General features: G+C 37.3%; 17 protein-coding genes and 2 long non-coding RNA genes across 30 annotated transcripts in view; 13 read left to right on the forward strand and 6 right to left on the reverse strand.

Moving 5' to 3' along the window:
• The first annotated feature begins 3,207 nt into the window (after positions 1-3,207).
• Positions 3,208-9,599, forward strand: arr3a (arrestin 3a, retinal (X-arrestin)). Its single transcript, XM_055208931.2, has 16 exons — positions 3,208-3,321; positions 4,442-4,467; positions 5,660-5,690; positions 5,778-5,838; positions 5,930-5,974; positions 6,185-6,378; positions 6,494-6,553; positions 6,648-6,724; positions 6,799-6,934; positions 7,049-7,133; positions 7,805-7,877; positions 7,966-8,103; positions 8,226-8,309; positions 8,440-8,463; positions 8,548-8,597; positions 8,718-9,599. Exons 2-16 carry the CDS (start codon positions 4,457-4,459, stop codon positions 8,720-8,722), a joined length of 1,074 nt encoding a protein of 357 aa, XP_055064906.2. The 5' UTR covers positions 3,208-3,321; positions 4,442-4,456; the 3' UTR covers positions 8,723-9,599.
• Positions 9,600-11,616: 2,017 nt separating this feature from the next.
• Positions 11,617-14,325, forward strand: LOC129446630 (solute carrier family 35 member F4). The gene is made up of 7 exons (XM_055207815.2): positions 11,617-11,962; positions 12,112-12,424; positions 12,905-13,121; positions 13,271-13,396; positions 13,478-13,670; positions 13,750-13,839; positions 13,930-14,325. Exons 1-7 carry the CDS (start codon positions 11,887-11,889, stop codon positions 14,175-14,177), a joined length of 1,263 nt encoding a protein of 420 aa, XP_055063790.2. The 5' UTR covers positions 11,617-11,886; the 3' UTR covers positions 14,178-14,325.
• Positions 14,326-15,761: 1,436 nt separating this feature from the next.
• On the forward strand, positions 15,762-18,298 carry znrd2 (zinc ribbon domain containing 2). The gene is made up of 4 exons (XM_055208434.2): positions 15,762-15,920; positions 16,269-16,420; positions 17,105-17,189; positions 17,673-18,298. Exons 1-4 carry the CDS (start codon positions 15,905-15,907, stop codon positions 18,116-18,118), a joined length of 699 nt encoding a protein of 232 aa, XP_055064409.1. The 5' UTR covers positions 15,762-15,904; the 3' UTR covers positions 18,119-18,298.
• A 1,481-nt stretch (positions 18,299-19,779) lies between these two features.
• On the forward strand, positions 19,780-21,411 carry fam89b (family with sequence similarity 89 member B). The gene is made up of 2 exons (XM_073874288.1): positions 19,780-20,034; positions 20,611-21,411. Exons 1-2 carry the CDS (start codon positions 19,780-19,782, stop codon positions 20,878-20,880), a joined length of 525 nt encoding a protein of 174 aa, XP_073730389.1. The 3' UTR covers positions 20,881-21,411.
• LOC129446921 (uncharacterized) lies at positions 19,835-23,522 on the reverse strand. Its single transcript, XR_008645304.2, has 3 exons — positions 23,124-23,522; positions 22,811-22,923; positions 19,835-20,019 (listed from the first exon to the last, which is right to left on the reverse strand). It is a non-coding gene; the product is annotated as an uncharacterized lncRNA (long non-coding RNA).
• Positions 23,523-23,591: 69 nt separating this feature from the next.
• Positions 23,592-54,867, forward strand: ehbp1l1b (EH domain binding protein 1-like 1b). Of its 11 annotated transcripts, none has more exons than XM_073874277.1 (30): positions 23,592-24,110; positions 28,568-28,625; positions 28,923-29,018; positions 29,180-29,233; positions 29,877-30,058; positions 30,656-30,795; positions 31,092-31,166; positions 31,394-31,660; positions 31,909-32,064; positions 33,433-33,576; positions 33,875-34,195; positions 34,357-34,416; positions 35,020-35,203; positions 37,174-37,926; positions 38,569-38,922; positions 39,264-39,674; positions 39,961-40,347; positions 40,641-41,360; positions 41,951-43,225; positions 44,821-45,052; positions 45,128-45,300; positions 45,455-45,503; positions 45,586-46,152; positions 49,974-50,043; positions 50,189-50,235; positions 50,852-50,972; positions 53,192-53,291; positions 53,373-53,446; positions 53,537-53,651; positions 53,806-54,867. In XM_073874277.1, exons 1-30 carry the CDS (start codon positions 24,007-24,009, stop codon positions 53,891-53,893), a joined length of 7,377 nt encoding a protein of 2,458 aa, XP_073730378.1. In that variant the 5' UTR covers positions 23,592-24,006; the 3' UTR covers positions 53,894-54,867. The 11 variants fall into 11 exon arrangements, with proteins under 11 accessions (XP_073730378.1, XP_073730379.1, XP_073730380.1 ...); XM_073874278.1 differs by having other exon boundaries at positions 50,861-50,972; XM_073874279.1 differs by lacking the exon at positions 33,433-33,576.
• A 1,965-nt stretch (positions 54,868-56,832) lies between these two features.
• On the forward strand, positions 56,833-59,914 carry rab1bb (RAB1B, member RAS oncogene family b). Its single transcript, XM_055208432.2, has 6 exons — positions 56,833-57,051; positions 58,332-58,404; positions 58,502-58,597; positions 58,684-58,779; positions 58,865-58,996; positions 59,579-59,914. Exons 1-6 carry the CDS (start codon positions 57,038-57,040, stop codon positions 59,771-59,773), a joined length of 606 nt encoding a protein of 201 aa, XP_055064407.1. The 5' UTR covers positions 56,833-57,037; the 3' UTR covers positions 59,774-59,914.
• Positions 59,915-62,075: 2,161 nt separating this feature from the next.
• frmd8 (FERM domain containing 8) lies at positions 62,076-68,879 on the forward strand. Its single transcript, XM_055208431.2, has 11 exons — positions 62,076-62,257; positions 62,692-62,764; positions 62,862-63,029; positions 64,969-65,070; positions 65,157-65,215; positions 65,311-65,477; positions 65,630-65,833; positions 65,922-66,045; positions 66,127-66,276; positions 66,402-66,621; positions 66,697-68,879. The coding sequence occupies exons 2-11, from the start codon at positions 62,692-62,694 to the stop codon at positions 66,807-66,809; spliced, it is 1,380 nt and encodes a 459-aa protein (XP_055064406.1). The 5' UTR covers positions 62,076-62,257; the 3' UTR covers positions 66,810-68,879.
• Positions 68,880-69,115: 236 nt separating this feature from the next.
• On the forward strand, positions 69,116-76,354 carry vps51 (VPS51 subunit of GARP complex). Its single transcript, XM_055208410.2, has 12 exons — positions 69,116-69,190; positions 69,262-69,463; positions 70,955-71,084; positions 71,249-71,395; positions 71,583-71,802; positions 71,961-72,855; positions 73,030-73,245; positions 74,477-74,560; positions 74,646-74,780; positions 74,948-75,069; positions 75,313-75,400; positions 75,491-76,354. The coding sequence occupies exons 2-12, from the start codon at positions 69,287-69,289 to the stop codon at positions 75,749-75,751; spliced, it is 2,475 nt and encodes an 824-aa protein (XP_055064385.2). The 5' UTR covers positions 69,116-69,190; positions 69,262-69,286; the 3' UTR covers positions 75,752-76,354.
• A 306-nt stretch (positions 76,355-76,660) lies between these two features.
• tm7sf2 (transmembrane 7 superfamily member 2) lies at positions 76,661-80,340 on the forward strand. The gene is made up of 11 exons (XM_055208412.2): positions 76,661-76,802; positions 77,056-77,121; positions 77,226-77,422; positions 77,583-77,637; positions 77,952-78,146; positions 78,321-78,424; positions 78,964-79,083; positions 79,182-79,350; positions 79,431-79,511; positions 79,645-79,767; positions 79,865-80,340. Exons 2-11 carry the CDS (start codon positions 77,061-77,063, stop codon positions 80,023-80,025), a joined length of 1,266 nt encoding a protein of 421 aa, XP_055064387.2. The 5' UTR covers positions 76,661-76,802; positions 77,056-77,060; the 3' UTR covers positions 80,026-80,340.
• Positions 80,341-80,412: 72 nt separating this feature from the next.
• On the reverse strand, positions 80,413-82,467 carry znhit2 (zinc finger, HIT-type containing 2). Its single transcript, XM_055208411.2, has 2 exons — positions 82,307-82,467; positions 80,413-82,167 (listed from the first exon to the last, which is right to left on the reverse strand). Exon 2 carries the CDS (start codon positions 82,129-82,131, stop codon positions 80,473-80,475), a length of 1,659 nt encoding a protein of 552 aa, XP_055064386.2. The 5' UTR covers positions 82,132-82,167; positions 82,307-82,467; the 3' UTR covers positions 80,413-80,472.
• Positions 82,468-82,633: 166 nt separating this feature from the next.
• Positions 82,634-83,704, reverse strand: mrpl49 (mitochondrial ribosomal protein L49). Its single transcript, XM_055208414.2, has 4 exons — positions 83,554-83,704; positions 83,263-83,407; positions 83,002-83,126; positions 82,634-82,869 (listed from the first exon to the last, which is right to left on the reverse strand). The coding sequence occupies exons 1-4, from the start codon at positions 83,662-83,664 to the stop codon at positions 82,723-82,725; spliced, it is 528 nt and encodes a 175-aa protein (XP_055064389.2). The 5' UTR covers positions 83,665-83,704; the 3' UTR covers positions 82,634-82,722.
• Positions 83,705-83,861: 157 nt separating this feature from the next.
• Positions 83,862-85,429, forward strand: faub (FAU ubiquitin like and ribosomal protein S30 fusion b). Its single transcript, XM_055208415.2, has 5 exons — positions 83,862-84,014; positions 84,129-84,210; positions 84,287-84,431; positions 84,792-84,847; positions 85,020-85,429. The coding sequence occupies exons 2-5, from the start codon at positions 84,136-84,138 to the stop codon at positions 85,143-85,145; spliced, it is 402 nt and encodes a 133-aa protein (XP_055064390.1). The 5' UTR covers positions 83,862-84,014; positions 84,129-84,135; the 3' UTR covers positions 85,146-85,429.
• LOC129446916 (distal membrane-arm assembly complex protein 1) lies at positions 85,395-86,272 on the reverse strand. Its single transcript, XM_055208416.2, has 2 exons — positions 85,875-86,272; positions 85,395-85,620 (listed from the first exon to the last, which is right to left on the reverse strand). The coding sequence occupies exons 1-2, from the start codon at positions 86,083-86,085 to the stop codon at positions 85,556-85,558; spliced, it is 276 nt and encodes a 91-aa protein (XP_055064391.1). The 5' UTR covers positions 86,086-86,272; the 3' UTR covers positions 85,395-85,555.
• Positions 86,273-86,643: 371 nt separating this feature from the next.
• On the reverse strand, positions 86,644-87,754 carry uqcc3 (ubiquinol-cytochrome c reductase complex assembly factor 3). Its single transcript, XM_055208408.2, has 2 exons — positions 87,489-87,754; positions 86,644-87,054 (listed from the first exon to the last, which is right to left on the reverse strand). Exons 1-2 carry the CDS (start codon positions 87,603-87,605, stop codon positions 86,926-86,928), a joined length of 246 nt encoding a protein of 81 aa, XP_055064383.2. The 5' UTR covers positions 87,606-87,754; the 3' UTR covers positions 86,644-86,925.
• Positions 87,755-96,690: 8,936 nt separating this feature from the next.
• Positions 96,691-108,646, reverse strand: cnih2 (cornichon family AMPA receptor auxiliary protein 2). 2 transcript variants are annotated; one of them, XM_055208407.2, is made up of 8 exons: positions 108,357-108,646; positions 107,935-108,091; positions 105,679-106,415; positions 102,446-102,514; positions 102,233-102,280; positions 101,553-101,665; positions 99,217-99,360; positions 96,691-98,895 (listed from the first exon to the last, which is right to left on the reverse strand). In XM_055208407.2, exons 3-8 carry the CDS (start codon positions 105,757-105,759, stop codon positions 98,868-98,870), a joined length of 483 nt encoding a protein of 160 aa, XP_055064382.1. In that variant the 5' UTR covers positions 105,760-106,415; positions 107,935-108,091; positions 108,357-108,646; the 3' UTR covers positions 96,691-98,867. The 2 variants fall into 2 exon arrangements, with proteins under 2 accessions (XP_055064382.1, XP_055064380.1); XM_055208405.2 differs by having other exon boundaries at positions 107,935-108,096.
• A 2,380-nt stretch (positions 108,647-111,026) lies between these two features.
• wdr74 (WD repeat domain 74) lies at positions 111,027-114,954 on the forward strand. Its single transcript, XM_055208404.2, has 10 exons — positions 111,027-111,199; positions 111,349-111,455; positions 111,544-111,668; positions 111,764-111,833; positions 111,923-112,066; positions 112,149-112,250; positions 113,637-113,793; positions 114,029-114,171; positions 114,314-114,367; positions 114,521-114,954. Exons 1-10 carry the CDS (start codon positions 111,139-111,141, stop codon positions 114,701-114,703), a joined length of 1,146 nt encoding a protein of 381 aa, XP_055064379.2. The 5' UTR covers positions 111,027-111,138; the 3' UTR covers positions 114,704-114,954.
• Positions 114,955-117,417: 2,463 nt separating this feature from the next.
• Positions 117,418-119,407, forward strand: LOC129446322 (uncharacterized). Its single transcript, XR_008645160.2, has 2 exons — positions 117,418-117,625; positions 118,771-119,407. It is a non-coding gene; the product is annotated as an uncharacterized lncRNA (long non-coding RNA).
• A 2,084-nt stretch (positions 119,408-121,491) lies between these two features.
• ehd1b (EH-domain containing 1b) overlaps positions 121,492-139,422 on the forward strand; it is a 19,828-nt gene continuing 1,897 nt past the window's right edge. The window contains exons 1-4 of the mRNA XM_055208403.2: positions 121,492-122,281; positions 126,165-126,262; positions 138,061-138,473; positions 139,320-139,422. The exon at positions 139,320-139,422 is cut by the window's right edge and continues 62 nt beyond it. Coding sequence (XP_055064378.2) covers positions 121,881-122,281; positions 126,165-126,262; positions 138,061-138,473; positions 139,320-139,422 — 1,015 coding nt within the window. The 5' untranslated portion in view covers positions 121,492-121,880. The remainder of the gene's footprint in view (positions 122,282-126,164; positions 126,263-138,060; positions 138,474-139,319) is intronic.

Raw genomic sequence — 139,422 nt, forward strand, 5'->3', positions numbered from 1 at the left:
CAAACAAACATCTCTTGTTTTAAACTCTTCAGTTCTGGCATGTACACAGGTATGCCATTATCTATTATGTTTAAAAATCCTGTAAGGAAAATGATGTGCACACATGCCAAACACATCATTTTTAAACCAAATTTTTAAGACCTAAATAATTTGAGACTTAAATTATTAGTCTAAATTATTAGTTTAATTTAAAATTAGATTAAATCATTTTAAACACTTTACAGTATGGCTTAAGATAAAATGTTGAATACTTTCTCATGTTTATGTCGGAATACAGGGTCTTCTAAATGAATAAATGAAAACAGGTACACGCCACCAGGGGGCAATAGTGGCTGTTCAGTACATCCTTGCATACAATTTTGGAAATTGACAAACTTTCTAATGTTGTCTGATGAAGATCTTTTCGTCGAAGCTTTGTCAATTTTATCTTGTATAAATAAAGGGATAAGAACAGTGTGCGGATTTCCTTTTCATCAATAAACTTTCTTATGTTGAAAATTGAATAATACCCTTAAAATACAAATTCATCACAAAGTAATTAAAACCTATTAAATGAGAACAAATTAAGCCATTTTATTGATTTTCAGTCTTTTTAGAGTCTGATCTTTTGTATTACCTACAACAATTAAATGCACAAAAAATATAAAAGCCCCATATGTCATTCCAGTTTTTGGCCATTGTCATATTGAATGTGCAGAACAAAGATTAAAACCTTAATCACAGTTGCTGGCCATGAAAGCCCTGAAACGTGCCGGTAATATCCTTGAGTATTTTTCTAAAGGTCAGGTCAAAGTTCATAGTGCTTTACTTCATTAAAGAGACATTGGTTTTGTTTCTGAGAGCAGCCAACACTTTCTAATGAAGAGGGAATCCATCGTCTGTGCTCAGTAGACGCAATCCCATTACAGACAATGTGGGAGTGTAGACAGATTAAGAGAGATTACACTCTAAAACAATCAGGTAAACAGTCACCAGAAATTGCTGCTATTTGGAAGTTGTGATGAAGACATTTTTTAGAAATGGACATGTTTGCATGTACATAGAGGGTTTTGCAGCGAAAGACAGTCAAATGTGTTGAATACCAATAAAATGACTAAAATGACATTTGTGAAAATAATGCATTTCAATTATTGACTTATAACTTATATTTTTTGGTGTTTGTAGCATGCATTGCATAATAATACATAATACTGTCATTTTATGCAATTCTGCATTTAATCTGCACTATGCTCTTGAGATTTTTGCTGGCAACGCTAAACCTTCTTCGCAACAAACCTCCACACTCAATCTTTACAGTGTAATCACAGACGTCCCTGAGCTCTCTTGTAATTGCCTTTGGATTAAATCCAAGTCTTTAAATTCACCTGAAATGCACCTTCCTTATTTTTTTATTAATTTCCTTTAAAACTTTTAAACTGAATAATTGAATAAGTTGAATAATTTTAAATGCATTTTATTGGATTTCATTGTTTAAATATAAATACGGTCAGAAAGAGTTTCATTGCTTTGATTATATCAGTTAAACCTACACATTGGCAATCTAAAAATAAATTCATATACCCGTAATGCCCTTTCCTTAATGTTTTGAATTGAGTGTAGTTATTTAAGTGAATGCTTAGCCATAAGTCGATTACACACAACAGATGTTCTTAGGTTGACAGTTCTTGCACCACTGAGACATGCACCACCTGACTGCTTGATTCTTAGGATTGGGGGAAAGCTTTTACATAAACAACTTTTCTTTGGACTTTCATTTCCCGGTAAAGAAGATCTTTGAAAATAAACAGCGAATTTATCATTCAGAATATTAGAACCACCTAATCTTTTCTAACATTTAACCATTTTAAACAGATTTTTCATTTAGCCTACTTCATTATTATATGTGTCTAAATTAACCTATATTAAATAAGCAAAATATATGATTATATAATATTCATTTTTAAAAGCAATTGAATGACCAACATTCACGAAGTGTCCATGGGGTCACTGGGTTTCCAAGTCTGTGGGCCATCATAAACAGAGAGAGGGACGTTCACCTATATGTCATATTACCATGCAGCATCATGGTTCATTTGTGTGCCCCCTTATACTCTAAAATGGCTTGGTTATTTTTTACCCATAATGGGTAAATATTGCACAAAACACACTGCTGGGTTAAAAAGGACCCAATGATAGGTTGTTTTAACCCAACTGTTGGGTTATTATACCCCATGGTTGCATAACAACAAGGTCATTTTTAACCCAGCATGAGTTCTGTGCAATATTTACCCATTATGCGTAAAAATTACACAGCCATTTATAGAGTATATAATAAAACAGTATGGACAGTTTATTGTGTTTTTTATCTCTTTTATAAGAGCACAAAACACAGATAATGGATACAGTATTTTACATAATAAGCAAACTAAATGTAATAACTAAATTTGTGTATAGTCTAAATAGAAAGGCACTTCTAGGTATATGCATAGTAATTGCCCATGTTGTCTATGTTTAGGTATTGCACCGTACCAAATCGTATTACTGGTTGTTTAAAATACTTTGCTGTGAGATTACAACCCTTGTGTAATTCAGTAATTATTTACAAAAGTGGGTGTCCCTTACATGCACCAATCATCACATTGCAATTGCTTTTTGACTTTGGAATGTTTTACATATAATATGACATTAAAAAATAAAAATAAAAAAATAACTGCAATTGATGTAAAAAGTGGGTCTTTGTATCTTTTTTTTTTTGTGTGAAGCACACATAAAACTAAGATATATTCTTTTACACAATTTCTCCGTTAGCAGCTATTTAATACAGACTTACATTTTAAAAAATATAGGCTGATGCGTACAAATGGCCAAAAGTCAGATGTATATGGAAAACAAGTGCAACTTCCCAGGACAAATTTGCAGTCAACAAATAATTTTTACAGTTGACTTTGGCACTCCTGGTAATGCAATATAGGACATTACTGAAAGTACATCCAGCCTTGTTGTCTACTGGTTCAAGACAAGTTTACCTGGAATATAAATATTCAATTATTTTATACTTTTAAGGAAAAGGCAAACCACGCAATATTTATATTGATCAAGTTTCTGGTAGGCCTATAATTCCCCATTCTTATTTATAACCACGTTGTAGCCTTAAATAGCAAGTAAAGTGTATAATTGGATTTACAGAGAGACAGTGGCGTCAAAACAACGGCACAAGGTAGGGGATGGGGCAAAGGTGCGAGTATAAAACACGACACCTTTGCGTCTCATTCGCGTTCTCTGACAACAGCAGACGGCCTACAAGAGAGGATCAACAGATCAACAGTTATCTTCAGTGAACAGGTGAGATTTTCATAGTAGAGCACATGGTTCAGTAAACCAACATTTTTACTAAGGGATAACGTACATCCGTTAATAACGTTAATAATTTGAAGTATTGATTTGAAATGTTGTATTACCTTATTTGTAACCTGCCATGAAAAAAGAAAGCGGATTGATACTTAAAAAATATACGATGACATACTCGCAGTACCCTGATGAGCGGTTATCGATTTTAGCCAGCGTTATCGTGACGACCGTGATGTTTTAGAATTAAGAATTCCAGAGAGCGATAAATTGTAACTTTTGTAAATATTGAATTTATTATTTATTAATAATTATCAAAATTATTTCGTATTTATCAATTTGTTATTTAAATTATTCACTTTTTTATATTATTTTTGCTTAAGCAACTGATGTTGGTTGCATTCAGATTTTTAATATGGAGACCCATTCAATCAATATAAATATTAAAAGAATAGCAGCAATGTGTTATCTTGTTTTGCGATTGACACTAATAATGTAGAATGAGGTTTAGGTTTGAAAGGCAAATATGACCTGTTTCTCCAAAAATCTGTATATTTAAAAGATCTTTTTTGTGTGCACCTGTTTTTTTCCAAGTGTTTTCAGACTGTCAGTTTCATCGAAAATATATTCTCCCCATCCTCCAATGACCATGTAAGAATAAGCTTAATGCCTGGTTAAGTTTGCATACTGAAAGAGGTTTATAGCAAAGCATTTGCATCCCCTGGATTGAGCAATGGCGTACAGGCTTATCTCTGTGCCAAGATTTGGCTCAGGGAAAATGACGAATTATGCTGTAATCCTATTGGATGAGATTATCATGACATTTGTGCGCACACACACACACACACACACACACACACACACACACACACACACACACACACACACACACACACACACACACACACACACACACACACACACACAGTGGGGTTTAATGAAGGGTGAGGACAGACAATCACAGAGATTACGCATACAGTTACATTGATAAGCACAAACACAGCACACACAGACACTCGATTGAGAAAGCCTCACATTAATAAACCATCACTGACCATCACATTTATCTTTCTGAATGTTCATTAAAATTCACTTTTTCTGTTTCATTTATTTTTAGAGAAACATCCCTACAATGTCAGACAAGTAAGTTTTCCTTTTTAGAAATGTTGCTACTCAAATATAAAGAAATTTCTTCATAGCCTTTAACTTCTTGCTGTACTAGTTGTGCTTTCAAGATTGTCATTGTAGTTTGTTGGAAAAAAAAACTTTTGTAGTATGTGCAAAGTACTCAAAATCATGGTTTTGTCATATTTTACTGACTAACTGTAAAAAAATTCCATAGAAATTACAGTGTTACTTGCAGCTGGTTGCCGGTAACTTACTGTAGATTTAAATGTATGTTATTTACTGGCAACATTTTGTTCAAAGTTATTTGTCTTTATATAGTCTTTGTCTTTAGAGTAAAACTAAAATAACAGCCTCATGCAAAGCATTCTGGGAACCAGAAATCATCATCAACCTTTTTCTGTTTTTTGCTTCAGATTTTGTTTCCCAGAATGCTTTGCTTGATGCTGTTATTTTAGTTTTACTCTGTAAAGACAAAGACTTGTAAATGTTTAATGCTCATTTAACTTTCAACAAAATGTTGCCAGTAAATAACATAAATTTAAATCTACGGTAAGTTACCAGCAACCAGCTGCAAGTAACATTGTAATTTCTACGGAATTTTTTTACTCTTTTCACATTTTTTATGCAATTAAATATATATTTTTATGATTTTTGTCAAATATGTGTACAAAACAATTTAAAGTGTATAGTTTAAATGAGAGGAAAAGAGATAAAGGTACCGAACTGCGATGTGATTAAAACGGAGAATGTTCATGGTAGTCTAGTCTAAACGTGACATAAGCCGCCAGTCAAAATCAATTACCAGGCATCCCTATAGGAGTAAACACAAGCTGCCTATATTCATAGAGCCTGGATTAAAAGCACAGGCTAGTCCAGAGCTTGGCTTTAAAATGTCTTAAAATAGTAAGCTTTATCAATGTGATGAATGCTGGCTGACACAAACATCAAAGCTGCAAAGTCACGTTGCCTAGAGGTGCCCACATAAGCTTATACCCAATACAGACCAAATAACACAAGTCACCCTAACTGACTTCATACCAATTCTAGTTATTTAAATAGAAACAAGTCTATATTTAAACTCATCTATTTTTTAATTCGTACTATTTGCAAAGCACAAAATATTGTTCCAATGTTTACCATTTTACATCTACACTGTACAAAATCTCTTACTGTCAACTTTATTTAAATTTTTATTGTTTTTATCTAGGGTTTACAAAAAGACCAGTGGAAATGGCCAGGTACGAGTGAGCTCTCGTTGTTTGTAACTTAAAATATTGCATTAAAATCTATGTGTGTAAAGCACTAATTGTATTTCTTCTCCACAGCTCACTCTCTACCTGGGAAAGAGAGACTATGTTGATCATATTGACGCTGTGGATGCTGTTGGTAAGACACTGTCTGTATTTATTATGGAAAAACAACCTCTAATATCATTAATATGTTACATACTTTTCTGTGTTTTCTCTATTTAAAACAGATGGTGTACTGAAAATTGACCCTACAGACCTTGGGGACAGAAAAGGTATTGTCAGTTGTAATATTTCAAATAAGATAAAATTAGGATCCACAATACTCTTTGGTCTCATTTAAACAGCTATATAATATAATAACGTGTGTGGTTTGTATGCAGTATGTTATCTATCATTGTTACTATTACTTTAAATAGGTTATGAATGTTTCAAAAACAGGTGGATTATTGAATAAAACAATGAATTATTTTCCCTTTCTGTAGTCTGGGTACAGCTCGCCTGTGCCTTCCGTTACGGTCGTGATGATCTGGACGTGATCGGACTCTCCTTCAGAAAAGACATCTGGATTCAGCACATACAGTTGTATCCTGATGCAGGACACAAACCCACATTAACAGAGATGCATGATACTCTCCTAAAGAAAGCTGGAGAACAGGCTCATGCCTTTACTTTTAATGTAAGTTACTCACAACAACAGACAATGATGCGGCGCTGCTTCACTCCAAATAAGCACTGCCGCTTAATGAATTGGTCTATATGCATTTATCACTTACCACTTTTGTTTGTTTCAGATTCCAACCAATCTTCCCTGCTCTGTAACCCTTCAACCTGGCCCGGATGACAAAGGAAAGGTCAGATTAAATACATATACTGTACAATCACATATTATCGTTGAATAAAGAATGCATTGAATAGATATTACTCATGGTCGTTTGTTTGTTGCAGGCTTGCGGTGTGGACTTTGAGGTCAAAGCTTACTTGGCCAAAGCAGCTGAAGACCCTGATGAGAAAATTGACAAGAAGTAAGTGTGTCTTCTTTTTTAAATTCTTCAAATTACGTTTCTGTCGCTGCATTTATTTTTATTTTGGTTTAAAGGGACACGTGTCGCCTTGTCATTCGTAAGATCCAGTTTGCTCCTAATAACACAGGATCTGGGCAGAAGGCTGAACTCTGCAAGAGCTTTATGATGTCTGATAAGCCTGTTCTTCTGGAGGCGTCTCTGGACAAGGATGTATGTAATCTCTGAGCCAATGCATTGCGTTGCTGTTGAAGCATTATTGCCTGCTTTTACCAACCCAAACAGATGAAAGTCATGTCTTTTTTTTTTCTCTTTGACAAATTACAGATTTACTACCACGGTGATCCCATCCCTATCAAAGTTAATGTCAAGAACGAGACCAACAAAGTTGTGAAAAAAATCAAGGTTACAGGTGAGAACTAGGGATTGCTTTTGTGATGTAAAATTACTTTTAAACCTGAATATATGCAAAGCTTTAAAATGAAAAAAAAAACAAGAGAAGTAAGATGATATAAAATGCCAAAAAATGATTTTGCTCTTATTTTGTGTGGAAAATGTGGGGTTTTGCGCAAACCTGTTCATGCTGTCATTAAAGAAAAAGGGGGAAAAGGGCTAAAGGGAAAACTAAAAGTGTATAAAATTAATGTTCATTTTTGTAATTTGGCATGTAAATCTGCTCAATATGTGATATTTGCATTTACATTAGGACCCATATATATATATATATACTCTATACCTGAATACTATACACCAGTGGTTCTCAAACTGGGGGCCGCGAGATGGTGCCAGGGGGCCCCAGTTTTATGACATTTTATAAAATGCATTCATTTATCATGAATTCTGTGTAATTAAACCTAAAATATACGGCTACTAACCAACAGCACTACTTTGTATAACTTAATATGTTTTGTTTAATTAAATGGTTACATTTTAGAACATTTTTTGTCATAAATTTCTTTGGGGGGCCGCGAAGGAATACACCGCACCCAAGGGGGGCCGCGCGCGGAAAAAGTTTGAGAACCACTGCTATACACAATTATAAAGTACATCATTTAATTGATGCTGTGTCCATTATTCTCATAGTTGACCAAACCACAGACGTCGTTCTCTATTCAGCTGACAAATACACCAAAAATGTGCTGTGTGAAGAGTTTTCGTAAGTGTTATTTTCTTCTGTAGTAGATTTCCATGTTTGCCAAAGCCGCTAACATGTTGTGTCTCTAAACTATATATTCAAACCATAGGGAAACCATAGAAGGCAATGCCAATTTTGAAAACACCCTCACAATAACTCCTTTGCTGGCAAACAATAAGGAGAAACGTGGCCTGGCGCTGGACGGCAGGCTTAAGGACGAGGACACAAATTTGGCTTCTACCACCATGTAAGTGTTTTATTAGCATCATACAATGCTGTTTTTTCCATTTTTTTTGTCTGCTTTTGGTCTCTTGTTCACAATAAAAGCAAAAATGTGCAACACAAATCACCCTAACTTCTTGTCCTCAGTATAAGACCAGGGATGGATAAGGAGATGTTGGGAATCCTAGTGTCCTACAAGATCAAAGTGAACCTCATGGTCTCAGGTGGAGGGTAAGGATCGTAGTATGAAGTTATGTAGTTTCTGTAATACTGAAAACTTTTAAATATTTCATCTTGATACACTAATAAATCTTTTGTTTTTGTTTGTGCATGTTAATATATTGATTTTTGCATTTCACAGTTTGCTGGGAGGTCTGACAGCAAGGTAAAAAAAACAGAGCAAGTGTAATACAGACAATCATACATTCGTTTTATTACAGTACATGTAATTTTTTCTTTTCCCTTCCAGTGATGTCACAGTAGAGCTCCCTTTGACCCTGATGCACCCCAAACCCACCGGTAAACAAATCATCATTACAGTCACAGTTTTATTAAGGGGTTTAATGATGATCAAGTGATGTTTCTTATATTTTTCGTCTTTTTTTATTACTTCTTTATTTCTCTCTTCCTATTTAACAGAGTGAACATATGTAGGACTCCACAGGACTGATGTTCCTCTTACACACATTCCCTCAGCACTTTGGAAAAGTTGCATGGCCCACCCAGAAGCAATTCAGATGTGTCAGACAATAATAAGAGTCACAACAAGTCACATTAGTATCACCTCACAAAGTCTCTGGGTCATACTGATGGTAACACCATGAAACAGTTTTAAAAATTAATGCAGGGTTTCTCAAACTTGTTGCTGAAAAACATTTCATTGTTTACTTTCAATCAAAACATTAAATGTAAATAAATAATGTTATAAAATCAAAAATTCAAATAAAACAGGTACTAAGGCTAGCTTGAACTCATGCAAAAGGCCAAAAAAGAAAACTGAAAACTCATGCAAAAAAAAAATAAGTTTCAAAATTACCAGAAAAAGGTCCAATAACTGGTAATAAAAAAACAACTATATAAAATACAACTGATAAAACTTTTTTAAAGTTTTTATTAAAATGTAAACATGCAAATGCTACTAAATTTGGTTGAAATATTAACTTGAAAATATCTTCGGCTGACCATATAGTTTGAAAACTCCTGCAGTAATGTAACTGAAAGCATATGTATTGTATGGGTGAATGGTTGGCCTGAGGGTCTGAGTTCAGGAATATCATGCATCTTTTGTAAGAGTGCTTCCCATGGTCCATTATCTTATAAATTAACTCATAGGTTCCTAAATGTGTGTCTGAGTGATGCATTTCCAAATGTATGGAGGTACACTATATGTATGGTTGTATTTATTTGTGTAGAGTCATTTAAACTAGCACAATTACAGTGAGGTGATGTTTGTCGTGTAATGTTTGCTTTGTCATGTTTGAAAATTTGAACCAAATAAAATACCTCTAAAAGATATGATAATTGTGTGAACTGTACATTGATTGCCCTAAATGAACAAACATAAATTCTGGAGAATCCAGACAGAACCTGCAGCTGTCCATGGTCCTGATCTTAACTCATTAAGTAAAGCAGAACTGCAGCAAATGTGGATGATTTTCAGACACACTGACACATCAGGTAGTTTTGTCAGAGCATAACAATATACACACTGACACAAAGCTTACTGCAAATCTATTTTAATGATTGCTGCATAAATAGAACCATTCAAAATCCTATTATTCCTCTTACAAAAAAACTATTCTGACATGAGTAAGTTAAGCCAACTTTGTTGATCTGTGACTCAACTAGTTTAAATTTGTTTAACTTATTTAACTTTGTAAGAGCGTTAATTCTTTGCTGTTTTTTTATTGGTTATTCACGGTCACGTGGGCACAGGTGATCACTTCCGTTTTCTTTATGATCTCTTTGTTGGGTTTTCTATGTGGCTATTGGATGCCGCAAATAAACTCTATAAATACATGATGGGCTTCTGTGACTCAAAAGCAATACCTAAAAATAAAGGTACATCGACCAGAATTTTCCAAGATGATGTTTTATTTAAAAAAATAAAAACTTGACCATTAGATGACTGTTTCTGCCTAATGTTAATCTTAAGTACCTATAGAGTAGTATTACATCCTTCATATATTCAAAGAGTCTTTATTAATAAGCCTGAGCTCCTGGAGGCATACCGCGGGCAGAGCGAGTCACAAGCAAGCAACAAACACAAACATTATCCCACTATCTCTGATTACTTATGATTCACTACATGTCCGTGTCCCTTACATTATATGATTCATAGATCTTTACATACAGTATGAATCTTTTATGTTAAAAAAACATTCAGAAACTTGTACGAACCCTGGCAAGTGCATTCGGCGCAGAAAAACTCCATGACACGTCTAACTGCTTTTTTGACACTTTGCCTATATGTAGTAGGAATCCAACTCCTTATCACTGTTAAAGGAATAGTCTGCTCATTTTCAATATTAAAATATGTTATTACCTTAACTAAGAATTGTTGATACATCCCTCTATCATCTGTGTGCGTGCACGTAAGCTTAGCCCCATTCTTCAATGCCACCAATCAGAGACAAAGCTAGAAGTGACCAAACACATCAACGTTTTTCCTATTTAAGATGAGTAGTTATACGAGCAAGCTTGGTCGTACAAAACCAAACGTAGCGCCTTTCCAAGCGGATTCAAAAGAGGAGCTACACTCCACGACGCAATAGCACTTTTGGGAGCACTCTGACCCGGCGCAGTAACACCCTCCCTCTCCCATTATGAGAGTGAGAAGGGGAGCGGACTTTTCAGGCGAGTCGAAGTACTCCCAAAAGCGCTACCACGTCACAAAATATAGCTCCTCCTTCAAATCCGCCCAGAAAAGCGCTACGTTTTATTTTGTACCACCAAACTTGCTCGTATAACTACTCATCTTAAATAGGAAAAACGTTGATGTGTTTGGTCACTTCTAACTTTATCTCTGATTGGTACCATTGAATGAATGGGGCTAAGCTAAATGCTATCGAAGTGTCGCAGCGCGCTCCAGCGCTTACGTGCACGCACACAGATGATAGAGGGATGTATCAACAATTCTTAGTTAAGGTAATAACATATTTTAATATTGAAAAAGAGTAGACTATTCCTTTAATAAGTCAGAATGCATGAAATTGTTTTAACCCCCACCCACCCCCATTCAAGGTCCAATATTATTGGAAGGTTATTATTAGGCATTCAGTAGTTTAAGAGTCCATTTAAACTTACTTTTTTAATTATTTATTAACCTTACTATTGTCCTTCCTCTAAAAAACTGTCTAACTAAAAGTCTAAAAGTGTCTAACTTTTCAATGTCCCATCCTGAAAAGTACAAATAGAATAAAATAAAATAAAAATATCAAATTTTAAATAAAAAATGTATTTTGGAGTGTAGATTTAAGCTGCATAAAACAGTTCTTTACACATTTTTATAAAAAAGCTACACTGCACTCTAAAAACTCAGGGTTATTTTCAACACAGCATTTGGTCAAATAGGAAACCAGCCCAGCCGTTGGGTTAAATTAACATCACCTAAAATCTTCCATCAGCAGAAACAGCGAAGCTTATTAAAGCTCAGCTTTTTAATCACAGCGGACAGATTACTGTAGTGCCTGATCATGTGTGTTTACCTAAAGCATATTACCAGTGTGAGAGTCTAAGCTTATAGAGAAGAACTTGAACCCCTGACCCATGGGTTAGGGGTTTGTTAGATACTTTAGCACCACAAACAATGAACAAACTTTCAGCCAAGATATCTCCTGCCTCTGAACCTGTACCCATCACACTTCACCTGCACGCAACATCAGGTATTTGTTTGGCTTTCATTATTTTATTATAGTTTTTGATTTGCTTCGTTTCTGCAATGTAAATATCACTATCAAATAATGTAATTTTTAAGAACAGCAGGTGATGGTAAATCTATCTCAATTTCTTGCATTGTTTCTTTTCATTTTAGCTAATGAGAAGGACTCTCAGGGTGAAAATGTTTTGCCTGATGATTCTGATACAGGACAACGCTTTAAACGCACCTGTCCTCGATGTTCATTACAAGTTGCATGGAGGGCGACATGTGGGATTGTTTTAGGAGCTTGCATTGCAGTTTCTTGGGCCTGGGGGACCCACAATGCTAAAGAGACACTTATAAGACATCCCACACCGTTTTTCATCACATGGTTTTGTAGCATCTGGAATATTTTGTTTTTTCCATTGTACTATCTGTGTCAACTTCTGGTGGAGAAACAGAAAGAGTTTCCAAACACAGAGTTCAGGTTAGAAAATCTTGTTAGTAATAATTTATTAATTGATCTTACTGTATTTTACAGCATGCTGATTTTTCTTAAATGGAATATTTATTAGCTTTAAATGCAAGGTTTATGACCTTTATCTGAATAAACATTATTGTATTTCTGTTTTTAATGTATTATTCTAAAAGCGGTTTATAGTCAAGCTGCATCAAAACCTAATCCCCCTCTTCTGTTAGAGATAAGAAAGCCACTTTTCTTTAATGAAACTACTACTGGACAACAGCCTATTCATTATCAAGAATTACAGCAATAGCAAAGCCTTTAGATCTTTGTTATTTTATCTATACCAGTTAAATACAGTACAGTATTTGTGTCTGTTAAGCACTTTTAATGACAAAAGATTATCCTAAAAAAAATGCTGGTACCTCAAAATACTATAGTCTTGCGTGTGTGAATGAAGAGGATTCTGTATGAAATATTTTCTTTCTCTCTTTATATATCCAGAAAGTGTAGCGGGTTTCTGGGTGATGAGTTGACTGTAAGGACTCTTCTTAAAGGGGCGGCTCCGTTCTCGGTGCTATGGCATTTGTCTGGTTATCTGTATTTGCTGGCTCTTTGCCACATATCCAAATTTGATGTGAGTGCCGTTCTCTGCTGCGGTCAGGCTTTCGTCTTTCTACTTTCCTGGATTGGACTTAAGGATCGCTTCATGGGCGTGAGGGTGAGCGTTCAGAAAGCAGATAAAATGTACATCAACCAATGGTTTAAATTAACCTATAAAAGGTCCTTATTTATGAATAGCATTTTTAGTAAAGTTTATTTACCAACTTTGATTTAATGTCAATTTGTCTTTAACTTTTTTCTATTCAGATATGGGCTGTCATTCTGTCCATCACTGGTATTGTTATGATGGCATATGCAGATGGTTTTCATAGTGACTCAATCACAGGAGTTGCACTGGGGGTTGGCTCAGCTTCGACCTCGGCCTGTTTCAAGGTCAGCATGAAATTGTGTGATTTAACATATGCATGCATTCAGCGTTGAGTGGTTTGTGATTTTTCTGTGATTACTTTTCAGGTGCTTTTCAGAAAGCGTGTAGGTGATATCCAGCCTGGCCCTGCCAGTGTGCTGTTCTCCTGCGTGGGCCTTTGCAGTTTTGTCCTCCAGTCCTGGGTGTGTGTGCTGCTTTATCTTACAGACGTGGAATATTGGCCTCCGTCTCAGAATATTCCCTGGGATACACTGTGTGTCATGGCATCTCTACTGCTTGGTAATACTGTATGCTGGTAATATACATTTTACATAACATATCATATGTTTTTACTCAAATTTTGTCCTGTTCTCTTAAGGTTTCAATGTGCTGGTAAATTTAGGAGGAATGTTTACGTATCCCAGTTTAATTTCACTTGGAATTCTCTCGACCATTCCAGCAAGTGCAGGTGACAATCCAATGGATTATTTGAAGCCTCACATACATTTATTAAGGCTTTATTAATCAATTCTGTGTCTCTCTCTCTCTCTCTCCTCAGCTGTAGATATATTAGTGACGGCAACGCTGCAAATAAATCATGTGCGAGTTGTGGCAGCAGGTATCATCTCAGCAGGGTATCTCCTGCTGCAGCTTCCAGAAAACTGGGACGAAAGCACTCAGCGCTGCCTCAGGACATTGTGGTATGGAAACTGGCATGAGGACAGTATAGTTGGAGAAGAGACTGTGGTGGACTCTGTTGGGATTGGACAAGCAAAACCAAAACCGGCTGTAGTAGTGCTTAGCTGAGTCTGTGTAGATTTTTTTTATAGTTTAGTAGTTTTCATGATCAGTCAAAAAGTGTTCATTTTTACATTTTTAAAAGAATGCATAACTGAATATTTCTGTGAAATGCAATAAAATGTGTAGATTTTATCATTAAGTTAAAAGGTTTTATTTTTAGCGTACTGCAGATTTATAATGTATTAATATCTAATTTCCAGAGTAAATATTGTTTTTATTTAATTTTAATAGGCTACAGTGACATATAGTAAATAATATAAATATTTGGGAATGCTACATGTTTTTGAAAATCTGACAGATAATTGTAATTGTGGAGACCATGTACAATCATGAACAATACAGTAGGCCTATACTTTAGTATTTATTTTAGTAAGTTGTATGTACACATTTTATTATGGTAATTGCTACACTTTGTTAAAGGAAAACACCATAATTTTTCTATATTTTACTATGTTCTTACCTCAATTTAGATGAATTAATGCATACCTATCTTTATTCAATGCGTGCACTTAATCTTTGTACAGAGCGTTGTGAATGTGTTAGCATTTAGCCTAGCCCTATTCACTCCTTAGGATCCAAACAGGGATGAATTTAAAAGCCACCAAACACTTCCATGTTTTCCCTATTTAAAGACTGTTACATGAGTAGTTACCTGAGTAAGTATGGTGGCACAAAATAAAACATGGCGATTTTTTTTATTTAAATGGCGGAAGAGCATTTAGTTTGCAGCAGTTTGCAGCAGTTTGCGCAGTAACAACATCACTCCTGACTACTCCCCTTCTGGCTCAAACTTCCGTCAATGTTTTTATCTGCTCAAAAATTTGTCACGTTTTATTTTGTGCAACCATACTTACTAACTACTCATATACAGTCTTTAAATAGGGAAAACATGGAAGTGTTTGGTGGCTTTCAAAATTCATCCCTGTTTGGATCCTAAGGAATGAATGGGGCTAGGCCAAATGCCAACACACCCACAACGCACTGTACAAAGATAAAGTGCACACATTGAAAAAATACAGGTATGTATTAATTAATCTAAATTAAGTTTAGAGCATACACTGTCAGAAAAAAAGGTACAAATTGTTCCTTTTTCTGTCGCTGGGGTGGTACCCTAAAAGGTACCTTTTTGTACATTTATGGGTATAAAACACATTGAATGTTGTACCTTATGGGGTACAATATTATACTCTAAGGACCAATTGTGTACCTTAAGGAACAGTTTTGTACCAGTTAAAATTTAGGGGTACAAAACAGTTAACTGTACCTTTAAAGGTACAAAATAGATCCTTAAGGAACAGTAATGTACCCCAAAAGGTACAACATTGTATTATGTTTATATACCTGTAAAGGTTCAAAACGGTACCTTGGGGTACCACCCCAGCGACAAAAAAGGTACAGTTTTGTACCTTTTTTCTGACAGTGTAAAATACTGAAAATTGTGGTGTTTTCCTTTAATGTAGGCTATACAGTAGTAGGCCTAATCTTTAGTATTCATAATTATTATGGATTCATAAAACGTAGTAAAAACTAGAATGTTACAACAAACATCTTACAACAGTTTATTATAGTTAAACTAAAATATCCTACATGTATGTGGTCTACTGTAAAAATGACACCTGCGGAAGCTACATTCAGGTCGCTAGAGGGCGCCAGTCAGTTTTCACAGAACTTGAACTCACGAAGGTTCTACGAGGAAGCGCTGTCTGTGTTGTGAGGCGGCTGATGACTAAAGCATGGCTCGAAATGCAGGTAAAATACAAATAAACATACATTTTTGATTATTTTGTTGTTGCGTTCGCGTTAAATGGTTCTTATTAATCATCATTATGATAGTTATTTATGTCGCCGTAACGTAGTAACACGTGGAGCGGCGCTAAAATGACATCTCCAGGCTAGCAGGTTAGCGCTTCAGTGTGCGTGCGTGCTTCTGACATATCGGTGTCTAAAGCATTACAAGTGACAACTTAAACACGTGTCTACAATGTCCATATACATTGCTGCTGCTTTAATAGAGATCTGTGCGTTATAATCAAATGTAATTATAGTCTAAGAAAAACACATGGGATATTCTGTATAACGTTACTTTGATGAATGTAGATGATGAGGACTTTGAATGGGAGCCTCCGTCCGAGGCAGAGATGAAGGTGATACAGGCCCGGAGGGAACGTCAGGACAAGATCAGCAAGCTGATGGGAGACTATCTGTTGAAAGGATACAAGATGCTGGGCGAATGCTGTGAGCTGTGTGGGGTGAGAGGCAGCAGGATGTTGCATTCATCACTTACATCGTAACCTCCTTGGTGTTAAAAGTTTAGGGTCACTAAAATTAACGTTTTTATCTGAAGGTGTATACTTAAATGATTTCTGTTAACAAAAATATACTTGTGCAAATATATAGAAGAGTTATTTTATTTTTTAAAAAATTTGCAAAATTAAAATTTTATTTAATAAAAATATTTTGAAATGGATGACGGACTGAATAATGAAGACAACTCTAATCAAAAAATCACCTCAGGGTTAAACCTTAATAAACTGTCTGATAAAATTGCAAGAGTACATTTTAACAAATTCTAGGCAACGTGTGACTACAAGGTAGATACTAAAATGTTACTTTGATCTATTTTATGTTGCTTTAGACACAGCATTGTATTATTTCTGACAAGTTAACAATTATTCTAATGTGGAAAAAATATAAATGAGTAAGTGACCCTAAACTTTTGTACACTATTGTGTTTTTTATGCATCGATAAGGATTTTTGGCAAAACATAGACGCAAGCACAAAATTGCGATCCAAATTTTAATCTTCAAATAATTATAATTTCAAAATAAGCAGCAATATTTATGTTGCTGTGAATAGTAATATGATATGAATTTGTTAATTTTAACTGTTATATGCATTTAGGTTTGCATTTAATTGTTCTGTGTATATGCAGACAATTCTGATGCAGGATAAGCAGAAGAAGAATTACTGTGTTGCTTGTCAAGAGCTGGACTCGGATGTTGACAAAGACAATCCAGGTATGTTTATGCTGTTTTTCAGATTCCTTTTTTGTAAAGAAATAAATTGCAAATGGCAATTACAACCACCGTAATTATACAGTTATTAATAAAAACTTTTGTGAAATTCAACATCCCTGTTTTTCAAAACCAAATCCACATCCTTGAACAGATATGTGACACGTGTTTTTTTTTTTTTTTTTAGAGAGAAAATGTATATAAATAACAAATTTTTCAAAAGTGTGCTCATTCCAACTCAATTTGCCAGCACGGGTCACATATACAGTGTTGTGTATCTCTTTGTTCCTCTTTGTGTGTAGCTCATTGGTAGAATGTTGCATTAGGACCACAAAAGTTCATGGGTTTGAACCCAGAAAACACGCACACAGTACTGTTAAAAAAATGTATACCTTGTAATGCACTGTAAATTGCTTTGGATTAAAACGTTTGCCAAATGAATAAATGAAAATAAAAAATCTCTGTTGACCTTAATTTCTGTCACAGCTTTAAATGCCCAAGCAGCCTTGTCACAAGTACGAGAGCGGCAACTTGCAACTCAGCTTCTCCCTGAATCGAACGGCTCCTCATCCGGTGAACCCCCTCTCTCCATCACCGGCCAGCCCAGGCCAGAGCACTGCGAGGGGGCTGCGTCTGGACTGAGAGGTCCCCTTCCCACCATACAGCCCACTCCTCTGCCTGTCCCCGCCGCCACCACCAATTTTCTGCCACCACCTAACCCTCCTCTTCAGCCTGCGCTTCCTTCAGGCTCCAGCAACGCTCTTCTCAACCATCCAGCTCTGTCAAGCGCAGAAGAAGCAGTGCTACACAAACTCAGATGGGCCACACAGGAGCTTCAGCACTCTGTGTCAGTGGAGGCCAGTATTCAGCTCTGTAGTCTGATCAGAGGTTGTGCCGAATCCCTGCGCAGCTTAAAAGAACTGCAGCTCTAATAAGACTGAATTACAGACAGCGCTGTTACAGCACACACACACACACAAAAGTACAAACGGCTCTAATATATATATAGTAACATACTGAAATGATGTGTGTTTGCTTGTTTCTGTCATTGTTCTAAAGCAGCTGAGTATGTGCCTGTGTAGTGTGTTCAAATACATTGCTTGAGCTGCGAAGGCTGATTTAGTGGTTTTATTTGGTGTTGTGTTACATGGAATTTGTTTCATGTTGGCATTCCCATAACCAAGAATTTCCAACTTGAAAAAACAACATTTGCATTTTGCAGAAGTCATGATTACAAATTGAAAATTGGAGATACTTTGAAAGTAAGAAAGCGCCTTATTTTATTACTATATTTTAATTCTGGGAATTGAACTTAAAACCTTTGTGCTGCTAACACAATGCTCGACCAGTTAAGCTACAGGAGCTCATCGTCATGCAAAAACATCCAAAATTGCAGCAGTTTCAAGAATCGTAGATGGTTAGGGTTCAACCATTGAACATAATATTGTTTAAAGGCCATTTTTTAAAGAAAGTTAATAGGTTTGCTTTTGCAAGACAATATGCACAGCTCCATTAGAATAGATGGAAAAGATTATATAAAATAACTAATAAGAAAAATAATTAAATAATGAATTATTAAATTATTAATAATTATTAAAAAAAATAAGTTATGTAATTATTTTTATTTATTAAAATAAATGTAAACTGCTATAACAATTTATTTATTTAATATTTTCACCTGCTGACACTTCTGTGAGAACCCCGAAATTGTCTTCTTTTAAACAAGACAATTAAGGCTTCTAGACCAAAAAATGCCAGAGTTATAATAATTTGAAGGTGTATTTCACATTTCACCCCCCCACTCAAAGGGTATTTGCGCCACTTAAGGGGTTAAACTTAATTTAGGGCAGCTAATTTTAACATTACATAAGACCTAAGCGCTTGAAAAATGTTGTATTGTTACATAATAACTTGGGGGGGGGGGGGGAATAGTTAATACTCAGATGAAGCCATTAAAATGTCCATAGACTTAACCAATCAAAATTGATAACAGTAGGAAGAGCGTAGTGTGATGACGTACAAGTGAGAAACAGCGCCTCTTTGTGACCAAACGGCGCACAGCTGGGCGGAGAAATAAAGTGGGCGAGGTTTATCTGTCTGTACAAGACAAAAGAAAACGTTAAACGAAAACAAAGCGGTCGCCTTTATCTCCTGTCCAGTCTTTCCTGGACTGCTTCGCTTGTATCTAAGTGCAGGGTTTATTTTATGTTATAGATTTATGTGCTGCGCTACGATTAAATGAAAATAAGGAAACTCAAATCTCTTATACTGCTTAAGACTGCAAGACAAGAAAGATATATTGCTACAAACTAGTAATTAAGTTTAATCCAGCGTTTTTTAATAGTTTATAAACGCATTAAATCGGACTTTTGCGCATAACGTTTTTCTGTGCATTTTAAGTGTTTTTCCCGGAAATGACTTTTGGACTTGACAGCTAACAGTTAACTTGCTGCAAAATATGGTCACCGTTATACCATCTTCTCTGTAAAAAAAATACAATATCTTATGTGTCAGGTAATTTTAAATAAGTAAATGAAATAACATTAAGGAGTAAAAATCTATTTAATATCAAAGAAAACCGCTGCAGTCGGAGATGAACGGGTTTCAGTCAGGTCCACCGGACTGTCCGACTGGAAGCGTCTGTGCCATCGACGGTTTGCCACCGTTACCCAAAGGATTAAGCGGCATCTTGAACTCCAGCGGTGGATCCTGGAGGGACATTGAGAAGGTTTACAGCAAAAGGACCCGAATCCAGGCGGACATCAGCAAATCCAGAGTCAGTGATGCTCTCGGCCGCAGTAAACCCGCGAGCCTGGACGCAGCGCTGGCCATACTGCGCAAAGAGATGGTGAGGGGAATATTAAAACTGCAGTATGCTTTAATATGTAGAATACTGTTGTTTTTGAAACTTAAATTAAAGTTACCAGCAGTACTACAGACTATCGATTTGCTATAGTTAATACTACAGATTACTATATAGGCTATACTATAGTAATTATACTATACTGCAGTGTTACTAATATAACTTAGGCCTATAGTATACTACAATTTACTAGTATACTACAGTATTTTTTATGTGGCTTAATAATTAAATATTTATTAATTTACTACAGTTAATACTACAGAATCCAATACTGTACTATTATATTTATATAATACTATAATATACTACAATTTGCTGCAGTTTCCATAGTAAATACTTAAGTATACTACAGTATTTTTTCATGTGGCTTATTAGTGAATAATATGTCATCATCCTGTCAATGTAAAAGTAAAATAATAAGTAAAATATTGACCTGCTTTCATTTAATGCACATTGGTTTGCAAATTCACAACAACTGTTTGTACTTGTGCCAATACATTTTAATACATGCTGTTGTTACTGTATATAGCTTAAATGAACAGATGATTTTGTGTTTTGTAGGTGGGGCTCAGACAGTTAGACATGTCCTTGCTGTGCCAGCTGTGGTCTTTATACGAGTCCATACAAGAATACAAAGGAGCTTTCCAGGACATCTCCTCGTCCTTATGTGAGAGCTCTTTCAACACAGAAAACGGCTATTCTGAAGATGAAGAGGAGGAGGATGAAGATGAAAATGAAGGGGTGAGTGGGGAAACGCTGTTATCACTGCCTCAACCCACTCAGAACTCTCGGGACCAGTGGATCAAGGACTCTTTCCAGATCCCCATCTGATCGAACCATTTAACTTTCTGTAGTTACGGTTTATCCATTATCCTCATCTGTACTGTGCTAGACATTGGGGTTTTTTTGGATGCTGTACCCCTCAGATTGAAATAAGGCCTTTGTGTTTGTAGGATACTATTACAATGGCGATTGTAAGTTCACTTCAATGGAACCTTTGAAAACTGCTTATTGTACTGCCCGTGAAGTTATAAAGACAGGATAAGGACTGACAGGAAGAGGATGTTATGGACAGAAAAGTGCACACTAGGGTGTTTTTTCTGTATATGGTAAAGGACACAAAATTTCACCAAGAGTATACGAGATATGCCTTACAGTACTCTTTTTTTTTGTATGAAATCACAAATGTATCAAATGTCACATCATATTCTGTTATGTTTGTCACTGCCTGTATTTAAGATATTGTTTATTTTATTATAAAAGCATATTTTTATCACTACATTTTTCTTAATTAGTAAGTTAATAATGAACGTAGTCTATGCATTTTTTAAAAAATAAAATAAAACGCCAATCTTAAACATTTATCCTGGTCTTTGCATTATGTGCTTAAATACAAAAAGTTTTTATACTCTATAGCCTAAAGTGTGTAGAAATGTAGACAAAACTTTTGTTGCTTTACAAAGATCAAAATCTTATTCAAACAAGTGCAGATCAACCATTAGATGGCACCAGTTCCCTCCCTAAGATCTGATAATGTGTGTAGATTTGAAAGTCGGGCTCTGGAATACCACAGTAAACAAAACAAAGTACTATTTTTAGGGAAACAGGACATTATCAGATTCCTCTTATAATGTTTATCTCTGAGTCATACCAGACACATAAATAAAAAGCGACAAGATTTAGAGTAATCTTATAGTGGAAGAAAACCCTGTCTTCCATTATGCCAAGTATAAACAAACCATTCCAATTCGTATGTGCTTATTAGGCAATACTTCTTCCTTCTTTTGCACTGTGCAGGAAGAGAAGAAAAGGAACTGACTGAATGCAGAACATGCGTTACTGTGGTTTATGACTTTTCAAGTCAACTATTTATTTAATACAACCAGCTGTCTAAAATATATTTACTTTACATGATGATTTAAATTATTTGAATTTAAATTTAAAATGGGCTATAGCCTATATTAGTTGATGCTGAGCAGGTGAGTGAAGCACATTGTCTAACCTCAGATCGCAGCTATTTATGGAGACCAATACTCAATACTGACTGCAGCTGCTGTCTGCCTAAGGAAGTGCAAACAATTATTAAACTTTTCCGTCCATGGCTCAGCAGGCAGATGACAGATCACACAGTTATGAGAATAATATTAAAATGTCCATGAAAACAATCTGTCATCAAGCCTTTCAGACTTTCATCTCAAAATGCTTCATTTGATTCACTAAAATAAACCCTATACAGTATATTTCCCACATATATTGTTATTTCTTCAATGATAAAGAGAGCATTTCACACATACTGTACATATTATTTGGTATGACTAAGTGGACTGTTACCAGGATGAGGGATGTGGCATTCCTCTAGAAAGCTTTCTGATGCCTCTATAAATAAGAAAAACAGTTGGACAAGATATTGTTAGATACACTACAACTCCCAACATGGTATGCCTGTTTAAGTTAAACCAAAGGTCATACGTTGCTGTACTTTCTATCTAATGTTACATGCCAACTAAACATTTGTATTGTTTCTTTCATTTACTTGAATAATGACGCAGTCAGCTCTGCAGTCCTTTAACATCAACAAACGCTTCACCAAATGTGTGCTTAAAAGCCATTACCATCATTACAAATTGAATTGACTCAAGTTTGGAAGACAGAACATTTCAGTAGCCTGTTTGAATCTAAATTTTGGGGAAGAGGATGTAAGAGACTGTCATCTTTATCTTCATAGCCTAAACAAGGACCTTGTATGCTTGCTTGTTCCTACCCTGTGCCCAGTCTTGGTGTGGCACATCATTATGAGTATGATGCCTTCCTTGTTCCACCCGGTGAGTAAGAATGCATTACATGAGCTCATGTACAAACTCGGCCCGTGACGTACTATAGGGAAGAGGGAGTGGTCAGGTTTAGAACCACAAATCATTATTCCTAAGCTTACAGGTCTAGTTGCCAAGTTTGCCAGTTACCTCAAATTACACTAAAATCATATTGAAAACGAACCACTTTTACAAACAGTTAAAAAAACTTTTAACAACATGCATATAAATATATGATGATCACTAGTAAACAGATAGATTTACCAGACAGGAAGAGAGGTTGTATCACAGTGAACTAAGGGGGTCACGATTTGCATTGTAGGTCATCAGCTGAGCCATAATTTTGGACTCCCCCCATAACCCACACAACCGACCGCTCTATCCATCCCTTCAGCTGCTTCTGTCTATTTGATCCCTCATTGCCAACCATCAGAAATAGATCCTGTGTAACCTGAAAAATCCCCCTGCCACTACTAAAAATATCCTTATGGACAGTCCACGTTGCTGCTTTAGATCAGTATAATTAATAACAATTCACTTATTTCTTAAAAAAAGAAAGTAGTATATCAACAGCCATACAAGCAAATTTGGGCTCCTGACTGCTTGTAACCCCTGGTGTTTTTATGGCATCATCAGTACCTGAAGGCTATCGGTAGGGTTTTGCATTGTGCTGCATCACACACGTGTTTGCATAACCCTTCCCACCTACTGTACTTGTTCACACACTCATCAGACTGAATAATAAAAACTGCAGGAGCACGAGAGAGAGAGACACACACACATTCAATGCCATCAAGATCTTAATTTCATTTTAAACAGCTGTAATACGGACATGCATTGTAATTTTGCTTAAAACATTTGTTTTTGCACCAAGGCAACTTATTGCAATAACACAGAGGCTGTGCTCTCATCTGGTGTGTAATGTGATGCAGTAGTTTCCGTAAATGGTCTTTACTCGATGGCGACAGTTCAGTGGTGCTGAAGCCGCGTGAGGGCTCGTGCTCATCGCCACAAACGTTTCACGAGCCACTTGACTGCCATCTTACTGAGAAGTTTGTCTTCTTTTTTACTTTTGCCAAGTGGCGGGACGGATTAACAATATTATTTCCATGCGCCCGACTTCATCCGCCGCATTTCCTACAGAAGAATGACTTCGGTGTGGAAAAGACTGCAAAGAGTTGGCAAAAAAGCCACGAAATTTCAATTCGTCGCGTCGTATCAAGAACTTGTTCTGGAATGTACGAAGAAATGGTAAGTTATGATTTCCTTTCCGTTATAGCGCTCGTTTCCTAAATACGCAGTGCCACTGAAGGGCGGTTCTTGTGTCTGAAACATGGCCATGCGGGTACAATGTATAGTATTTAAATATATGTCGTCTTCTGGAACAGTACGATAAATGTAATGTTGTATCAGCGCGATGTGTTTGAAATGCGTTGAAGAACGTTGTTCGCACGCGCACGCCTTCACTTCCGCGTGCTGTCAACACTTGAGATATTGTGGACATCCATCATGCCCACCTAAGCAGAAGTGAATGCGAAAGTCTGTGTGCCAATGCTGATGTTTCATTGTTTATTTACATGACAACGTGACTTTTATAAGCTTTGAATTTTGTAGCCTGTGTCTGTAGGTATTTATGTGTGTGGTTATTCTTTTTCCGTTTATGTGTTTACTTGTGGTATTGGGGTACATCTTCACAAACAATGTAATGACAGCTTCAACACGTGCTGTTTAAGATGAATTCCAGTTAATTTAATTTAATTTAATTTAATTTAATTACATTATTTTAGCTCTCCAACATAGTCTTGTTTGTCCTCTTTCAACATATGCGTGTTCTTATCAAGATCAAAGGACTTCTGTATGAGTGGATTTGAAAAAGCCTGTTTGTGTTTTTGATGGTACTCTTTTCGTGAGAAGAAAAGTTCCCACGTCACACTTAGATTATAAGCCAATCACAAGAAGTCAGAGAACTGGTTTGACTTTGTGTCTCGGTGTTCAGGGGCGATATTGACTATTGGCAATATTATCTGAGCAAGTCGTGGCCTGGAAATTAAGCAAACCCGGTTATGCAATAGCTTGTCATCTGCATCTTGGACAAAGTGACTCACTCTGTGAAATTTTTGACTTTTACTGTTAAGCTCTATCACAGATTTATCTACATGATGATATAAGACCTGAATCATGTAGTTCTTGCTTGTCCTCTCATGCTTCATTTATAATGAATATTTTTTTTAAATACCATATATTTTTATTATTTAGTATAAAACATATTTGCATTTATTCATTTAGCATTTATTTATTTATGCAAATTAACATGTGATAAGCACAGCACACCAATGATAAGCATATAGCACACAAAGTTAGGTTTACATGTGGGAATAGTAATGACGACATGAATTGCATGGAACAAGTTAAGGTTTCGGGGTTAGTCAGGGTATGCAGGAGAAGTGTGTCTTCAGCATTTTTGAAGGATATGTACCAAATATAGTGTAGAAGTAATAATAGTTAATAGTAAACTAGCAATCTGTCATCATCATAATTATTGTTATCTATGTAATTATCTTTCAGCTGATGTGCAATGTCCTAGATTCTGTTATGTTGCAACACTGAAAGTTTCTGTTTCACAGCGTTAAACTTTCTTTTTTCTCTCCGAAACGTAGATTAAAGTACTCTCATAAAGAGGCTGAATGCCTCTTATATGTTTTGTTGTAAACAAGTCTGATCTCGTGTGCAACTCGAGAGATGAATTACGGTACAGCTGTGATTCATTATAAAGTACTTCTTAGACCGCCAGTGGGTCAAAGTCTGTTGATATTACGCCACAGCTGCAGAGGGTGTGAGCAGGAGATACTGGACAGCTGAGATATGACACAGCAAAGTGTTTTTTGATGGGATAATATAAATTTCAAGACGTCTACTTGCGATATTTATTTACAGTTTTACTGTGCACCTCAAAGGCGAACACAGGATAAGATTATGGAATAAACAACAAAAAGTTAACTTATTGTCTCAACCAAACTGGGAATCTATTTTTACATCATGCCTGCTATAATACCCTCTTGCCCCATCTCCACCTCCTAATTTATCCCGTTGGACTATTCTGCCATGTTGCTATAACTAGCTGTAACCTGAGTAAAAGCTGGGTCTTGCATCTCTTTGTGTAACAGATTGTGTATTAGCAAAGCTTGCTTACCTCTACAAGAGTAATGTGAACAACAGTAGAGGGAATTTAAATTTTTGGGTTGGGAATTTAAAATGTTACTTTCACATTCAATAAACATCGTTGTGGTATGTACACTTATCTCTACTTAAGGGAAACCCTCATTTCCTAAAATATAAGCTGCTGTAATTAAAGAAGAACGGATGTTTGTAAACACCACTAAGACCTTGTGGTTTACAGTTCAGAGATCAACACCCTATCTATTGTGTTGTGAATAAAGTCAGTTGGATCATGTGACCTTGCCCAGTTTCCTCCAATTCTTAATGCAGGGGCAGCGTCGCTCGCTGGTCTGCTCACAGATGTACAATGGGCTCATATCTGAACAATTTATTACCAAGCGGCGTGTTTAGCCAAAAGCATAATAATAGTTTTCATTTTATTGCAAATCTGACATAACCATTTAAAGACCCATGGTTTATTGAGGGAGTCTGTGGTGATGTCTGTAAAGGCTCTGATTCATTTCATGAGTCAGTTTAATTTAATCCCCTTGTGAAGTTCCTGTTGTAGGCCTTAATTACACGAATATGAAAGACTTAAGTTTGAGGATCTTTTTTGTGCCATAACTTCGTAAAAAGGACAGCATGTGTTGGTTGTGTAGAGTAGTGGTTCCCAAACTTTTTCATTCTGCGACTGACTTATAGATGGGTATAATTTATCTGGACCCACCAAAATATGTTTCATAAAAAAATTAAGAAAAAAAAATACTTTTAGAAGAGAGTACTTTATATTTTTATTATCATTGTATGAATTAAATGATATAAGAATGCAAAGTCAGCAACACCAAAACTCCAAAAGTTTCAAAAAATATTTATTATTAAAAACTATTGCATGACATAGAGGTGACATTTCGAGCACGAAGGCTCTTCATCAGACTAATTAACACACTAATATACCACTATTTATAGCGCTACCTCCAAGTATTACATGATTATACAAAATTCTCATAAGTCACAATATCACAAGAACAGATTGTCCAATTAGAAAAACAAAAGATAACAAAAAATAAAAATAAAGTAAAAAATAAAAAACTAACAACTACTATGCAAAATGCACTAAAAACACATCTGAATAAATTTACTCAGAAACAAAAATAGCACATCGGTGTTCAGAGATACGAGTTTTTAAAGGTCTGCTGGTTTTTCCGATGTAACACAAGCCACAAGGGTAATGCAAAAGGTAAATGATGTTAGCCGTCTTACATGAAATAGTGCCTCGAATCTTAAAATTTTTTCCTGTGTGAGGATGTGTGAAGGTCAACGTCTTATATGTGAAGTTGCACTGTTGACAGTTACCACTTCTGTAATTCCCATATGGTGTTTTGTTCAAGAAATGAATAGTAGGTTTCAAATCAGCTCTAACCAAAATATTTCGGAGATGAATTAAATGTAAATTTAATTAGAATCCCAAAATACCTGATATCAAAACAATTGCCATTAATTGTCATTAATAGGACAAAACTGTTTTTGTGTCACTCATTATATAACCAAGTGACTTTGCATGACCCACCTGATCTCGCTGTGCGACCCACTAGTGGGTCCCTACCCACAATTTGAAAACCCCTGGTGTAGCAGGTACAGTGATGCAAATAGTAAAAAAGAGACTTCTCAAATGTTAATGGTACAGTATATGTTGTGTAGGTTTCCTGGTAATATTATAGTCTCTGGTGTCCCTAGAATGTGTCTGTGAAGGTCCAAATACCCTATAGATAATTTATTATACCATGTTGAAAAGGCCCATTTGCAAGGTGCAGGCAAATGTGGGTACCTGGTGTGCAGGCAAACTGCTGGTTTTTGTGGTTTTTAAATGCAAATGAGCTGCTACTTCCCTCCCCGTTTACTGTTACATATACCATTTTTGATGAGACTATCACCTTACTTCATTATTCATAATAAACGTGCGGTTATGAACTATGTAAAGAAGATTTAAAATAGAAATTATGACCTAGCTGTGGTTTTGGGACGGTTGTGGGCGGGGCCTGTGCAAAGTGATGTCAGTTTGCTCAGAAAATGCCAGCAGCTTGTTCCATGAGACTGTTCGGGTTTTACATGGATTTGAAAAAAGTAGTTGTTATCATTACAGGTTGGTTGTGTGCACACAGAGGTGACAATTATGTTCAAACAACATATAAAAGTGAATCTCTCATATTATGTGACCTTTAATACATTATTTGTTTTTAGTTCTTGTTGCTGGTAACAACATTTTTAACACAAAGTTTGAATTTGAGTCTTGAGACGTCCTAGTACATCATGTGGGCTTGTTTTGTTTGGGTTTGGAAACAGTATTTAGTGATTCTCAGTCTTAGGAAGACAGTGGGAGTCAAGATCACAAGATCTGCCTAAAGCTTTAAGACAAAAACACACTGACTTCCTATAACTACGAAAGTTTCCTAAAATAAATATGTAAAGGCCTCATATAGCACTTTATTACAATGTGTAGTTTTTAACATCACATCTTTTTTGTGTCTTTAAAAAATGATTTTATTATATTTTAGGCAACCAGACAAACTGAGAGTGGTGTGGACGAGAAGGAACAGACGCATTTGCTCAAAGGTACAGTGATAATCCTTCTTAAATTGTCAATATGTAGATGCTTAAATTCAAATTATGGACTGACACAGGTTAGGTCTAGACCTGGATATGAAAGTAATTACAAAAGCATTTGTAATTTAGCATGTGTACACTGGACTACATCCAAGAATCCACCTATTCAATAATTTTCTTCATAAGCTTTTAGTCAGAACAATCTACTGTCACTTTAAATTATGCATACCAGTACGTTGTTTTAACTGAGCGCTTACAATGATTTTATGGATTATTATAACTGAATGTTTCTTATTTTTTCATCAGCTTCATTCATGGCAGCCAGGCATCAAAAATCCATACAGGGGAATGGTTGTGTGGCCTGTACCTGAGAATGTAGACATTACTGCCACACTTTACAGGGTAAGACACTTATTGCAAATTAATTATGGATTAATAACATATTAATGGGAATACAAGATAAAAATTTTTTTATAATTTTATATAATTTATTTCTTGTTAATACTCATTGACATTTGGAGAATCATTAAACTTCCTAAATATATTTTGATTTTGTTTTACAGGACCCACATGCAGATGAGTTTGAAGACAAAGACTGGACATTTGTCATTGAGAATGTAAGTGCACATATAATCACTGAAAATTATTCAAATTTAGGAGATGTAATGTAATTACATTATATTTTGGGGTATTTACTTCTAACAGACCCATAGATATATAGTTAACCCAATGACTCCAAGACCACTACCATAAAAACTTAGATTTGATGATATATGATATATATTTTCATTTAGTTAATTAAAAATTAGTTACAGCACCCTGTGAATTGTCAGAAACCATCATAGACCCCTGGTTAAAAACCTTAAAGGTGCAGTGTGTAAATTTTAGCGGCATCTAGTGGTGAGGTTGCGAATTGCAATCAACGGCTAAGTCCACTGCTCACCCCTCGCTTTTGAAATACATAGAGAAGCTACGGTGGCCACCACTGGACAAACATGTCATCTTCGGAGACAACTTAGTAAAAAAGGTCTTCTGTAGAAAAATGGCGTTCTAAGGTAATAAACACATAACGGTTCATTATAAAAGGTCTTTATACACTCCTGATAATATAGTTTTGTATATTATTTTGCATTTCTGTGAAGAGATCCTTCGAAAAATTACACACTGCACCTTTAAGTCTGCATAAACTTGTGTAGAAGACATGAAAAGCACAAAGTGTGAAAATAATATGGCAGACAACTTTTCTCTTTTGTTCTACAGGAGACTGCAAAGGGCAGCCGGAAAGTTCTGGCGTCCGTGGATTTGAATATGAAAAAATTTGCCAGTTTGACACACTCTCAGACAGATCTGACGCTCAAAATGAAACCTCTGTCGGTCAAGGTGGTGGAAGCCACCCTAAAGCTCTCCCTATCCTGCGTGTTCCTCAAGGAAGGCAAAGCAACGTGAGTTTTTCCACAGCTGGTGACCTCATCCTCATGAAATTTGCTTAAGAAGAAAAGCACTGTTCTGTTTTAGCATGTATTGTTCAGTATGGGAATTATACACCAGCAAGTATTTTTGGCAATTGCTCTAAAACGTTAGCATTTTTTTCATATAAGGTTGCTTGACTCCTTTATAAATAGTTGGAACAAGTTTTATTGCAGTAAGTAAAGTGGCTGCCTGCCCAGGCAAGGATTTTGGTGTTGAACATTTGGGTAAGGCTCCTTCCAGGACATATGCAAAGAGCAAAATTTTTCACAACATTTCAGTTAGCTATCAAAACAACAATTTGAGCCTGTAAGATTTTGCTGTTATCTCAGAAGTAGCTTGTACGGTAAACTAACTGAACCTTTGAGCTTTCTGCATTGTCCTATGTAAAAGGAGACTTTTGTTCCTAATGCGTATGCTTATCAAAGCAAAATAAGCAATGATAATGGGAACAGAATACCGTAAGAATATAACATCATTATGCATGCATTAGTGCATGCTTCCTGTCTAAATAGGTGGCTTTTGACTATAATCTGGTCTATTTTAAACCAAAAATTGATTTATTATTGTAGGGACGAGGACATGCAAAGTCTTGCCAGCTTGATGAGCGTAAAACCAACAGATATTGGGAATCTGGATGACTTTAATGAGAGTGATGAAGAAGAGGATAAAAGATCCAGTACTGGGATTAATCCCAATACTGCAGTTCCAGGTACAGAATAAGGTCCATTAGGTTTTAAATTCTGATAAATGTAAAACAAAAAAGCGTTATAATAATACATATAAAACTACACATGCATACAGTTATACATACAGTATATTCATTATAGTCTTTGTCTTATATACTATACTTCATATCTTTGTTCTCTTACACTGAACTTGCATGAATCACTGCTAATGCATGTCCATTTTTTTTACAATAATAACCTTTAACCACATACTCACATCATCACTTCCTCACATGCTAGAACTTCCCCTTCTCTTTTTCTCTCTGTTTATAACTGTTAGCATCCCACCCTACTCTTCGATCAACACGTTCTCAAGAAAAGAGGCCGGCATCTTTAAAGAACCCTGCAGTAATAGGTACTTATTTACATATGCTTTTGCATTTTTTCCTCTTGCATTCTCTCTCTCGCCTTCTCTCTCACTCATTTATCTTCATGTCAACTAGCAATTATTTTCACATCCTAAACTTCTAAATAAAATTTCTAAAAAAATTTATTTAATTTTTATTTGTGTTGAAAACCACCATTCCTGACCTTTTCTCTCTCTTAACTTTTCTCTTCATCCCTCGTCTTAATCTTCTTCAGTCAGTGGTAAGGAGAGGACTGCTGCTGGTGTCCTCTCACGGCCAGTGTCTGGCACTGTCCCTAAACCTGACCTGCCATCACGCCCACCATTACCCACCCCGCCCAGCCCAACCGTCCGCCCCGGGCCCTCACCCGCTCGCACCCGACCGCCACGCCCACCACCCCCCGCTCAATCGCAGGCCCCACCTGACTCCCAAACAGACCATAACATTACTGCTCTGCTCCCACCGGCTCTGCCTAAAATCTTTCAGCCTACCCCTGGCTCAGGTATCGCAGCTAGACCTAAAGCGTGTTCACACGTATGGTTAATAAATCGATGGAAGGAACCCTGTCACTGTACTACTTCTAGTTGCTTTTTAATTAGTACATTTACTGGTTACAGTTAAAACCTCTTGCTACTATCATTTGGGTATATCCATCACAAAAGCATGTCTGTGTATCCCTGTATTTCTTAACAAAATGTGAACATCTGTATTACACCTGGGTAAATTCCTTCATGTCTGTATTGTATTCAGCTCCTGTGTCTTTTGCAAGAAGACTCTCAGGGTCTGATGGCCCCTCTGAGGGTCTCGTGACCTCTGACTATCCTCTGCTTAAACAACTTCCTCTGGCTTCTCCTTCTGATCCCTTTCTCTCTCACACTCCTTCTCCCCCTACTCTGAGCCTGAAAGGTATGAGCCATGTGCAAAAACAAATACATGCATTTCAAACTATGTTTTAATTTAACTCTTTCATCAGGGACGTGCACAGGAATTTTGAGGGGCAGTTGCTCTGACCTAAAAAAGAGCACCCTCCCAAAAAAAAAACCCTCACATGTGAAGGACTGAGAATAACAGGGTCTTTATTAAAAGATATATACACAAAGAAGTAAAACACTGAAATACAGCACTTAATCACCTTAACTACTTGTAATAATAACACAGAAAAACATGACTTGAGTCACAAAAATCCTTAAATCAATATCCCTATCAATATCCTATCAAGTCACTGATAGGTTTCTCCAAATGTAATAAATGAAAAAGATTAGTAAATTAGTATTCACGTTATTTAACATTATGTATTTTCTGCGTTTTTATGTATTAGTCTACGAGTAAAACCGCATCAGACAATTCAGTTCTTGCAGCGATCTGAACAATTCATTCAAACTGATTCACGAACCAATTCAAAACGTTTGGCCCATTTGCTTTATAAAGAAACAACTCAAAAGCCTACCGTATTTTCCGAACTATAAGTCGCACATTTTTTTTATAGTTTGGCTGGTCATGAGACTTATAGTCAGGTGCGACTTATATGTCAAAATTAATTCATACTGACTTACATGAAACAAAAGAAAACATTACCGTCTACAGCCATGAGAGGGCGCTATATGTTGCTCCTGTAGCCTACCCCTGAAAAAAACTGTTAACTGAAACATTAACTCAAAGACAATGGAGAAAGACTTAACAAACAAAATGCCTCCAAAAAGAATGATCATTTTCTGAATAAATGCGACTTATAGTCCAGTGCGACTTAAATACGTTTTTTCCTCTTCATGGTGCATTTTTTGACTGATGCGAAAATCCGGAAAATACGGTAATTTATTTCCAATACTAAGTAAGGAATCGACTCAAACGAGTCATTAATTTGCGAATGTCCTAGAAACACGAGACGGCAATTTAAAAATAAAATACACATTTTGTAATTAATTAAAATACAGGAACAAAGGAACGCCTCCCAGTGTAACGAAGTAAAAGTACGATTTATTTTTTTCCACCTCGGAAGGGCAATGTGACGAGAAGGGCATATTGGCAGTCGCCCGGGCAACCTGAGCAACCCCCTGGTGCACGTCCCTGTCTTTCATTATAACAGGAATAGAAAATCATTAATCATTTGTGTTGCCTAATTTTTTTAAAGAGATCTATAACGTGACTTTTGGAGAAGCAGATTTCTTCCTAGCCTCTCTGTCTCTCTCTTGTTCTCACTTTTTCTCTACTTCTGACTTATCTTTTTCTTCACGTGATCTGCAACTGCAAACTATTTCCCTTGCACTTTTTTAACAGATTCTTCGTGCAGCAATGTTTTTAAGCCTAAAATTGTCCCTGGTGCCCGACCCGTGTCCCCCACTCCTGTTGCCCTCCTCGAACAAACCTCTTCGCGTTGTCTCTCTGACACACTTAAGCGACCTTCTGCTGGCACAGTGCCAGGTATTGAGAAAGTAGAAATGTAGATGTGACCCTGCCTGTGAAATCCAGGCTAAAGTCTCATGATTTACAGTATTTATAAGATTAGAAGCATCAAAGTTTAATTTCACTCAGTTATTTCACGTTGATTTTAACATGATGACTGTACTACTCAGTCAAGGATATCAAGGTTATATTTTCAAAGAATGTTCTTTACACAAAATCATCTGGGTTTTCACATGCAGGGCTTTTACACTCTCTATATGTTTTTCTTTTGACTTATAAATTCTTATTTTATGTATTGTCTTCATTCCTTACCCAGGGCCTGCACATTTAAATGAACAGAAGATGGCTGTTTCTACTCCATACTTCTGTACCTCTTTTACTGAACCTGTGACTCCTGTCCCTTTGCTAAGCACTCCAGATCTTGATGCTCTGTGCGAAACTTCTGATCCCTTTAAATCACTTTACAAGTCATCTCCACCTTCTTCTGCACCCCTCTCCTACCTCACCAGCAAACCTATTCCAGCCTCTTCTACCCCAGTAATTCTCTCATCTTCTTCTCCTGCTGTCGCCCTGTCAACCCCTGATTCCCTCGCAGCTTCCCCCTGCTGTTCACCTGAGCCTTCCGCTGCCCGGCCAGGTACTAAACAGTCTATTGCTTTATAAATCTAGCAATAAGAAATGGTTGGTGCCATTAGCGAGAATTAAACCTTGGCTACTTTTACCTACCATTTCGATTGGACGGACAAAATTGTGAAAGTAGATTTTAACAAAGTAGGTTTATGTCGCGTTATTTTACAGAGATAACAAGGGAGCTCAATACACTTACAGAAGAGGATCAGACAAATCCATTTCTACAAGGTGAGAATGTCGTATATCCTTCAGTTGTCTTTATAAGATAAATTACCTGTAAAAATCACTGTTAAAATGTCATTATGTTACAGTGGCGGCTCGTGACTGCTCTTTGAAGGGGCGCAAATTCAAAACATGTGTTTGAAGTGTCATGTGCTTTGCTTGTGTTTTTTTAAAATATGTGTTTGTTGCGTCACGTGAGTGAACCATATGCATCACGTGTCTGCTGCACACACGCGTCAAAACCGTTTATGATAAAAGAGACGCTCACTTTCACAAAACACATGCAAGACACTCCCTTCACAGTAAACTCTGATTACGCTTGAGATTATGCGAGTATCTGGCAAACGCCAGCGTCTCTTTTATCATAAACCCTTTAGAAGCGTCTGCAGCAGGCACTTATTTTGACAAGACACGTGATGCACATAGATTCACTCGACATGCCAAACACATTTTGAAATTACGAACCACACTCATGACTACATACATGATGTGACGAACATCGCATTGTGCGCCCTCGAAAAAAGAAGTCACCGGTCGCCACTGTTATGTCATAAGAATAATGTCTTTTTCATGATTATTCAGATTTACAGTATATAATGTTCCTACAAGATTTAGTCGTCGAACGACTGAAGAACTCTGAGGCCACACAGGAGCAGCATCACTCGCCTCGAACCGTGTGCAGCATTAGCATTGCTAATCAACAACCTACTTCCTCCCAGTACACTGAAATCAGCAGCACTAAAGAAAAAGAGCCTATAGCTTCAAGAGCTGGATCAGCCAAGGCTGTCGAAAGGTGAGCTCATTGTGGACTACTTCATATGGGCAAATTAAAGTCCTATAATTTTAGTTGCATGAATCTGGTCTGATTGGTTAAAGGGACACTCCATTTTTTTTAAATATGCTCATTTTCCAGCTCCCCTAGAGTTAAACATTTGATTTTTTACCGTTTTGGAATCCATTTGGCTAATCTACCATACTAAGCTATGCTACAAGTGGTACTGCTAGACCCGGAGATCAGCTGAATGGATTCCAAAACTGTAAAAATCAAATGTTAAAGGATTAGTCCATTTTCTTAAAAGAAAATCTAGATAATTTACTCACCACCATGTCATCCAAAACGTTTTTTTTTGTTCAGTCGAAAGGAAATTCTGTTTTTTGAGGAAAACACTCCAGGATCTTTTTTCATTTTAATGGACTTTAATGGACCCCAAAACTTAACACTTAACTCAACACTTAACAGTTCCCCTCAACAGAGTTTCAAAGGACTCCAAACGATCCCAAATGAGTCATAAGGGTCCTATCCAGCGAAACGATGGTCATTTTTGACAAGAAAAATAAAAAATATGCACTTTTAAACCACAACTTCTGTGGAGTGTGGAGAAAGAGGACCGTTCCGACGTTGTTGTATGTCGAATGATACTAATTAATGTATTTGTGTAAGTTTATTGTTTAAAATGGTCCGCAAATGTGCGTTTCATATATGTAACACGTGACCTTTCTACGTCACTATGCATTTACGTGAGGTCGCGCTGGCGCTTTTAATGACCAGAGATAGACGAGAAGTTGTGGTTTAAAAGTGCATATTTTTTATTTTTCTTGTCAAAAATGAAAAGATATGCCTTGTTTGGGATCGTTTAGAGTCCTTTGAAACTCTGTTGAAAAAAACTGTTAAGTGTTGAGTTAAGTGTTAAGTGTTGAGTTCTATTAAAGTCCATTAAACTTAGAAAAATCCTGGAATGTTTTCCTCAAAAAACATAATTTCTTCTCGACTGAACAAAGAAAGAAATCATTTTGGATGACATGGTGGTGAGTAAATTATCTGGATTTTTTTTAAGAAAATGGACTAATCCTTTAACTCTAAGGGGGCTGGAAAATGAGCATATTTTTTAAAAAAGTGGAGTGTGCCTTTAAGTTTGACCCTCCCTGTGACATCCAAGCTAAAGTAATTTTGAACAATAAAGTTTGATTTCAATCTTTGACATGACCTTACTCAGTCAATTTTAAGCAAGGTTATATTTTCACATATTGTTCTTTACATTATGTAGAATGATTTTATATAGAAAACAGTAAATCACAAAAAAATACTTTAGCTGGGTTTTCACAGGCGAGGTTACAAATGTATTCACACTCTCAGAAAAAAGGTACAAATGTTGTCACTGGGACAGTACCTTTTAAATATGTTAAACCATTTTGGTACAGATATGTACTTTTGAGGTACCAGTATATACCTCTAAGGTACCAATGTGTACCTTTGAGGTACTGTATCAATATTGTATGCACCTTTTAGTTACAAAAGTGTACTTTTTGAAAAGGTACCACCCCGGTGACTACTTCTGTACCTTCTTGTACCTTTTTCTCTGAGAGTGCATAATGCTGGCTGTGTGACACTTTCTAATGTGCAGCAGTTTTGAACCCTATGATTCCCTATCCTGCTTAAATGCCTTAAGTGCAAAATTTCATAATATATAATTGATATATTCATGTTAAACATAAATGCATTGGTCTTGCAAGGTTATACTTAATAACAATAGAAGAAACATGCATGACGTTGAGATGTCTGATACAACACCAGCTTTTATGTAGATATTTAAAAACCATTGCTTTCCCTCACCATTGCAACCCTGCATCTGTGTTATCTGTCTTGCCACTAAAATCGCTGCTGTGCACAAAGTGCTTTGTAAAGAAAGACTCCATCTAATCTTACCAAAAGCCAAATGAATGGCCTACCGAGTCCTATTTTGACACCAAATCTTTGTCTCCCAGTCCTGAGCCTGTTGGCAAGTCAACAATTGACTCATCTGAAGAAAAGCACACATTCGTATTTAAGGAACTGGACACTGGGACTGTGCCTCCTCCACACCCATTCTCTGTTCCATCAATACCTTCCTCATCGATGCCTTCGAAACTTGCTCATTCAAAAGACGTTCAAGATGAAAACCTGCATGTGTTCATTGCAGAGAAACCACCATTGGCTGAGGAAGAGCCAGATTTTCAAGTGGAGGATTTTGATACAGTGTTCATAACCTCTCCCCCCAATGAAAATGTTACACTTGGTGGACATCCGGAGAAAGAGATGCAAGCTTCAGGGAAAGTCCAGCACACTTCACTTGATAGTGAAGGGTCAATGCAGTCCAGCCTGGTTCAAACCTCATCAATGACTAATAACTTCGCAAAGCAACAACAAAATACAAATACAGAATCACCAGGGGAAGTCAAATTGAAAGAGGAACCAGCTGAGCAGAATGTGAAGGGTGCTCTGCTTTGTGCATACCTTAACAAGTCGGATGAGGACAAAATGATGAAACACTTTGTTTCGACTAAGGTAACACCGGCAGAGCAAAATATCCCCAACATATTATCCAGTTCAGCTCTTCCACAGCAAGAACCTACAGCTGAGAAAAGTTCTCCCAAACCAGTGTTGGTGGAAGAAGTCCTTGCACCAAAAGAAGACAGTAGATCGATAGAAAAGCAGTCCCAAAATGATCAATTGAAAACAATTCTAACTATTGAGGAAAGGTCAGTATGTAGCAATGTTAAAACCGCACACTACCAACTTTTACTGTCCTGTTTCTGTGTCAAACTCTTTCACTTTACTGTCTTAAACGTTTTTTTTATGCTTCTCAGAAAAGTTTATTAGACTAGTTGCACACATAAAACAATAGCTGTTTTTTAGATAACAAATTTGAACTTTACTAACTGATCCCACTATTGGAAATAGCATTTATTATTAATATTATTTCTTTTTTTTTAATGTCCTAAAGTAACGTCAAATAGTTCTGCTTAGTTAAAGAAAAATGAAATGCACAAATACACACTACTCTGTCAGAAAAAATGGTCAAAAATGGTCCCAAGCTGTAACTAGGACAGTACCATTTAAAAAGTTCCTAATACAGTATGTACCAGAGGGTACAAATATGTATATTAAATATTAATATGGTATTAATATGTACCTCTGAAATACAGATATGAACTCTGTAGGTGCAATTGTGTACTTCAGTAACAGCTATAGGGACCATATTTTCAAGATTATATTGTTTATAATTTACTATATTATTTCTATTTCTGATTTCTCTTTGTTACTGTCAACTATTCTGTCTTTTTCACTCTGCGTAACCCGTTTCTTTCTATTTATTCTTCTCTGTCCATTTATGCATTCAGTGAAACCAATTTGGCTTGTACTCAGGACGTCCTTCCAGCATCTGAAAAACCCACTGTAAACAAGATAAAAGACACTGCCCCTAAACAACTTACTCATCCCCAACACTTGAAGCCCATTTGTGAACCCGAGCTGATGGTGAAGGATCCAGACAGTACAGAATCAACCGAAAAGGGTAAAGAGCCCAACTTAGTTGACCACGCAGTGGTTCCAATCTGGAGCGTCCTGGAAGACAAAGTAAGAAAAGTAGAGGATCAAACCAGAGATGAGGAAATGCATACGCACAAAACACCTCATGAGATACCAAAAGATGAGAATGAAACTAAAGTGACTTCAAACAATAATTCTGATGCAGGGTATGTATGGTGTGGGCAACATGGGTTCAAATCCCAGAGAATGCATGGATAAAATGTGTACCTCATGTAATAAAAGAGCGTCAAATTTAAATGACAGGTCCAATCCAGCCTCGAACAAAATATCCAACCCCGTCAAGCCTTTGAATACTTGTGTCTTTTTGTGTACTTCCATTTGTCAATAAGATACTGAGTTTGTGCAACTTGTTGGTAAAGACAGTCCGTTTCTCAAGTGGTATGCTAATGTATGTGAATAAGGGTTTAATAGTGCATGTTTGATCGATACTAAAACAAGGTAGGTAAGGCAAAAATATTTTTCATGACCCCCCTTCCTTGTTTCTTAGTGAAAACGCATCAGATAACCAAATCAAGGAAGCTGGGTTAAGAGAACCAGGTCTGTTTTCAGAAGAAACTGTGTCCCAGACAAAACCTTCCATTGCGTTTAAACCACAACCGGCTAAAACAATTAAGAAGAAACGAGAGGTCATGAAAGTCAGTATACCAGTCCGCATGAGACCTAAATTGCCTGAGATCTTACCTGCTGTTGCTGTGAAGGAACAGGACAACAGGACATCATTGCATCTGGAGGCCCTTTGCCCTTTCAAATCAAAAGTGGACGTTGAGTCTGAAGTAAAGGATTCAAAAATTACATTTGAAACAGAAAGTCTCTTATGGGCCACTTTAGAGGAGAAAGCAAAAGATAAAGAAGATGTTAGCACTGCAAAGATAATCCCAATGGAAGTCTTGGGCCAGGGGTAAGTGAATGAGGTTTGTTAACCTCATTGCATGGAGTAACATGAGGAGTGTGGACTATGTGGGCTTGCATGGGTTTGGCCACATATATAGGCTACTACCATGTTAATACTACAATCATATGGATAAACCAATGGACCAATTATCAAGCCTATTTTATATATTGTACTCCTAACACATCCAGCTTGTTGAAGTAGAAGTAGTTTGGTTTACCTCCTGAAAGTTGAGAATATTATCGAGAGAACATTACACATAAAAAAACTGTTGTCACTTTTTGGTTCATGTTAGCCAAAGTGGACTGGAGACCTCAGAAACCAAGCAAGAGAAACCAGAAGGTTCTTGCACCTCGTCCTGTTCAAACCACAAACAAGACCGTGATGATAACAGAAAAAGTTCAACTGAGATTTTATTCCACACTGAGGAAGACAAGATCATTGAAATTGAAGATTCAGATGATAAGATGATGCTGCAGTTGGACAGCGAGACTATTTGGACCACTAAAGATGGACAAAAAGCAGAAGTTGCAGCGCTGGAGACCGAAAGTCCCAGGTGTCTGTCAGGGGAAGAGACTGAAGTTGAGCTTGATGTAGATACATCTAAAGAGGAACATGACTCTAAACAGGGAGATGCTTCTGTAGGGATCATTAAGGGTATTTTCGGTGTTCTGTACAAAGGGTAAGTGTGTGGATGTGAGACTTTTGCCTTAGCTCCTGCATGGCTATATTTCTGCTTCTTAAAACGCTGACCGGTTCTAATTAGGTGTGATGGTCTTAGGCAAGGAAGCCTTTGAATTTAATGTTTTGTAGATGCTCCGTTGTTATAAATGTCATTATATTTCTGATGTCGTAAGGAGCATAGATTAGAAAAGCTTGCTTTTTGCAACTTTGAATCAAAGTTTAATTCAAGTTTGTCAATGGAAAAGATTTTGTTGCCCATGGATGTAATCAATAAATGTCCTCATCTTTTAGTTATGAGACCATGGCGTCTATAGTTCAGCAACCAAGTCCAGCAAGTGATGATGACAATTCAGACGAAGCTGTAATTGAAATTCTCCCACCTGAGCCGTTTTGTGACACAAAAGTGGAGTGTCCATGTGACGACGAGACACAGGAATATGTTATTAAAGATACAGTACCCATACAGGACATCATTGAGGTGGAGCCTTTGGGAATGAGCCTAGTGGAGTGTCTGAAATTGGCTGCCAGAGAAACTCAAAGTGAAGGATCGATACATTTTGAAGCCCAGGCCAAACAGATGATAGCCAAGGAGCCATTGCAGATTCCTACACCATTGCAAGACGACAAAAGTTGGAGGGAGGAACTAAACACAGACGTGTGTATTACAAACGAAAGTGTGGTATCAGAGGTGGCAAAAAATGAAGAACTACTCTTAACCACGCAGGAAGATGTAACTTCCAAGGAAAATGTACAAGAACTTATCGGTGTAGAAATAGATTCTCTTGTAAAAGAAGCAGATTTTAAAGAAATAGGAATAGACGAAAGTTCAGACAAACACAAGGAACGTCCGCCTTGTAAAACTGTCAGAGGGGAGACAAATTCTGGCAAGACAAAAGCGGCAGATTTAATGCCTTTGGCAATGGACGAGGCTTTACAGGACGAGATGGAATTTGAAGTAGGTCAGGAAGACTTGGGAACGGTCTGGCTTGCCGAGCTATATATGGACGGAGGGTAAGTACATGGGACATCATCACCCCTGTCTCCACTGCCTTTCGATTTGATGATCCTCAGCTTGATTTTGACATTGCTCTGCCTTGTGGATTGTCAAGTGCTCTGGTCATTACTACTGCATTGTGAACTTTTCTGGATTTATTTGTGATCCTGGCTGTGTTGTCTTTGAGTTTGACACAAATTCATTTGCATATGCTTTGCATTAATATATGGTTTGTGTGAAAACATAACGCCCTTGTTTTATGTCCTACGGCCAACAAGTCTTTGAATATTGGATGGGTGGGTCTAAATGTTGTACGAGCATGAAATATGGCATATTGTGGTGGACGGATTTGGGGGTTGGTTGATATTGTCCTCTTTGTAGTTACAGACTAAACCGCATTTTGCTTGTCTATTGCTGAAGTGCTACTACAAGCAAAAAATGTTGATGTGGTGCAACAGTGCTGCTTGCCCAACTGTGCTTTCTGATTTGTCTGGCAATTTTTTTATTCAATTGAATTTTTACTGCAGTATGTTGCATGCTGTAATAACTGAAGTGATAATAGGTGCAACGTTTTTGATTAAATTTTCTGGTGTCCCGTTTCTCACAGACCGCAAGAATCCACAATACCTCCGCTATCACAAACACTGGAACCACCTCAGACCGCCTTACCATCTGAATCCGTAAACTCTGCGTCTGTCTTGCAAGACATCACATCAATGCAAACTATTTCCCAACATGCTAGCAAAGTTGTCCCGCCCTGCATAGATGAGAGTTTGCAGTCACCACCCCCAGTGCCTTTACAGGAAGTCGGCCCTGATGATATAAATCAAGAGACTGTTTCCACAGCTGCCAACAGGCATGCGGTTGCTCCACAATGCGCAGAAAAGGGAAGCACCCCTACACATTTAACTACAGAGACAGCAGCTGTGACAACTATTGAGATATGCAAAGTTGTTGGAGAAGAGACGAAAGAGTTGTCACCACTAGAGCGCGCTGTTGCCGACAGCGTGCTTGTAAACAGTACTTCAACAATTGAGATGGAAAAGGAAAGTTCCCCAGTCATCGTCAAGGCAACGACTCCTTCAGAGAGCATTCTTGTAACACCCGCAGAGAGACCAGAAGATATAAACATAGATGAAAATGTTGTTTCCGGAAAGGATGTTTCTCCAAGAAGCTCAGTAGTTCCGTGGCCTTTCCCTTCTCCTAAATTTGAAAGACATCCCGAGACTTCAAAAGAGCTCTCAAAAGATACAGAAAGTTCTTGTGATCCCTCAGATGAGAGCATGCTTCTGGCAAAGATTCGTGAAATGGCAGAAGATGACACCCCACAACCTTTGGCTCCTGCACCACGCACTAAAAAACGTTTGGTACCGTGCATGTCGGACTTTGACCTTCCTCCATCTCCCCCCTTGCAACACAAGACCAGCATAAAGTCACTTAAGGATGAGACGATGGCTAATTTAGATCAAAGCTCTACGAAAACGGAGGTCTCTGGAGACGAAACTTCACCGAATGTCATTTCTTTGGAGCAGATCACAATTACATGCAATGAGAAGATAGATACCAGTCCGACTCAGACTCCTGAGATCTGTACAACTCCAGATCCTGGGTCAGATGATACCCAGAAAGAACCAAATGATACAGATGTTACTTTAAATAACGTTCAATCTAATAAGCAAGAACAAAGTGTTCAATTTGAATGTGAGGCAGCTGAAAAGGAGTGCCAGGGTTCACCAGTCGTTGCGCCTACAACACCGCAAGAGAGTTTATTCTCAGAAACAACAGCTGAAGTTGGGAAACATGAAGAGCAAGAATTAAGCATTGATAAAAGTGACGAAACTCAAAGTAAACAGGAGATGCCATCTCCAATGCCTGATAAATTGTAAGTTTGAGTGGCATGTGAAGACTAAAATTCACAAAAATTATTTTATCTTATCTATTGTTTAATCTTAAAAATAAAATGCAAACCGTTACAGGGTCACACATTTATTTTGTAGGAAAATATTATATATTCATATTTGCATGTGTCATCTCAAAACAACACACAACTTTGCATGAATCTACAAAAGAGTCTTACCGTGGGTTCACACCAGCAGCGTTTGAGGTGTCAAATACGTGTCTAGTTTGCCGCTTAAACATTTTGAGTTTACTCGCTTCATTCGCGCGTAAAATTCTAGTCACTGAGACATTCACATGGAAATTTGCGTCATGTAGGGCCTTCCATAGGCTTCTGCGACTCTGCTCACTTCCTGTAATCACGTCACTACTAGAGCAAGCTCCTGATTGGTCAACGCGACGCATTTTCCCACCAAAGTTAAAATTTTTCAACTTGCGCATTTCTCGCGGCAACGCTCAATTCGTGCCATTCACGTGAACTAGATGCGCGAATGAGGCAGAATCGCGTCTACCGCGGTGCACTAAACGGCTCATTCGCGTCGAGAGACCTCTAGACGCGCGTCAACGTGTCTTTACATTGACTTAACATTGAAATCACTCGCGCTTGACGCCTCTACCGCAGCTGGTCTGAACTCTTAAAAGTGGGCATTAGGGTGTAGTTTAAAGGGCCCATATTATGCAAAATCCACTTTTACAAGGTGTTTGGACATAAATGTGTGTTGGCAGTGTGTGAACACAACCACCCTACAATAAAAAATCCTATAAAAAATCAGCCTCATTAGACATGCTGTTTTGATTGTCTTGTTTATGTGATGTCACACTAACAGAGTCCTGCCCACAGCCACTGACTGACTGGTTAGTTTTAGCTTTTCTAAATGTCTTTTTAGCAAGTTGTAGCACTAATGCAGCTAAATATACTACTTCCCCAGACTGAATTTACAGGAATCAGATCTATTTTTAACCGAAAGCTGAAGCTCATTTAAATGTACACACATGAAAACAGCACTTTTTGCTCCCGTCCAAATAGGGGCATTTTGGACATGCTATTATAAATTATCTGTGGGGTATTTTGAGCTGAAACTTCACAGACATATTCTAGGTACACTTTGAGACTTATATTACATCTTGTCATAATGGGCATATTATTGGCCCTTTAATTCTTACTGTGAATAAAATTGTTATCTTTAAACCAAATTCATCAATTAGATATTGTATATATAATAAAAATAGGGCTACATAACAACTAATCGCAACTAATCGTTTGCAGACTAAAAGGTTTTTTTTACATTATATATTTGTGTGTATTTTGTATAATAATTATGTATATATAAATACACACACATGCATGTATATGTGTATATACATTTTTATATTTATATCTAATTTATATTATACATAAATATGAATACTTAATATATACAAATATTTTTTCCTTAAAATTTTACAAGCATGTGTGTGTATTTAAATATACATAATTATTATACACAAAAAAACTTTTATTCTGCAAACAATTAGTTGCAGATAGTATGGAGCCCTAAAAAAATGCTGAACTTGGTTTGTTATGTTTTGTTCTTTTGACAGATCTGATTTACCTCAGCCAAAGGACTCCTTCATTAAAACACCAGAGGCTAAAGGATTTGAGAGCCCATCTAAGAGCCCTGGCAGTGTACATGTTAATGGACAAACCGGCACATCCCAAGAAATTGAGGTTCCAATGCGCAGCAAGAAGAAAATTCCAGCACCAGTGGACCTCACAGCAGTAAAGAAACTTGAAGAATCGCTTAAAGATGGTTCGGGAGTACCTGCTTGGGAAGTGAGTTGTGTTTGTCTTTTATATTTGACTGTATCACTCTTTCTTTCCAGGTTTAACATAAGTTTTTTTACACAGTTTGCAAGTCCACTGCCCAGTCCTGGTCTGGTGACGTCCAGTCAGTCCTTGCTGGAATGGTGTCAGCAGATCGCTAAAAACTATAAGGGAATAAAAATTACAAACTTCAGCACATCCTGGCGTAACGGCCTGGCGTTCTGCGCTATCTTGCATCACTTCCACCCTGATTTAATGTGAGTTTTTAATACATTTATTATTATTATTTATCAAATAAAACTATTGCACTTGCATTTTTTTGTAAATCAATTTATTTCAATGCATTTATGTAATTCCTGCAAAAATTATACATTGATTCCGCCATCTACTGACCTAGCTTTTGTTTTTTAGTAACTTTAATGCATTAGAACCTCACAACATAAAGGAAAACAACAAAAAAGTAAGTTTGGTTCCAGTAATGTAGCAATTTTAGTTCTTTAAGAACCATTGAACATAAACTACATCCATTTTCTATGTTTTAGGCTTTTGATGGTTTCGCATCATTGGGAATCTCTCGTCTGCTGGAGCCTTCAGACATGGTGCTTCTCTCCGTACCAGATCGTTTGATCGTCATGACGTACCTGTGCCAAATCCGTGCCCATTTCACCGGGCAGGAACTGAGCGTGCTGCAGATCGAACAGAACAACAGTCAGTCCAGCTACGCGGTAGCCGAACCCAAGCGGGGGCCGGACGTGGACGTTGCAGCTAAATTTTGTGCAGAGAGGCTGCAGGCAGGAGCTTTGTCTGGGGAGAGTAACAGCAGGAAGCCGCAGGGAGAGGATCAAACAGATACTGTGGTGAAGCCTAACGGAGGCCTCGTTCCTCCACCCCGGACTAGGCGTGCTGGAAAGGCAGAGGAGAACGGTAGTAAGGATACAGCAATCAAGGGATCGGAGACGGATGGAAGTGTGCAGACTCCAGTGGCTCCTCCGAGGTCAAACACGACGGCTTCTAAATCAGGCTTAGGGCACCTACGAGACGCAGATCTGGTGAAGAGACAGCGGTCACGGCGAAGGAGCGAATCTATAGAGAAGACAGATTCAAAAGAGGTAAAAGATGTAAAAAAAAAAATCTGACTTCTTTATAAGTAGTTTTCTCTTTTGACTCATTCCCCACAAACCATTTTTTGTGATTTTCACTAGGGATGCACGATATATCGGCCGACATATCGTTATCGGCCAATAACTGCTTATTTTTAATATTATCGGTTATCGGTCTGACAGCAAAATTAGGCCGATAAATGAAAGCCGATAAATGATGGATTATTTTGGTTTCTTGAACCACTTCACTTGCTCATTGCTGGCCATTTGGAGTTTTGATTGGTGCTTTCTGTGACATAGCACGAAGATGACACGTGTTGCGGGCTTAAGAAGAGTATGCTAGTCTAGCGCAAAGACAAGATGTCCGCGGTCTGGGAGTTTTTCATTGTGAAAATAATATGAATATTTATCGGCCTATATATATATATCGGTTATCGGGCGCCAAATATAAAGAGTTATCGTTTATCGGTATCGGCCAAATTTCCATATCGGTGCATCCCTAATTTTCACAAAAGTTACACAAAATGCCTTTCAGGAAAATGTTCTGCTAAAAATATATAAACATACAAATATATCAAACTAGATATTAAAGTTTGAGGACAAACTTTATGTTGGCTTGAAAAAGTGTAGCCGGAACGTTTAAAACGGTTTGACAGAAGTTTAGTTTAGTAGGCTATCCGGCTGTTAATATGTTTAAGTATGATGTTAGCATGATTAGCATGAAGCTAGCATGATGCTAGCATGATTAGCATGATGTTAGCATGATTAGCACAAAGCTAGCATGAAGCTAACATGATTAGCATGAAGCTAACATTTATTCTGTTGCTAGGGTACTAAGTTTGGTTGCTAAGGAGAAAATTGGTATCCCATAATGATCACCCTTCAAGCCACAAGTAAAACGGTCCCACCCCTTGTCTCTATGATGTTCTAAAGCAGAGATAATAGGCTTTGTTTATTCCGTTGCTAGGGTACTAAGTTTGGTTGCTAAGGAGAAAATTGGCATCCCATAATGATCACACTTCAAGCCACAAGTAAAACGGTCCAACCCCCGTGTCTCTATGATGTTCTGAAGCAGAGATATAAGGCTTTGTTTATTCCGTTGCTAGGGTACTAAGTTTGGTTGCTAAGGAGAAAATTGGCATCCCATAATGATCACCCTTCAAGCCACAAGTAAAACGGTCCAACCCCCGTGTCTCTAAGATGTTCTGAAGCGGAGATATAAGGCTTTGTTTATTCCGTTGCTAGGGTACTAAGTTTGGTTGCTAGGCAGAAAATTGGTATCCCATAATGATCAACCTTCAAGCCACAAGTAAAACGGTCCAACCCCCGTGTCTCTATGATGTTCTGAAGCAGAGATATAAGGCTTTGTTTATTCCGTTGCTAGGGTACTAAGTTTGGTTGCTGGGGAGAAAATTGGCATCCCATAATGATTAACCTTCAAGCCACAAGTAAAACGGTCCAACCCCCGTGTCTCTAAGATGTTCTGAAGCAGCGATATAAGGCTTTGTTTATTCCGTTGCTAGGGTACTAAGTTTGGTTGCTAAGGAGAAAATTGGCATCCCATAATGATCACCCTTCAAGCCACAAGTAAAATGGTCCAACCCCCGTGTCTCTATGATGTTCTGAAGCGGAGATATAAGGCTTTGTTTATTCTGTTGCTAGGGTACTAAGTTTGGTTGCTAGGCAGAAAATTGGCATCCCATAATGATCAACCTTCAAGCCACAAGTAAAACGGTCCAACCCCTGTGTCTCTATGATGTTCTGAAGCAGAGATATAAGGCTTTGTTTATTCCGTTGCTAGGGTACTAAGTTTGGTTGCTAGGGAAAAAATTGGCATCCCATAATGTTCAACGTTCAAGCCACAAGTAAAACGGTCCAACCCCTGTGTCTCTATGATGTTCTGAAGCAGAGATATAAGGCTTTGTTTATTCCGTTGCTAGGGTACTAAGTTTGGTTGCTAAGGAGAAAATTGGCATCCCATAATGATCACCCTTCAAGCCACAAGTAAAATGGTCCAGCCCCCGTGTCTCTATGATGTTCTGAAGCGGAGATATAAGGCTTTGTTTATTCTGTTGCTAGGGTACTAAGTTTGGTTGCTAGGCAGAAAATTGGCATCCCATAATGATCAACCTTCAAGCCACAAGTAAAACGGTCCAACCCCTGTGTCTCTAAGATGTTCTGAAGCAGAGATATAAGGCTTTGTTTATTCCGTTGCTAGGGTACTAAGTTTGGTTGCTAAGGAGAAAATTGGCATCCCATAATGATCACCCTTCAAGCCACAAGTAAAATGGTCCAGCCCCCGTGTCTCTATGATGTTCTGAAGCGGAGATATAAGGCTTTGTTTATTCTGTTGCTAGGGTACTAAGTTTGGTTGCTAGGCAGAAAATTGGCATCCCATAATGATCACCCTTCAAGCCACAAGTAAAACGGTCCAACCCCCGTGTCTCTATGATGTTCTGAAGCAGAGATATAAGGATTTGTTTGTTCTGTTGCTAGGGTGCTCATATTTGGTTGCTAGGGGCGTGGCTTAATAACTCTATAAGAATCCTAAGGGACTGATTGGATGCCTGAGTAAAATGAGCCCACCCCCATGTCTCTATGACAGTGTGATGCAAAGATATCCATCTGGGCATTTTATAATGGCAGTCTATGGGAGATGTTGCTAGGGTACCCAAAATTGTTGCTAGGGGCGTGGCTTAATAGCTTTGTAGAGATACTGGAAGACTGATTGGATGCCTGAGTAAAATGAGCCCACCCCCATGTCTCTACGACACTCCAGAATGAAGATATTCCATCTGGGACGTTTTTATTCCCTTATATGGGCGTGTTTCCTGCCCCATTATAAGTCAATGGGGAAATTTGGGTGCCTCTTACACCCCAGGGGTACAGCTTACACCCCATTGTGATGTATCTTCCTACACAGCCTGCCAGCCTCTTCAACTGTGATAAGCCACAAGTTTCTACAAATTTCTCGTTCGCAGCTATGACCCGTCAAAGTTGGTCGTAATGTTAAGTCAATGGAAATTTTGGGGTGTTTGAGCGCCCCGTTTAGGAATTCGGTAGGTCCCATCAGTTAGAAAAGTCATAGCATAAATCTACGTACCAGTCTTAAAAGTTTTGTAAAGTTTTGTGGGTGTAGCTTGAAAGCTCTAGGAGGAGTTACAGTCAGAAAAAGTGGGGATCAGAAGAAGAATAATAATAAGATTAAGATGAATAACAGTATGTTGGCTTTTTCAAGCCAACATAATGAAAAAACAGAACCTCTGCTTTTAAACAAACAAACAAAACGGGAAAAAAACGTTTCATTCTATCTATAGTTTTTCTCTGCGTATAAACTCTTAAATATGGATATGTTTCTTTAAAGATACAAATTGTTTAGCAAAAAGCTGAAATAATGCATTTTTGTGAATAAATTTTGTTAGAGATCAGATTTAGAACGATTATCAAAACATACACAGAGTTTAAAATTATTAAATAATGTTTTGGCTTCACTTTTTATGCAAATGTTTTCTCTTAATTAACGAGATAACTCGTCAATGGCGGGGAAAGAGTTAAGAGTAAATTTCCCTAAACTAACGTTTTCCAATCACTGTTTACAAAATAAACAAATGCTTAAAACTGTGTAAGAAAATATGACTTAATAAAATACATTTAATCTGCTGTAAAAATGTCTAGAAATTATTCATATAAGAACAAGGCAAAAATATTTGCAGTGATCAAATTGCTACATTTAAGTTTGTTTACATGTTTTCCTAATATTAGATATCAGTTTATATTAATAATCATAATGAAATAATGTTCTTATGTTCACTTTTTTTATTCAATGACAGACTGGTAAAGGTGAGCTGGCGGGTGAAGGAACAAATGGCTCAACAGCTGCCACCGAACATGCTGATACAGGTAATCTCATATATAGTTTATTGTATCTATAACATAAATTTTAGTTGTTTAAAACATGTTTTTCTCTTTTTCCATAACATAAAACAATGTTTTTAAACATTTTACATTACAACCTTTAATTTGTTCCCCCATTTACTGCCTGCAGAACACCATGAAGCAAACCAGGAAAAATCAGCACAGTTTGAAAAAATGGTCAGTATGTTTTCAGTCTTCAGACAGTTCACAATTACAAAAGTGTATTTTGAAAAGTATCTATTTGAATAATTTTGTCTTATAGTAAAACATTAAATTGACATGGCTATCTGGGCATGTTGAATGTTAACAAAATAGTCTGTGTCTGCAATATTCAAATGAAGAGTCAACTGGCACATCATTACTCCTAAATCCTGATGCATGATCTGTTTCCATCCCATGATTATTCTGCATGTTTTAAAGTCTCCCTGTAGTCAATAATTTTATCAGTTAAAACTCATCACCACATAGAAATATACATGTCATCACAGGGGGACTTTAACAATTTTTTATCTCAATATAAATCAAGCCTGTCTTTTCCTTTCTGTTCCTTGTCCTGTTGTGTTCTCTGTGTTTTGTTACTTTTGTATGTTATTGTTCATCTGTTGTTATAACTGTTTATATTTCAACTCTGTATTTGTCTTAATACTCTTACTCTGTCTCTCTCTCAATATCTTACTATTCAACTCTTGCATCTCATCCGGCCCATCATGCCTTCTTTCTGTTTCTCTTTCTGTTTCTCTGTGGCTCTCTTGTCTTGTTTTATGTATGTCTTCCTGTGGTACTTTCTGGCTAGTGCCTGCAGGACACCAATCAGTATGTGCTGAGTGAACTTCAGGCTCTGGAAACAGAACAGAAGCACATAGACAGTAGAGCTGCTATCGTAGAGAAGAGGCTCAGGAGGCTTATGGAAACAGGTAAGATCATTATGACAAAATTATCTTGGCTGTGTGAGAGCTTGTGAATCAATACAGAATTAAGAATCAGTACAGAATCGAGAATCAGCACAGAATCAAGAGTCAGTAAAAAATCAGTCAATACATGATCAAGAATCATCATAGAATCAAGAATCAGTACACAATCAATCAGTACAGAATCAGTCAGTACAGAATTGAGAATCAGTACAGAATTGAGAATCAGCACAGAACCAAAAATCAGTAGAAAAGAGTTAGTACAGAATAAGACAATACATAATACAAATCAGCACAGAATCAATAAGTGCAGTATCAGTCAGTACAGAATCAAAAATTAGCACAGAATCAAGAGTCAGTAAAGAATTGAGGATTAGTACAGTATCAGTCTATACATAATCAAGAATAAGCACAGAATCAATCCATATAGAATCGAGAATCAGCACAGAATTAAGAATCAACACAGAATTGAGTCAGCACAGAATCAAGAATCAGTACAGAGTTAATTGGTACAGAATCAGTCAATACATAATCAAGAATCAGCACAGAATCAAAAGTCAGCACAGAATAGGGAATCAGGACAGAATTAAGAATCGGTACAGAATCAGTCATTACAGAATCAAGAATCAGTATAGAATCTGTAAGAATGGAACCATTCCGTACAAAATCAGTACAGATTCAGTAAGTACGGAATCAGTACAGATTCAGTAAGTACGGAATCAGTACAGATTCTGTGTAAGTACAGAATCAGTACAGATTCAGTAAGTACAGTATCAGTCAGTAAAGAAGCAAGAATCGGTATAGAATCAGTCAGAATGAAATCATTAAGTACAGATTTAAGAATCAGAACAGGATCAATAAGTACAGAATCAGTCAATACATAATCAGTAATCAGAACATAATCAAGAGTCAGAACATATTAAAGAATCAGTACAGAATCAGTCATTGCAGAATCAAGAATCAGTACAGGATCTGTAAGAATGGAATCATTCAGTACAGAATTAGTACAGATTCAGTCGGTACAGAATCAGTACAGATTCAGTCAGTACAGAATCAAGAATCAGTACAGAATCAGTCATTACAGAGTTAAGAATCAGTACAGAATCAAGAGTTAGCACATATTTAAGAATCAGTACAGAATCAGTCATTACAGAATCAAGCATCAGTACAGAATCTGTAAGAATGGAACCATTCAGTACAAAATCAGTACAGATTCAGTAAGTACGGAATCAGTACAGATTCAGTAAGTACGGAATCAGTACAGATTCAGCAAGTACGGAATCAGTACAGATTCAGAAAGTACGGAATCAGTACAGATTCAGTAAGTACGGAATCAGTACAGATTCAGCAAGTACGGAATCAGTACAGATTCAGTAAGTATGGAATCAGTTCAGATTCAGTGTAAGTACAGAATCAGTACAGATTCATTAAGTACAGAATCAGTCAGTAAAGAAGCAAGAATCAGTATAGAATCAGTCAAAATGAAATCATTTAGTACAGATTTAAGAATCAGTACAGGATTAATATGTACAGAATCAGTCAATACATAATCAGTAATCAGTACAGAATCAAAAGTCAGCAAAGATTTAAGAATCAGTACAGAATCAGTCATTGCAGAATCAAGAATCAGTACAGAATCTGTAAGAATGGAATCATTTAGTACAGAATCAGTACAGATTCAGTCAGTACAAGCAAGAATCAGTATAGAATCAGTCAGTAAGGAAGCAAGAATCAGTACAGATTCAGTAAGTACAGAATCAATCATTACAGAATCAAAGGTCAGCACAGATTTAAGAATCAGTACAGAATCAGTCATTACAGAATAAAGAATCAGTACAGAATCTGTAAGAATAGAATATTTTAGTACAGAATCAGTACAGATTCAGTCAGCACAGGATCAATAAGCACAGAATCAGTCAGTACATAATCAGTAATCAGTACAGAATCAAGCATCAAGAATCAGCAGAGAATCAAGTGTCAGTACAAAATTAAGAATCAGCACAGAATCAGTCAGTACAGAATCAAAAATCAGTCAGAACAGAATAAAAAAATCAGTACAGCATCATTCAGAACATAATCATTCAGTACAGATTAAAGAATAAGATTAAGATTTACTGTGGCACAGAATCAAGAATCAGTACAGAATCGATCAGTACATTGTTGCTGTTGTGTTCTGAGATTTGAGTTGAGTTCACCCCCTAAACAGCACATATTTTGTTAAACAGGAAGTGATAAAGATGAAGAAGAGAAGCTGATTCAGGAGTGGTTCACTCTTGTTAACAAGAAGAACGCATTGATCAGGAGACAAGACCATCTGGAGCTGCTGTATGTTCCACCGTTTCTCTTAGTCACATTCACCACCACTGATAAAGACAGACATATTCAATAAGTATGTTAACATTGCAGGCAAGAAGAGCAGGATTTAGAAAGAAGATTTGAGCTGCTAACCCGAGAACTTAGAGCCATGATGGCTATCGAAGGTGAGCAGCAGTTATTAAAAGAGTGGTCACTTTGGCATCAGTGTAGTTGTGACCATCACTTATACATCCATCATATTTAATCTATCGAAGACTGGCAGAAGACGCAGGCCCAGCAGCACAGAGAACAGTTACTACTGCAAGAGCTGGTGTCTCTGGTCAACAAGCGCGATGAGCTGGTCAGAGACATGGATGCCAAGGAAAGAGGGTAAGTTAAAAAAATGCAGCTATTCCCATTCTTCTAGTTTCCATCTATTCTGGCCTCCTACTGAACATATAGGCATATGCTTTCTAATCAAAAGGTGTGAAAGTCATTTCATTCCTAAACTTTAAACCGGGACTGACTGTGTTTGTATTTGCAGGGCTCTGGAGGAGGATGAGAGATTGCAACAAGGTCTGGAAGCAAGAAGGAGAAAATACAGCAATAAGGAAAAGTGTGTTCTTCAATAAATGCACAAACTTGGAATTTCAAAACTGTGGCCCATTGTGTCACACACTGCACACCAAGGACTATTTTTTGAATTGTAAATCTTTAAATACACCAGGACGTGAGTGTGCCTTTTAACTGTCAAAGACTTTTTGCCTAAAGATCATGTAAGAAAGGCTTTTATGTTCAAGAGCATTTTCAGGAACAGTAGTTCCGGGGATACCATTTCAAGTCAAGATGATCAGTGAAATTATTTTATGAACATTTTAAGTTTTAAGATTTCAGTATTTTCCTGTTGATGGTTTTTCGTCACGAGTTTGGTTATTATGCAATATTACTTGAAATATGAAAAGGCCTCTTTTGCCTTATGTTTTACTTATCATAAACAAACGCTCCTTGCACACTTCAATAGCTGCTGGTGGGTTCAATGCACACGGGAAACGATAAAGAAAGGAGAAGTCTCACACATCGCTGAAAAGCTTGCAAGAAATATGACATTTATCACTTTTGGTCATGCCAGGCATTGTTTGGCTGGATTTGCTTTATAAATCTTGCTTTCTCTCCTTGTGTTTAATTGAAAAATATGTTTTTGTACAATTAAAGATAATTTGACACTTTTGAAAGACAAAGGCTTGTGCCAAAGTTTTCTGTTTTTAAGTTATTTATTTGTCCATGTTTGCAGGTATAATGTCTACGTATTGTATTAGCTGCAAATTGTATTATCTGATGTGGTTTATCAGACAGTATCTGTTGTTATTTCAAGTTTCTCCAAATGTCCTTTTGCATTGCAGTGCCTTTAGAGGTTTAATACCTTTTGACAAGGGGCTTTTTTATATAATAAAGCCATTTTCTGTTTTAAATTTTAAAAATATTTATGGGTTGTTTTATAGATATACAAAAAAATATTTTTTTCTCTGTAATTTTTTGATATTTTTAAAGTGTTATTCATTCCTATTTTAAGATTTAGGATATTCAATAAAGTTTGATGATGTTTGAAGTCTTTTTGTCTAAATGTAAGTTCTCTAGCCAGCTACCAAGAGCATCAATGTGTGTCTATCTATCAATGGCCTAACTGCATAATAACCGGTAAGACACACTTAAAATAAGAAATATGCTTCTGAATAGCTTGGCAGGGCATTGTGTTAGCAGCGCAAATAGTCATGGGTTTGAACCCAGGAAACATTTAGTGATACAAAATGTATACCTGTAAATCACTTCGGATTAAAATGTCTGCTAAATGAAAATGTACCGACCAAATAATCCCATACACCAAAAAAATAGTTTTAAACCTTTAATTGGCGCAGCCCTTTTTGGGTGGGGGGTTGGTGAAAAGGTGATATACACCTTTAAATTAATATAACTCTGGCATTTTTTTTTTTCGTCTGGAAGCCTCATTTTGGTTTTAATTTTGGTAATTTTTTGTTTTAAAGAAGACACTTCAATGTTTTTTAGGGAAGGGTCTGGAGGTGAAAATATTATTTTTTTAAAGCAGTTTACATTTATTTGTAATAAATAAAAATGCAATATAGTATAATTTTTAATACAAAAAAACTGAGGTTTGTGCTGGTTTGCTTTGAGGTTTGCTGCATACTTGTGTCACAAATGAATAAATTACAGTTACTGCATTATTATTACTGCTAAAAGGTTTTGAAATATGAAAACTACATTCTTAGACCTTTCCAACAATATATAGTTTATAGTTTGTCGTGATAGATTAACATTTACATAGAACATTTTGAAATAAACGTAGGTGTCCTGCTCACGGGACAGCGCCAATTAACGGGTTAAATATATTTCAAAATATAAAAAACAATGGCTAAAAATACATTTGCTGAAATATATTTTGGAATATGTTTACAAAATATACTTTTCACCGATATATTTATTTTTTGGGCATTTTTTTGTATAATTTGAAATATATTTTAAAAGTAAATACATTTTAAATCATTAAAAATATATTTATCCCTCCATATATTTGAATTCAAGGAAATATATTCACGTCGCATTGGAAGAAAAACTTAGTTTTTGTTGCAAACATGTAAACATGTTTTAAAAAGGTTAAAATTAAATATAGTTTCAACTTCAAAAATATACTTTATAAAATTAACTTATTAATCATATATTTATAATGTATTTAGGCAATAATACATTTTAAATAATTTTTTGCCATACACTGAAAAAAAAAGATTCATTCAATTTACTCAATTAAGTGGTCGCAATCAATTTATTTAAGCTACATTTAAACAAAAGTTTTTTGTTTTGTTCTGTATTTCTACTTTTTTTGTTTAAATGTAGCTTAAATAAATTGAATGTGCTCACTTACCTTATAAAAAATTGAGTAAATTGAATGAATAATTTTTTATATATAAAGGTTAAAACTAAATATATTTACATATTCAAAAATATATTCAAATAAGCATAACATTCTACAAAATGTATTTAGCATATATTTAAAATATATTTGTGGCCAGAGAAACGTATTTGTTGCCATATGTGATGCCTTGGCAACATCCCGTGGTTGCAGCTATAAACTAGCACAAAAACGACGTAAAATGAATAAATATAGGGTCATTTTAGGTAGACTGGTCATTTTTTTCTGTGATTAACTTGTACACTTTCACAAAATGTACATACTAAATAACATAAATCCACAATGCATGTAATACAGTTTGCTATACAGTACATTGATTTCACATTGTTTTCCTTTTTTTTTACATGACCTTAGCCAGTATTAAAGATATCGAGGTTATATTTTCACAGAATGTTCTTTACTTTACATAATGTATGATGATTTTATGTATAAAAAAATAAATGACTTGGGGTTAGTATTGCATATTGCACATCATAACATATGCATGGATCCCACCACTAGGAGGCGACTGCTGATCAGAATTACATCTGTAGCTGCGCACTATTATCCGTCACTGCCGCACCTGCGCGGCTGTAAAACCAGAGAGTAGAGAGTGAGAAAAGCAGACTCGTTTGATTGTACATCAGATCTGTAAAAGCATCACGGCTGACCTTATAAACAGAGTAAAAACTTAATCCTCTTTTAACCGCGTCTTCAAGATTAAGAAAATACTCGCTCAGTCAGCCGGTGAACACTAGGCGACCCGGAGCGCTTTTTCCAGTCGGACAAACCATAACAATCTGTTTGCTGTCACATCATGAACCCTGAATAGTAAGTCGTGTTACTTTGTCAAAATGTAAATATTGATGTCATAATGTGAATATTGAAAATATATTTAGTAACCTTGAGACAAAATTGAAGTGTTACGCAGCAATGGTCGTGGTGACTGGTTTCATTGTTGTGCTGGAGTTAAAAGTCCTGATATGAATGCTTCAAATAGGACGTGCTTATAATTTATGTATTGACAGCTCTGTTGTATTTCTTCTGAGCATTCAGACAACTGGAGACTATTAACAGTTGTGTGAACATGCCTGTAAAAACCCAACTAAAGTCATTTTTCGGTGATTTACTATTTTCTAAATAAAATCATAATACGTAATGTAAAGAACGTTCTGTGAAAATATAACATTGATATCTAAGGCCATGTCAGAGATTAAAATAATGCTGCTCCTAATCTCATATTTAGATTGAGACTACCCTGGATTTCAAAGACAGGGTCATATACAGGGTTCCCACTGGACATTAAAATCCTTGAAAGTTTGTGGATCTGGGGGGGAAAATTCAAGGCCCTGGGAAGTTTTTAAAAATATATATACATAGATACAGCTCATTGAAAGTGTTTAAATCTATTTTATGCAAGAAGTTTTGTGAAAAAAATCCATATTATTCCCTGTGTAGGGTAGGATAATATCATAAAAATTCTAGACTTTTTAAGCACACGTGCTAAACTGTTTGTTTTAAATGCTTATATCTTCTGTATGCGAATGTTGATTCATATGAAAATGCTTTTTTGCATAGTTGTGTTTGACACATAAAAAAAATGTCTCGGGTTATGTATGTAACTTTTGTTCCCTGAGAAGGGAACGAGACGCTGCGTCTCCCTTGCCATACTTCCTGCGTCCCTGTAACGGCATCTTTGGCAATATTTCAGATAGCGATATACTTCCTGGCTCCCGTGTCACCCTGTCTTTGTTGTTAAGCCTCACCATTGGTTGAATTTGATATACACATTCAGATGCACTTACCCCTGGAGGCGTCCCCAAAGTGTCACCGCAGTGACGCAGCACGAGTGTTCTCTCGAAAGGGAACTGTAACAATGTATCTTAAAAGGTTACACGATGTAACCTTGCTCTCACTTGAAATGTGTCTCCACATTTAGTTCTTGAATTATATATATATATACATCACTTTTCAATTCATATATATATATATATATATATATATATATATATATATATATATATATATATATATATATATATATATATATATATATATATATATATATATATATATGAATTGAAAAGTGATGTTTCTACATCTTTCAACAGTGACTACTTATTTAAGCTGCTTCTGATCGGAGATTCCGGAGTTGGAAAATCCTGCATCCTCCTGCGATTTGCGGTAGGTGCTTCATTTTGTTGTACGAATGACTTTTTGCATTATAAGAGTAATATATAGGCTACTGTTGATTCTCAATGGGTTAATTCTTCAATTCCAGGATGACACCTACACTGAGAGTTTTATCAGCACCATTGGAGTGGATTTCAAAATCCGAACTATTGAGTTGGATGGAAAGACTATCAAACTACAAATTGTGAGTTTTCAGACCTTAGAAATTGATGTAGAAAGTGTGTCTTAATATTAAACGACCGATATTTTGAGCATTGTCTGTGTCTACAGTGGGACACTGCTGGACAGGAGAGATTTCGCACCATTACCTCCAGCTACTACAGGGGAGCTCACGGGATCATTGTTGTTTATGATGTTACGGACCAGGTTTGTAAGACCTTTTTACCAGAATAAAGAACTGAATATTTAAACCGGACACATTTGTGAAAATTGTAATATGCCTGTGTTTAAGGAATCTTACAACAACGTGAAACAGTGGCTGAAGGAAATCGATCGGTATGCAAGTGAGAATGTCAACAAACTACTTGTAGGGAACAAGTGTGATCTCACTACAAAAAAAGTTGTGGACTATACAACAGCAAAGGTAACAACCACAGGACTTCCTCCTTGGATTAATTGAGGCCCCATACATTGACTGTAATGTTTTCTATTTGATTCTGTTAAATTTTGCTTAAAGGGGACATATCGTGAAAATTTGACTTTTTCCATGTTTAAGTGCTATAATTGGGTCCCCAGTGCTTCTATAAATCTAGAAAATGTGAAAAAGATCAACCCAATAACTTAGTTTTGGCATGTGAAGCACGTGGAGAAATTTGGCTCCTCTTGTGATGTCAGAAGGGGATAATACCACCCCTTAATCTGCACTGTCCAACCACAACACTGCCATTTAGTGCAGAGATCAACTCATTTGCATTTAAAAGGACACACCCAAAAAAGACACATTTACATCTACAAAGTGGCAATTTAAACATGCTATAATAAATTATCTATATACTATTTTGAGCTAAAACTTGACATATGTACTCTGGGGACACCAAAGATTTATTTGACATCTTAAAAATGTCCCCTTTAAACACGTATTATACAATAACCACTCTGAAAACACAAAATCTGTACAAATTCGGCACTTCATCCCACATTGTATATTTGGATTGTCTCTTTGCAGGAGTTTGCTGACTCTCTTGGCATCCCTTTCCTTGAAACGAGTGCCAAAAACACCACAAACGTGGAGCAGGCGTTCATGACCATGGCAGAAGAAATAAAGAAACGAATGAGACCAGGAGCTTCGGGTGGTGCAGAGAAAACTGATATTAAGATCGATAGCACCCCTGTACAACAGTCGGGTGGAGGGTGCTGCTAGTATAGTAACATATTTTCTCAGGGACTGTGAAGATCGGATGGGTTTCGAAGACTGGACGTTATTGAGTGTTGTGTAGAAGTGACAAATCTGGATATACATGACTGACTGCCGCATGGTGCTCAATAAAGTCAAAAATCATTACTGTTGTTTTACAATGTGCACACAAAGAAACACTAGATGGCTTTTTCCACTTTTAAGTTAATGTGTTTAAAAATAAGATATACACAGATTCGGGGTATTTGCCTGTATGTAAAAAAAATGTCCAAATCACTGTTAATAGTCGGTAACATTAACAATCCATTCATATGGCAGTTCAAATCCTCAAAGTATGTACTATAAGTTGCAATGCGCAGGATTGCTGCATTGTTGCCTTTTCTTGTTTATGTTTTACAATAAGATCTGTGCTAGAGGTTATGGGTTGTCATTTAAGGCATTGTGCTTCAGTATGGTAGACCATCGACTCTCAACCTTTTTCATGTAGAGTTTTATTATAGTTTATAGAAAATTAATAATGTTGTCTAGTGTGTCTTCATTAGTTTATCTTTATTGTAATGGCATTGAAATAAATTAATGACATTTATTTCTGTGGTGGTACATCCCAAGGATTTTCTCAGTCGCTTTCTGGGACATTCACTGTAGATCAGTGGTTCTTAAACTTTTTGGGGTGTGGTCCCCACCCCCAGGGAGGGTGCATTCCTTCGTCTCAAACTTATTTGAATTAAACATATTAAGTGTTGGTTAGTAGCCTTATTTTCTGATTTTTAATTACACAAAGCTTATGATAAATTAGAGTGTTTTATAAAATGTTACCAAATATTGATCAGTGACTAAATGTATAAACATGCAACTTACTGATGTAATTGTAGTCCCTTCCTTCCCTAATAAATAATATGGCATGGATCTTAAAAACGTTTTTCTCCCAAAAAATATAAAAGTTACTACAGTAATATCATTGAAAATGTTCTCTTCATAAAATCACCGTACATAATGTAAAAATCTTTAATAGTGACGGAGTAAGGTCATGTCAACGATCGAAATGAAATCAAACTTTGATGATCCAAATATTATAATTAGATTGAGACTTTAACCTGGATTTCACAGACAGGCTCACATATTATTAAAGCTGACGTAAAAACATCTTATTCATTTTTCGCAATCCAAAGCATCAGCAGATGGCAGCAAGACATGACAATGATGAGAATGAATCACATGTACTGTAACTCTAACAGACTTCAGCACAGAAATCATTTAAACCCTAGAGAGGACAGATGAGATTCTTCTCGTATAAATCCTATTTGAAGACATGAAGTAACGTTAGGCTTTTTGATACTTTACTAATATTTTTTAAAGTCACAATGAAATGGAGGAACGAATGTCCTATGTTTCCTTTCGTGGCGTACCCGAGTAGTGAAACGATTTCTGAAATGAGAATAAAGATTGGGTGGGACTTGAATTTGTCAATCGATGCCGCGATCTTTCCCGAGCCCTGCCCTCAAGCCATTCCTCGTGACCAGAAGTAAATCGTCTGTTGTGGCTAGAAGGTACACATCTACGACCAAAATCTCGTGAAATTTCGACGGATGAGCGTTGTTTTCGTCGTAATCCTACCCCCAAACCTAACCCTAAACCCAACATTTTACGGGATTTAGGCCGTAACGTTAGATATCCTAGCCAGAAACGTTTTTATCCTAACCCTAAACCCAACGTCTCGCGAGATTGAGATCCCCTCTAGCCAGAACCGAGATTTATCAGATCGTTTCGAGGAGGGAAGCAGATTTTCGTTTTTAAATAAATATTATGGGGGCACATTATTTTTTTAAATAATTAAGATGACAGATAAGTAATTTGTAAATATATATATATATAGAAAATGTGAAAAAGAAAAACCCAGTAACTTAGTTTTGGTAAACTATTCTCTTTAAGCATGTGCAAAAATAGGTAATTGAAATTTGGCTCCCCTTGTTTATATATATATATATATATATATATATATATATATATATATATATATATATATATATATATATATATATATATATACTGTAAATCTATTCAACACATTCTTGAATTGTTATTTTCACTGATGTTTCCAGGTTATGTGTATCTCTTAAAACAGGAAGAAATCTTCATGTATTTTAGGGAGAAAATTATATTTTCATTTTATAAAATTTGATTTAAACTTTTAACTTCAAGACGTATTTTCCATTGACCACGCTGTTGAACTTTCAATAAAGGTTAAGGGTTGGGGGCAGTGCAGCGCCCTCTTTGGGCGATACTTATGATTTCCCCTGTATTCTCATGACTTGTCATCTAGGTTTTGTAGTATTTCAGTGTGGTGGGCGCTGTTTTATGAGCATTATCCAGCAGCGGTGCTGTCCCCGTCACACTCTAATCTCTTTTATATAACTCTGTTTTTCCAAACATTGGTGGTTTTCGTCTTTTTTAATCGAGAAAAACCCATCTGAAACGACGGACAGTGTCTCGGTAAGTTTCTCTGTATGATTTGCTTAGCAGGCAGTCATGTATTGGCTAGCTAACGTTAGCCAGTCAGTCGACAGTTGTTGTTTTTCTTTTATTTTCTTATTTAATTCCTTATTAAGAAAGTAGCAAGTGTTATTTAACCAGAGTGTTTAACAGGCCCGCATTTGTGAGTACAAACGGACAAAACAACTTGTAAATACGCTTGAAAGTTTAAAGTTGCTGCATTAGCATCAGTGTTTACTGCAGAAACTGTTACAGTCAGTGATTGTGTTCTGCTTTTTATAAAAAAAACTTCCCCAATGGTGACAATTTTGTTGTTTTTATTGACGTCGTACCAAAATCACATCAAACAAGCTGCATATATATCTCGTTTTAAATTGCCTTGTGTAAGTTAACCAAGTAACGTTAGTTGTTTCTAAACTTGTGGATTAACTTAGATGGAGGGAGATGATGTCGACTCTGAACGTTCACATTCCCAGCGCGGAAGTGTGGCTTCTTCAGTCACCAGAGGTCTGTGCTTTGCATCTCATCGCTCCTCTCCTGATCTCATGTTACTAATCTGTTGTTGTTTTTGATGTTGATCAAATGTTCCCCTGTCTATGTCCAGCCCAAGATTTGATCGTGTACCTGGCGAACGACAGTGCAGTGCACTTGACTTTGGAGAGTCTTGGTTGTATAAGCGCTCAGGAGCTTGGCCGCAGTGTCAGAGAGGTTCTCAACATTCCCAACTCTGCCATAGATGTGTTTGCTTTCTGGTTCTGCTCCCCATTGCTTGGTAATGACAGTTCTTTGTGTTTGATGCCATTCTTAGGCCAATGTAGAATTTATGATCTATTCCTGTTTGACTTGCGAAGGAGGGAAAGACACAATGGTGACATTTATGGTCTCTTTGGCTGCTTTGCAAACGAACTGACGGAAGTCCTCGGGGCGTTAAATGCCACCAGCTGTGCCTGTGATGCATTCAATTTCTGTTTTAACAAGTTTTTATTTATTTAATAAGGAGTTAGTTCATGCAAATATTAAAATCTTGTTATTATTAACTCAGGCTAATGTTGTTCAAACACCCGGTGGCTTTCTTTGTGCATCAGAACCAAAAGGTCAATTGTGTTGTTATTTAGTGGTGATATTTAATGACGCTTTTGTGTTAAAGAGGTGGTCACAATTCACTGCCATTGTATTAGAAAAAAATCCAAATTTTTGTTTAAAAAATGCTATTGGGGTTTAAACAATATTAGGATAAGTAAATAATGGTAATTTTTTTGTTTTTGGCTGAACTATTCCTTTAAAGGTCACCTAATATGGCAATTTTTCAAGATTTAATATTAGTCTTATATTTTTGTGTGTTTCTTTTTGAAGATGTCAAATAAATCTTTGGTGTCTCCAGAGTACGTATATGAAGTTCTAGCTCAAAATACCATATAGACAATTTATTATAGCATTTTAAAATTGCCACTTTGTAGGTGTGAGCAAAAATCTGCTGTTTTGTGTCCTTTAATGCAAATGAGCTGATATCTGCACTTAATAGAGACAGAGCACAGTTATGCTAATTTGAAAACCATGCCCACCGGGAAAAAAACAATCCAACCGTCTCCATTGACTTTGTGTTGAGAGAGGCAGCCTCCTTGTCATGTCTGGCTTATAACAAAAACAAAATAATACCTAAAAGCTGCTGTGTGACAGTGTGTACAGCTAACAAGCCAAAAAACCCAGAAATAAGTTTTTATAAGCTGTCGAGCCGTAAAGCCCAGCCTTTAAGGAGAAAAAGTGGATCGTCGACTACGTTTTCCTTTAGTGGGTGCAGTTCTACTAATAGTAGTACTATGAAAGTTGCCTGTTTTCCACTTTTGTGTCTTTAAACGCTCGTTTTTTTGGGGTCGACAGCTTATGGGGGCTGATTTCTGGGTTTTTTGGCTTGTTGGCTGTGCACCCTGTCACACAGCAGCTTTTAGGCGTTATTCTTTTGTTGTTACAAGCCAGAGATGACAAGGAGGCGGCCTCTCGTAATGCAAAGTCAATGGAGTCGGTGGCGTTGTTTTCAGTTTATGACGCATTGCGCTCTGTCTCTATGGCAGTGCCGTGGTTGGATAGTGCAGATTAAAAGGCTTTTTTATCCACTTCTGACATCACAAGGGGAGCCAAATTTCGATTTGTACATGCTTAAAGAGAATGGTTTACCAAAACTAAGTTACTGGGTTGTTCTTTTTCACATTTTCTAGGTTAATAGAAGCACTGGGAACCCATTTATAGCACTTAAACATGGAAAAAGTCAGATTTTCATGATATGTCCCCTTTAATCCAATCACCTTTACTTCATTGTTCATAATGAATGTGCGGTAATGAATTATGTAAAGAAGAATTAAAATAGAAATGATCACCTAATTGTGGTCTTTGGAAAATTGTGAGCAGGGCCTGTGCAAAGTGATGTCAGTTTGCTTAGAAAATGCCGGCAGCTTGTCCCAAAATAGGAGTTGGCAGATTTTTATACAGGGTGGTTGTGTGCACACACATGCGACACACAATTATGAACAACATATACAATTATGTTCTCATATAAGGTGACCTTTAAATTAAACCATAATATTATATTGTGTAGTTCTAACATAGAAACTGTTAATGTATGATAACCAACAAAGATAGTCGTCCTTGCCATTAATCGTCATCATAAATTCCTGTCTGTTTACCTTTTCCCTCATTTTGCTGCCATGTTTAAACAGAGCTGCAGTTAAAGCCAAAACATCATCCTCACAAGCTGTGCCGTCAGTGGCAGGACCTGCTGTACCGCTTTACAGAGGCACCCGCAGAAGACATTGCTCAAGGTTCTTGTGTGATTTGTTTGGTTTGCACACATCATGACACCTGAACGTTTACGTGTCTAATAACAACCAATCTCTGTGCCTTGCAGATGAGCCAAGTCTTCTGTACAAAAGAAATGTTTTTTATCCAAAGTCTAAAGAACTTCAGGTACAGAACGTCTTGAAGCATTTGTCCTGTGTAAACGCATGGTATTACCCAGCAAGCTCATGTTGATTTGTTATATTAATACCTTTACTTCTCAGATTGAAGATGAAGGAATATTAAAGCTGCTTTATGACGAGGCCAAGATGAATATCTTAGAGGGTCGATACCCATGTGACCCTGAACACTGGCTAACTTTGGGAGCATTATCTTGTGCTATTGAGCTGGGGACAGGGTTGGATGACCAAGCCCTAACAACAGCTATTAGGTACATTTTCAATGACTAACAATTACTACAATTCTAGTTTACCTCTAGAATAGGAATATTCTGCATAGGAGGTCTATCAAAGTTTAAACAAGTCTCTGAAAAGGAGCTTTGAATTGCTTTAATTTCCGTTTCTCCCCCTGATGTTATTTTAGAGAAAAGAAGCTGTCCTCCTTTGTGCCGCCCCACGTCGCATTAGGAGGAGGAGGTTTTCTGTCCACATTGAGAGGGAAGGGAGGGCGGAACGCTGAGATGGAGCAAAATCTAATTAAGGAGTATCATTCAGTCTCTTCCAGTTCGGAGCCCGTTGCTCTGCTGCGCCAGTACCTCAGGACCTGCCACGCCCTGCCTTATTATGGGTATGTTGAATTATGGGCAACTTATAAACACAAACCATTCTGATTGACTAAATTGACTGAAACCATGCATGTTTCTGTCTTCTGATAGTTGTGCATTCTTCATGGGTGAGATAGACAAGCCAGCCCAGGGCCTGCTTCACAGAGGTGGTCGTAAGGCCGTGCATGTGGGCATCAGTTTGGAAGGCGTGTATGTTATGGATATGAAAGAGAAGGTCTGTGTGTTTTTGAAACAGATGCTTGGTGGCGTCTCGATGTTTCAGATTTCAATCTCTCATATCTTTTGGCTCCTATAGCATGTCCTCCTGGGTCTGAAGTTCAACGAGCTTTCCTGGGATCACAGTTACCCTGAAAGAGATGGAGACTCGCATATACTCTGGCTAGAGTTCGATGGGGAGGAGGATGGCTTGCCTGTAAATAAGTTATTAAAGATTTATTCAAAACAGGTGAGCAGGTGTCTTTTCTTATCTTTGTAAAAATTAAACTGTGGAAGTCTCTATGGCCATCATTCGAACAAAGCACTTAAATTTGTCATTCAGTTGATCATTTTAGCACTTTCTTTGTCCGCTAGTCGCAGCTGATGACCGGTCTGATTGAGTTCTGTGTGGAGTTACGTGCTGAGTCAGGAGCCACAGGGACTGACGGCGTGGTCACACCCTCCCAAGCACCTTCGGGTCAGGTGGACACCAACGAGACAACCACAGAACGAAGACGGGGGAAACTGCGCAGGCAGAGCAGCGTGGTCTGCAGCCGAGTCCATTCTCTCAACACCATCAGCTATGTTGATGATGGTAAAAGAGAACGTGAAATCGCATTAAATTCTTCATTCATATATTATTTTTTAATGGTACTCAACCTCTTTTTAGGTAAAGAGATCAAGCGTCTGAAACCGAAGAGAGCTTCTTCCTTCTTCACGCGACAGGCACAGCCTCCCACTTACTCTGCCGTTCAGGTGACTGAAAGTTTGGAGCAAGGGTGAACCCCAGCATTACCACTGCCCTCTTCTGCCCGGTGACCAAAACTACATCTGTCCTTTGAGATTCTCATAGACACGTTTGTTTACGCTGTACGGAACTGATCTGAATGGACGGATCGGACCAAGATCACAGACTGAACACAGACTATTTACAGATGATTTGTGCGTTACGTCACAGTTTTAAGTTTGTGCTTTTTCTGTTGGCTGTACAAAAGAATGTGAAATTTGCCTCGGTTATAACATGCTAAGACATTTTGGTTGTAAGTGCATTGGCTGTTAAAATGCAATGAAATGGGGCATGACAAACTGACTGTAAACCTCTATATAGGTCAGTGTTTTGAATGTAAAATTCAACTATGCAACCATCAAATCAAACTACATCCCAGTGGCTGTAGAGGACAGCGATCTAGTTTTTTGATATGTGCCACCATCAATACTTCCTAAAGCCTAGATCTTCTGTACTAAAGCAAACAGTCAATGCCTCTAGTATAACCAACTTCCGTTATATGCAAACCAAGGCTGCATTTTGGGGCAGAGCATTGTAAAGACAGCATTGAGTGAGATGGGACATTCTGTGCTACACGTCTAATGAATGTCTGTATTGTTTTTACCACTCGCCTTGTTGGCATATGCAGGCTTCTGCCGAGCAACAAGATTTTTGTTTCCACTTGATCTGTTTAATAATGACCAAAGTTAAATTATGATGCATTAAGGTCGAGTGTAGTGTGTTTTAACTATTTGCCGAGAAGTGTATTCATATATAAGTGTATTAGTGTTTACACTAGGCCTATATCTTGTTGCTCTGGAGAATCATGCATTTCTTATGGTGTATTTGTGTAATGCACTGCTCAACAGAATCCAGGTTATAAAAAACCTTTTATATGTACCCTAACTTGAAATAAATCATCGATAGGTAGGTAGCTGGTGATTTCAGTCAATGATACTGTATGTTAAGTTAAATTTTATTTAGTGATGTGTGCAAGCAACTTAATAAGCATTGTGTACTGTATTTCCAGGCTCTCAGAGCTTAAATGTACCTAATGTGCATTTAATTTAAACACAGGGCTCAATATTAAAGCTTGTACGAAATATCTTAAGGTTTTACCTCATGTGCTGTTAGTGTCAATTTGGAACTCTTCAATACTTAAACTTGTTTTTTATATTTCAATTGTTGAGCATTCAAATCCATGACTAATGATATCAAAAGCATATACGAATGTTTGTTCAATGTATGCTATGTTATGGTAAAGATAATCTCCAGCTGTGCAGATAAGTCAACAAGTACACAACCTGAAAAGCTTAATATCAAGCCCTAAATATGTCCTTTTTCACCAAAACACATCTGTATTTATCTATGCATGACATTTACTGGCTTAAATTGGTTTTGTGATATATGCATGTTCTGTAAACCTTTCTTTGCCTGCTTTTGCACATGAGATGTGATCACATTTATTAGTGTGTAAAATTACCTGAAGATTCACAATTACAAGCAAAACTGTGAAGTGAAGACAGCAACCAGTGGTTTGGAAAACAAACCAAAAGAGTTGCCAAATGGCTTAAAGCCAAAACTACACATCGAAAACAAAAAGTCACACAGCTTTTGCAGAACTCTTTTTTGTACTGTCACATTGAAGACGTTAATTCAGCATTGCCTAGTCTTATGAATCACTGTATCATATTTTATTTTCCATTCTAAAATTAACTAGTCATTTTATTTTTCATCTGAGCACCTGTCAGACGTGCACCTAATAACTAATTGTAGATAGTGATGTATTTCAATACTAATTTAAAGTGCCTTTTTACATTCACCTTTTGTTACTGTAGTTTGTCATTTTTCTATGTATCTGTCTTTTAGTTTGAAATTGTAACTTTACCACATTTGCTGTTTGTGAAGTTTTATACACAAATTAGCACTACCAATATTTTGTGACTGTAACATAAACTAAAACCATTTATTGAAACTTTTTATTCATGCTTTGTACTTTAGGCATACAGTACTTCACATCAGTAAATTTTCTGTATAATGGATTTTATATCAATGTTTCATTTAAGTAAACTTTTTCCTTCCAATAAGGTTCTTTAATGTGTTTATCAAAGAAGGAAAACTAAATATTGTATTAAGCAGATAAACAGGAACAAGCATAAACGTTCTTAAATTGATTGCATTTATTCTAACCTGTGATCTATTGCATAATTACAATTTTCATTAGTAATATATTCAATATAATTTTATTATAGATATATAATTGAATATAATCAAAATTATGAAAAAAATTACACATGACCACTAACCGAGTTTAGATTTCCTGGACTTTTATTATGAAATGCTGTGCCATTTTGAATCTACGCTGCACAGCAGCTTCATCAACAAACTGAGTTGGCAGGTAGCAACCGAGCACTTTGACACAGATGTTTCAGTGACACCTGTATAAATACTCTTTTATTATATTATTAGGGTATAGCTGAACTGTGTCGTGGAAATGAGTTCGGCAACAACCCCACCTGATTCGGACCCTACCCGGCGTCGGAGGGTTCACAGTATGCTAAAGGTTTACTACGGCCTGAATGAGGAAGGAAAAGCCACAGAACAAGCCGACTCTCTGGATCCCTGCGATATCAATGGGCCGCATTTCGACCCTGAGATTTATTTAAATAAGGTAAACATAGTCTGTAACTGATATTACCGTTGTCATGTTAAACTGTTAACTCAATTCATGATATGTCAAGTTCACCTTGTTTTGCGTCAACCGCAGATGTCCAGTATGAGTATGTATGGATGGTGACAGTTGCAAATATATAATGCATAAATATATAAATGCGTAAATACATTTTGATAAAATTTGCACAATTAATTGCTTTAATTTATTCCTACATTTTAGGCATCAACTTTTATTTGTATTATTTCTGTATTTTTATGTTATACTGTTATTGTGGTATACTTTTGTATTTATTGTGGTATATTAACTCAGTGGTTCTCAAACTTTTTCAGCGTGCGGCACCCCAAAGAAAATGTATGATATAAAACATTGTTAATAAAAAAATTTGAATCAAACAAAACATATTAAATTATAAAATCTAGTGCTTTTGGTTAGTAGCCTTATTTTCTGAGGTTTAGTTACACAGAATTTATGATAAATTAATATATTTTATAAAACTGTATAAAACTTGGGCCCCCGGCACCATCTCAGGGCCCCCAGTTTAAGAACCACTGTATTAAAGGCGGGGTGCATGATCTCTGAAAGCCAGTGTTGATATTTGAAATCACCTAAACAAACACGCCCCTACCCCAATAGAATCCGGATCTTCTTTTGATACCCACACATACGCAACCCAGGCAAAGATGTTATTTAGTAGACATGCCCCTTATTGCTGATTGGCTTCAAGTGTGTTTTGGTACTCAGCACTTTGGTCCCTTTTCCAAAGCGTTTCTCAGAAATGGTGAACCCCGCCTTTAACTGAGGAAATAAAATTAAATAAAACTGCAGAGTACTATAGTACAGTGGTTCTCAAACTGGAGGCCGCGAGATGGTGCCAGGGGGGCCCCAGTTTTATGACATTTAATAAAATAAATTAATTTATCATGAATTCTGTGCAATTAAACCTAAAAAAATAAGACTACTAACCAACAGCACTACTTCGTATCATTTAATGTTTTTTTAAATCAAAAGTTGAGTTTTAAAACAGTTTCTTGTCATAAATTTTCTTTGGGGGGGGGCGCGAAGGAATGCACCATACAAAAGGGGGGCCGCCGCACGCTGAAAAAGTTTGAGAACCACTGCTATAGTATACATTAACAAAGTGTATTACTATATACTACAGTATACTACAATATACAGCTTATTATAGTAAATTCTACATATAAAATTCTTGGTATTACAACAAAATAAATACTATTCTGAAATATACCACTGTATTGTTCATGTAGGGTTTTTACATTAATTGATTTGTTCATTCATTCCTATTTAATTCATCTCTGGTCTTCCAGGATTAAATGAAAAATATTATCTTATGCATACACTTTATTGTTAGGGAAAGGCCTCTGGTTCTTGTGTTTGTAATGCACAGTTGATTTGTTTGAATTTTTATATGCCCTGCAATTTGCTTTAAAAGCAGTGTGTAACAAAGTGTTTTAAAATGTCTTGTTTTAGTTGAGGCAGGAATGTTCTCTCGGTGAGCTGATGGACCATGAGAGCTGCATGGTGAAACAGATCAGATCTCTGGACAGTGACATGCAAACCCTGGTTTATGAAAACTACAATAAGTTCATCTCTGCCACAGGTTAGTGAACAGTTTTACGGATAAGCATTGCTTGTCTTCTGGTTGTCTTCGTATTGCTTTTCAGTTTAACATACTAAATAGTTTGCGTTATGTAATATCACTTCTTTGGCATGTATAGGCCACAAATGCATCTGATAGGCTGTTGGTTTTTTAACATTTCACAGATACAATTAGGAAAATGAAAAATGATTTCAAGAAGATGGAAGATGAGATGGACTGTTTGTCGGCCAACATGGCCGCCATCACAGAGTTCAGTGCCTGCATCAGTGGCACGCTGCAGAACCAGCATGCACAGATCACCAAACTGTCAGGTATGAATACTTGTATGATTTTTTGTGTACTTGTTATTCATAACTCATTAATCCCGATGCCACACCACAACTTTTTAAAAATATATGAGCTGTACTTTAGTCATATTGGCATCAGTTTTTTTTGTGTTTAGTCCCAGCAACATCAAATGATTAACCAAAATTAATTTAAATTTCTTCGTCTGTACAGGTGTTCACACTCTCCTCCGTAAGCTGCAGTTTTTGTTTGAGCTGCCAGCGAGACTCAATAAGTGTCTGGAGTTGCAGGCCTATGCCCAAGCCGTGAGTTCCCACCGCAAGGCGCGCTGTGTGCTGCAGCAATACAGTCACATGCCCTCCTTCAGGGGTATCCAAGATGACTGTCACGTCATTATGGAGCAGCTCGCTCAGAAATTGCGACAGAAATTCAGGTATGGATGTGATATTTCTTTTGAAGATAGGACAGTGAGAAGCATGAGACATGATTTTAATATAAGACATTTTTGGTGAGGACATCCTACAGGTGATTCACACTTGTATCAACAATACTCAATTCACTAATTTCACGCTAACTTTTGTTTACTTACAGGGATGGTGGCTCGAGTGCCAAGGATCTCTCTGAATGTGTCGAGCTACTTTTGCAGTTAGACGAGCCTGCGGAAGAGCTTTGTGACAAATTCCTTAGCCACGCCCAGTCTAGGTTAGAGGTGGACCTCCAGGGATTGGAGGCGGAGCTTAAAGACTCACCAATTCCTGATACCGGCTTTGCACTAAAACCAGGTCCCGGATCGAATCCTGTGTCTCCTTCGTCTACAGGCAATCCCTTCCTCTCTCCTAATGCCGGAACAGACATTCTGGAGTTCATCGATCGAGGGTGCAATGAGTTTGTTAGTAACGTCTGTTTGGTCATTGCCTCATATCAAGAATTGTTCATCAACCGCCCGCAGGAGAGCGAGTTGGCGTCAAAGAATATTCCTGAAATGGCTAATGGCAAGCTACATGTATTTGTTGACACCTTGGCTGCTAGATACTTTTCTTTAGTCGAGCGAAGGATACAGGAAGAGAAAGGGGTGGGGGATAACTCTTTATTAGTGAGAGCTCTGGATCGCTTCCATCGCAGATTGCAGGCCATTTCTAAACTACTTCCAGGGTCAGCAGTGCCCAGCCAAGGAACTGAGATAGTGGTACGGGCAGCAAGGGAGAGGATCAAACAGTACCTGTCTGCCTTACAAACCTTCTACCATGGTAGTCTTACTGATGTGAGACAGGCTTTGGCTGCCCCACGTTTATCAGTGGGCGGGGCCAGTTCATCAGGAGGTGGAGCTCTTGGGGGAGGTGCTGCAAGTAAAGATGCCCAGCCTAATCTGTCAGAGCTGCTGAGTTCATTGTCTAACTTCATTCTCAATCAGTTAAAGTCTGTATTGGCTTCAGTGCACCTCTTCACAGCGAAAGACATCACTTTCTCCAACAAGCCTTATTTCAAGGTAAAGAGTGAACTGAATAAATGTAATATGTGACCCTGCCTGTAAATTATAGGCTAAAATCTTATATTTCGACATGGTCTAGTTAATTTAGAGATATCAAGGTTATATTTTCACAGAATGTTCTTTACATGATGTATTATTTTAGGTTTGTGGTCATGTTTTGTCTTTTTCAAGGGTGAGTTTTGTAGCCAGGGTGTCCGTGAGGGTTTGGTTGTGAGCTTTATCAAGTTCATCTGCCAGTCATCTCGGCAGTACTGTGAAAGTGCAGGTGACAGAGGCGGATCTACCCCTCCTGCTCTCCTTCTGTTACTTTCTCGTCTCTGTCTGGACTTTGAGACATCTACCATCTCCTACATTCTTACGCTTACAGACGAACAGTTTCTTGTACAGGTATCCTATATCCATCATATTCTCATAACAAATTTTAAAGGGATAGTTCACCCAAAAATAATTTTTTATCCTCATGTTGAATCGTCTATGAATTTCTTTTTTCTGATTAACACAAAAGAAGATATTTTGATAAATGATGGTAAGCACACATCTGATTGTCACCATTATGGAAGTAAATGTTGTGATAAATGATAAAAATTATATTTTAATACATGATGGTAAGCACACAGTTGAAAGAAATTCATACAGGTTTAGCAAATGAGGATGAGAAAACAACAGAATTGTCATTTTTGGGTGAACTATCCCTTTAAAGGATCAGTCAATTTTCTTAAAAAAAAATCCAGATAATTTACTCACCACATTGTCATCCAAAATGTTGATATCTTTCTTTGTTCAGTCGAGAAGAAGTTATGTTTTTTGAGGAAAACATTCCAGGATTTTTCTAATTTTTATGGACTTTAATGGAACCCAACACTTATTAGTTTTAATGCAGTTTAAAATTGCAGTTTCAAAAGACTCTCAAATGAGGCATAAGGGTCTTATCTAGCGAAACGATTGTGTTTTTTGGCAAGAAAGGTGAAAAATATGCACTTTAAAACAACTTCTCGTCTTCCTCCGTCCTGTGGCGCGCCAGCGCGACCTCACGTAGTTGGGTAATGACGTCGAAGGGTCACGTGTTACATATATGAAACGCACATTTGCTGACCATTTTAAACAATAAACTGACATAAAGACATTGTTGTATGTCAAATGATACTAATTAATGTCGGAACGCTTCTCTTTCTTCACACTTGTAAACACTGGGGAGAAGTTTCGCATACGTCATTTGTGACCTCTTGACGTGATGACGTATTACGTGAGGTCACGCTGGTGCGTCACAGGACCGGAAGGAGACGAGAAGTTAAAAGTGCATTTTTTTTTCTTGCCAAAAATGACAATTGTTTCACAATATAAGACCTAGATAAGAGTCCTTTGAAACTGCAATTTTAAACTGCATTAAAACTAATAAGTGTTGGGGTCCATTAAAGTCCATTAAATGAGAAAAATCCTGAAATGTTTTCCTCAAAAAACATAATTTCTTCTCGACTGAACAAAGAAAGACATCAACATTTTGGATGACATGGTGGTGAGTAAATTATCTGGATTTTTCTTAAGGAAATGGACTAATCCTTTAAGACAAACCAGTGAACCAGTCTAACAATTTTCATCCCAAACCTGCTTCCCTAAACAGCACCACACTCCTGTTACTCCAGTTACAGCGCTTTGTGCGGAGGCCAGAGAGGCTGCACAAAAATTACTGAACCACTACGTAAAGGTAACAAAGAAGAAATTTAGCTGTCTGGTTTCATTTTAAAGTCATTGTTAGGTAGTTATGTTAAGATGACTTTGTTTTGGTCCAGGTTCAAGGACTAATCATCTCTCAGATGCTAAGAAAAAGCGTGGAAACAAGAGATTGGGTGAACACCATTGAACCTCGAAACGTCCGAGCTGTAATGAAAAGAGTGGTGGAAGATACCACCTCCATTGATGTACAGGTATTTGAAGTATTTATGTAAAAATGCTCAGATTTTATCATAAGAACACTCAGATATCAATAGGATTCTGTATAACTGTATCTTCCCTGTACATCTAGCTAAAGTCACCACCTTTGTATGAGATTTTGATTAGTCACTAATTGTTTATGCTTTTTGTTTTTTAATAGGTGGGACTGCTTTATGAGGAAGGGGTAAGGAAAGCCCACAGCAGTGACTCCAGCAAACGTACCTTTTCTGTATACAGCAGCTCAAGACAGCAGATTAGATACGCACCAAGCTACACTCCCAGGTGCAGAATTGCTTTTCTGATTAAAATAAATTAATATTGACTTGACATCATTTCATGCTGTTAATAAGGTTAATTCTGCTTCTTTGGAGAAGTCCAATAGAATTCAAGTAGGCTACTTTAAAGGTATTATGTATTATCAGATGTCTATACTGTATACTTTTTGTGGAATCAGTTTAAATATTGTTATATTATGTATAAAAATTATAGATTCAATTATGTGTAATATTTTTATGTTTATTCCAGTGCTCCAATGGACACAAATTTGCTAAGTAACATTCACAAACTGTTTTCTGAGAGGATCGACATCTTTAGCCCAGTGGAGTTCAACAAGGTAAAAACGAACAGTCTGAACTAAAAAAATAAACAGATCATGATCAAACTGACTGTTAACTAATGCCAAAACCACCTTCTCTCATCTCAGGTCTCTGTACTGACTGGCATCATTAAAATAAGTCTGAAAACATTCCTTGAATGTGTTCGTCTGCGTACATTTGGACGTTACGGACTGCAGCAAATTCAGGTGGATTGTCACTATCTGCAGATGTACCTGTGGCGATTTGTGTCAGACGAGAACTTGGTTCACTTCCTGTTGGATGAGATTGTGGGTAGTGCCGCCCACCGTTGCCTGGACCCCTCCCCAATGGAGCAGAGTGTTATAGAGGTCATCTGTGAGAGGGGGTAGAGAAACACAAGAAGGATGTGTAAAAACCTTTTCATCAATTGGACGACCCCAAATTCAAGTCATTTTGTGAATTTCAACATACATGCATATATTTGGAGTTTTCGTGCACTGTTTCTTGTGCAAGGGTTATAACGCTGAAATTATGGTCACAAAATGAATGCAACATGTCATTAAAAGTAAATTATGACCCATTTATTTAATCTAATTAACTGTATATCATGTGTTTAAATCATGTATAATGATTTGTCTATAAACGTAAATGAGTACCCACAAAATACAGTTAAATTCTTTAGTATTTACTATAGTAAGCTGTTGTATATTAGTAATTACTACACTTCGTTAATGTATACTACATTATACTGTAGTATTACTTGGAGTGAACTTATTAACTGCTGTATGCTTTAATATTTACTATAGGGAGCTACAATAAACACTATTATTTGCTACAGTACAGTTTACTATACTAAATACTAAAGTATACTTCTCGTATGGGTACATTTAAAACATATTTCATTGTTGATTCGTTGTATGTCTGTATTCATTCAACACTGGATGATATGTATTTAATAAACATATTTAATAAACAAATGTGCAACAAATAAATCGCGTCCAGCAGCGTTTTGGGTCTACTGTTGTCCAATGGATACGGTGTGTTGTACTTTACGCAGTCCTGTGCAGGCAGATGACATCAAAGTACCGCGAGAGCGATCGTAACGTACATCTTTATTATCGCTCTCGCAATACTTTAAAGTCATAACCTGATTTGTCTGCACAGCGCCGCATGAAGTCATGAACGTAGCTGTTGTAAAATGAAGCCAGATCAAATTCTCTCGTCCATTGGTTAGAAAAACATTTGGGGCGGGCTCTTCTGCTTTTATCCAAATATGATTGGTTCTCAGGCTGCCTCTCCACGCTCTTATGATGAGAGTGGTGAACGCTGATTGGACGGATACAGTGAAGGCAAACAGCGTGTTTTAAGCGTCACTCACCTCAGCAGTGATCACAAACGAGCGGTCTCTACTCAATAACAGTAACCTGGTAAGAAAGAAAGGTAAGGCAAACACACACTGTGTACAAAATACATATATAATTAAATTATGACGTATTACTTTAATTCGTTACAACGTATTACAATGTGCTGTAACTTCAATTAAAAATGTTGCATTGAATTTCAGTAGTGCATTGCTTTAGTGTCGCAAAGGTCATGGGTTCGACTCTCATATCTTGAATGCACTGTAAGTCAATTGTGGACAAAAGTGTATTGCGTAAATTTATTTATCACAGATAAAAATCTTTGCCCTCAGACACAATGAAATCCAACAAACGCAAATCATCACATTCAACTGAGAGGGAATTTGGAGGTACTCTGGGTGAGAGAGTATTTTTGTATATATGTTTATATATGTGTAATACTGTCTCTACTTAATCTACGGGATGTCTGAGCAGTATTTGAGGTCATTTCTTACCTCTCCAGGTGCCACCTGCATCCCAGTGTTGCTGCCTCTGACAGTTTTGTACCTGCTGAGTGTATGTCGGTCTCCAGCAGCCAGCGTGCTACAGTGGCCTCCTCCTTTGCCCCCCATTGCCCAGTTATGGGACCCTTTAGCTGCAGTTTTGATTGCAGGTTGGATCACCCTGCAGAGCTTCCTCTACCTGCTGCCAGTGGGGAAGGTGAGATGATTTGGTATATTTACAATTCAAAATTCATTATATTTCATTGGTCATTTCATTTTTATGGTCTCCTTTGCTTTTTTTACACCGAACATTGCATTTGAAGCACAAAGTTGCTTGGTTTGAATCAAATTCTGTAATTAACTTTATTTGTTAATAGGTTTCTGAAGGGTTAGTCCTTAGAGATCGATCCAGGCTGAAATATCCTATTAATGGTAATATAAGCAGTTGGTCTATGTTCTTGATAACTTTAAAAATGTTAAATATGATGTTTATCTACAGTATACTGTATTCAAAGTATTATATGTATATGTCCTTGACATAATATATGCAGGGTAGTCTTTAATCTCCTGCCCTTGTTTTTATTATCTATTGTACAGAGTTCAAACTCCATTAGTCAAGTAACTTGTTGTTTCCAACTTCTTTTGTATCTGGATGTTTAGATTCATTCAAGTTATTTCAGAGTTCAATCTGTGTAGATATCAGAATTATCATCATCATTACCATCCTTTCCTCCTTTTTTTTTTAGGTTTTCATTCCCTCAGCATTACTGTTGTCCTGTTGTCTATATGTCTCTATCTGGGGATGCCACTTGGGTATCTGTTTGAACTTGTGTTGCCTCTGGCTGTATGTGCTATTGCTGTGTCCTACCTGCTGTCTATGTACCTGTACATTCGCTCATTCTGGGCTCCTCAACATGCCTTAGCACTTGGAGGAAACACAGGTGAGATATTAAGAGCAGTGATGCCTTTGAAACAAACACTCATTTATGTGGATTTATTTGGAGTTTAGTGTCTTTTAGATATGTAATGCATTAGTATAACTTTTACTTTTCCTGTTTATTAAGCACAAAGCTTTGATGTATTTTAAATCACAATTTATTTATCTTTATTTATAGGAAATCCCCTGTATGACTTCTTTATGGGTCGTGAGCTTAACCCTCGCATTGGAGACTTTGACCTAAAATATTTCTGTGAACTCCGACCTGGATTAATAGGCTGGGTAACATTCTTATTAAAAAATTGACATCCACATATACACAGTATATCCAAATATATGTATTTTTGAAAGCAGGAGCTTTTATCTAAAGTGACTTAAAGGGAGCTGAAACCCAGGTCTTGAAACCTACATCTGTGCGTAGTGGTTCTTAAGCCACTGACTCCAGTTGCAGTTCACTCTTTGTGAATCTCCCCCACATTTTTGAATGGGTTTTGTTTTACAATCCTCTCCACGGTGTGGTTATCCTAATTGCTTGTACACTTTTTTTCTACCACATCTTTTCCTTCTCTTCGCCTCTCTATTAATGTGTTTGGAGACAGAGTGAACTGTTAACAGCCAGCCTCTTTTGGAATGACCTTTTGTGTCTTGAATCAAATTTTTGATGTTATTCTAATTATATGATCAACACTTGTATGTAGTTTTGTATTTTGTACCAATGCAGGGCAGTTATCAATTATTATGCACATTTTGTAGTGATTACAAGTTGACTTTATAATGCTTTACATTTCTACAAAATTTAATATAATTCTCCTGTTTTTTAGGTGGTAATAAACCTAGGGATGCTGATGAAAGAGGTCGAGCTGAGGGGCTCTCCATCTCTCGCCATGCTGCTTGTGAACGGTTTTCAGCTCCTCTATGTCACAGATGCTTTATGGAATGAAGTATGAGAAATAAAACTATTTAAGGAAACATGTAGGATATATAGACAAACTATAATTATAATTTCACATATTGCATATAAAATGTTCTGTCTTTGCAGGAAGCTGTGCTTACTACTATGGACATAGTTCATGATGGATTTGGGTTTATGCTGGCATTTGGTGATCTTGCCTGGGTTCCCTTTACATATGGCCTTCAGGCCATGTTTTTGGTTGTGCACCCACAGTCGCTTAGTAATCTTGGAGCAGCAGGGATTGTTCTTTTAAATGGTACATTTATGGAAACCTACAGTATTTCTGTTGTGTGTGCAAATATTTCTGCATTCTCAGTCAATGTTTTTCTATCACAGGAATTGGGTATTACATATTTCGCAAGTCCAATTCTCAGAAAAATCAGTTCAGAAGAGACCCTACACATAAAAGCGTATCACGTCAGTATTATTTTTTTATAAATGATACTATTCTTAGTTATATATTAATAATGTATCATTTAACTAAACATGATTAAATAAATTTATACAAAATCACAAAATCATATTTTTTTGTCTGGCTTATTATTTACAGACCTGGAAACTATTGCCACAGCAACAGGAAAGCGCCTGTTGGTATCAGGGTGGTGGGGGTTTGTCAGACATCCAAACTATTTAGGGGACCTTCTCATGGCTCTGGCGTGGTCCCTACCCTGTGGTAAGTAATTCAGTAGCATATTCAGTCCATTACAGATCTTCACTGAATACATTAATACCTTCAGTTTGTCTTATTCTCTTTTTTTATTTCTTTCTAGGATTGTCACACATTTTGCCTTACTTCTACGTTATATATTTTACCGTTCTGCTTATCCACCGAGAGGCCAGGGATGAGAAACAATGTAAAGCCAAGTATGGACTCGCATGGGACACATACTGCAGTCGAGTACCCTACAGAATAATCCCTTATATTTACTAATGCAGACTGATGAACTCTTAAAGACACATACAATCAAATATAAACAGGAACACTACAGTGTGTAAGTGCTAGCCGGGTGCTAAATAACTGCAGGCTTCTGGAATTATCATCATCCAAATGCATAGATGTGGTGACTAAGGATCAAAACTAATGAGAAACAACAAAATCCTTTGGAAATCAAGTGTTTTTGTTGTCTCATTAAGAACTACTGCAATGTCTACCTTCTCTGTTTAGGTTTTGCATATTGGCTGCACCATACTGTAGCAGCCTATCCATTGAAATGTTTGTGAAAAAATATAAATATATTTTACAGTTCATGAGTGTTATCTTGGTGCTTACTGAACTTCTGAGTATGAATTTAGTAAAACAAACAAACAAGAAACTCCATTTATACAAGACACAATCGTTGTTTATTTATAAATGTTACATTTAAAAAAAATTACAATCTTACTCAATCTCTTCTATCAGCACACCTTTACCTTTACTTTTTTTAAGTCTCTCCTCTACACCTTTTCTCTCTCCCTCTAATTTAATCCCCTCGGTTTCCCTTCTCTCATAATTTGTCCACACCAATCCGGCCAGTCTCCTCACCGCTGCGGGATTCTCCATGAGCCAAGACTGAAAAAACTCACACTTTTTTCCTGCTTGGAAATACATCCGTCTCGCCCGCTCATCTGCTTTGGGAACAGAAGCCTTTGCCTTACTAAAAGCAGAACGAAGCTGGGACAGAGCGGACAGTGAGTAGCCAACAGCATCCTGTCTGTTCTCTCCAGACAGAACGTGAGCCACCGCTTTTACGGCTTGCAGCGGAGCCCAGGGGTCTTCGCGGTCAAAGTGTCCATTCGTAGACACAGCTGTTATTCCGGCTTCAAGGGCCTCTGGGACAGAATTGAAGACGCGTCCTTCACCCAAAACTTCGGAGATGGCTAGTACCACCTGACAGAACTCCAGCAACATCTCCTGCTCCGAGATGTCCCCATTGAAGAGACACAACGTGAAGGTGTATGCATACATAACATTGACCAGGTTATACTGCACTAGAGGTGATGGTTTTGAGGACAATGTGTGAAGAGGAGGAATCTTGGCACTTATTGGAGGGATTGAAGTATTTGATTGTTTAGCTTTTTTATTCGCCTCCTTTATATTTAGCTCTTGTTTTGTTCCCAACTCAAATTTTACTTTGCTTGGTTTAGTTTTTTCAGCACTGGCTTTTGTCTGTTCATCTTTTTTCTCATTCACACTTTCACCATTCTCAGAATGAAGTTCCTCTATAAGTGCTTTGGTATCTCTCTCATGCGTTTCCCACCAAGGGCTCCACAGGGTTACCAGCCCACCAATACCTCCTCCTTTAACCAGTTCCTCAAATTTCTCTCTTTCCTGAGCAGATAACAAGGACCAGAGTTCCTCCTCTGAAAGCGAGTTAATATCCAACCCAGCTAACTTCTCTGTTAACTCTGCTTCCTCTTCATCGCTCCTATCTGCGTCCTCAATGTCTTTGAGTTTTGTCAGTATCTCTTGTGCCTCCTGGCCGTCTTCATCCCCGGCCGACTGAATCTCCGCCAACCTGGAAAGCAGCTCCAAAGCTTCTGCATCTTGTTGTGTCACATTATTTCCAGTCTCCTCCTGTAGGTTCCTTAGCAAATTTGTCATCCCTCCTTCGTTTTCTGCACTTTGTCTGAGCCTTAATAATATTTCCTGCATTTTGCTTTTTCCCTCTTCATCTGTGACACCTTGAGATTTTAGCTCTTGAAACACGGACTCTTTATAAAACTCCTCCGAGCATGCAGAGTGATCAGGACTGCGGTAACAAACCAGTCCACAGTATGGGATGTTACACCTGGGACAAGTGTAACAGGATGGTTTGGATAAGCAAAGCCCACATGGCTTCAGTGCTACATTTTTATCAGTGGGTACACCATCTGTCCCAGTGGCTGGTATGAGTAAAGTTTCAGACGTTCCTCTTTTGGGAAGTTCAATATTATTTCTGGTAACTGATTCAGGCTCTGTTTCATGCCAGTCTGTGAGGTATTGTTCCTCCCTTGGTGCGATGTCCGTGAGCAACGAGCGTAGACTGCCGGGGATTTTACGTCTAACAACAGGATCCATGAGATGCTAATGTATGGCGTTATACTGCATCGAGATCTGCAATTAAAACGAAGATTAATAGAAATACAACATTGGTATGCGCAAATATTGCAAATTAGCTTGATATACAAGCACTATGACACATGCATCGGATGTCCAAATATTTTATACAGCAGTAAAGTTTGATTTTTCTTACCAAATAGAAACGTAGATCCGCACGAATAACATTTAATATAAGTTTCGGTACTTTCGTGTTGACAAAATATTACACGAAGGCGCGTCACTCACGTTGGAGTAACGCTTTTGTCGCAACATGATGACGTTTGCATGAAGGTCTTCAAGCGAAAGAGGCGGCGCAATATTTGCGCAGATAGATAGATAGAATTAGCTAACTGCTATTATTTATTTCAGACTCAAATATTACATATTATGTTTCATGACAATCTTTTATTTATTTCAATCTTCAACCAGAAACGTGATATTTACAAACTTTAATACAAAGCAAAAACACAGACATTGAAAATCAGGTACAATTGTGTGAATTTATTTGTCCATATTTAGGTATTAGAAATCTTTGTCATGTTTCCTCTCTACAGTACAGTGAATCAAAAATTAAAATCCCTTATTTAGTAGCCAGTCCTTTAGCTCTTTTTCAAATGGTCCTTTAATTCTGATGGTCCCTGTTACTTCATTGACCTGTGTTGGAGGATCTTTGCCTGTGAGCCCAAGCAGAAATTCCTTAACGTCCTTGTTCAGTGCCTGAAAAAAATTAACGGGGTTAATAAAATGTAATTTGCCCCATTTCTCTCAATAAAATATGACAAAACGTCCTTAGGTTTTTAACAAAAATGAGCAACATATTTATTCACCAATTTAATGTCATGTACTCACCCAAATGTCTCCCTCGATCTTTCTGAGCAGAGTGCTGTGTTGATTTCCATATTTTATGTCAGAATACACGGGCACATTGTGCATTCGCGAGCGACGGATCATGTAAGGCAGGGAAGGTGGTGTATCTGCATAAAAAAATAAATCATTTAACCATTGGTGACCTTAAAAATTAAGTAATACTACAGGTAGAGTCATTTAAGTATCACTTAAATCCGAATTAAGCAAGCAAATACTACATCTTTAAGAAACGTAGCAAATTACCTGGTGGTGGGATCCATCCTGATGGAGCAGGTCCGTTGTGTTTAGGGGGATTTGGGATGCGTGATGGAGGAATAAGCCTTTCCACAAAATTGTACTCTGCAGTGGATTCAATAACACCGTGTGCTTTATCAGAGCTGTTTTGAGCCTTAAACAGAAACAAAATCATCTTGTCAAACACTACTTGGGGTACTAAACGTACAACGCATCGCATTTTATCCCATGCTTAACAGTCTAGCATTACAACACCAGAAACGATCACTGAGATAATCTAATTACATAAGTATTGCTCACTTTTAAGCAAGATCCAACACTAAGTGTACGTATAGCTGGATAAAATGCTCTTTGTGCAACTTTTGCCCTGCAACACAGTGTCAAAGACATGTTTCCGATGGAGGCTGACATTTCTGATGGAGGAAGAACGGAAGATTCTTCTTACGTCATGATTTTGAATGAAAAAGCTTTATTGACAGGAGACAAATATCAGAATAATAGTTCTAAGAAATTTTGTACGAAATGTAAATCTGTAACATTTGTAGTTTTATGCACAGAAAATTGACACGAGAAAATAATGTAACAATAAAACTGTCTTTTTTTATGCTTATCGGGGACTTTCACGCATATACGTATGCTTTTACGTAACATTAATTCGAAGCGCATGCGCGGTAGGTAAATAAAGTATTGATAAGTAACAAGTCAAGACTTGTCTGATATATTGTGTTTTGTGTTCAGGTATCGGCATCGACTCGTCACAGGTATTGATCTTTACTTTTCAGTATATAAATACAAACATAAGTTGTGGTTTTTTTTACCGATGTAAGGAAGCTGTAAAGCAGATGACGTTTTAATGTTGGTTTGTGTTTGTAAAGATTCAGTATGCAGTTGTTTCTTCGTGCCCAGACTTTGCACACCATTCAGCTGAATGGGTCAGATACTGTTGCCCATATCAAGGTACACTTAGATTTTCATACGTTTTAATAAGATGTTATTTGTACATTAACGAACTCGACTGTTTTTTTTTCTTAAGGCCCAGTTAGAGTCTCTGGAGGGACTGTCTTGTGATGATCAGATCATTAGTTTCTGTGGGATACCCCTTGAGGATGAGGCATTTATCTGTCAGACTGGAGTGGAGGAATTTGGCACTCTTGACGTGTCATCAAGGCTTTTGGGAGGTAGGGTTTTAGGAAACACAAAATGACATGAATCTTAATTTAACTAGTTTGATTCATAAGTTTTGAATTAATTTGTGCTGAAAACGACCATCGGAAACTAAATATTTATTATTGAGTAAAGATAAAATAGCTTTAAAGGTTATTGGCAAAGTGTGATTTTAATTTACGGTAAACCTACCTCATGGCAAATTATTTCCATGAACTAGCCAATAAGGATTTAACACATAAAAATTAACTAATACACTACTGTCTGCCTTACAGCCAATAAGGATTTAACACATAAAAATTAACTAATACACTACTGACTGCCTTACACGTATGATGTGTATTCACAAAATATAAACCTGTTCACACCCAAAGGTAAAGTCCATGGTTCTCTGGCTAGAGCTGGTAAAGTCAGAGGTCAAACTCCCAAGGTAAGTGTGGTATATGTTAAATATTTAAAAAATGTTCATAACACAAAAAAAGCTATTTTTATACTTCTTTAGTATTTGATGTGTGTTGTACAGTATGTTTTTAATTCAGTGTGATTTCATATTGTCATTCATGTGTAGTAAGGGTTTTCTTTGTGCATCTTGATCCCCTCAGGTGGACAAGCAGGAGAAAAAGAAGAAAAAGACCGGCAGGGCAAAGAGGAGAATTCAATACAACCGGCGTTTTGTCAATGTTGTGCCAACATTTGGTAAAAAGAAGGGACCAAATGCGAACTCGTAATTTGCTCATCAAAATGTCATTATCATCTATAATAGTTAATTGCATTCCATAGCATTCACTTTGTTTAGTCGAAGAACATTCCTGTAGGGAAAACTGCAATATAAGAGCAAGTTGATTTGTTAAATTAATAAAAATAATTTTTAATTTAAAAAAAGATCATTTGTGCACTTGGATACAGTTACGTTGTTGTACAATGTAAATAATAAGAATTTCTTTGTGATTCATTAGACAAGGAGGAGCATCTGTAGGTTAGGAGTTTGCAAATAAAAAACATTTAATGTTTATACATGACTGTTAAATCCTTCCCACATTCTCAGTTTTTCAAAACAATTTCAACATTGCAGTATCATGCCACTGTGGCTATCATGATTCATAATGAAGGTCAATGTAGAAAGACCACGGTTCAGTGGCTATGTTTTCCTTGTCGATTTTCCAACTGGATCAGTTAACACCACGATGCCCCACGAAGCCAAACCTGAAAACAAAATCAAAAAGTAAACACTCATTCAACGACACGTATAGTTTGAACTCTTGCGGCGCAGCAAGATCAAGCAGGTGACGTCAAAGTACCGCGAGAGCGATTCGCGAAATCATACGCAGGACTCGACTTTCAAATCGTTCTCGCGGAACTTTGACGTCATCCGCTTGTCAGTTCTTGCGACCACGCATGAAATTGGAAAAGCCATTTAGCGATGATGTACAGCACAGAGAGCACGTGAATCACCTCACCTGCAGCAAATACAATCTGGGCAATTGTGCCCATAGATGTAGGTCCACCTAGACGCATTACATTACGCGCTTGCATGTATACATAACCACCTGCAGCAAACAGCCCACCTCCTGATATCAGTCGACAGCTCCAGCAGTTACCAAAAAGTTGCTTTTTCGTCGCCTCAGATGGGACAGGACTCAACTGATCTGTTGATTGTGGATTGGACATTATCAAGCAGACGTTTCTAATATCCAAGAGATAAATGTCAGAGCTTTCTTTCAAGTCTGTTGTTTAAATACAGTGTCACGCTCTATTTGCAAGATAAAAATGTAACATTTTGTATGTTCAGACAGAGGACAGCCCAGTGAGAAATATCGGGCATGTGACAGTGACCTTACACACCGGAAGCGTTTAGGTTTGTTGTTATATTCGCGCAGGTCATGTCTGCACAAATATTGCGCAGGGTCATTTGAAGTAAGATTTCATAACGTTTAGAAGTTTATATTTTTGTTATTAGGTAATTAGAGAAAATAATTATAATTAATATTCTGTTTTGTGACGACATTAGATAGTACAGGGCCAATGAAATGCAAATAGTTCTCGTATAACTATTTTATGAGAGTGTATATACAATAAAGACTATTTTATAGGTTGCAAGGTTATGAGAAAAAAGTCCAGTTCAATTAAATGACTATGGATACAAGATTAGGTATAATATATGGCTAGATAAAAATATGCCAAAATATCACAAATATGTTAAAATATTAAAAGACAGAATGCATGATATAAAAGGAAATTACATGGAACTTTAATGTTTTATTTACAAAAAAAATCAACATTTATTTAGTTTACACAAAACAGTTGAATAGAGCAACGATGATGTAGGTTTAATTTATTTACAATAATTTCCGAAAATAAATACAATCTGCAACATCTGTTTTCATGACAGGCATAGGCAAACAATATCTCAGTTTATTAAATAAGCCAGCCTTCATTCATCTCCTCCTCCTCGACGTGCAGATTGGCAAAGGCACCTGAAAGTCTGATATTTGTGCAAAGACACATTCATTATTTCTGGTTGCCAAATCCACGTGCAATGTTATCTTGGGTTTCTGCTGCATCTTTGATAACCTGAAGCATGAGGGCATTTCTCTTCCTCGTCTCATCCATACGGGCAGGATTTGACTCTGGCAGACTCTGAGAACAGAGAGAATATGGATGAGGAAAGTATCAATGAAATAAAAGTTTTTTTTTTACCACGTACTGTTTTTATAGCATTTCGTTCATATATGTTATCCGTGACATTTCAACAAAATGTGTTATTCTACTGATCCATGCCACAAGAGCTTTCAATGTTAGGGAACCACTAAGTATACTTTAAGAAGTATACTTTAGTATTTAATATTTACTATGGTACGGTTAAAAACGTGAGTATTTATAATAGGATTTCTACAGTAAAGTCTAACTTTACTAACTTTACAGTTTTTTATGTGGACTCCGCGACTAACATGCATTATGAAGCTAACTTAGCAGCTTAATGTTTACAGACGCGAGCTATAAAAACCACAATTTTAAGCAGTTTTATCATATCAGATTTGTTGTCATCATTTCGTAAATGTCTGTAACGTTACCTTAAATAATTCTCTTTTCTTATCTTCTCCAGGTACAACTATGGCCCACATTCCGAAGCCGATACCGACAATACCGCCTATCGCTAGCGAGGTCAGTATTGTCCTCATTCCACTCATAACGGACACAACAAACTCTTCGCGATCATAAACAACTTAATGTACCCGTGATCTTTTATTGTGTAGCTCACACAGCTCGGAACTCGTTGTACAATATCAGTTGACACGATGCAGTGCATTGTGGGACGTCAGTCCTCCATTATACAACTGTTTTTAGGCAAAGTGGTTGCTATAGTGATGACTGAAACTGGACAAGCGGCACGTGGTTGTAACATTGAGCTGTAAGGTATTGGTGAGGTACTGATCATTGGCAGTTTTGGTGTTAATGCACCACTTATCCTGATTACAAAATCCTTACAAATGTATCTATGGTTTTTGTAGCGAAACCAAGGTTATTTTGTGGTAGCCATGGTTTAACGATAGTAAACCCCGTTGAAAAAACCAGCATACCAGCAGGACCAGCATATGTTGTGTTTTGGTGCTGGTTTGCTAGTGAACACCAGCTAAACCAGCATTAGCACCAGCTAAACCAGCACCAAACAAGCATTAGCACCAGCTAAACCAGCACCAAACCAGCACCAGCATTAGCACCAGCATCCCATGCTGGTCATACCAGCAAGACCAGCATATGTTGTGTTTTGGTGCTGGTATGCTGGTGTCCACCAGCTAAACCAGCATAATTCCCATGCTGGTTTGATGCTGTTTTTTTTCAGCAGGGAACCTGGTTTTTAGATGGTCTCGCAGCTTGTTTTTAAAGGAAAACACCACTGTTTTTCAATATTTTACTATGTTCTTACCTCAACTTAGACAAATGAAAACATACCTATCTTTTTCAATGCGTGCACTTTCAATCTTTGTACAGCGCGTCGTGAATGTGTTAGCATTTAGCCTAGCCCCATTCATTCTTATGGCTCCAAACAGGAATTAATTTTTTGTGTTCTTCTGTCCCCGACTGGAACTGTCAACACTTAATTCAAGAAAACAAATCTTACCCATTGGCAGATTTTTTGCATGTTTAAGCACAAATTCACTTCAATTTAAAGGCGGAGTGCACAATGTTTGAAAAACGCTTTGGAAAAGAAGACGGGCCGACTACCAAAACACACTTATAGCCAATCAGCAGTAAGGAGCGTGTCTACTTACCGACATCCTTGCCGGGTTGTGTATGTGTGGGGCGGGTCTTTTAAAAGAAGGTCCAGATTCTATTGGGGTAGGGGCGTGTTTGCGTGATTTCAAATATCAACATTGTCTTTCAAAAATTGAATGGGAACCACCTAACTCTATTAAATTATTGTAATTATTTTAATGGTAAATATTGCTGTATAATAGAAACTCGAATACGTAACAGTGAAAGTTCCTTATATTTCCCACCAGATGGCTCTAAAATACCGTGAGGTTACAGATGCTGCTCTTTGTGTGTGTGTCCGTATGTGCCCATGTGTCCGTGTTTGTCTGTGTGTGTGTGCCCATGAGTCCGTGTGTGTCTGTATTTGTGTGTGTGTGTGTGTGTGTGTGTGTGTGTGTGTTGTGACTCACTGCAGTCTGTGTGGGTGTGTAGAAAGCACATAAGTGCTGGTAATGTGTGTCCATCAGAGTCAAGGTGCAGAATAGACAGCTGAAACTGAAGGTACATATTAGTGTCCCTTTAGGCGACATTTTCCCAGCCTAATCGCATGGAGAGCTTTGTTCATCAAAGATTACCATGGTAACCATAGCTTCTGTACAATAGTTATGGGTCTAGTTATATGATATTATTCACTGAAATCAGACTAAATTATATTTACTATTATATTATTTGTACTATAGTAATACTGTATGATTTGATAGTAGTAACAAATTATATTTAGGTTACCATGTGTATTCCTGTAGCTCAACTGGTAGAGATTTGCATTAGCAGTGCAAAAGGTCATAGGTTTGATCCCAGGGAACACACACTGATAAAATATATAGCCTGAATGCACTTTAAGTCATTTTGGATAAATTCAAAAATGCTAATTTGTACAAATCTAATGCACAGAAGGAAGTTGTTTATGTAAGCACTGTATATATATTTATAAAATAGTAATATATTTTTTTAAGAGTAATTGATACCTAGTGAATTTTGTAAAAAAGTTTTTTGTCTTGAAAGATTTCAGTTATTTAAGCATACATTTTTTTTAAGATCATATAAGCGTAGTATTGTTCAAAGAGAACTTCAGGTACAGTACATGATGTGATGACTCTACAGATTCCTTCACTCTCTCAGTACTAATTTTCATACTCGCTTAAGGCTTAAACTTCTGATGTTCAGAGGCATCAAGAGGTAATTTCAACTGGCTGTGTTATTGCTTGAATATTTAATCGTTTCCTGCCTCTCGCACCCCCCCCTCCCCAAATCACTCAGTCTATAATGACACCTCTCACGCCAACCCCCTGGCTGCCTTTCCTCTCTCTGATTGCTACAGTAACGGTTGCAGATGCCTGCTCCTGTTGCCATGACACCCACTTTTCCCGAAGGTGCACTGGTGATCATTGAAGGAAATATTCATGTGTGCATCTCTGTGTGTGCGTGTGTTAACGTATGTAGACTTGTGTGCTGCTTACTTCGTCTGTGTCGTATGTGCGCATGTAAATAAAATACTATAATAGTTTACCCTTCTGTTATGTATACAGCACTCACACACGCTGTGCTTTCACAATGTTCTCAAGAGCGTTTAACGCCCCTCAACACCTGTGTGATATTTCGCAGCACTGCGTCCAGTATGAATGCTAATCAAGGCGTTGGGAGTGAGATTCTCCAGACAGTTCTCAACAGAATTTCAAATCCTAATTCACACTTACAATTTGCGTATGTGTTGTTACACACAAATCAGCTGTGGAAAGGCGAAAATAAGCTGCGTGTGTGTCAGTGGATACCACGAATCTGTACTTCCCAAATGCAAAGAAGGTCCGATATTTATAGTCAGATTAGTTCCTGGAGCTCAAATGGTAGAGCACTGCGTTAGCAACACAAAGCTCATGAGTTCGATCCCAGGGAACAGAATAATTATATAGCTTGAATGCATTGTAAGTCACTTTGCATAAAAGCAACTACCAAATGTATAAATGTAATGTGCAAAACAAATTCGCAAAATATTTCTGGAACATTATTAGAGTAACTATCACTATCTTCATTTTGGAATGGACAGACTGATCTCACGGAAAGTTGTGTTGTAGTCAGGAAAATTTTTATTAATTTATTCGTGCCCATGGCACGAAATTCAGCTTTTTTCGTGCCTTGAGCACGACTTTCTTTCTCATTTCATTTTATGTATTGTTTTATGTATTTGCTCTTTTTTTTTTTTATTACCATTGTCGCTTGGGGTTGGGGTTAGAATCACTTTCTGTTACATTTTTAGACATCCTAATCCTAACCCAAACCCCAACTCCAGGCGAAAATAGTTTTAAAAGCAGAAGAAAACCATGTAGAAACCAATACATAAATGTACATTTTAACCCAAACCCCAAATCTAACCCCAACCCCAAGCGACAATGATTTAAAAATAGGGGGGAAAATGAGAAAACAATACGAAAAATGACACGAGTCGTGCTATGCACACGAAAAACTATTTATAGAAATTTGTGTGAGTGACACGAAAAAGATATTCGTGCTCAAGGCACAAAAAAGCTGAATTTCGTGCCATGAAAACGAATAAATTAATTAAATTTTTTCGTGACTAACACCAGCCTGATATTATGAGAATTTGTACATATTTTACGAGTTGGCTAATTTCCATGAATTCATACTGAGTGAATCGTACAAAACACACGATTATAATTTTTAAAAAACTAAACAATAACAGAACTAGGGCTGGGTATCGATTCAGATGTTCCAGATCGATTCTATTTCGATTCACAAGCTATCAAATCGATTCGATTTCGGTTTCCAGGTCGGTTTTTATACTCAATTCTCGATTCAACTCAATGAATATAGATTTAATACAAATACTATATTAATAAAAAAGAACAGTGAACAGCAGTTTACAAGGGGGTAATTAATAAAAAGCCACAACATAAATATGAAAGAAAAAAAAATGGATTTGAGAATCGATTTTAAATCGACCACTTAAAAAAAACAACAACGATTAATCGAAAAATCTATTTTTTTGCCCAGCCCTAAAGAGAACCCCACCCCTTACCCCACCCCAATCCCTAACAAAAATCTACGAATGTGGTGAGATTATCATTCATATAAAAAATGTACAAATTGCCATGATGATTACCATGGATGGACTGTCCCTTTAAAGGTCACCTATTATGTCAATTTTTACAAGATGTAATATAAGTCTCAGGTGTGCCCAGAATGTGTCTGTGATAGGCTTGCCGCGAGGGTCGGTGAAACGGTGGCACATTGACTTAAGCACTTAATTAAACCAGCTGTTGCACTCGCATTGCACGCAAATTAATACGCGATTTAATGCAGCGTACGCAAGCACTGCATTTAAACAGTTGCGTAATTCAAAAGTGAAAGTAAAATGTGCACGTCTGCATGCGCATTTATAAACCCCTCCCACCTGGTGAAACCGGGATCACCGGGTTTGTGACGCGCCGATTAACCGGTGAGAAAATTCTGTCACCGCGGCAACCCTAGTCTGTGAAGTTCCAGCTCAAAATACCCCACAGATAATTAATTATAGTATCTCCAAAACACCCCTATTTAGGCGGGAGCAAAACGGGCTGTTTTAATGTCTGTACCTTTAAATGCAAATGAGCTTCAGCTTAGTGTTGGGCGATATGCCCTATTTTCAGATCGTCCTATCGTCAGCCTGTGAGATCCGCGATACACGATATTATCGGGGGGCGTGGCAGTAGTTTACTATTTTTTTTATTTGTTAATTTTTACTCATTATAACAAGTCACTTGATGGGTGGACAAAAAAAAAACAAGACCGTAACATCGTAATGACCGCAACCTTCTTAAAACTGATGCCATTAAAGCGAGCGCGTCATTAAAACCCTATCATGATTACTTGATAACTGTAAAAACATGCATCTGCGCACGCACACACACGTGCGCGCACATACAAACTATTCAATGCATTTATTTAGTGCTGTTGCAGAAGACTACATGTGTCAAGCAGTGGTGCTCTCATGAGGTGCCTTTTTAAACGCATCGGTCCAGCGGAACGCGATCATATTTTAAACACAATCATATATTAAACACGAGGGACGTGTTGCTGCAACTCCTTGAAATGCATATCATAAACAGGATTAATACCTAGTGATCTGACTTCGGACAGAGCGCAGCTCTCTGCACGTACGCAAGAGTGAGAGAGAGGCGCTAATATGCAGCGGGTCATATTTTAAACAAAAAGTAAAGTTAGCATCAGCTCGCATGAAACGCATTAAACTGAACAAATAAGGGTTACTACTTTAGTTCATGTTTAGACTGCGGACAGACGCGAGAGCGCGTGCACGTGAGACAGAGAGAAGCGCAGCTGCTCATGACGCGGCGTGCTGGATTTAGTGGTAGAAAGAGACCAAGACGCGCGCATTAAGTGCAGGTACGTGCAAGAAGGAATACTCTCTTTACAAGCTCTCCACGTAAAGTGAAGCCGCCCACAAACCCTCATGTGAGGAAAAGCATGCATTGTCGGTGTTATTATAAAACTATGATTATAATAATAATAACCATTTGCCAACTATCGTCTTGACTATCGCCATGAAAGCCTGCCATTGGCGATATGTCTGAAGATCGTCGATACACGATACTATCGTCTATCGGCACAACCCTACTTCAGCTCCTCCCATTTCTTACAAACAGACAGTGAGTGCTTTCAGTTAAAATAGATCTGATTAATACAGTCTGAGACAATAGTATCTAGTGGACAGAGTACAACTTGCTGAGGGTGAAACTATGGTAATGCAGGGCCGTAAGTGGGCGGGGCTTTATCAATGTGACCTCATCAAAATGGCATGTCTAATGAGACTGCTTTGGTTTAATGCAGATTAAAAAACAAGGAACAGGGGATAATTTTTGTAGGGTGGTTGTGTTCACACACTGTCAACACACATTATGTCCAAACACCTTTTAAAGTGGATTTTGCATAATAGGTGCCCTTTAAGAGCTTACATGCATGCCAATTTCTGCTGTTTTGTTTTAATTATCGTGTCCCTGAGATTGAGGTATTAAATGTGTCTTTTCTTACTGACTGACAAGTGAATTAGGTTTCTTAGCCCACATCAATATTTTCCACCTGCATTTTGAGGCTTACATTTCTGTAGAGGGATATTTTGTGAATATATGTTTAGTATTCCACTACAGTTTGTGCTGATAAAAGCATGCACAGGTGACTTGTGCTCCAGTGTCCAAAGGACACTGTAGTATCTCCAAACTATCTTTATTCTCTCAACCCAATATATCAAAGTCCACTGCTTTAATTTTTTCTTCGTTCGAACCTCATCTTAATTCTGATAAGGTGCACTGAGATTTGCACCACTGCATAATTCATGCCTCTTACTAATCTCTACTGTCTGTCTTACTAATGTTCTGTCATTCTTTTCATTAAACAGAAGATGAATTTTAGGGACACGTTTTCAGGCAACTGAATCAAGTGGTTTGCCTGATTTATGCCGCCTCTTGTTGATTCAGCATTAAGGAGCAGCAGAAAGGGTTAAATTGCTGATTCATAATACAAAATATAATCATTTCCTGGTGATTTGATAAACAGCACTTCAAACAGAGAATCGTTTCAGTACAAGTGTAGGAGTCTCCAGTCTGCGTGTGTCTTTATGTCTGTGTATCTACCAGCAGCTTGTCTGTGGCTCACTCATGTTTTAAACTTATCAATTGTAACCAGTTTCCATAGCAACATCTCTCAAGAGGTGAAGAGAGAGGGAGAAAAGGAGCAGAAAGAGAAATAGACTTTGGTAATGGAATGTGAGCGATTACATGCATGTTTCCACATGTGCCGCAGATTAAACCGCATTCTGGTGCTGGATGATAAACTGGTACTGGAACATTGGTTTGGCTGCCATGTTTATTTTATTTATTTATCTATACTGTGTTCCATTTTTCTGCTCCATTTTAATACTAAATTGCTTTTCAAAGCTTTGGCAGATGTTTCAGGCGTGCACAGAGAGATGATGTTGGCCAGGCTTTTGCTTTTAATTTTCAGCAACAGAAAGAGAGAGAGAGAGAGAGACTAACATAAAATGCATTTCATCCTTTTGTGTCTCCATGGCAACCAAACTGCGTTAGCCTCTTATTGACTCAATACACTCACACTTTCATCTCTTTTATCATCACTTTTTAACATTTTCTTACACAGAAACCATCACATGCCTTCTTTTCTCCTTTTTCCTCTTCATCTTTATAAGCATTTTCTATCTGTTGGCCTTCAGCGTTCGCCTCAATGTAATTTCGATTTTTTTTCCCCTTATCAAAGTTGTATCTCTCTTTCAATTTATTTTTTGCAGAATCCAATTTTTCTTCCTTTTTCATAACGTCTTACTCTTAAAGAGATATTTTAGCCAGGAATTAAAATCCTGATTGTAAAGTTATTTGTATCCTGGTCTAATATTTTAGTGGAACACAAAAGGACTTTAACAGAATGTCTGAGTTGCTTTAATTTATACAGTGAAAGCAAATAGGAGCCAGGGACAGAAGAAAGAAAAACTTAGTTAACTAAATTAATTAAACTAAATCAAGAGTTTTAAGTTAACAGGTTTTTTTATAATAATAATAATGGTCTACTTGATATTCTTTATCTTTAAATTATTGCATGGTGTGACTTTAAAATTTATCATCGAGCAATTCCAATGTTGGATGGGACATTTTCAGTCAAAAATTCAATTATAATTTATCAGAAAATGTTTTTATGACCAATATATTGAATTATCTTTTCATAAACCTACACTGTAAAAAAAGATTTGTTGGTTCAACTTAAAAAAGTAAGTTACCTGGTTGCCTTAAAATTTGGTAATTTTTGTAACTAGACAATATTAGTTAAAGGCGGGGTGCATGATCTCTGAAAGCTAATGTTGACATTTGAAATCACCTAAACAAACACGCCCCTAACCCAATTGAATCTGGACCTTCTTTGTATAGACCCGCCCCACACATACGCAACCCAGGCAACGATGTCGGTTAGTAGACACAGCCCTTTCTGCTGATTGGCTACAAGTGTTTTGGTACATGCACCCCTGCCTTTAACTCAAAAACGTTATGTAAAATATGTCAACAATTTTTTTTAAGTTAAATTGCCTCAAAATTTTAAGGCAATCATGTAACTTACTTCATTAACCTCGTAAGACCTTAGCTATGGTTAGTCTTTTTTTAGATTTCTTCCAGCTATTAGGGGTTAGGAAGAACCAGTAAATATAATAACCAAATATTTTTCTTTGAACATGAAACAGTGTAATTGTCCACATTTTTGTACAACAGGTTCCAGTTACACAGAATAAAGTATTATGGTGCAACCCAGTCTCACGGCAAGTCGTGTTATAGTAACGAAAATTTTTATTAATTTTTTCGTGTTTGCTCACATGAATTTTCACAGTTTTTCGTGACTGGAGAGGAATGTCTTTTTTGTCCTTCCCAGCACGAATTTTCAATGGCTTTTTCCTATCGTTGTTTCCTATTTTTTTGACCATTGTCGCTTGGGGTTGGGGTTAGAATCACTTTCTGCGACTTCCTAACCCAAACCCCAATTCTAACCCCAACTCCAGGTGAGAATAGTATTAAAAGCGGACAACCAATGCATAAAAGTACATCCGAACCCAAACATTAAATCTAACCCCAACCACAAGTGTTGATTTAAAAATAGGAAAGAACAATGAGAAAAAATATAAAATAACACGATAAAGAAAGTCGTGGCACAGATATGAAAAGCCATTAATAAAAATTTGTGCAAGGAAGGACGAAAAAGCGCGGAAATTCGTTTCAGCAAACACAAATAAATTTATACAAATTTTCGTTACTATAACACAACTTGCCGTGAGACTGTGTTGCATGGTGCACACAACATAAAATGTAATGTCCACCTATTTGGACACTCCAGGTCTTAGGAGGTTAAGTTAAACCAACTTTTTATTTTTTTACAGTTTAATGAATCCAGTCACCAGAAAAATATGAGTCTATGCACATGCGGAAAATATACATGCGTTATGGATGTGACAAAAAAGGTCACACATGTTTGCGAGACAACATACTTTGTAGTAATTTTGTCAATAGAAATGCACAAACCAACAATGCTCAACAAATGGAGAAGGGTTGGCTCTTCTAAAAACATAAAAATATTTATTTTAATTTTAATGAGGAAAAACAGTGTTATGGATGTGACATTTCTAAAATCTGTGCTTTGCCTGAACTGAAAAATAAACTTAAACAGAGCCCTCACATTGGTTATTTGGCCACCAAATATTGCCAAAAACGTTTGCTTAAAACAACCTTTTTTTTTTCAGTTGCATGGAATTGCTTCATTTCACTTACTTTTCACCCTAATACGAAATTAATGACACTTTTATCGGCAACATTGTTTTATTAGAACATGTGGAATTGCTTTTCTAGAGTATATAAGATATTAGGTTGTATCCAACTGAATACAGACCATAAAGTTATACCAAAGGTGCTGTAGCATACATCAATAAATCATGTATAAAAGTTATTGTCATGCAGGTCTTCTTACTGCATGTCGACTAATATTAAATCACAAAAAGACATTCAATGATGACGTCTAGTGAAAACCCTAGTCATTTCTCTCCCCCTGGTCAGCTTTACTTTGTTGTGCTAGAAACGATTGTCCAGGGTATAGTCACATTTATTTGGTTATACCAAGATGTAAAGAAGGCCGGGGCGTTCGAATAGGCAGTGTTTCTAAATGCACTCTGACTGTGCCATTAAATTACTCTCTTATTGGAATGAGGCGTTGTATTTTAAATGCGTGTTGAAGTGAATGTAATAACACCTCCACCACAGTATTGTGTAATGAATTTGTTCTAGCTACTGCAGAGGCTCAAGAATAATATGCCACTCTATTAATCTACAAAGCTAGAACTACACACAGCTTAGTTAGTTAAATAATCATCATTAATCTACTTGTCAGCAGACTCATGGAAACAACACAACACAGGAGAGGCAAAGCGGTGGTCCTACGATCACCGCGTTAACACAAAACAGAGTGGCATCAGATAAACGCTGTATATAGTCTAACAACACATAAGATTGCCTGAAAAGTGGTAGTGTCTCTCTGTGATGATGAAACCATCACCGTTGTCATCGCCATGACAACCGCATCATTCCACTGTCACGCCGCTTGATGCCGTCAATACGTTACCGACACCTGCATCTCCATCATCTGTATCACGGTCCGCTGTGTTGGACCGCCTCACATCAGCCCACACCTCTGTTGTTGCTACAGTTCATCTGTTGGCATTCCAAAAGTGCTTTTATGATTTGTCACAGTCTATCGAGTATTTGAACTCCGGCACAGGTCGGGGCCGGATGTCTCGTCCCTCTGGAACGGCCTGTCCGGCATGCCCACATCAATTTAGGATCTCACGGAGGAAGTCCTCAGCGCGGTCCGTGATGGATGAACCCAAAATGTCAGGTGGCTCTCGTGAAAGTTCTTCAGACGTGATGCTGCTCAAACAGTTTATCCGGTTTGTGATAATAATCTCATTGGTTGATTTGCTTGAAGCATCTGTGTAAACGTCACGGCTTGACTCCATACGTATAAAATATAGTTCTTTGTGCAGTTTACTTGCTAACTACCCTGACAGAACCGCAACAACTGAGCCATATATTCATTTATTATTATTATTATTATTATATTGTACTTCTACATACAGGGTACCTACCACAAATACTGAAAAAGCAAATACTTAGCAGTAATTAAATAGTCCTTCGGCACAAAATGAGATTTCGTAATGTAATTGAACAAAAAAACATTGCAGCGTAAAATCCACGGCTTATTGTTTTAACTTCAGTGTAACAGGTTCAATTGCAGACATTACGAACTGGTTGGTGCTGTGAGCAGGAGATGTCAGCAGCCCTTGAGAAATTAAATGATGAGCCTTTATCTCTCCCTCCCTATTGCACTGATTTCTATAGGTCCACTCGTCTTCATAAATGAATGGCAGTGGTTGAGGCAGCTTCGCTTTTGGCGGCTGTAAGCGCCTCCTAATATTTAGCGTTTTCTCCTCATGTCCATCCCCACCCAGAAGATCTGAGAAGGAGCTGAACAAGGCCAGCGGTGGAGAGATCTGTGGATGAGGGAGAGGAGAGCGTGACATCATTCACTCTTTGTTCTGTCATCTCTCTCATTCCTGTCGTAGTCCTTTATTCTGAATTTGATCAAATCACTTAGAAGCTGACCAAAGCATACACCATACTGAAAAAAAGAGATGATAAGAAAAAATTAATAAAGAGACTTATTGGTTTTTATATACACTCTACCAGCTTCATAATTAAAGACTGTATAACTTCTAGTGGTCTTGGTGGGCTGTATTTTCACAAAAGAGCAACCAAGCCATGTAAAACTAAGAATATTATTATATTTTCAAACAACTTTCCTTAGCAAAACATACAATTTGAGATATCATTTATGTTTGAAGTCACAAATGCAAAATATGAGCAATGCTAATAGTAATGCTTGCCTTAGTAAGCACGCCAGAATAAAAATTTTAAGTTTAAAGGATCGAAATGGCTGTACCTGTACAGATAGTAGAAGAAGGAGAGAAGGTAGAAGCCAAGTTTGCACCAGGATTCTTTTTGGCAGTAATTCAGTATGTCTGCATTCATCACACTCACAGGATCATACATAACCTCAGACCCATCTGCGGGACGGTGAAAAAACCTAAAAGAGAAAAAGACGCCTGTTAAAGAAAAAGGCCCACTTTCACAGATTGAGCCAGGATTAAACCTTACTTAAATTAGTAGACATTTAAAGGGGCCATGGCATGAAAAAATGACTTTTTCCATGTTTAAGTGCTATGATTGGGTCCCCAGTGCTTCTATCAACCTAGAAAATGTGAAACAAATCAACCCAGTAACTTAGTTTTGGTAAACCATTCTCTACAAGTGCATGAAAAAATAGGTCGTTGAAATTTGGCGCTCCTTATGATGTCATAAGGAGCTCTTATTATAATAATACCACCCCTTAATCTGCACTATCCAACCACAACACTGCCATTTAGTGCAGAGAAAAGCACTAATTATTAAGTTTTAATTGCAACAAACCACCATCATTGTGATCAGTGTTTGAATTTTATCGGCTCATTTGCATTTTAAAGGACACACCCAAAACGGCACATTTTAACATGTTATAATAAATTATCTATAGGGTATTTTGAGCTAAAAATTCACATATGTGCTCTGGGGACACCAAATAATTATTTTACATCTTTGAAAAGTCTTGTCCCATGGTCCCTTTAAAGGTGGAGTGCACGATTTCTTAAAAAACGCTTTGGAAAAGGGAGTCAGGACGAGTACCAAATCACACTTGTAGCCAATCAGCAGTAAGGGGCGTGTCTACTAACCGACATCGTTGCCTGGGTAGTGTATATGTGTGGGGCGGGTCTATCAAAAAAAGGTCTAGATTCTATTGGGGTAGGGGTGTGTTTGTTTAGGCGATTTCAAATGTCAACAATGGCTTTCAGAGATCATGGACAATGCCTTTAAGTAGCATCTATATATTGAGGTGACCAGACGTCCCCGTTTTCTCGGGACTGTCCCGTTTTTTGGTATTCTGTTCTCCAGATAACTCAATGATATTTTGACTATTGAACTAAATGTCCCCACATGCAATTTTAAAGAGCACCTATTTCATTTCTAAAAACAACGTTATTTTGTGTATTTGTTATAATTCAATGGGTCCGCGTGGTTTATGGTTAAAAAACACATTATTTTCCACACCATACATTTTTGTAGCTCCAGATTTCTCTCTCTCTCTTCCTGAAACGCAATGATTCATGTAAAAAACTCATCTATTTAAAGAGCACTGTGTCCCTGATTGCCCAGCTAATTTGTATACGTTGTGATTGGCCTGAATACCTCTGACATCATACGGAAATGTGACGCTCCTTACCATGTTTGAAAGATTCGGTTGCTAACGAGTTAATTTACAGGCTGTGAGTCCGAAGCGGAAGGAATTATGATAATGTCGGTCTTTACTACATCACTAATCCCAGGAAGTAAATTGTTGCCTACAATCCGTGTGTTTGTTGTAGTCCAAGAAAAGAGATTTACTTTGGGGTACCTTTTGCATATCGTTAACATGTACTAATACACACTTAGGCTATGTCCACACGAAGCCGGTGCATTCCCTATCCGATCATTTTTTATCCTTGCTCTAAAAAAAGAATCTGTAAACACGAAACCACTGAAACCGACTGAAAGCGATGTAGTATATATGCCGGACCAGTATGGGGCGCTGTAATTCTGCCACAGATATACACTATACACGGAGAAGAAGACTTTGAGCATGCGCATAACCAACGTATGGTGTTGTCCATTATCGCTTGTTGGTTACCACAATTGCATAGAAGCAATAGATTTTGCTGTAATAAAGCTATTAGGCTTTAGTAGCTTCTGTAGCACGAACACAATCACGTAGTCCGCCGTTATTGTTGTTGCTGTTACGTGTGACGCTTCCGACACGTGATGTGATGACGTTTTCGCTTCACAAAATATACAGATTGGCTGTACAGACGAAACCGCAAGGGTGTCGGTTTCAGATTTATCCACTTTAGGACCCGGTTTAAAAAAATAGCGGATTCAGTCTCCAAAAACGCCGGATCTGTGTGGATGAAAAGGCAATACGATAACAAATTTATACGTATACAGTGATACGCGTCTCCGTGTGGACAGCCCCTTACACACCAATGGAAATGTACAATCGTGAATCGGATAATTGGTGCTCTTTAAAAATCTGGTCACCTTACTATATATGATTTAGAAAAAAACATTACTAGCATGCATCTAGAGACAAAGCATTGGCACTAATATATTTATATCTAAATAAAAAATATTTAGGCATATAGTTTGTACCTCCAGAGATGATAAAGAAGCAGTGGGATGTTGAGACCTAAAGTTACCCATTCGCCTGCACACATGAACATTAAACAGAAGAGCCCGTGGATGGAATACTCTGGAACCACCAGCTGTAAAAGAGACATGAATAGTTTTAATGCATCAGAGAGCTTGTGATGTCTGTAAGCAGATGTGCAGAAATACTTTTGTCGCTCGGCAAGCGTTTCATCTTTTCCACATTCAGTTCGGTTTCTTTGTGTGAGCGTGACAGAAAATATCATTTTGTGGTTCTTGGAGATACAGAATGCTCCTGGATCCTTTAGACATCACTTGTATGTTTGCCTTCACATCAAAATCCAATTCACTTGTTCACAAACTAATTCATATTTACATTCACTCTCCTGTATTAGTCTTTACAGGAATAAATTAACACAAACATGAATATTATTATCCTAATTATCCCAAGTTGGTATTTTTCACAATAAACGAAGATTAACTTTTCTCCCATACAGTGAAAATAAATAGAGGATGCAGCTTTCACAAGCTTTCTGACATAAAAAAGGTCATACGAGTTTGAAATGATATAACTGTGAGTACAGTTTCATCTTTTTTTTTTTGTTTATTATTAATTTTCAAGTGAACTGTTCCTTTAAGCACTCATCTAGATTGGCTTTGTAATCTACCACAATTTCACTCACCCTTCGGAGGAGGTTGCAAATTCTCTCGATGTTTAATATTCTTTCCCTCTGAGGAAAAGCAGAAAACCCAGTAAGATTACTAGCAGCTCAAATCATGCATGTCAATGTGCATGTGTGTACATGTATTTTGAAAACCCGCTGTTCACAGTCGGCAAAGTGATGCTGTGTGGTTGATGCTGTGTGAAAGAAATCATGAACTAAGAAAAGCCTTACCGCTCTGGTGGGGTTGCTCTGATCGATGGGGTTTTTGAAGTCTGTGCGCAGCTCATCAAACGCAATAATCTAGAAAAGCAACAACAACAAGAAATGTTTTTTTATTTATTTGAGCAATTGCAACATCATGGGTGAGCAACACTTTAAAGATGGTGATTCTTTCATCATGTCGAATCATTCAAGCCCTTTCAGTCTATTTGTCTTTTATATTTTTTAAGCTTTAGCCTCAAACCATATTTTCATCTCCACCTTGGCCCATATAGATCCATATCTCCTGTGGTCCTCACTTCATTGTCCTCTGTAAACAGATGCAGTTGCCATGGTGATTGAAAGATCCCCTTAGCGGGCGTCATGGTTACTATAGAAGTGATTTCACAATCTTATTGGCTGAGAGCCATAAAGAGATGGGGACGGGGGTGTCGGAAGAAAATTACGGTTTGATAAGCATTCTCAATAACATGATTTCTCGCTGACATGCACTCATGCACAGACTCTCAACCTCCCCATTCTGTCTCCCGTCGCTCCTTTTTTCTCTCTCTCTCTCTCTCTCACACACATATAGGTATATATATATATACTCATGCTCACACCATATGACTCACGTTTAGATTTTCTCCCACTCCATGTCATTAGTCAATAGACAGTCATTTCAAGTCTGTTTCTTAATGGCCCTTTCAACGTCTTACACACATAAGGTCTGCAATCTACTTCCAGTCTGAAAATATCTCAACATTCTTGGTTTAGTAATTTAAGTCTGCATGGTGTTTTAGACTTTAACAATTCTGTTTAAGGCCAATTTTGTGTTTGTCCGCTGTTCCCTTTGTATGTCGCCTCTGATATGTTGAATACAGATGATGCTGAAGTCTCTGGTGGTGACTGTGTAAATTTCATTTGTAATTCTACAGACAGTTCAGATGGTACAAATGTTGACCTCTTCCTGTCCTATTGTGAATTCTCTCTGATGTCTTTGTGTCGAGATGGATGAATCTTACTAAAACATGTCTACAGTTACAATAAATGTGCTGAAAAGGTTCTGGTTGGTTTGTCAAAGAACCGCTTCTTTCATACCTTTATATAATCTAAAGAAAATGTTTTTAAGACAAAGAACATTCTTTAAAATAAAAGTGCTTTACGATGCCATAGAACAACCATTTTTGTTTAAATGGTTCTATAAAGAGCATCTTTGTACAGTAAAAAAACAACTTGTAAAATTTACTTTAAAAATCCTTGTAACAATTTGCGCGAATGTTTTTAAGTAATATTTACTGCTTTTTTAAGTACAACTTACCTACTAAAATCAAATAAAATCTACTTAATAATTGACTTAAATAATTAAATAAATGTCACTTAAATATTTTTATTTTAAAAGTTAGATTTATTTTAATGGTTTAGATTAAGTCTATTACTATTTTAAATATTGAAGCATTGCTGTCCTAAAAATATTAAGTAAATCTTATTTACTGCTGTATGGTAAATTTGTATTTACTGTTTGTTATTTTCTATGGACTTATTTAGTCTTAGTGTTACAAATGGCATTATTACACAACCTTTATGACTGACTATAAGTCATTGAATAAACTTGATTCTCCACAGAAACGCACACAAAAATGCATTTTTGACATGCATTGTTAAGCGAAGAGAATACAATAAAATGTTCTGAACACGGTTTATGTAAGGAAACACTGATCACCTGAACAGTGACTTCACAAAATTATAATTTACAACAGAAAAACATCAATAATACAAGAGCTTAAACCTTTATGACATTTTATTAACAAATATTTAGTTAAAGTTCTTATCAGTTCTTATTCTGTGAAAAAGCTTAAAAATATCTAAATATTCAGGCGCAAAGGATTGTGGGTATTCCTTACAACATGTGCAAATAAATGTAAGTTCATTTTACTTATTGTTTTTAGTTTAATGGATTTTATATGCTTAAGTTAACCGAACTCAGATTTTTGACTTAAAGTTTTTGATTAAAATTGACTAAATTATTTTAGGAATGTGCAGTGACTATAAAACAATTAAATAATACAAGAAAATATATAATACTACTTACTATTCCCACACAGTTTATTTTGTAAATTAATTAATTAATTAATTAATTGTGTATTTATCATCTTTTTACTTAGGAAAATCTTGTTCTCAATAAATGTTAATATTACTATGTAGAAATTATGAGGGTTAATCTTATATTTTATATTTTGTCAGTGTCGTGTAAAACTTCAGATTATAAAAATGTATGAAGGGTTTTTATATGTCACTAAAATCAAAAGAAAATTATGTGTTTATTTGACAAAAACAAAGCAGGTGATTCTCATTAAATTTGTATTGTTTATTGTACTACCTCTAATCAATACCGATTCTTTATAAAAAAAAATAAAAAATGATATTACAGTATGCACAAACTTAATACACTCTTAATAATAAAGGTGCTATAAGGTTTTTTACAATGATGTCATAGATTAATAGTCTGTAGAAAGACATTTACAAGAATCTTTGTGAAACAGAAAGGCTCTTCAGATGTTAAAGGTTCTTTATGGAACCATTTAGCCAAAAATCTGTCATCTATATAGCATCATGAACACTCTTAAAATTAAAAAAGGTCCTTAAAAGATTCTTTACAGCAAAGCCATAAAGAACCGTTATTGTTTCCACAACGAACCATTAATGCAAAGGTTCTTCGTTTATACATTTTTATAATCTGAAGAACCTTTTTCACCTTTTTTGTAAATGTTCTAAAAAAGGTTCTTCTATCGTGACACTTGTTTATTTTTAAGAGTGCATGTAAGCTGCTTTTGGATAAACGTATTTGCGAAATGCATAAATAATATAAATATAATGTTTTGACAGATTAAATGCCATTCACCTATTTGCCCGTGTGATGTACAGTTGCACATTTATAAAGTCACACCACCTTTCTCAATTTTCCCCCTGTATTCATCTGCATGTTCTGTATCACCAATGACTCAGAATGTCGACTCCAGTAATAACTAATACATTTTATATTCACCTCATCTACAACAGCCCTTGTTAAGGAAGGGATGACAGCTTAGACAGACACACACCAGTCTCACAAACTTGCACCGACACACATACTTAGATTCACACAGATCTGGCAACGTTGTCGATTCAGACGCCAGTTTGAAATGTGTGACAGGTGCTACAGGTACCCACACATATTAACATTGTATCAAATACAGAAGATCTACAGTATGGTGCTCTGAACTTACCTGCCAGATGACGAAGAAGATCAAGGCGGCGCAGAGCACGAGTGTTAACATGTAGCAGAAGGCAGCGAAGGTGAAGGCCATGGCTGTGCCGGCCAGCCTGACGGTGAAACGGGTCGAGAGAGGGCAAAGGGGAATAATCCCCTGCTCTCTCTCTCTCTTTCTGTTTGTCTGTCTCTCTCTCTCTTTGTTACTGTGCCCCCTTTACTTTTTTACTGTTGCCAACCACTTTCTTCTTGAAGCTTGTGGTCCAAGTGAGGATGGAGAGGAATCTTCTCGTCTGGAACTGTAGATATAAGGCGTCTGGCTTTCTCCGCTTCTGTCTGTTGCTTATCCACCTCCGCTGGCTGGAACGTCTTATACCATGTGTGCTGGACTGTGTGTGTATGTGCGTTGATGTGTAATTGTTTCTCTCTGCCTGGGTGCTGTCCAGATAACTGCTGGAGCTGTTTCCGCTTTTCACTCTCCTTGCAATCTCACTCCTCTCTCCTCGTTCCTTCACTTGCTCCTCTCTCTCTCTCTCTCTCTCTCTCTCTCTCTCTCTCTCTCTCTCTCTCTCTCTCTCTCTTTCTCTCTGACTGGCAGGCAGGAGGTTTTGTATGTGAAAATCTGCCCCCTCCCCCCTGTCTCTATGATTAGTGGTGCAGACTTGGTCCACACACCTCACGTACAGCACAACACCTAAAAAATGTATTGTCGGCACATCGGGCACTGGAGGATGAATGTCGTCTGTCTACAATCTGAAACACAGACATTGATTTGAGTTGTGAAGTAATAGACGGCTAAAGCTTTAATTTGAGTTGATGGGTGATTGATGAACAGTAATTACAAAGGTATTATGAATGTGGTAATGTCAATCAATAACATGACCCTTAGCAGCATCCAAAATCGATAGGTCTTTCCTTTATTGGAGTCATCGATCAGTTTAAGATGCTAATAAAACAGGTTTATATATACATTTTCAGTATAGATAAAATAGACAGTGGATTTGGATAATGCTATGATCTTGTAATATTAATGAAATGTATGATCCTTACCAAAATTACATACATGACTAGTGATTTTTGCATCAACATCATCCTGATCTCACAAGAAATCGTAAATATTTTACGAGTTGGCTTATTTGTATCGATTCATATGAAGTTAATCGTGCAAAATCATAAGATTCTCATGAAAAAACAACAACCAAACCCAACCCCACACCTAACCCCAACGTAACAGGGGTCAATATCATACCAAAACTTACGAATGTGGTTGTATGAATTAATACAAATTAGCCAACTTGTAAAATATGTACGAATTCTCGTGAGATGGCATTGCAGCAATCAGAACAATTCCTGTTCTCTTAACATCCTTTAATAAAACCTTTCTGTTTCACAAAATGTTTAAAAAAAGTTTAGTTTATAAAAATGGTATTATTAAAGAATATTTGACCAAATCTTTGTCCAAAAATGTTTTTTTTTCTACGGCATTGCTGTGAAGAACTTTTACACCTTTATTTTTAACCCCTTAGCATTTCTGAAAAAGGCTAAAAATCCCTAAGGACACAAATTTTACCTGCTGTGTTGATTGTATTTTAAACCGGTTTACATCATTCGAATCACAAGAAGATCAGCTTTCAAATGATATGCGACATGTTTAGCTTTTTGTTTTATTTGATGAAGTTTTATGCCAAATAATGCAGTGTCTCTCCTACGGTACACTGGAATTTTAGGGGTTAAGAATGCAAATACTTTTTTTAAATCATCTCTAAACTAAGTTCTAATAAATGTGCCACATTTTAATCTTCAGTCGTGCATGAATCCATAACCCTTACAAAAATTAACCATGTACAAAAATGGTTCATTCAATTTACTTATTTTTTTAAGGTAATTGGTCGCAATCAATTTATTTAAGCTACATTCAAACAAAACAAAAATTTGAAAAACAAAACAAAAAACTTTTGTTTAAATGTAGCTTAAATAAATTGATTGCGACCACTTGCCTTAAAAAAATTGAGTAAATTGAATTAATCATTTTTCAGTGCATGTTTTTTTGTTGTTGTTGGTGTATTGATTACTAATAGCAAAACCAAAGTTTTACTACAGTAACTATGTGTTTTTTTTAAGTAAATCCATGGTTCATTTTTGTAAGGGAACAGAAGTGTAATGATGTACTTCAATTTATCTTAAAAAAATTTGATGATGATATAAATGATGATATAAAATGGTAAACTAAGTTGCATTTTATTATACTGGTAATAAGCATCATCAAGCCTACCTGTGTTTTCGGTAGCATGAGCACAAGTATGTCAACGTCTGTCCTTGTTCCCCTCATTTTCCTCCCGCCAATCTGGGTCGACACCATGTCAGAAATCTGTAGTCTGTCTTGCACTGTGTCAATGTCGATCCCATAACAGTTTCTCATTGGCTGGTTGCTGTTCTGAACAGGTACAGGAGCCAGAAGACGTGTTGATTGTATCTTTTTCTTTAATCTTGCGCTTCACACGCACTTAGTATTTTTTCTCATCATATCTGTCCTGCCATTATCCCTTTGCTCCTTTCTCCATTTTAACCCTCTCTGTCTGTTTTGCTGTTCTACAAATTCAATCTAAATTCAATCTAAAAATCAGCTGAAAGAGAAACATCCCTCTTATATTCCGCATGCCAGAGCTGTTTCGAATAAAATGATGATCTCATTACCTGTGGCCGTGATGCCCAACTACATTCAACAGTCTTCTCCCTCTCCTCGCCTGTGTTTCAGTCCTGGTTCTCAGCGTACTCTCAATCCCTCGAGAGATATGAGGGGGCAGAGGGAGCTCCGAGTCTTTTCATCTTTGGCTTCCCTTGTTTGTCTCTCACTCTCTCTCTCTCTTTTATTCTCTCAGAGCTGTCTCTTTCTTCGCAACGTTACTTTCTTGATAAAAGTGCTTTTGCCACGCAAGAGAGGTTTGATTCTACTTCTTTCTATTCCTTCTTCAGTATGTCAGTGCCAAGCCTGTTTCAGTGAGCAAACTGAGGGGTGTTTTCAGTTGCATTTTATTGTTCCTTCCATTTCCAAAAAAAAAAAAAAAAAAAATAAAATAAATAGCATTACACATACACAATGTGTCTACCACTATATTTCTGCAATGATTACACATATAGATCTTACAGTATACATTTGGGTTCCCTACCACCTCATTTATGGTGTCTACATACATTTTTGATGAATATCCCCTGAGGCCTTATTGTGCTTCTCTAACTAGCTATATTTCTTCTGTTTATTGTGTGTACTTTATGCGTGGGAAATTTTCATTGGATCCAGGAAACCCTTTTTTTAATTGTTCCCTAAGGTGAAGACAGTGAATCATTCGAATATTAAGGCTTATGATTTGCTTGTGTTGCTTGTTATTGAGATTTCAGCTCTTTAGGTTTAGCACAGTCGCACGGATAAATGTCCTAAAGCACATACAGCATCCTTGATATATATGTCCAAGAGTACCACCTGGTGGATTCTTCACCATTTAAGTTTTACATCTATGTTATCCAATATTTCTAAGTAAATACACGCTCATTATTAATCTATACACTGTAAAAAATGCTTTGTTGCACTTACATTTTTAAGTTTATTTAAGGTCATTTAAACTTTTTTGACTAGTGAGGAGTTGCAATAAATAAATAAAAATATTGTTGATTGGGCTTAAGTCATTACAACTTTATTTTTTTATAATTTAGCAACTTCTATCCAGTCAAAAAAGTTTACATTACTTAATTCAAGTATTTTAAACTTAAACATTTAAGAGGGGAACCACATCTAATTTATTTATTTCAGTGCTTGTGTGTTGTTTTTGAAGTATATGGGTACAGTAGTGATTCTGTAATTAATTCATTTCCGAATATTTTACATGAAATTATATATAATTCTTGAAACGAGATGTTAATATAGATGTCGTGAGAAATTATAATAGTGTCTGTGACAGCAGAGACTAATTTTAAAGGGCTTTTTATAGACTTTTAGATGCAAAATAAAGAATTGGTGTCCCCAGAGTACGTATGTGAAGTTTTAGCTCAAAAAACATTTATAGATCATTTAGTATAACATGTTAAATTGCCACTTTGTAGGTTTGAGTAAAAATCTGCCGTTTTTGCGTGTGTCCTTTTAAATGCAAATAAGCTGATCACTGCACTAAATGGCAGTGTCATGGTTGGATAGTGCAGATTAATAGGCAGTATTATCCCCCTCTGACATCACAAGGGGAGACAAATTTCAACTATTTTTTCACATGCTTGCAGATGATGGTTTGCCAAAACTAAGTTACTGTTCTTTTTCACATTTTTCTAGGTCGATAAAAGCGTTCAGGACCCAATTATAGCACTTAAACATGAGTCAGATGAAAAAGTGAGATTTTCATGATGTGTCCCCTTTATGTTGGACTATGGTTCGTGTGTGTTAGACCAGTGATTCTCAAACTGGGGCCGTGAGATTGTGCCGGGGGTCCCAGTTTTATGAAATTTTATAAAATACATTTATTTATCATAAATTCTATGTAATTAGACCTCCGAACAGCACTACATAGTGTAATTTAACATGTTTGGTTAATTAAAATTTTAAGTTTTACAATGTTTCATGTCCTAAATTTTCTTGGGGGGGCCAGAAATTGCATCACACAACAAAAAAGTTGAGAATCACTGGGTTAGACAGTCAAAAAACTTGGAGGCTTACAGGGGACATATCATGATAATCTGAGTTTTTCCATGTTTAAGTGCTATAATTGGGTCCCCAGTGCTTCTATCAACCTAGAGAACATGGAAAAAAAGGATTTGAACCCAGTACTTAGTTTTGTTAAACCATTCTCTGCAAGCATGTGAAAAAATAGGTCATTGAAATTTGGCTCCCCTTGTGATGTCAGAAGGGGATAATATCTGCACTATTAAACCAGGGCACTGCTATTTAGTGCAGCTCATTTGCATTTTAAAGGACAAAACCAGAAATGTGCACACATGCTATATTTAACATGCTATAATACATTTTCTATGGTATTTGAGCTAGAACTTCACACATGTACTCTGGGGACACCAAATAATAATTTGACATTTAAAAAAAATATCTTGCGAAATGTCCCCTTTAAAGCCAATGTACAGCTTGGGTCTGTTTGTCCGAACAAAGTGAGACTGTAAATTGTGTGAGAAACCTTATTTTCGAAGTTTTGCAATCCCATTTGATACCACCAACATATAAAAAGCCTCCTAATTAAAAATGTCAGAGAAAAATCGTTATTTTGTCTTCAAAGAGAGAAAGATCGTAAGCATTAAAACGTATTGGATGCAATCGAACATCACATCTGCGTCTAAAACCCCCATCTATTCGTTTTAATTTGGGAGCGGAACCAAAATCTCCTAGGTAGCGTGCTGAGTTTTCACCCGGAGGGTATTCTTCGCGCACAGTATCGTGGAGCTCTGTTTTGATCAGTTTAATAGCTCCAACTCACTTTTTGCCATTTAAATGGCTGCCAAAAGTCAATTATGCTCAATATGGCTAGGATCCGAGACGGGGATATTAAAAGGTAAGGTGTTATTCGGCGTTTCCGTTACTTTTTAGACATTTGGTTCACTAGCTAGCGAGCCATGTGTAGTACACGTGAGTTGGCATCACATTTTGTCCCTTTAAATTTCTTCAAATTAATATTGTATTATTATCACTTTTTATATCAAGGTGTGAGTCTAAGCAAAAAACAGGCGTTTAACTTTTGTGAAATGAGCCACTTGAGTCGTGATCAGGAGGTGTGTGTGATGGCCTGGGGAGATACATACGAGTCTGAGGTGAGATCAAAATGACAGACTTGATAACAATGATTCTGTGATTATCACTGGCAGCATTTGTCTATTTATTTATATGCGTTTAATTTAGGTGCTAGTGGGGTGTGTAAATGGGACCGTGAGGACCTTCAGTACGGATAAGGGGATCTTCACAGGAAGCAGAGAATGTGGGGATCCCTCACAAGGCAGATTCACAGGGCTTGCTGTTACTGACAGGTATCTGCCAATATGTTGTGTGTCTCCATGCGAGCTGATACATTACACATTTGCATTTATTTCCATGTTAATGATGGCATTTCTCCACCTTTTAGTTCTTGGATCACTTGCGTGGAGTCCGGATTGGTGAAGGTGTGGAAGGAAGGCAGTACAGAGTCAGACACAGTAAGTCTGGTGCTTGTGCTTATATAATCATGTGATTTTTGCATTTCCCATTGGTCTTTCAATTCAACTCCATCTGTGCCTGTCTCTAGGTTGAGATAAATGCTGGCAGTGGAATTTGCAGAATGCGACAAAACCCGTCACAGAAACATCATGTGGCGACAGGAGGGAAGGAGAATCCTCTCAAAGTCTGGGATCTAGAGAAACCCGATAAAGCAATATTTACTGCCAAAAATGTAAGTAGTAAAAGATAAGAAACATTTCAGTTGGTCACTGTCTTGTACTAACTGCTGTGAATATGTTTTTTAAATCCATTAGGTTGCCCATGACTGGTTGGACTTGCGAGTACCCGTATGGGTGAGAGACATCGGCTTCATCCCAGACTCAGATAAAATAGTAACATGTACTGGACACCAACAGGTTTGTTGTTTTAATCCCACAGTTACCAATATGTACCAGTTGTACAATTAGTTTTCTATTTTTTAAATGCCCCATACAAAGTTTATATTACTATATATGTGGAAGTTTAGCATTGAGCTTACAGCAGATCTGGTCTGTTTTATGCCAGGCTCACACTAAATGTTTTTAAAAAATTAGGGTAATTATAAAATCTGGTTGCAGAACCTGCATAATGTGAATCTTAAACAAATTTTATTCTTTTAAGACATCTTAAAGTCCCAATGAATACAGAACTGATGATTCTTATAATGTAATGTTGCAGTGTTTATTAGAAACAATTTATCCGTGTAAGTCATCATTAGGGATGGGCGATTAATCTGCGATTCTCATTTAATACACTGAGCCGTATTGCCCATCATAATGGCACAAACTGTCGTTTATTTATTATGACCTGAAATAGACGTACAGCGATGTTAGGAGGATGGCTTGTACGCATATCTTGAAACGGTGCGAAACTATATACGGTTTCATCGGACCCACGTGCGCTGACGCGATACACGTCTGGATCCGAACTTTACTTATGGTTTTGTTAAAACCTTGCTAAACTGATCTCTTGAACAAATGCCTCGTCGAAAATAACAAATGTTTTGGTTTCCTAGGTAATCTATGTGTTTTTGTTTTTTTGCTTGTTTTATAAATAATCTACGTTTAAAGAACTATGTTGTTATTTATTCTTAGCGGAGTTTACCGGAAGTTACGTGCGGACCACGACAGCCGTTTGTTTATGTTGTTACTGCTGAAACCGTCTATGTTTGTGCAATGTGCGCGTGTCAAATGATCAAATCTGATTTATAGCTTGTGCCATATAAACACGCACATCAATCCAATCACACTATTATGTGTTCAATGTGCGGTATGTGGAAAATAATGTTTTTTTAACCATAAACTATGCAAACACATTGTATTATACCAATTACACAAAATAAGGATGGTTTTTAGCAATGAAATAGGTGCTCTTTAAAATACTAAATATCAAACATGTTTGAAATGAATGGGGGGCAATTTCCTTTTGAGCCGATTGGGAGGTGTAAGATTTGATATGTAAATGTCAAACATGTAATGATAATCTGAGCCGAACATTGGAACTAATCGAGTTTCTGGACCCAGTTTTCTCATATACAGCGTAGATGGCCTCCAGCCTCTCTGTTCCTGTGATTCAATGGTAGAGCATTGCATTAGCAGCACAGAACACGTAATGTACTGATAAAAATGTATTACCTGTAATGTACTGAAAGTCACTTTGGATGAAAGCTTCTGCTAAATTCGTGAATGTAAATTTAGTTTTTCATATAATAATATATACAATTGTAAAATGATTACATCATCTTTCTACTCTTCCTCCGTCAGGTTCATGTGTATGACCCCTCGACCCCTCAGAGGAGGCCTGTGATGGAGGCAAAATTTGGAGAGTACCCACTTACAGCTCTATCTCTTCCTGCCAGCCAGGGCACCGTGGTGGTGGGTAACACTCACGGGGAACTTGCAATCCTCGATCTCCGAAAAGGTAAGCAGGATGCTCCGTTTTTTTCCTTTAGTAGGATTAGTTCTGTTCTAAGCAGTTTACCTTTGAATTTACAAATGCCTTCGTGTTTGTCAGTTCCTTGTGAGTCCTTTAATGTGTTCCAAATATCAAAAATGTAACTAGCTAGACTGCAGAGATATGCAGTGTAATGTTAAACTCCAGAGAGTATTATGTTGTCTGACCCAGCTCACCTCTCTCTGCCTGTATTTTGCTGCAGGGCTCGTGCGTGGGTGTCTCAAGGGTCTGGCTGGGTCAGTGCGGGGGCTACAGTGCCATCCATCCCTTCCATTAGTTGCCTCATGTGGTTTAGATCGTTTTCTAAGAGTACACAGCCTGGAGGACCGATCTTTACAACACAAGGTACGAACATGCAAGAAGTCTTTTTCTGTTTCTTTTCCTTTTTTAAAACTCTGTTACATGCACCATTTTATCAGAAGTGCCTCCCACTCAGTGGAGTGTTTGTGCGAATGGTAATTTTTATAAACATATTTTCTCTTTGCAGGTCTATCTGAAGTCACGACTCAATTGCGTCCTGCTCTCGAGCCGAGAACTGGAGGTAAATGACAACATTGTGTCAAAGTGCATCATTTCGATAATTCGCTTTTATGTAACTGAACATCAACAACAAAACAACTAACTGATGATTTTATACTGTTCCAAAATAGCTTTTATGAGTGTAATTGTAATGACCAATTTGCTTCTCTTTCAGTCATCTACTGATGTTACTGGAGATGTAGAGGAGGTGAAGGCGGAGGACGAAAAGGATGAGGACGAAATTTGGGATACCATGGAAACGGTTACAGAGAAATCCAAAAAGAGGATTGCCCAGGAAGAGGAAGAAGTAGTTACAGGAGGAAAAGAAAAAAAGAAGAGAAAAGTAGCAAAGAAGTGATACTGTACTTCTAAAGGACTTTTATTTTTATATCCGGGTTCTTTTAATGGGAACAGTGTACGGACAGTAGCCAAACATGTGTCTTTATAATAATGCTTATTGTCATTATAATTTCTCATTTCTTCCCGTGAAATGCTTTTGAACATTTGTGGAGTTATCAGATTTTTAGATTACCTCTCAAATGTGAACTTGCATATAAACCAGTTTTTGTAAAACTGAAAAAAAGATTAAAAAGAAACGTTTTTCCCATCTACCATTGCAATTCTGAATTAACAGAATTATTTTATGTAATGAACAGTTTGTAGACTCAAAGGAAGAAAATATTAACTTTAGCATATGTGAATTGTATGTTAATGGCTTTTTGATGCTTCTTTATATAGAGTTAAGAATTATAATCCTGTATACAGTAAATAAAAATACCAACTTTTACTAAGTTAAGAAGAGAGCATCAATCTGTGCTAGTTAAAAGACAGTAGCCTTGACTTTGAATGGGTATACATACCTTTGCTGTGTGGGTGTGTGCGCGCACACTGTTTCAATCTTGACCATTACGCTATGCACACTTAAACACACCCTATCCTAGCCCATTCTCTGATAAGATAAGGGTCATCTTGGTTTGGCAAAGAAACCATGGACATTGTAAATGAGTCAGTTTTGTAGCTAATGACTGACTTATTTTTTATCATGCTTCCAAAATGAATCTGTAGACTTCAAACATGTTGGTCTTATGACACTGAAGTTACTTTGTTTGCCAGTGCTAAGTAATCAAATTAAATTACAATGTACATTTAAATCTACAAGAACACACTGTAGTTATTTTAAAGGATTGCATGAATATCATTATGGGGATTTGGGCTTTATATGTTAGCAATTTTGAAGATGTTCAGTATAAGTGGGTAACATCTTACATGATGTGACACTTTAAGATAGAAACCAAGTAATTGAAAGGTAAAGCAGTTGTAAGGAGCAAAGGGCATAGACATGGAGAGGGGAAAAGCAGTATAACTGCATGAGCTGAACTTGAAGACCTTGCAGGATGGATACACATGTCATGATTGCTGACTGGCATTTACAATTTAGTAGTCTCAGAATTTAGTTAAAGGGATAATTTACTTTAAAATGAAAATCCTGTCATCATTTACTCATCCTCATGTTATTCTAAACCTGTATGAATTTCTTTTTTCTGATGAACACAAAAGAAGATATTTTGAGAAATGATGGTAAACACACAGCAGTAAGTGACCATAGACTTCCATAGTAGGAATAAAAAAAATATGATGGAATTTAATGGGTACCGTCTGTGTGCTTACCATCATTTATCAAAATATTTTCTTAGTCATTTATCACAATACTTCCAAAATATTTTTCATATTTTTTTATTCCTACTATGGAAGTCAATGGTCACTTACCTGCTGTGTGTTTACCATCATTTCTCAAAATATCTTCTTTTTAATGTTTAATGTTGACCTTGACTGCTTGTATGAATGTATAAAGCCTATATGTGTTTTGGGGCTTTGTAAAGAGATGCAGTAACTGCATAAAAATCTTAAATATCTACTTTATAGAGGAAAAACTATCCCCAGAAACAAAATCAACACATCCAGCCTTATGCTTAATCAAAATTAGATTCCCACATGTCAATTTTAGGTTGCATCTGGCGAGTTAAAGTAGACTTATTACATGTTAAAGGGATATTTCACTTGACAATGAAAATACTGACATCATTTACAAACCCTCATGTTGATCCACACCTTTATAAATGTCTTTGTTTTTGCTAAACACAGAGGAAGATATTTGTAATCAAGCATGAACCAGAAGCACAATTGACTTTCATAGGAAAGAAAAATACTATGGAAGTCAATGGTGCTCAAACATGGTTACAAACATTGCTAAAAAATATCTTCCTTTGTGTTCAGCAGTGCAATTTTTCACTTTTCTTTTTTAGGTGAACTATCCCTTTAAGGATTTCCACCTGCCCAAAGTTTTTGGTCTGTTTTTAGGCGGATTAGATTTTTGTGGTACGTTTTTCAGCACCTTTTTCAAGTGTTTGACAATTGAAATTCTTTCACACAGTACACACTCCTGCTCTTTAACCTAACAATGGCAATAATTAACCTTCTTCTCCAAGCACTTTATTATCCTGTTATAAAGTCTTGGTTTTCATTCCTTGATCAATGTTTAGAGTCCATAGTCTTGATCATGCAACATTACCTCATTTCTGTGCTATTACAAGTAATTTAGTGAGTGTAACCTAAATGACACCTTCACTGGTTTATTCTTCACACACACACACACAATTGAGAGGAAACAGCATGTAAACAGGCTAATGTTGCATAAGTATGATATTAGCCATCAAACAATTTTCATGAATAACACAAGTAATATAAAATTGAAGCTTTTACTCCCTCTAGTGGCTATTTAGGTTTATGCTAAAGTGATAAAAAATAATGGATGCCTTATTTGTGTGCTCCATTATATTTTAAATAAAACAATAAATTAAAAGTGATGTTTTCAACGTTTTAAAATATATATAAATGTATTGTTCTGCACAAAATGTGGTCCTGAGCTAATCTAAGTCCATAGGTGTCCAGGATGTTGGATTTGAGGGGCAGGGCCACAATGATGTTAAATATTGACGGGGAGTGTAATTATTAACTAAGCTTCAACTCCAGATCACTTTTAAACCTCTTGGCCTCTCTCTGACTGACATTGCACCGCCGACTGAAGCACACCTCTCTTTGCCTCTCTTTGTGCTGCTGCTAACTTTGAAGTTTTTTGTTTAATTTTTTTATTTATACATTTGCTTTCAATCTATCTTTTAGTCTGTATGCATTTGTCCTCTCTTCTTTACAAAGTTTTGCTTGATTTTCTTTGAAACACCTGACTTCAAAAGCCTGGGCTCTTGTGAGAAGACCTGTGAAGGTAAGTTTTGAATGAAATTAAAGTGGTGGGAATATTTGTACTAGGCATGAAATGCAAGTATATAAATAGTTATATAACTCCTTGTATTAACTATAACTATAGATAAAGTGAGGAAAAGAAACCTCATTGATTCATGTGGGAAATTACAATGCTACAGTTTGAGAGTGTTTGTAAAAGCCTAGATAAATATTCTAATGTAAATACACCTGCATTGTCTAATAAGGATCTAAATGCCTTTTAATGATACATACAACTTTGTCAAAAGGCCTGTGTTCAGTCTTCAAGCATTTAAAATATATATTTAAAAAAAACTGTATTAAAAAATGACAGAGTAAGCAACCTTATATTATTTCTCTATGCTGTAGTTAAATAAATAAACCAGCGTGTTATTAAAGTTCAGGTAAAAATATATAGTGGTCTGTAACGTGTTATATTCTTGACTGTACTGAAAATAGGTTTTGTAGATCTGAATAAATCAATGTATTACTTAGACATAAAGTATAATTGCAATATGAAATTGTGATAAAATGAACCACCTACACGAGTTATCATTTGTTTCTCTCACACTGCATAAATGTTGGATACCCAACTATGTGAAAGATAATGGATAATTCATAAAATGATAAACTATGGCAGATAACACACATGGACTCATCCGGCGTGTGTCCCCTTTAATGACTTTATTATGCTGTTTTCCAAAGGTAGCAAGCAGTGGGAGTTTTACAGCATGTCAAAGTCTAAAATATCACATAAACGAAGTATCCCGCGTGAAAAAAATAGTTATTAAATGTTGGTTTGGTCAAACTCGTGACTCAAATAAAAAGGAAGTGATACGAGCAAAATTAAGACATAAAAGAAGATCAATTATTAAGAGACACACCCTGTTTTTCTCTAGGCCGCCATACAAATTCTGACGAGCGCTTTTGTGTTGACTGCCATCATAAAATTGCTGTTATCAAGATCGGTCTTAGCACTTTGGACGTGCTGTTGGCCAATGATGGAGTCTATGGCATGCCATAAAGATGAGAAAGAAACAAGGGGTCAAAGTCATGAGCCATCATAACTCTCACGTGTTCTTAATGGGAGTCATTAACCCATACCCAAATCCAGATCTGACCTCTCTTTTTCTCTCTGTTTCATTTCAGGTGACAAAAAAACCCTTTTAAGGAAAGCACCTGCCTTGGGTTTGAGGGAATGAACTTCCTCTTGTTTTCCACAGGGGGCGTGGTTCCACAGACCTGGTACTGGCTGGTTGTAACAGCAACTCCATGTGGAAGGTTTGTGTCTTCCAGTGGAGCTGCTGTTGCGTGCAGATAGTCACCCTTATTTGTCCTCGTGAGAATATGCAGTGCTGATTTTTAAAACAGTTTTAAAGAGTGACACCTAACACCTTGTAAATGTACATTTACTAGCAGAAAGCTTGTTTAACCCAGTGTCTAGGACACAGGGTGATGACCTATGAATTGACAGCCAGTGTTTGCACTACAGCTGCCTGTCAGTTCTGTAGGCCACTGCCCTGTTTGCCCTGCTAAACACACACTGATTTGTACCCCATGAAGAGAATGCAGGAAACGTGTATTTGACTCATATTTGTGTAAATGAACGTACAACTGGGCTGAAGAAATGAAAAACAACCTGAAGCATTAATAAGGAAATATACATTTGGGTGCATGTTATACAATTATTCTACATGCAGTATTGTTGTATTTAATTGTGGTGGAACATTAAATGACTTTAAAGTTGTTGTCAGTTACTGACAATTAAATAAATTTTTCTCAATAATTGTGATTAAGTAAGTTATTTGTTGTATTTACTTATTTTATAACCTTTTTTAAAAAAAATACAATATTGTTATAAATTAAAATGATCTCAGCCTTAGCATCATACAGTATTTTTTCATGAATCGTCACTTGAATGCGATACTTGAGCCTCACCCACACATGACCTAATTAATTCAAAGCAAATATCCAGTAAATATCAGAATGGTTTCACTTTCAGTTTTGTTCTGCTGGTGCTTTTTCTGCTATACAATGAAGTTATTGTTGAGTCAGTTCCAGGCATGGAAGGACTCCAATGATATAAATTAGCATATGGTGGCAAGACAGCAAAGGACACTTTATTGAGGACTGCTTGCATTGCAGTCCATTTTAATCAGACGTAAAAGGTTTTACCAATATATTAAATAATCACATAACTTAAATAAATATTTAAAAACTACGTTGATTATATATAACACACTATGTAACTATACAGTATATTTGACATACGCATTCATATGACAGAGGAGAGTTGGCTCCCCCAGCTGGTCCCCTGAGTCACATTTTTTCCCACCATTCGCTGAAGAGTTTTTTCCTATCTTTCCATATTTGGCTTCCTCGCTGTCGACTTTAAACATTAAGGGATGGTGTCCCGGACGTGGGGTTATCCTAGTCCCAGACTAAAGTGCATGTTTGAGAGCTGCCTTAATTTAAAAAAACATATTGCATATATTAACATACATGTGTGCCATGTTTGTAAAAACTACTTAAATGTCCTAAAATAAGGATTAATCTAAGCCCTAATCTATTAAAACATAATTTTTATGGCATATTTTCTGTAAATATGCTTTTAAACATGTACTGTTAAAAGTGCTATACAAATAAACTGACTTGACTTGAATCCTGGTTGGTTGAACAAAAAGATAACAGATAAGAAAACAAGCAAAGACATGATAAAGAAACAAGGAGACAGATAAAGGTCATTGCATCATTCCGCAGAAAACATTTTCACTTTCAGAATAGTGACAGCTGGTGAAAGGGATCTGTTCTCCGGGAACTTCCCATAAACATCAGGGATTTCTGAAAGACAAAAACACTTTCATTTTCACTCTCTAATATACTACAAAGATGAACTTTTACAGCAAGCTCGGGATTTTGGTGGTTGATTGTGACTCCTAATCCCACGCAAAAAATTCTGGGTATTTTACATCATTTCAGCCTCACAATTATATGATGACTACTACAGAAACTTTTCTATAGAGGGTGCAAGTATAGGACAGTGTTATATATGGCACAAATTCAGACCAACAACTGTTACTCTCTTCAGGACAAATATAGCAGCCATTAAGTTACATGCTTACCCCCATTTACCAAAACTAGAGTTATGAGTCTTCTTCTGTTGTCCCACAGGAAAAATGCTGTAGTAGTGTATTCACTATTGTACACTGTAGTAACATTCCTAGACACTATGGGGCGTTTCCCAGACAGGGTTTTGATGAAGCCAGGACTAGGCCTTGGGACAATTAAGTCGTTTTTACAAACATACCTTAAAATAAACGTTGCTGGTGAGCATCTTAAAACAAAACAATGACATTGATATATTTTAAGTTGTCAGAGACATTTTAGTCTGGGAAACGCCCCATTAGCGTTTTTGAAACTTACCGTAGTAAATAATAAATATTATTTATTCTAGGTACACCGTATTTACCATAGTTAATACTACAAAACATTATAGTATACATTAATAAAAGTGCAGTTGTTACTGTAGCTATATACTACATTATACAATTGATTATAGTAAATACAAGAGTATTGTTCTAAGTGGATGTGAATTCACTACTGGTGGGCAACATTAAATTTGATGTAAATAAATGTTAAATAAAATCTTTTGTTATTACCAACAGTAGGTAAAATGTCGATTTCTATTCAGTAATGTGGTCCTTTAAATAACCTATTAATTAAATACCGTATTGGTTTATTCATTTTACGCTTTTCTTTCATTCATTATTTACAATGTGAGTACTGGAAACAAGTTTCATGATTCACACTGCCAGATAAATTGGGGAGGGTCGCAGCTTTTATTTTGGAAACTCCCTGAAGTTCCGGTCCGTATACGCATAGTGCGTACAGCGAGGAGCGAGCTCATACTGATACGCGCAGAGTGCTCGCGCTGTGTGGGACGCTCAAGAGACGCTTCAGTGTCTGTGCGATGCTTTCGGACTCTCCGGCGGATATCCAGAAAAGCAACACATTCTGACTAATTTCAATTTGATTTAGAGGAGAAAGTCAAAGTTCGGCGAAAATATTTATTAATAAAAAACTGCCAAGTGAAAAACTGACAGTTCTGGGCGCTGACAGACCGCTGTGCTTGATATTGGACCGTTAATTTATAGCAACCGCAGGACTGAGCTGCCAAGATACCAGTCAAGAACTTTTACACCAACACGAAAGTGTTTCTTTCTCTCTCTTAAAGAAGTTTACTCCACGAATTTTACAACATGTTTAGCTGGGCGAACAAGGACGGGAAGAAAAAGGATCCCGAACTATTTCAGACTGTTTCTGACGGGCTGAAGCGACTCTACCGGACCAAATTATTTCCTTTGGAAGACACGTATCGCTTCCACGACTTTCATTCCCCGGCTCTGGAAGACGCTGATTTCGATAACAAGCCCATGGTACTTTTAGTGGGCCAGTACTCTACGGGAAAAACCACTTTTATTCGGCATCTCATGGAGCAGGATTTCCCCGGAATGCGCATAGGCCCAGAACCGACCACCGACTCATTCATTGCTGTGATGCATGGGGACCAGGAGGGGCTCGTCCCGGGCAACGCTTTAGTGGTTGACCCCAAAAAACCTTTCCGCAAACTCAATGCCTTTGGAAACGCCTTTCTGAATAGGCGAGAGCTATATGCACTTTCAATAATTTAGGTGTTGGATAATAAACTAAAATTTTTGAAAAATAAATTTAAAGGGACCGCACTATTGTGTCGCACAGTTTCCTCATGGTTTCAGCTGTGTAGGGTGTTGTTTTTGTTGAGTCTTTCAGAGTTTTGTTTCACACAGCTCAGCATTACTTTATCCAAATGAAATATAATGATGGGAACATAAAAAAAAACAGGGTCAGCAGGGTGTTCATGCTGTGTTGAGTTTACTGCACTCTTTGAACTTCTGCATGCATAAGTGCCCTTGTCAGCTGTAACTTAGATTGTAAGGGTGGAGCTTTCACAGTAGTAAAATTTAAGTATTAGTGTACCATTGATCAGGCCATTGAAGATAAAGTATATTACTGTGATCTGTTTATTCTTAATTGTGGTTCATTTGAGCACAGAACAGTTATGTTTGTGGATTTGAGGTATATCATATGTTCCCTAGAATTAAAACCCACAACCTTTGCCTTGCTAATGCAATGCTTTACCAATTAAGACGATAGCGGATCACAAGTGATCCAGTCTCTTGGTTTATGAAGACTTTGATTTGCTGCCAAACTTTTGTTATACCCATCACAAATCTTTATTGGTTGCCACATCAGCCTTATTTTCTGTGCACACTTTGTCTAATCCTTGGTTCCCCCTTCTGAGAGGAATGTCAGCTGACACTGGTTTTGACAGCTGCTGGAGCCTTCAAGGGTCTTTTTTAACAAGCTCCTGGGGAATGGGGCCCTCCATAACATATGACAGGAAGAGGGGCAAGATGAAGTTTACAATTGTGTATCAGTTTAGTTCAATTCACAGTTGCCTTCAAAGACATGTGTCACACATGTCTGTTAAATTGACTGTTAGTAAGCCGAATTAAGTTCAGCGAGGTGGGCGTGTCTACTTTTCAAGTCTAGTACTACACGTTTCCTTTCGAATTGTGTCGTTGGAGACCCTGCATGGGATTTTCTCCATGCTGGTCAATGCTTGACTGAGAGGGATCATGTTATGCACAGATCATATTTATACCTCAACAGGCCCGGGCCGGCAGAATGTGTTTTATTCTACGAAAACGTCCTTGAATATGAAATCCTGGAATGAATGCTAGTTTGAGCTTTGGTTTGTGCTGAAGGTTCACAATTCAGTCATGACTTGGGAGGAGTTAAGGGTTTCATTCACCTTGACAAGGTGTATTTGTCTAAGGTCGAATAAGGGTTTCTTGAGTTAGTTGGCTTTTCTAAACACCGTAATTGATTGATGTAAATTATGGATCGAGATCATAAGGTTTCTTTATTAATTATTTTAACAAAAAATATTGTTATTATTTGCTCACCGATATCATTCCAAGTCTTTGACTTTTTGTGAAATGCAAAAGAAGAATAAAATGTTCTTGTCACATATGTCCATATAAAAATTTTGACAGATTTTTGTCAGAATTTTGTCCAAACAAAAGATTTTGGCACTTCTAGTTTGGCCCGTGTGACTTGGAGATTTGCCTGTGAAAAGATAGTAAAGGCCTGACTCGGCTAAGAATTCCCCAGCCCAGTCACTGCACGGATAATCTTGGGAACTGACTAAGCAATTTCCGAGGCTTCTTTCGTATGGGCTCCCACCTAAAAGTGTCCCCTGCTCATCTCTCTGACCCCAGCTTCCTTTATATTATTCTGGCTATTGCTTATCAAGCATAATAAAACCGTTTCCCAGCGATTTCACTGTGACCTTGTCGCAGAGGTTAAAGGGTAGCTTGAAGGTGATTGGCAAAGAATTCAGGTAATATTTTTCGTCGTACTGTGTGTATGTGTAACTTATGCCCACCTTTTTAGCTGTAGATTCTAGGTACACATTAACCACATGGTTGTTCATAGTTTAATGCTGATGCCCCGCCTTTGTGCTGGTGTTCCTCCCCACTGTAGTACTACTCCGTAACTTGAGTATAAGCTTATGCAGTGCAGCTGCGTTCATTGTTTTCCATTGAATATGGAATTGTGAAACATAATTGCAGACGGTCCCTCTATCCTGCCAAGAGCTAAACTCAAATGTCTGTGATTTGCGCAAAACCTTGTATATGGTATTGTAACCATAACCATAACCACTGAAGATTAATTTACTGTCATTTATCAGTATAGCTGGTGCTGCAGAATACATTGGCTCTTACTACCAGGTCTCTCTGTGTTTAGTCATTTAAATTCCTGCATGGATTTTATGCAAGTTAAAGTCATGTAAGCATCTGGTATTTCAAATATTTCTTGAATGAACTACACACAAGGGATGAATTTGCCTATAAAGTGAAACGCACCCTGAATATAACATTAGCAGGTGGTTTAAAACTTAGAAATTATTGTTTTTCTTAGGGACCATGATGTTATGGTGTGACTTCTTCAATGCAGGCTATTTAGTTACTCTTTATAAGCAGTCAGTCCTTACTGTCTTACTAAAAGTTAATGGACAAAGTGTGGTTCTAAGTCTGGTGTGTATTATAACTTCTTCTTTTTAAAACACAAAAATAACCAGCTGACACAGATGCGGCTCATGCCTGTGGCCTAAACTTTATTTGTGGCTTTTTTATCCACAAATTTGTGGTCACATTATTGTGAAACCAATGTGGTTTGCCGTGATAGGGAAAGAAATTACTATTGTTACATTTAGATTTGCCTCAAACATGATCTGAATGTTTTGATGTAGAGCACTTGTTGCATAACCTTGGAAGTCAGAGTTTAAATGATGAAATGGTTAAAACATACTAGTCGTAGTTTCCAAAACCTTTCCAAATGTTATTTGAATAGGCAAGATTTCAAAGAACAATAGTCCAAAAGGTTATCTACAGGGATGTACATTTGATTTGAAGTGGATTATTTTACACATGTGCATTTAGCAAACCATGCAGGCTATTCGTGTTGGCAGTTTGCACACTCATTCCTACTGTGAGTTATTGTGGATCAATTGGTAGAGCATTAGCAGTTCAAAAGGTAATGGGTTTGAACACATACATAATGAAAACGTACTGTAAGTCATTTATGCAAAATGCATAAATGTAAATCTCCAGATTTTAACCAATGGCTATTAGCGTCATGCTTGGCCATTTGAGCTACCGGAAATCAGTAGTGGCTATTTGCATGGATGTAAAATATTGATTTGGTTAAAAGTCTTTAATTAGTTTGCTTGTACAAGCCACATTAGTTATACAAGATGCACAACACAAGCAAGCACAGCTATAGGAAACAAAGATTGCTTTGATGAGTGCTCTGTAAGACATTGTTGTTATCTAGAGCGGTCATTTGAACACTAAATGCCACAATTTATCAGTCAGAATCAAATATTCCAGACAGCTGTATAGCAACTGGATGAATGAGATATTTGGATCTGTTCCTACACAACATGGTTGGCTTTATGCTAAAAACATCAGGCAAAATTATACAAACGGTCTTTGTCAACTTGGTAGTGTGAGTGGAATGCAAGCAGAAGGGAAATGTGGCTTAGGACTGGCTGAAGTCAAGATAGTATATAGAGGGAAAAAAATGATGGCACTTGTTCTGGAAAACTGGTGGAGGAATATGAAAAATGTGTAGGGGGAATGCAGTAGTGGGAGCTTGAAGATTTTGTATGTTTTTGTATGACTGAAATGTGCTGGTATGCTAAAGACATGGAAAAGATATCATACCAATCTGAATACGTAGGATGGAACATGAAAAACAAACAAAAAGATAAAGAGTAGGGATTGGGTCACGGAAAAACTTGGGAGCAGGAATTTGAAGATTTTGCCAGCAAGAAGGGATTTCCTTTTAATAGTTATTTTGCCCTATAAAACATAACAGATCATTTAAATTATGCTTGGTGTTTCTCTGTTTTAATGTCTGATTCTCGTTTTCAGGTTTGTATGTGCACAGATGCCAAATCCAGTGTTGGAGAGCATCAGCATCATAGATACTCCTGGTATTCTTTCCGGAGAGAAGCAAAGAATCAGCCGAGGTTGGTGTTTGCATTGCCCTCTTTATTTCCGTCATGGCCTTCTTGTCTTCCTCTCTCTTAAGACAATTAGACCCAAAACCCCCATCTTCCTTTTCTTTACTGTCCTATGACTTCCCTTCCCGTAGTTACCCCTAGTTATTCTGTGTCCTATTAATATAAGCTTTATTTGCATACTTAACTGTGTGTGTAAGTGTATTTTTTGCTTACATTGCTTACAGTCATTAAACCCATGGCCTAAGCAAAAGAGAGAGGTTTATTAAGTTTTCCGGTGCATTACCATCATAGGAGGGAAGTATTTTTAGTTCCCCTGTTTGCATTACAGCACAACAAACTCACGCTCCTTCCATAGGCTCTTTTCCTGTAGGAAGGAAAGGAAGCTCAACACATAATACATTTATCGTGACAACTGGGCTGTCCGTTCCCATCAAACACTATGATCTGTCTGCACTTTTTCATTTCTGATGAATTGCGGCCGGTCACTTACAAATATCTACTTGATGTTACGAAGCAATGCGTTTTTAAGAGCAACTTAAAGCTGCAATCTGTACATTTTTGGGTTAAAAATAAACAAAAAGCAGTTACTCAACAAGTACATAAAAATTTAATGTGTTTAATCTGTCTCTTTACCCATCATAATCTTACAGGAATTTGTATGTATTTAAATAGTTGACTAATTTGTATAAATTTGTATAAATTCGTATGAAGCGAACAGTACAAAAACATACAATTATCATTACAAACATTAATGAAACTCCCAGCCCCAGCCTAAAAAGGGTGAATGCAAATCATACAAAAACTTACTATTATCATAAAAAAACAATAATGAAACCCCACTCCTAACCTGGACATCACAGGGGCAAAAACAAATCGTACAAAAACATACGATTATCATTAAAAAAAGAAACAATAATGAAACCCCACTTCTAACCGGAACATCACAGGGGCAAAAACAAATCGAACAAAAACATACGATTATCATAAAAAAGACAATAATGAAACCCCACTCCTAACCCCGAACATCACAGGGGTGAAAACAAGTTGTACAAAAACGTATGATTATCATAAAAAACAATAATGAAACCCCACTCCTAACCCGAACATCACAGAGGCAAAAACAAATTGTACAAAAAATATGATTATCATAAAAAAAACAATGAAACCCCACTCCTAACCCCGAACATCACAGGGGCGAAAACGAATCGTACCATAAAATACGATTATCATAAAAAAACAATGAAACCCCACTCCTAACCCCGAACATCACAGGTGCGAAAACAAATCGTACAAAAACATACGATTATCATAAAAAAATGAAACCCCACTCCTAACACGAACATTACAGAGGTGAAAACAAATTGTACAAAAACATACGATTATCATTAAAAAAACTAATGAAACCCCACTCCTAACATGAACATCACAGGGGCGAAAACAAATTGTACAAAAACATACAATTATCATTAAAAGAAAAGAACGAAACCCCACTCCTAACCCGAACATCACAGCGGCGAAATAAAAAATCATACAAAACGTATGATTATCATAAAAAACAATAATAGAATCCCCACTCCCAACCCGAACATCACAAGGGTGAAAACAAATCGTACAAAAACGTACGATTATCATAAAAAAAAAAAACAGTAATTAAACCCCACTCCTAACCCGAACATCACAGCGGCGAAAGCAAATCGTACAAAAATGTACGATTATCATAAGAAACATTAATGGAACCCCACTCCTAACCCGAACATCACAGGGGCGAAGGCAAATCATACAAAAATATAAGATTATCATAAAAAACAATAATGAACCCCACTTCTAACCTCAACATCACAGGGGCGAAAGCAAATTGTACAAAAACTTACAAATTTGGTCGTAAGAATGAATACAAATTAGCCACCACATAAAATGCGTACACCTTACCTTATTCCAATTCACAACGCTAATAATGGTTTATAATTTGAGCTGTCAGGTATGATTTCGCAGCTAACGTCAGCTTTACCCACATAAACAAAAGTTTAAATTTTATGTTTCAAACAGAGATGGAAATAGAGAAATAGAGATGGAAATTATGGATTGCACCCTTAATAATCAATCAATATCAATTTAAAGTTCAGTAATCTAATTTGATAAGTATCTTAAAGTACCAGAGTTAAATAAAGTCAGATGTTTCTATTTTCAAGTCCAAACCTGTAACAGATTACCGTGGAGCATAGTGATATTGTTTATTCAAGAAAAGTCTAAGGCTGTATTGTGTATTGAGGTAGCCCGTGTCACGCTGGGGACTCTTCCTGTGCTTGTCTATATGGTGTGGCGTGTATGAATGTGCGTGCAGGCATCTCTGTGTCTTTCCCTGAAGACTGTGAATGTGATCAGAGGGTGAGTGGCATCTACAGATAACAGCCTGACAAAAGGGGGGCAGCGCAGGCCAGGAAACAGACATTGCCGTGGAACAGACAGGGAGGAGTAAAGACATACAAATGATTGGGCTGCCTGAATGCATCCATGTTCAAAGATTCAGTGTTATAAGGTATGCATATTGGTAGATGTTGGTTATGTAGAAATAATAAAATGTGCATCGCTATAACGCAGCACAATCTCATAGCAATGCATGCCTGTGTAACCGGTCCTACTCGAACCTGCCCTGGCAGGACTCAAACCAGCGATGGGAGTCTGGCTTTCTAACAAAGGTGCTATGCTAAAGGCCACAGCCACTGTTGCTAAAGCACCTCTTGAAATCAGGGATTGAGGTTCACTTACTACATAGCTCTCACTCACTAGCCGGCCTCTGTTATGCTCACCCCCTAAACCTCACTCCCATCCGGGTCACCGCACCACTGTAACCACCCGGTTCTACTTAACTTCCTTGCACATGACTCTAATCGGTCTGGCATGGGAGCAACTGGCACGCTAACAAGGAGGCTAAAGGCCACAGCCTCTAGCGTCTGTCGCTAAAGCACCTCTTGAGATCGTGGAGTGAGGTTTACCTACTGCACAGCTCTTATACACCTACTGACTGACCTCTGTTACACCTGTTTTATGAGCTGGCAATGAATATCATTCATGCATTTTAGTACAATCTGCTTTCATCCCAGTAACGTTGGGGCTAGAATGTTTTTTTTTTTTTGATAATTGTTGGTTTTTGTACGAAACACATTGTACGATTCCATACAAAATCACCACAATGTAAAATAAATATGTTATCATATGAGATCACGTTGAATAATCTCACACAATGCTGCATAATTTAATGGATTAGGTTACCTTACAAAATTTTAATGATGCATGTCTGCGAATGCATGGATCCGATTCTTTTTCGATTTATTTCCACATATTGAGGGATATTCTGGTGTTTGGCACTTTGGGTCTCGTTTCTGGTTTGTTTTGGATGGGCTGCAGTGATGGACACAGAGGTTTTGACGGTGGGTCGAGTCTTGACTTTTCGACTCATTTGGAGGCGTCTCTTGACTGCTTCAGAATTGGAGGTCAATGGCCATGCACAAACATGTCATTAAAACAACACTTAACGTTCATTTTCAAAACTGTACTACTCACCGAGTGGTTTGTGGTGTTCGTTGATGATTAAAAACAAATATATTGGCGCAATGTATGATTTCAATCCGTGTTATTTGCTATAGTGGAACTATTTTTTCAGATACCTCACAACCGCGTATATACTTCCGCTCTATATTTGAGTCTGAAGCATGAATGAACGTAGTCCAACAAACTGTAATAAAACGGTAGCATACTTCCAAAATCAAGTTTATTTACTAACACTTACATCATCCAATATGTTTTTTTTATCAGCAGAACAATAAAGAAGATATTTGCAGAAACCCCGGTGCTCCGTCATGCAAGTCAACAGATCCGCACACTTTAAGAGCTAAAGCATATATATCCAATACAACAGTAATCCCCCATAACTCCGTGTGACATATTGACGTCTTGTGAAGCAAATCAATCAGTTTTTGCAAGAAACTGAACGTTATTTACAACACTATTAGCGTAAATGCCAAAGCAGGAAGCGCGCTTTACGTTCAAAGCGATCTCTTCCACACTGGTGCCGTTGGTGGCTGTTGGCTATGGATGTTGGTCTGTCTGCGCCACCTATAGAGCGGGAGCGTGAAGCGCACTTCCTGCTTGGCAAAAGCTCTGCATTAACGCTGTAAAATATTTATATATATATATTCGAATCTCAAAACTGAAAATCGAATGTCGACCCACGGAACGAATATTCGAATATTCTGGTCCAGCCCTACAAATATGGGAAAAGTTTCTTCTGAGAGAAACCGAGCGAAAAAACTACAACCACATGTAAACAAACAGACCCTTTTCTGTTTCCCGGCGGCGGAGTGATATATCAGCGAGCAAACAGTCTGTCAAGAGAAGTCAATGGAATTTTACAAAATGCCAAATAAAACACGACAGAAACTGTATTTCGCTACACAACTTGTTTTTAATCATCAACGAACACCACGAACCACTCGGTGAGCAGCACAGCTCCGAAAATGAACGTCAAGTGCCGTTCCACTGACATGTTTGTGCATGGCCATTGACTTCCATTCTGAAGCAGTCAAGAGACGCTTCTAAACGAGTCAAAAACTCAAGACACGACCCATTGTCAAAATTTCTGTGTCCATCACTGTAGTTCATTCAAAACAAACCAGAAATGAGACTCAAAGTGTTAAATACCGGAATTATCCTTTAATGCGGCCTGAGAATATCAGAATTTATGCGTTTTTTTTCCTGCTTACACGTCAGTGGGTCATATCCGATCTATGCCACTTAAGGGGAACAAAATCTAAATTGAGTCACTTTAAAATAGGCAGTGTAAATGTGGATGTAAGAATGGACCCCATGCTTTGGTTTTGAAGGACCATTTAAAGCAACTAAGATAGTCATCACTGTATTTCACTTTACCATGTGGTGTTTTTTGTAGGGGAATGATCTGGTGCATATCATATTAGATATAGGAGATGTGTCTGTGAGCTTCATGAGGAAGTGCAGGCAGGGTTGGCTAACACTAACCAGGTGTTTTAGTACTTACACATTCCATACTGTACAGCTTCATCATGCATGATGATTATTTGGGTTGGCTTTCAAATGGACCCCACCCTGTGGTCTCCGATAAGCAACTTTCCCCCCAGAGCTTGTCAGTGCCTGGGGCGGGTTTAAAAACATCATTAGTGGATCCCCAAACTATTCTCCATTGCTGATTTATGGCCATGTAAGTACATGTGAGATCACACGTAGTGTAAAAGTATGCCTATGTGCTTCACACTGAAATTACGCACGGAGTGTGAGAGTCACAAGATCTTGGACTCGTTACTAGGAAGCTGGAGGTAGCAGTCCTCTGTCAGAGTTCAGCAAAGCTTTCTGTACTGCCCTTTACCCTCTTTTTCGCCCTGGGGCAAAATGAGAGCCATAAAGATCAAAAGTTAAGATGGTGATGGCTTCAAAGGCGTGGCAGTGAATTCAGAGGACACGGATATAGGTCACAAACTAGTCATTACAAAGGTGCTTCTGTTGAATGAAGTGAAGATTTTAAGGAACATGAAGGGTTTGTTTCCAATTTAAAAAATTTTTTACATCCTAACAATAGGTTCTTTAGCTTTTTGAAGTATCCACTGAGCTATTGCTATTGTGTTTCTTTATTTAAAGTTGACTTTATTTAAAGGTTCTGGTTCTATTGTGTTTAAAACTTCCTCTTTAATAATGTTACAGTAATTTAATGCTGGTGGAGGGAAATGCGAGGAAAGTCCTGCTAGTGTCATTATCCGAACATGGAAATGTAAGTGGTTGGCTCCAATGTCAAGTCCATTGGAAAAAAGCTATATTGGCAGCATAGCATGCACTCATGCACGAAGGGAGAATATGTGTCATTGCCGGGGCATACCCTGTAGTGTGGAAGGTAGCCAGTCAACAAATACTATAGTCTAGAGGATGTCAGTAGGAAAACTGGGTCTGTCTGGGAATGATGGGATGTCGAGTTATGTAACATATCTAAAAACATGGATTTTCGGACAGGCGTGACAACTATTTAAAGACGGAGCCACAGTCAAGCTGTTGTTTTGGAAGGGGATGAGCATGCTTGCTATTTTAATTAAAATCATATCTCATTTATATTATTCTCTTTTATATTATCTCCTCCCTTCATTCTTTACAACAATGTGGTCTCCAATATTGTGGTTCTAGACTCCTGCTCTAACTTAGGAGAACAGACGAGGAAATTTGAAAAGGGCCACTCCTAAGTCACGATGTGTAAACCAGTTCTCTTTTATACCACTGCAATTGAATTGATAATATTCCAGCTTACTGCAAAAAAAGGGAATAAAAGCTCAGGTGTAGATCTTGTGAGGTTGGTTAATCATTTTTAAAGTCTGCTGACTTCACATATTTCCTTTTCTGTCAGACCTCATTTAGGCTTTCCATGGAGTGAACTACAACATAATATGAAATTAATGCCTTGAAGGCTTCAATTAGGGCTAGTCCAATAACATTGACATGTTTCCCCCATTAGAAAAAAATCTTTTTAAAAATGTATCTCTTTTTTGTCACATTTGCTTATAGGGAAAATAGCACCCTTGGGCCTGTTTATACTATAATTAAGAATGTTTAAGGTGTTTTATTAAAAATGTAAATCTGGATTCAGATTCTATTGTTTCCTTTGTGTGCACTTCGCTCTCATTCAGTGTGCTTCCTGAACGTTTTTTTTTTGTCCCCTTGTCTCATACTGGGTGGTGTTCCATAAGGCCCCGTTCTAGTACCGCTCATGTTTACTGTACACAGTGTCAGCCCTAATTCTTCATGGCTGAGTAACCTTGGGTGGGTGTCTAGTTTCGTCACTGTTCTCCTCAACATTTGATAGTGCTTTACTGAATAGACTTGGAGGTTATCAAAGCATTCTCTTGAAATCACATCTGCTGAGCACTGATGAACTTGCAGTGGGCTAGATCAAGTTTCAGTGCATGCCATTGTGTTAGTTTCACAATTGTTACGTTGTGATTTGTCAAGAATTGGCCAGAATTTATGCCATTCTGATCATGACATGACTTCATCTCATAATTAATTGTTAAAATCTGTTATCCCTCATGGAGAGCAACATATCAGATCTGTGCATTCTTCCTTTCTCTGGAATTTGTAGAGGTGCCACATTGACTTGCACTTGTACTGGAAAGGGATCATTTCCTGCCAATGCTCACAACTTTTCCATTTGGTACCCCTCCCACGTTTGCATGCTTGCTGCTGGTAAATTTATAGCAAAGGTGTACACTACTAGGAATATAACTTATTCAGTTTCAAAGGCAGACAGCGAGATCAAGGCATATTTCTGCTTAAGCCTTATTCAGGTTTTCATATCTACTCTATCAGTACATTATGGCAGGAAAAACTACAGTAAGATTACAAAGATCATTGTTGGGTTAATATTTAACTGTGGCACCACCAATAGTGTTAAAGTCATGCCAGGAGTCTGTATTATCATTTGTAAATGTGTAATGGGTATACTAAGACTTTTAAGTAGCTGGAACTTATTGCTGATGAGAACAAAATGACCACAATCCTTTTGGCTTGCTTTTAATGTGTAGCACATCATCTGGTCCCAATCAATATGACGTTTGCTATTAACTATTCACAACTACAGTATTGTTTTAGAAACAACTGCAGCTTAGATACTTACTGTAGTTCTAGATAACCTCTCACCACAAACACTACAACAAAACCTTAACATTTTGACTTTTATGGTTAATTGTGGTTAATTTTCCATATTAGCAATGGAGTGCATATGGTTTGTTGGGTTTTGAAGTACAAATTGAAAGGTGTAAGGGTTAACTTCATCGGGACCCTGTGAAATTAAATCTATACATGCCTTTATAATCTCACAATGGTTGTTTTTAATAGATAATATTAGATTGTGGGTTAACGTCTGGAGTGGAGAAGGTAACATTAAAGATTAGCTTTTGTTTGGACTTACCTCATATATTCTCTATCATTACTGACATTTAGACCAGCCTTCAGACCAGCATGAACCCGCCATGTCTATTTATGGTGGTTAGCAGGACCGTCTGTCTTTGTGTTGGTTGTAAACTTGCCAAAATATACCTGCCTTGTGCATATTATGTACAGTGCATACAAAACCAGCATACCTTATAGACCGCTGGTGCGATTTCTGTTTTAGAAAATTAGGATGTCTGGTTTTAAAAAACAATACATTTATAAATGCCTACTGAACCAAATTTAACCTGAAAGTTTTTAAAAATTTTATTTTACTAAGCTGTGCAGTTGTGTTCCTATTTAGATATCCAAGTGAAGGTATACAGACTCATTGTTATGGTATGCATACGTTAACATTCATTCAATCCTCTTTGCGCCGTCTGGTGCTTGAGGCGACTGCAAGGTACTCCATGTTATTCTGTTGGTTGCAGTTGCGGGAGCGGTATGCAGGGTGATGCCTCTGGACTTGAGTTATCGCTCCACGGTTCAACGCAAGGTCTCTTTGGGTCTGCCTCGTTTCCTTTTCACCTGTAGAGTTCATCTCAGTGCCACCCTTGATAGTGAGTCAGGGGGCATACTGCAGTCTTTCCCGTGTTGAGTTGAAGATCTATACTGCTTGCTGTCTGTGCCAACTGTTGTGTCTTCTGTTGGATATCCTGGTGTCTGCTTGCCAGCAATCCAATGTCGTCGGCATAATCCAGGTCCTCCAGCATTTAGGTCAGTGTCCACTGTATTCCTTTTTTCTTGCCCTCTGTTATGCGGCGCATTATCTAGTCAATGGCCAGTGAGAAGAGGATTGGCGAGAGGATACAACCTTGCTTCACTCTGGTTTTCACCTTGAATGATTCAGTGAGCTGATTGTTATGTATGACTTTACATTCAAAATTCTCATACAGGGTTTTGATCATGTTGAAATGTTTCTGGGGGATTCCATAATGTCTTAAGATCTTCCACAAGAAGGCTCAGTGCAGGCTGTTGAAGGCTTTTTTAAAATCCACAAAGACAACATAAAGTGGTCCATTCCACTCATGGGACTGCTCAAGGATCTGCCTCAGGATGAAGATGTGGTCGATGCATGACGTGCCCTTCCTAAAGCCTGCCTGTTCCTGATGTAGGATGCCATTCACAGCTGCTGTGATGCGCTTAAGGATGATGTGACTGAAGATCTTACAGGTGAATGGTAGTAAGGTGATTTCTCGCCAGTTGTTGCAGTTCCCCAAATCTCCTTTCTTGGAATTTTGACAATGATTCCAGTTTTCCAGTCATTTTGTGTTTCTTCACAAACCTAGATCTTTTGGATAATGTGACAAAGAAGCTGCAGCATCTCAATGTCTTTTGCCTTTAGCATTTCAGGACACACTCCATCATGGCCTGGTGCTTTCCCATTTTTCAGCTTGAGGGTGGCCTGCTTGACCTTCTCCACAGTGATGTCGCCGCAGTTAATGTCAAGGTCCTCTTCTGCTTCAGGGATGTCAGTGGGTACTGATGGTTTTGGACGGTTTAAGTTGGACTTAAAGTGTTGCTTCCATCTCTTCAACTTCTCCTTCTCTACTGTGACATGCCTTCCATTTTCATCTCTCACTGGAAGGTCATGGTACTGTCCGTACTTGCCCTTCAGCTTCTTTGTGATCTGGTACATTGTCTTCATATCTTTCTGCTCTGCAGCTGTCTCAGCTTTTTTTTGCTGCGACAACGCTCAATTCGTGCCATTCAAGCAAACTAGACGTGCGGACGAGGCGGAATCACGTCTATCGTGCTGCGCTAAAAGCCTCATTCGCGCCGCGAGACCTCCAGACGCGCGTCACTACGTCTTTACATTGATTTAACATTGAAATCACTCTACCCCGGCTGGTCTGAAGGCAGCATTAGGGCTAACCTAAACTCTTCCTTCACTTTTGGGTCTTTCAACTTGACCACATCGAAGTGCTGATTCCTGGAGTTCCCAATTCTTACTTTCTTAAGCTTCAAAGTCACCTTGGCCACCAAAAGACTATGGTCGCTGCCGATGCCTGCGTGTCTCATCACTCGCACGTCTTGCAGGGAGTGTCTCCATTGATTATAATGTGGTCGATCTGATTGTGTGTTTTGTTGTCTGGTGATGTCCATGTGAGTTTATGGATATCCTCATGCACAAACAGGGAGGGACCCTATGACAAAGTAATTTTCTTTACAAAGGTTGGCCATTCTCTCTACATTGTCGGTCATCACTCCTAATCCGTGGTCTTTATTGTCGCAGCCGACCTTAGCATTAAAATCGCCAAGCAGCATCAGCACATCATGTTGAGGGATGTTTTCTAGAACGGCTTGAAGAGCATCGTAGAAAGTGTCCTTGTCCTCTGCATCATCTATTGGTGCATAGGCCACAACAACAGACAGCTTGGCGTACTTGGAGTTCAGCCTGACGTACAACAGGCACTCATTCACGGGTTTCCACTGTAAAATACGTGGCATACGTTAACAAGGATATCCTATAGTTTACACCAGGATGTCTTCATTTGGAAGTAGTAGAATGAAAGAGAACAGAAAATTCATGCACAGTTTATTAGTGTGGGGGTGTAGTGAAGATGATTTAAGCACTCACAGCTTGAAAGTTCATTAAACCTCAAAAAAATTTCTAAAATACCAACATAGTAAACATCTAATTAGTTAGAATTTTTATTTTTCACACTGATAATTAAAGATTTTATGCCGAAAATAGTTTTTGGTCTTGCTGATTTAGAAAAGGATTAACTCTGAAGTCACACCCATGTTGAATTCAGATCCAGATTTTACATCCTGCTGACGTTGACATAACATTTTGGAAGCAGTCCTTCCTGTTGCCTGCCCTGACAACTGGCCTCCACACTCTCTCTGCCTAATTTAAAGATAAATCGATAACTTGTGTTTCCATAAATAGTGTAGTTGGACTTTGTGTGAGCCAAGTACTGCAATCTACACTGTTAGAATAAAATGATCCCAAGTTGTCTTTAAAAAGGTCATGATATGTACCATTTAATTTGGGTATAGATACGATTTGGTACCTTTGAGGTACTAATAAGAACTGCAAATGTGTGTTTTTTGAAAGAGTACCACGAGTGACAGCTAGGGACCTTTTTTGACCATTTAATCTGACCATGTAGACCAACAATATTTATTCTGGCCCTTAAAACATGTTCAGCAGGAAAATCTTTGTGGTATTCAAAAGGATTTTCCATTAACAAGCATTGTTTAGCAGTAATTTCATATCCATACATCTTGAAGGTGTTTTGGCGCATAACCTTGACTACTATCAAAACATATTTACTCATATTTTTCTCTTTGTTCTTTGTGATTTTCCAAACTGTTGTGTAAGAAAATAACCAACCAGCATGGGAGAGGAAGGAGGGTCTGGTTTTGGGCCAGTGTCTCCACGGGATAATTTATTCCATTTCCTATTTGTCATCTATCAGTCTTTTTTCAATCCACCCATATGAGCCAATGATGGTTTCGGGGAAAGGGCTAGAGAGAGATAGAGGTGACTTTTGTTTAGTAAAGAGTTTCCTTTGCCAGGAAAACCACGGTTTATTTTTTTTACTGTGTGTGCGTTTACCTGTTTATATAAATTTATGCAGGTATGTGTGTTTTCATGAAGTTGTAGAGTGATGTGGGCAAGAATAGGAAGTTCAAGAGTATCATATCTGATGAGTGATGTACTGCCCTTTAGCCGGTCATAGGAAGAGTGCTTTACATTGTCAGGGACACACACACACAGCTTTTTCCCTTTGCTGTGAATAAGATAAATAAAGTGGGGTTATAAATCTTGTCTTTCATGTGTTATATTCTTCCAGGTTATGATTTCGCAGCGGTGCTCGAATGGTTTGCTGAACGAGTGGACCGCATCATTCTTCTCTTTGATGCTCACAAGCTGGACATCTCAGATGAGTTCTCCGAGGTGATCCGTGCCCTGAAAAACCACGAGGACAAGATGAGAGTGGTGCTCAACAAAGCAGACCAGATCGGCACACAGCAGCTCATGAGGGTGTACGGCGCCCTCATGTGGTCACTTGGTAAAATCGTCAACACCCCAGAGGTCATCAGAGTATACATCGGCTCATTCTGGGCTCAGCCACTGCTGGTTCCAGATAACAGGAAACTTTTTGAGGCAGAGGAGCAGGATCTTTTCCGTGACATCCAAGGACTTCCACGTAACGCAGCGCTGCGCAAGCTGAATGATCTTATCAAACGGGCACGTCTAGCAAAGGTTTGAAATTTTTTTTTGTAGTTTTAATTTTTCTTGAAACTGTTTCTTAGCTTTTTTTTGTTTTTTTCAAGTATTTCTCAAATTGTGGTCCTATAAGTTTGACTCAGTGGCGGCTCGTGACTGCTCTTCCGAGGGGCGCAAATTCAAGATATGTGTTCGGAGTGTCATGTATTTTGCTTGTGTTTTCAAAATATGTGTTTGTTGCATCATGTGAACCATGTGCATCACGTGTTTTGTCAAAATAAGTGCCTGCTGCACAAGCATCAAAACCGTTTATGATAAAAGAGAGGCTCACGTTCACAAAATACATGCAAGACACTCCCTTAACAGTAAACTCTGATTACGCATGATATTATGCGAGTATCTGGCAAACGTGAGCATCTCTTTTATCGTAAACCCTTAGACACATCTACAGCGGGCACTTATTTTGACAAGACACGTGATGCACATAGGTTCACTTGACGCGCCGAACGCATATTTTGAAATTACGAACCACACACATGACAAGCTACATACATGTTGTGACAAACTTCGCATTGTGCTCCCTCGAAAAAAGAAGTCACTGGCCGCCACTGCTTTGACTACACCTTAAATTAAGTTTTTGTAAGTATAGCAGCTCATAGAAACAAGGTGAAATTGCTAAATCTGATTAAAAGGGTCATCAAAATTGAAATGGTAAGTTTGAAAATTGAAATGGTAAGTAAAATTTTTTTACAATGTTATGTAATTGGGGGTTTATGGTGCCCTCATGTGGTCAAAATTGTCATCACCCTAGAGGTGATTCAAGTGTTCAGGCTGTTCTATCTCGAGTAAGTGAAAATCTAACGTCAAGATTTTTGTTTTCAGGTTCATGCCTACATCATCAGTGCTTTGAAAAAAGAAATGCCAAACATGTTTGGGAAAGAGAATAAGAAAAAGGAACTCATCAGTAACCTGGGTGAAATCTACG

The sequence above is a fragment of the Misgurnus anguillicaudatus genome, chromosome 12 (genome assembly GCF_027580225.2).
Source record: "Misgurnus anguillicaudatus chromosome 12, ASM2758022v2, whole genome shotgun sequence".
Taxonomy (NCBI): Eukaryota; Metazoa; Chordata; class Actinopteri; order Cypriniformes; family Cobitidae; genus Misgurnus; species Misgurnus anguillicaudatus.

Bases quoted from the DNA above. Each gene is read 5' to 3' on its own strand.
- arr3a (XM_055208931.2), top strand. The intron at 5,839-5,929 runs GTAAGACACTGT...TATTTAAAACAG, and splicing joins TGACGCTGTGGATGCTGTTG to ATGGTGTACTGAAAATTGAC. The intron at 6,379-6,493 runs GTAAGTTACTCA...TGTTTGTTTCAG, and splicing joins CTCATGCCTTTACTTTTAAT to ATTCCAACCAATCTTCCCTG.
- LOC129446630 (XM_055207815.2), top strand. From the start codon at position 11,887: ATGAACAAACTTTCAGCCAAGATATCTCCTGCCTCTGAACCTGTACCC. The intron at 13,122-13,270 runs GTGAGCGTTCAG...TTTTCTATTCAG, and splicing joins ATCGCTTCATGGGCGTGAGG to ATATGGGCTGTCATTCTGTC. The intron at 13,671-13,749 runs GTAATACTGTAT...TGTTCTCTTAAG, and splicing joins CATGGCATCTCTACTGCTTG to GTTTCAATGTGCTGGTAAAT.
- znrd2 (XM_055208434.2), top strand. The intron at 16,421-17,104 runs GTGAGAGGCAGC...GTGTATATGCAG, and splicing joins AATGCTGTGAGCTGTGTGGG to ACAATTCTGATGCAGGATAA. The intron at 17,190-17,672 runs GTATGTTTATGC...TTTCTGTCACAG, and splicing joins TGTTGACAAAGACAATCCAG to CTTTAAATGCCCAAGCAGCC.
- fam89b (XM_073874288.1), top strand. From the start codon at position 19,780: ATGAACGGGTTTCAGTCAGGTCCACCGGACTGTCCGACTGGAAGCGTC. The intron at 20,035-20,610 runs GTGAGGGGAATA...TGTGTTTTGTAG, and splicing joins CCATACTGCGCAAAGAGATG to GTGGGGCTCAGACAGTTAGA.
- ehbp1l1b (XM_073874277.1), top strand. From the start codon at position 24,007: ATGACTTCGGTGTGGAAAAGACTGCAAAGAGTTGGCAAAAAAGCCACG. The intron at 39,675-39,960 runs GTAAGTGAATGA...GGTTCATGTTAG, and splicing joins ATGGAAGTCTTGGGCCAGGG to CCAAAGTGGACTGGAGACCT. The intron at 45,504-45,585 runs GTAAGTTTGGTT...TCTATGTTTTAG, and splicing joins TAAAGGAAAACAACAAAAAA to GCTTTTGATGGTTTCGCATC.
- rab1bb (XM_055208432.2), top strand. The intron at 58,598-58,683 runs GTGAGTTTTCAG...CTGTGTCTACAG, and splicing joins AGACTATCAAACTACAAATT to TGGGACACTGCTGGACAGGA. The intron at 58,780-58,864 runs GTTTGTAAGACC...CCTGTGTTTAAG, and splicing joins TTTATGATGTTACGGACCAG to GAATCTTACAACAACGTGAA.
- frmd8 (XM_055208431.2), top strand. From the start codon at position 62,692: ATGGAGGGAGATGATGTCGACTCTGAACGTTCACATTCCCAGCGCGGA. The intron at 65,071-65,156 runs GTTCTTGTGTGA...TGTGCCTTGCAG, and splicing joins CGCAGAAGACATTGCTCAAG to ATGAGCCAAGTCTTCTGTAC. The intron at 65,478-65,629 runs GTACATTTTCAA...ATGTTATTTTAG, and splicing joins GCCCTAACAACAGCTATTAG to AGAAAAGAAGCTGTCCTCCT.
- vps51 (XM_055208410.2), top strand. From the start codon at position 69,287: ATGAGTTCGGCAACAACCCCACCTGATTCGGACCCTACCCGGCGTCGG. The intron at 71,803-71,960 runs GTATGGATGTGA...GTTTACTTACAG, and splicing joins AAATTGCGACAGAAATTCAG to GGATGGTGGCTCGAGTGCCA. The intron at 75,401-75,490 runs GTAAAAACGAAC...CTCTCATCTCAG, and splicing joins GCCCAGTGGAGTTCAACAAG to GTCTCTGTACTGACTGGCAT.
- tm7sf2 (XM_055208412.2), top strand. From the start codon at position 77,061: ATGAAATCCAACAAACGCAAATCATCACATTCAACTGAGAGGGAATTT. The intron at 78,147-78,320 runs GTGAGATATTAA...CTTTATTTATAG, and splicing joins AGCACTTGGAGGAAACACAG to GAAATCCCCTGTATGACTTC. The intron at 79,768-79,864 runs GTAAGTAATTCA...ATTTCTTTCTAG, and splicing joins GGCGTGGTCCCTACCCTGTG to GATTGTCACACATTTTGCCT.
- znhit2 (XM_055208411.2), bottom strand. From the start codon at position 82,131: ATGGATCCTGTTGTTAGACGTAAAATCCCCGGCAGTCTACGCTCGTTG.
- mrpl49 (XM_055208414.2), bottom strand. From the start codon at position 83,664: ATGTCAGCCTCCATCGGAAACATGTCTTTGACACTGTGTTGCAGGGCA. The intron at 83,408-83,553 runs GTGAGCAATACT...TTTCTGTTTAAG, and splicing joins GTGTTGGATCTTGCTTAAAA to GCTCAAAACAGCTCTGATAA. The intron at 82,870-83,001 runs GTGAGTACATGA...AATTTTTTTCAG, and splicing joins AGATCGAGGGAGACATTTGG to GCACTGAACAAGGACGTTAA.
- faub (XM_055208415.2), top strand. From the start codon at position 84,136: ATGCAGTTGTTTCTTCGTGCCCAGACTTTGCACACCATTCAGCTGAAT. The intron at 84,211-84,286 runs GTACACTTAGAT...TTTTTTCTTAAG, and splicing joins ATACTGTTGCCCATATCAAG to GCCCAGTTAGAGTCTCTGGA. The intron at 84,848-85,019 runs GTAAGTGTGGTA...TGATCCCCTCAG, and splicing joins TCAGAGGTCAAACTCCCAAG to GTGGACAAGCAGGAGAAAAA.
- LOC129446916 (XM_055208416.2), bottom strand. From the start codon at position 86,085: ATGTCCAATCCACAATCAACAGATCAGTTGAGTCCTGTCCCATCTGAG. The intron at 85,621-85,874 runs GTGAGGTGATTC...TTTTGTTTTCAG, and splicing joins CCAGATTGTATTTGCTGCAG to GTTTGGCTTCGTGGGGCATC.
- uqcc3 (XM_055208408.2), bottom strand. From the start codon at position 87,605: ATGAGTGGAATGAGGACAATACTGACCTCGCTAGCGATAGGCGGTATT. The intron at 87,055-87,488 runs GTAACGTTACAG...CTCTGTTCTCAG, and splicing joins AGAAAAGAGAATTATTTAAG to AGTCTGCCAGAGTCAAATCC.
- cnih2 (XM_055208407.2), bottom strand. From the start codon at position 105,759: ATGGCCTTCACCTTCGCTGCCTTCTGCTACATGTTAACACTCGTGCTC. The intron at 101,666-102,232 runs GTGAGTGAAATT...TCTCTTTTACAG, and splicing joins TTTGCAACCTCCTCCGAAGG to CTGGTGGTTCCAGAGTATTC. The intron at 99,361-101,552 runs GTACAAACTATA...TTTCTCTTTTAG, and splicing joins CTTCTTTATCATCTCTGGAG to GTTTTTTCACCGTCCCGCAG.
- wdr74 (XM_055208404.2), top strand. From the start codon at position 111,139: ATGGCTGCCAAAAGTCAATTATGCTCAATATGGCTAGGATCCGAGACG. The intron at 111,669-111,763 runs GTATCTGCCAAT...TCCACCTTTTAG, and splicing joins GGGCTTGCTGTTACTGACAG to TTCTTGGATCACTTGCGTGG. The intron at 114,172-114,313 runs GTACGAACATGC...TTCTCTTTGCAG, and splicing joins ACCGATCTTTACAACACAAG to GTCTATCTGAAGTCACGACT.